The sequence below is a fragment of the Biomphalaria glabrata genome, chromosome 11 (assembly GCF_947242115.1).
Source record: "Biomphalaria glabrata chromosome 11, xgBioGlab47.1, whole genome shotgun sequence".
Lineage (NCBI taxonomy): Eukaryota > Metazoa > Mollusca > Gastropoda > Planorbidae > Biomphalaria > Biomphalaria glabrata.
The window spans coordinates 13,393,281-13,498,394 of record NC_074721.1 but is presented as its reverse complement, the minus strand read 5'-3'; the positions used below and the strand labels follow the sequence as shown (position 1 = coordinate 13,498,394).

The following is a 105,114-nucleotide window of genomic DNA, read 5'->3' as shown; positions in this document are numbered from 1 at the left end:
AGCAGACAGAAAGAGGTTTCAGACATTGCCAGTGACAGATTTTTGTGGAAGCAGCTTGCCGCCCAATACGCCGAACGACGCAGGAGGGTCTAAGTCAGTAAAAATAGCACATAAGGTTTTTGAAATAAAACTTTTTAATAGCAGGTAGATACCTCAGAATATGCATTTTGTTGGCTTTCAATACCGGAAATAGTGATTGGCGGCGGGGCTACGCCCCGCGCTGGGGGAGCTCGTAGCGCTCCCCCAAAATCCCTTGCTGGCAATAGCGGGGAGTCTACAATTTTTCCGCTGACTCCAGGAAGATCTTATTCTAGGGCCGGGGTCGGCAACCTGCGGCTCGCGAGCCACATGCGGCTCTTTGGATGTGAAGCTGCGGCTCTTTAGTTCCATACGCAAATATTATTTATTTTATCGAAAAATTATTTTTTATAACTAAGATTAAGCACTGATTCTATCTCTCAGCCACTTGTACTCTCTTTTCACCACACCCCTCCCCCCTTACACGCGTCGTCACTTTCGTCAGTCTCCGGGAAGCTCTCGGCCTTCGTCAGATGTGTCTATGTAGGTTTTAATTTGCTTTCTACGCAAGACGAATTGGTATCTTCACCACTCGCTTTGGCTGAGACGTAAAGTTTGTTGTTTCAAGTAATGAGTTGGAAGCGATTATCTTCTCGAAGATAGAAGCAATGTACAAGTAATGCTAATATGGCGAGCTTTGTGGTACCACTAGAAATTGCACAAAAAGGCAAACCATTTACAGATGATGAGTATGTCAAAGACTGCTTCCTATATGCATCTGAGAAACTGTTTAGTGATTTCAAAAACAAACCAGATATCTTGAAAAAAAATCAAAGGTTTGCCACTATCCATTAAAACAGTGCAAGATAGAATAGCTCAATTGTCTTCAAATGTAACATATTTACAGGTGGGAAAATTCAACTTTCTTCTGTCTGATCACTTGCTTTAGATGAGTCTTACAACATAAAAGACACGGCATAAGTTGCCCATTTTGTCAGATATATGTCTTCCCAAAGGTCCAAGAGAAGAGCTTCTAGGATTGCTACTGCTCTCATGACAAACTAAAGAAGAAGATGTAGCGCATGCCGTGCAAAAATACCTCGAAAACATTAAGGTTAATTTAAATAAAATCTTTTCAATACCAACTGATGGAGTCGGAAGTATGATAGGGAAAAATAAAGGGCAACAACGCTTCTTTGGAGCGAAATAAACCATAACATTCTTACGTTTCACTGAATAATACATCAGGAAGCGCGTTGTGTCCAAACATTCGTTCAGGAATAGTTGAGGTTATAAGTTTGGTAATCAAGATTTTTAACAGCATCTTGTCAAAAGCACCATCGTCAGTTTAATGAATTCTTAAACGAAATGTAGACTCAGTATTCCGATTTCATTCTGTCCAATAGAGTGCGAGGGCTTTGCATAGATTGAAATGTTTCTCTTTGTGCTTGAATGAATTAAATACATTTCTAAATTTAAAAAAAAGGCATTGATCACCCTGACTTAGAGAACGACAAATGGTTGCAAGCATTCTACTTTATGTTGGATATAACAAAGAAATGAAATGAGCTGAATCTGAAACTGCAAGGAAAGTAAAAAGTAAAAACCCAGCCAATGTTTTGGTAGAAGAGTTGTTTTGTTTTGAAGAAAAACATTCTTTTGCAGAAGATATTCAGAGCGGTAAGTCACTTCATTTTTAGTGTCTGAAGCAGTCTCACGATACAATCAGTGCAGCTTGTAAAACGAATTACTTCAGCATAAAAAAAATCTGAGATGAATTTCTTGACAGATTTGAGCAGTTCATAACCAACAAAACTATTCTGGCATTCCTGGTACACCATCTCAACACAAATAGTAACGAAATCCACACTGATCCATTTAGAAATGATACTGGATTTCTAGAAATGTCATTGATCGATATAAAAAGGGAAGTTTTGTGGAGTAAAAAATTTATAGAGTTGATTTCAAGTTGGAAGAATTGGAGCTGAATAGTCTTCCAGATTGCTACAGTCAGGTGAAGAAGTTGGTATTTGGAGGGCTATTTCTCAATCGACATATTCATGCAAGCAAGCATTCTCTTGCATAAATATAATTAAAAGTAAAGTAAGAAGCCAATTAACAAATGAAAATTTAGAGTCGTATTTGAAACTAAAAACAAGTTATGACCGAAATGTGTCCAAACTTTCTAAAACCAAAGCCATAGCTCCCATTGACTTAGTTTGCTAAATTGTTTGATATTGAAGTACATGTTAGTGTTATAAGTAAATAATTAACTGCTTTAGTTGTTACTAAATTTAGAAATAATTATCTAATAATGCCATATATATATATATATAATCTAATTTGTTGCAAAAAAACTATTTATAAAGGAATAAAAAGTATAGTGTGTGTGTGCTATTTGTTGTTGGTAAGAAAAAAAAATGTTGTGGCTCTTTAAAGCTTTAAAATTTTGTAAATTCTAATTTTTGGCTCTTCCGACTCAAAAGGTTGCCGACCCCTGTTCTAGGGTACAATAAGCGTTTTTCGAAAGAATGAATGGTCAGAATGTAATAAAGATTAATTATGAAATCCACCCCCCGAAATAAAATCCTGGCTACGCCCATGCCTGAAATACATTAGAAGTGGGACATACATTATGAAAAGTACAATAAAAGATGACAAAACCTGGGCGTTAGATAATATAACGCTACTTTGGAACTCAATATTAAATGAATTACTGGTATTAAACGTCAAATTAAACCTACACATTTCATCGATGAGGGATTTATGAGACACAAAAACACAGCAGTACAAAATAGTAATAGGTTCTTGCGATCATTTTCCTTGAAAAGTAGATTACTTATTTAATGAAACTAATTAAACATATTCATGAAATTGATGTATTAAAATTGTAAGTATACGTTTGACCATAAGAGCTTTGTTAGATTTCCAAAGGGATTAATATTTTTTTTTAAATCAATGGCTAGAACTTTGTTTTAAATTACATGTACGTACTCATGAAATATACAACAGGTTCTAACTAAGTGACTTATTCACTCAAAGAACTATTTCTCCCCTTTTGGAAAATAAAAACATGCGAAATTTTATACTGCCATTTCCTTCCGTGTATACTGCTTTGAACAACTAAATACAATGTTAGTTTGTTTATTTGACAAGTTTTGAAGGTTCCTTCGATAAAGTCCAGTAGAGAATCAGCGCCGTAGGCACTTTTATCAATTTGATCCTTGGAAAGGCTTTTATCCAACGAACAGGCCTGGACCGGGAGCTCTTCACTCCTAGTCCTGTGCCCCAGCAATAACGGTCATGAACAGAGTAAGGAGTACATTACATATAGCCTCCTCCCCCCCCCCCACCTAGCACTGCGTGGGATGATTGCACAAAGGTTTCTAGCCCGGGACAATTGAGATGACAGTCCAAAGCATATACCGAACGACCAGTCAACATCCATCTCCTACAGATAAGTTACTTTTCCAAAACCGATGTTTTCTTTCTTAATACTTACAATACATTCTAAATGGAAGCAAGTCACATCTAAGCAACAAAACATTAAAAATACTTTTTTTTTAAAAACACAATATCGCCTTTATGCAACTTATAGAGCGATTGTATGTCTTTTAAAATTAATTAACGTTACATCAAAGGTCCCAGCCATCTCAACCCAGTGCACTAACCACTGTGCCAGGGAAGAGCTTATGAAAATAGTTGGTTTTATAGTTATCTATTGTTAGTTTGAAACTTTTCTCTCTACACAGTATAAAGGGGACTAATTCAACTTATACCACCTTTTTAGTGAAATAAAAGTTCTTTCCCTTGTTAGGGATACCAAACAAAATAATTAACTACCAAAAGTTAGTTAACACATTTTTTTAAAAATTGATTCGTTTTCTCAGGTTAAAGAAATAATTGTGCGAAATTTCAGCTTCATCCTAGATTGGGTGGAGAATAAGTAGCGTGTCTAAAATTTTACCTGACAGACAGACAGGGTGAGTTGATATAAGCTTTGTTATAATACTTTAACTATATATGCTGTGACATACAGACTATAATCTTACAAACTTAGAACGAAATCAAACACTGCATCAGAAAAACAGAAGAAATTTCTATATCCAAAAAATACTATATTTGTCATACGAAGATATCCATTTAGATTAGTGATTCGTAAATCTAAATGTTTCCAAGCTAATTAGATGCGTATCCGGGCTCCAGTCTTTATAAGTGTATTTTAGCATTTAGCTTCCTGTTGATATTTTTTTATGATAGATACAAGTTTCGTAAAAGAATTATTTCAAGACATAAAGTCGAAACTTAATTGAAAGACTAGTCTTTCTTGGTATATAAATATATCAAAATTGTTTGAGATGTCAAAGCGTAGATCATACTAGCGACCCCCTGTAGATAGCGGATATTCTGTTCAGACTGGGTTAAAAGATATTTAGCGACAATCTGAGTAACACAGGCAAAAGTAACATCCGGGAAGTTTGTGTGTGTATTGCTTCTTTTCGTTTGACAGGATTTAGAAAATAATATTTTTTTTTTTTTTGCAGCCTGAGATATTTATTTTTATCTGCCCAAGAAAGGGAATAAGCAGTTATTATTTTTGTGTGGTCCGTCCGTCTGTCACGTTTAGTTTGAAAAGAGAAATCCAATGTCATGATATTTTGAGGCTTGTAATGAATTTGTTCATCGACTACATTTTATCTTCTGAAATGGAACCATCTTGTTTTATAAAATAGATACGCAAGCCGTTTTTCATAATTAAAAAAAAAATTCATCTTTCGTAAAAACTATTTACAATCAATAGTTAAAACAACAACAAAAAGGGAGGCTATATTAAGGAAAGGATGGGGAATTCAATGTCTGTTTTATCATCTTTTATGTAATACAAACTACTAACTATTTATCTAATGTTTTAAAAAGAAACAATGCACTAAGTATATAAAAAGCTAATTTTTTAAATTAAAAAAAAAAGATTCGATAGTAGATTTGCGAATTGCCTTTCTTTGGCAGGATGATTGTGAGATAGGATTTTACCAATTTCTGGTCTGTCAAATCTTCTTGCAGATTTTGATAACGCATCCAGCCTTTAGATGTTCATAAGGGATGTTGTTGAATCTGGCTATATTTTTACTTTTTTTAAGGATTTCACTGCTGTTTCTAATCTGTGGCATTTTAAGTGTCTACGTTAGACCATATTATACGTAAGCCGTCAGTATTTGATTGATACAGTGACTTTAAGTAGGTCCTGAGTCCAGATATATCAAATTTGTAAAGTTCTAATCAGTATTTATTCCTATGAATTTCTTCGACCAGACATTTTTTTTTCCTTCTGTACTGTAATACTTCTACTATGTTTTCAGCTTGGAAGCTCTGTCATCCCCTGATTAGTGATGAGCGAAAGTTAACTAAAAAGTTAGAAACTTTTAGTTTAACTCAAAAAAATTATTTAAGGCCAAAGTTTAGTTAGAAAAAAAAGAATGATTAGTTAAAATTGTAGTGTAATTATTTTTTTAGTTACAAACTTAATTTTTAAAAACTTTTAAACATTTTGTAGCTGTTGAAACTCGCATCCCTATTTACTGGTCATGTGATATCAACAACTTTGATTATAACAAAAATGATGCAGCTAACTACTATTTTGTCAGTCTGCATTTGAAAAAAAAATTTATAGAGGGTTGGTAAAGTATCCAATGTTACACATTGTTTGCCAAAAGCTTCTATGCGATATTATGAAAGATTTTGTTCCGTATTTATATTAAGTAGATCCCATAGTCATATATATATATATATATATATATATATATGTCTAAGGTAGATCCTAATCATCTTCTTTTCTTCTTTTTTTATTTCATAAGATATATGATTTATTTAAAGTTAAGTGGTGGTGTTTAATCCCTATTCGTTTATAGTGCGAATCTGATAAGTGTGTTAGGTCAATATTTAGTGGTTTTACTTATAGCATTAGGACAATTAGCTCTGGGTGGGTGGGGGGATTTAATCCACACCCTCCCTGACTATAAAATAAATGTAGGCCTAGTCTACTGTAGTGTGTAGTCGATGCTGACAAGACCACCCCGCGTTTTTTTCCTTGCACGTTACCTAATAGTATTTGTTGTATGTGGAGTGGTAATGTGTGAGATTGTCAAATTGACATAGTCAAGCATATACGAGTACATCTACTGTTACACTGAAATAGTTTTACATTTCAATTTTTTCCCTCTGTTACTAGATCCGAATTTAGTATAGCTTTCTCATTTCTTATATGGCATTTTTAAAAATGTTTATTGTGAGATTTTCGGTTATATAATAAGGCAATATAATTTTTAAAAAAATAAAAGTACCCTTCTTTTCTCAAGGAATTAGGCCTAATTCAAACACATATTATTTAGACATCTTTTTTTTTCAAAACTTTATTGTGCATTAACGTTTATGTAAGGAACATTTCTTTCATATTACTGATTTTTTTTTATGGAGAAAGATTTCTATAATGTTAAAAAAAGTAAATCGAACGAACCGTACATAGACCTACAGTCGGATAGATTAGCTAGGTCTATATCAAATACCCTGCCCCCCCCCCCCCAAAAAAAAAAAAAAAAATAGGAAAAATTGTTAAAGTTTTTTATTTTTTATTTTAGTTCAGTTTATTTGAAATTGGTGATAAACTTTTCGTTTAACTACTTTTTTTTTTTTACTTGAGACATAGTTTTAGTTTAACTTTATTCGTTCTTTATAGTTAGATTGAAACATTTATATTTTTTAATTTCCAGTGGGTCAGCTTTTTATAAAGCTTATATCAGCTCACTCTGTCTGGCCAAAAGTTTGACACGTTATTTCTCCGACACAGATCAAGCTGAAATTTTGCTCATCTATTTCTTTTACGTGACAACACAAGAATCAATTTAAAAAAATACCCAATTAGTTAATTAACTATTGGTAATAAAATATTTATTTGGTATTTCAGACACAAAAAAAAAATTGTATTGACTGAAGTACAAGCTGAATAAGTACCCTTTATAGATTGTCGTCTTAGGCTTAGTGAACACAAACATGGAATAGAAACATTAGATATCTATACAATCTTCCATGTTCATAGACTCTTCACTAGCAGAGTGGTTACAGCGTTGGCTTGAGAAGCCTGAGAGGGCTTTAGCCCACAAGCTCGATTTCAGGTCGTTCCCACTTTTTAAAAATACTTTTAAAAAGCGATCACCCAGATACCCCCTTCTTTCTCCCCCTACCCCTTTCTAACTGGTGCAGACAACTGATAGGATCATAGCGTATATAAAAAGTGCTAAACAAAAACAATCGGTAAATAAAAAATATTTCTAATCACACAAATTTATTATTGTTAATCTAGATCTATTGCAAATTTAATTACATGACTGATCCAAACTAATTGATACAATAAGACTTAATATAAGCTTTGTTGTTTTTAATTTCTTTTATGTTTTTTTTGTTTAGGATGAGAAACGATAATAAAATTTTTATTGATCCAATCAAATGGAGATTCAGACTGCCATTGAACACGTCAGCGTAGCTACTGCAACAATATCAATATAGATGCAAATACATTCACACATGAAATACACACACACTCGTTTTGAAAAAATGCGCAATGCACTTCAATGTTTTAAAAAAAACAACTTCCATTGATAGCCTTGACAATGCTTGACCTTCCTTATCCATTGTCGTCTTTATATCCAATGAACGAAGATGTAAATAATATTTACCTTCCTGGTTTGTAGCTTTACACTAATGTCTCTTTATCTACAGACCTATCATTTCCTTTCCTATTCCGCCACTAGTCAGTAGTAATAGGGAAAAGATGATTTGAACAAAATTCAAAACGGCCAAATGAAAAGCTTTTAAACTATGCTAAAAAATGTAGTTTCTCAATGTTTCTGCAACGAAACTTTTGCGCATTATTTTGTATGTTTCATATTAATAATCATATTGTACACAATGATGCCGTCATGTATAAATAATTCCATGCAAGAAAAAAAATATAATGAGTTTTATATAAATTTTTGTTTAATGTTAGTGTTACGTGCGCATCTTAGTGTGTATGTGAAATGGTGCGATTGCGTGTTGAAAGGAGAAAAAAAAACAAAATGGAGGAATATGAACAAGAAAGTGTTTTCAGTGTTAGTAAAGATTAAAGTATAAACTGTGCTTTGTCGTTTTCGTGTCTAAAGAGTTTCATCCAATAGGAAGACGTAACAGTTAGTGCTTATTTTTGTAAACAAAAAAAAACAAACAAGATTACAAAGAGAGTTCGTTTTATCACACAAACTCATAGGCAGCCCCACCGGATCCGTCAAAGAACAAGGAATATTCTACTCAAGATTTTGTCTATAGTGTGACTTTTAAGTAATAAAATTTCAAAGAATTATTTGAATCAAACTGAATAATGAGACTTCTACACATTTTGGCAAGAAAACTAAATGTAATGTGTCAGAAGAGCGATTTTAGATAATCTCATGGCCTTTTTCTATTTAAAACAAAAACTATTATCGATTATGAGATATCTGCCTTATGGTATATTTATTTATTTAAAAAAAAGGTATGTGAGTATTCTTCGACTTTTCAACTTTTATCGAATCATTTGAAAAGCTCTCTGGTGCATTATCAATTTTTAAGCAATCTATTAGGATCGAGGTTATTAAATTCCATTTAAACTTTTATGCAGATCGAATTATTAAAATTAAACTGTGCGGCTACTTAAAAAAATATTTTAACAGATAACAAAGGTTTCGTGTAATTAGAGACTTGAACCGCTAACCCTTACATTTAAAGTCTAATGGTCTACGACTGAGATAACCAAGTGTTAAAACATCAGAGGGAATGACGCTCAAAAGGAAAGTGTTTAGATTTGGAGGGATTTATTCTACTTTTCAAAATGACGGCTTTAAAAAAAACCATGTTGGATCGAAATTGCGAAAAAAAAGGTTCCATAATAAATTTAGTCTCTGCGGTTTCGATCATAAAAATATCGTAGTTGTCCTAGATCCAAGGTAAGTAATTATTAATATATAAAGTAGAATGTTAGGGGTTTGTGTGTAAAACCGTTTGGCCTATCTTGATAAAACTTGCCATAAATGTTCCTTTGATCATGGCGGAGTCCGTAGTGTTTGGTTAATATTCCTCCCACAACTGGAGAACCCTAAAAAAAAAATAAACAAAAGTACCTCATTCTATTTCTATTAAAGAATGACACTTCTTAACAAATCAGGTAAACCCGTTTTCACTGTATTTTATATTTGAATGAATATGTCGTCTGAACGGATAAACCCATTTTTAAGCTCTACTTTTATTTTCACATTGATCTAATATCAACCCAGTAGATCAGTAATATCCAAACTAAGGCCCACAGGCCGTGGGTCATATCCGTCTTGTTTGTTATATTTTCGTATTTTTTCGTCCACGCTGAATAGGAGAGTTAGTGATGAGTGGTAAGCTAAAAGGTGGTCGACGCAACAGAGGTTCCCCACGGAAACGCTTTAAAGACATGCTTAGGCGCCAACTTGCATTAGCTGACATAGAGAAGAGCACCTGGTTGCATTCGGCCTCAGAACGAGACAGCTGGAGGTCACCCACAAAGACCTCGGGATACACATTTGAGACCACCAGCGTACCATGTTTGAGCTTGCCCTTAATGTGGCAATATAAGTAGGTCAAAGCTGGGGCTGTGTTGCCACGGGAAATACTGCATTCCTCATCAATCTTGGGACTAGAAGACAAGCCTCAATAAGTATTATATATATATATATATATATATAGTTCGTCTATCGTGGTTCGATGATGACCACTTTGTCATCCAGAGGGCTGAGGGCTTCGCACTGGGGTTTTATGCCTCCTCGTGTGGCTGGTGAGACATATGTGAGTCCGGAATATTCGGCTGCATACTGGACAGGTTATGCCAGCTGGAGCTAGTGACGTGGGGCTTGCTTTTCTTCTATGGCGTTTTTCATCTGCCTGCGTGGTTCTCTTTTCCTCAGCAACCTCTGTGCCAGTTTTCACTACGCGACGTCATGATGCTCTGTCATGTGCCTCTGTCTCCCAGGTGGCTGGGTCTATGCTGAACGCCTTTAGAGAAGCTTTGAGGGTGTCCCTTAAGCGCTGTCTTTGACCACCGTGTGAGCGCTTTCCTTTGCTTACTTGGCCATACAAGAGTCGTTTAGGGATGCGGTGGTCTTCCATTCTGCAGACCTGTCCTGCCAATTGCAGCTGAGACTGCATCAGGGTTGTATAAATTCTTTGCAGACCCGCTCTATGAAGGACTTCAGTATCTTGTATCTTCAGTATTTTGTCTTGCCATTTGACCTTAAGTATTTTTCTTAGACATGTCATGTGGAAGTGATTCAGTTTCTTTGCATGTTTTCTGTACACTGTCCACGTTTCTGAGGCATAGAGCAATGTAGTGAGGATGAATGCTTGATAGATCCCTAGCTTTGTATTTTAGTGATACCTCGTCTGTTCCAGACATTTTTAGTCAGTCTGCCATTGGAAGCACTGCCCTTGGGGATACGAAGGTAGATTTCATTATCATTCTTTCCGTTTCTGGAGAGTGTGATGCCAAGATACGTGAATCTGTCCACTGCTTTATATCATGTCCATTTATCTTGATGCTTGGATCCGAGTAGGCTTTCCAAGGAGCAGGTAAATATAAAAGGGGTAAATATCTATGAGGGGTAGCACCTCTAGTGGACAGGCAGTCGTACCCTATTTTTGAGGGTAGCTTGTCTCACTCTTGGTCCCCACTCAGTACCCAACTCTCATCTGTGGCTCCCAGAAGCTGTAGCATGTGCAGCGGCCACACCCCGGAAACGGCTTTGACTGGCCGGCTAAACCAGGTAGAGAGGTGTCTGACGTGTCCATGGCACTCAGTACACTGAGGTTTTGTCAAACCTAGCATGTGAAGTCTGGACCCTGGCGGCCTGTGCGTAGCGTCACAAAACTAGACAATTCGGACAGAAAGGCAAATACCAGCACAGTGCTTTGGATCACTCAAGAGCAGGACAAGACACACAGAAAATCTCTGGTCATCCACTGCACCCAAACTTGTGTCCGGACGTCTTGACCAAATCTTGCTTCCTGAAAAGGATGGGCTTTAGGGCGAGAGAGTGAGGTCGACGTGTTACGCGAATCCTCCTCACTTAAATCCATATTCCAGCGCAAAGTCACTTGCCATCCCCCCCCCAATACCAAAGCCCTTTGGCGACAGGCAAGTAGTGAAGCGGTAGGTGTGGGCACACTGGAAGCCGTAGCTGCAACCCTGCACACATATATATGTATGTATGTATGTATGAATGTGTGTAAAAACAGTATCTACATAGCGCTAAAGACTTTTGACATTAGCTCTTAGAAAGACACACAAATAAAGGCATATTCCTGGATCCATATGCTAGGACACATTTGTATTATTAGAGCATGAAATGGGTTGCCTGAGGCAGCCAGGAAAACCAATTAGACTTAGACTTAGGTCCTCCCGCGCCGTTCGGCGCATTGGGCGGCAAGCTGTCTCCATAATGATCTGTCACTGGCAATGTCTGAAGCCTCTTCCCATCTGGTGTCCACTGTTCTGAGGTCCTCCATGAAGGTGTGTCGCCAGGTAATACGAGGACGTCCCTGTTTGCGCTTTCCTCGTTTTGGCTTCCATGTTATCGCAACTCTTGGTGTGCGTAATTCATTTTGACGTAGAACATGTCCCGCAAACCTCATGCGACGCTCAGTCACAACCTCACTAAGTGTTCGACTCCCAGTTCGGCAAAGGATTTCCTTGTTTGAGATCCGGTCTGTGTAACTGACTCCCAAAATCCGTCTCAGCCATCTCTGTTGAGCCACATTTAGTCTTTTCTCAATTTTGACAGATGACTTCCACGTCTCACATGCATATGTAGCAGTTGGAATGACGATTGTGTTGAGAAGGTGTATTTTTGTCTCGAGTCCAATGGCTTGGCTAGTCCAAATAGGCTGCAGCCTTTGGAAAATGCTCCCTGCCTTTCCTATTCGGCACGCTACATCATGGTAAGCATCTCCATCATTTGTTATGATGCTGCCAAGGTACGTGAACTTGTCCAGCTCTTCAAGCTTTGACTCGCCAAGTCTGACGGGGACACCCTTTGCCTTATATCCCACTCGCATAATTTTAGTCTTATCCAAGTTTATGCGGAGGCCAATTTTGGGTGCCTCTCTGTCTAGGCTCTCCGTCATTTCTTGAATGCATTTATTTGTAGCCCCGAGTAGTGCAACATCATCAGCAAAGTCCAAGTCCGTCAATCGGAGTTGTTCATGCCATGGAATACCAAAGGCAGTCTGGTTCATTGCTCTCCTCATTATGTAGTCGATGGCTAGGAGGAAAAGGAAGGGAGATAAGATGCACCCCTGTCTCACACCTGTCTCGATTGTAAAAAACTCTGTTGTTCCCTCTTCTGTTTTAATGCAGCAACTAGACTGACTGTAAAGGTGTCGTAGGATCTGGACGAATTTTTCTGGTATACCGTATTCTCTAACTATTTTCCATAGTGATTCTCGGTGGACACTATCAAACGCTTTTTTGAAGTCCACGAAACTGATCGTTAGCCGTTGTTGGTACTCAAAACTTTGTTCTATGATATTTCGTAAAACGAAAATCTGCTCTGTACATGATCTGCCTCTTCGGAAACCTGCTTGTTCTTCTCTGAGCCTTTCATCTACAGACTGTTGAAGCCGTCTCAACAAAACAGTGCTGAAAACTTTGCCTGGGACAGAGAGGAGAGTAATGCCCCTCCAGTTGTTACAGTCTGCCAAGTTGCCCTTTTTTGGAAGCTTTACAATCACTCCCTTTTGCCAGTCCTCTGGGACTTTTGAAGTTCGCCAACAGAGATTTAAGAGATCAGTCATTCTGTTAACAATGCACTGTCCCCCATATTTTAGCATTTCTGCTGATATCATGTCTAGTCCTGGTGCTTTGTTATTCTTTAGCACTGCAATGGCCATGGTAACCTCCTCAGCAGTTATTGGGTCTGTCTTGACCTTGAGATCATTGTCTGGAGAGGGGTCCTTGAATATGTAAGTTATGTCTGGCGAAAGTTGGTTAAGGGTCTCTTTAAAGTGCTCTACCCATCTTGCATCCTGTTCTTCTTTCGTTAACAAAGTTTTGCCTTGCTTGTGTTTTATTGGTGCCCCATGTCCACTCTTTGCTCCAGTGAGATCTCGGACAATACGATGGAGGGTTTTTGTGTCATTTCTGCTTGCAGCTGCTTGTGCCTCTTGTCCCTTCTGCTCAATCCAGTCCCGTTTATCTTGCCGACAGCTTCTCTTTACTTTCAGATCTGCTTCCCTATAGGCTTCTTCCGCTAGGCTGCGATCCTGTGTTTCATTTTTCTGATCTCGTCTACGTTTGGCCTCTTTCCTCTCATCTATCAATTTCCATGTTCTGTCTTGTATCCACCGTTCCTTGTATGAACCTCGCCTCCTTCCGATAACTTCTTCTGCGCACCCAATAGTGGTATCTTTGAAGTTGGCCCACTCTTCTTCAAGGGTCAATATATCTGCAAGAGCCTCAAAGCGGTTCGTTAGTTTCAATTGGAACTGTGCTGCAGTATTGCCGTCTTTAAGCTTCTCTACATTAAATGGGCGGGGTCGTGTGGCTCGTTTTGGTTGGCGTTTCAATCGGAGCTTACATTTGCCACTGACAAGGTAGTGGTCTGAGCCGATATCAGCTCCTCTGCGGGTCCGCACGTCTAACAGAGATGACCTCCATCGTTTGGAGATGCAAATGTAATCTATCTCGTTGAAGGTTTCCCCATTTGGTGATCGCCATGTTTTTTTGTGTATTTGTTTGTGCTTAAAATATGTGTTTCCAATTGCAAGGCTGTTGGATGCGCAGAGAGAAATCAAACGCTCGCCATTATCACTGATGTTTTCTGCAGAGCCATATGGTCCCATTACATATTCAAAGCCAGTTCGGTTGGGATTGATTTTGGCGTTAAAATCTCCCATCAGTAGAATTAGGTCGTGAGTGCCAATTACTTGGCAGAATTTAAGTGAAGTAACGCCTGTATTATATAAGATAAGATAAGATAAGATGAGAGATAACATAAGTCGAGTCACATAAAGTTCCTAACTTTATTCGTTTAATACCACTTATTAGAATATTTTCTATGTGAATTCTTTGGTTTAAAACTAGAATTATAAATTGTTTGGGAAGTACCTTTTTCCTTATACATCTTTTGCATTTTTCAGTTCTTTTTGTAAATTAAACTGATTTATCATGCTATAATTTGAAATGTGCCTGATAGAGAAAAAAATCTGCTAAAAAATACGGGTAGTTGGGATAAAACCTGATAGAGGCTATAGTAAGAAAAGACCTGAAACAAGCGTGTGAAACTACACATTTGCAGTACTTTATTTGATGATCTGTGTAGTTTTATTAGAACTAGCTTGCTTCAAGTACCCGGCATTTTCCGATCCACAATTTCACACAAAAAAATAATTGTAGAAAATTGTAGTGATTTTAAAACTTTTGATGATTTTTTTAAAAGATGTTTTTAAAAAGATGGTACTGTAATCAATTGTGCATATTCTATTTGTTATGAATCTCACTGTCTATTTTGTGTCTATTTTAATTTCTTAATGTTTTCTTGAGTTTGAGTTTTGAGTTTGAGTTAAGGGTTCGTGTTTTCTCCTGATGTTTATAGTATCAAATGACACCTCGCTTTCAAGGAAGTTGATAACCGTTTGGTATGGGTATTATACAGAAAACAACTAAGACTACTTGAACGCTTTTAACAAAAATGCTTGAGCTCCATCATGGACATACGGTGGCAAGATAGCACTACCAATAGCGATATCCTAGCGAACGCCAGTATGGACAGTATAGCGTATAGACTAGTATAGAGGGACTTCTTATGGTTCGACAGTTACGCTGGCTAGGGCAAGTACCCCATATGGGGGACGAACGTATGCCAAAACCAGTCTTTTTTTTTTTGGTGAGATAAGAGGTGGTCGACATAACAGAGGTGCCTCACGGTGTGAAAACCCGTTTTAGTTCACTCAAGGTATCATTCAGGTCCAAGCATTTAATTATTTTAATTACTCTATTTATCATTAATTTTCTTAAATTTAGCCAATCAAGCGCTAAAAACACAGCCACCACGCCTCCAATCCAACCCCACCCCCTTTGGCAACGAGTTAATATTTTACGTTCCCCATCTTGACATGTGCCACACTAGACTCTTGACAAGAGTACACTCCCTCCAGCCGGTTGAAAGCCCTGGTCGCCACACTAAAGAAACCTCTACTGGCTCCTCAGCCAAGCTCAAACCGCTCCACCCGGGCACTGGCACTGCCAGGAAGTCACGAGGTAAGCATATACCTACACTCGTGAGGGTTCATTTAACCCTTGCTCTTTTACTGATATAAAACTACTCTGCCCTGGCACTGACGCTGCCCGGAATTTACAACGAAAGGCAAACCATCGCCTTTGTGAGAACAAGCCTTATCACGGCTCCACACCCATCACAAGGCCACAAAATCTACTACTAATCCAGGTCTGTTGGTTAAGAAGAGATTTAATGTGTTGTTTAATCTAGTTGGTTTTTTAATTATCTCATCTAAGAAACTTTTAGTGTTTGCATTCATAATAAAACGCGAACGTACTATGTGCTTTTTCGCTGATGTCAAAAAAGAGAAATAGACTCTCCACTGAATTCTTTGAGGCATTTTTTGTCTTGACAATTTAGGGACCTACACTCTAAAATATCTATGTGTCCTGCACGTAAACTGTGCAAACATTGTACTACTGTAAAAAGGATGTGGGAAATACCTCTTGGCTACATGACAAGAGGCCTCGAGTTCGGATCCTGTCTTGTGTTTGCTGAGCACCTAAAGTAGCAAGGAAACCTTCTCTCATATTCTTTCTCCCCTCAGTTGTTCACAAAAGACATTAAATCAAAGCGCATTGAGCAAGCTGTAACATAAAAGACGCGGTATATAAAAGCAATTTTTTTGAAAGGTAGCTTTATTTGACAAATGTATGTATTAGTTTCACATTTATTTCGTTTTTTACTGTGATGTCAAATGAAGTGTAGTCCCTTTTTTTTTTTAAAGTATTATCTCTTTCTTAGGGTGTGGATGAATGGTAACCCTATACATACAGCAAAGGATGTACCCTAGATACAACTACCCTTGCGTAACCAAATAATGTTAGCCAAGTTTCATTCAGGAATCTCGCATAAGAATTTGCGAGAGGGCGTTTTGAGAAGGCAACTGTAATCATGCAGTAATGAACATTTTTCAAATGCCTGGCAATTTTCTTTTCTGCCTCCGCCAGGCTGCCCACTATCCCACAATGCTTTCACAACAGGAGTCCCTCTAGATATGTGAACCCATCGACCTTCCTTTACTTCGTCCGTGCCTCCAATATATATAACTGAATCCCCAGTGCAGGGATCGTTTGAAGTAAGAAATGATTTTATAAAATTCAATTCATTCCAGTCGTTGACCTCTGCCAGATAGCCCCCGTATACAGAACATAGAAATTGAGCTGCTTTAATACAATAAAATTGTTTCTCTATAGTCAGATAATATCTCCGCCCATTGTAGGAACTGGAAACATGGAAAATAGAATTTTCGATAGCTTTAACGTTTTTTATGACGTATTGTTGTAAAATGTTGATCTCGCAATTAATTTGACTATACAATTGTCTTAAATTTATATTTTCGCCAGTAAGCTCTTTATTCTTTTTTGAGAGTTTTTCCACCTCAGTTTTAAGAGTAAAGGATTCAGATTTCATAGTGTTAATCTCTTTGTTAGCATTTTGAAATAGCATGTTGAGATTATCAAAATCTTTTTGACGCTTTATGTTCAAACAGTCTGTGGTGTTTTGTAAAGTGTGGTTGCTTTTGAGATCATCGATTTCTGATGCTTTGACACAATTGAATAAATCGTCTTTTATCGCGTGAAACTCTGATGAAATGTTCGCGAAATAAGTGTTTATGGTTGAATTCATAATTTGCATATCGTCTTCAAAACTTTTAACGCTAGAAGTAAGCATTGTTAAATTTCTTTCCTGATCTTCCTGGATTTTCCATATATCAGCAGAAGAACGGTTACTGTGATCGTCAAAGTCTTTAACAAATTCGTTGAAATCATCTTTTAAGTCTAGAGACATTGCGAAAAGCTCAGTTAAATCTTCTTGTATGGTTTCATTAATGTTTCTGATGTCATGTGCTAAGTTTTGACTATCAGAATTTAACTCTTCTAAAAGCTTTTCTTGGTTGTTAGTTCTGTCTTTCATTTCAAATAGTTCAGCAGAAGTACTTTTTCTGTAATCCTTAAAATCGTTCATTGATATCTGAAGCGACTTAGAAAGATTCAAATGGTCGTTTTGATGTAGCAATTTTACATTCTCTATGGCCGCCACCAAATATTCAATTTTTAAGATAAGGTCTTTTTGAAGTTCATATTTCATAGTTTGTTTTTGAATTTTCGACATTGTATCAAAAGTGTTGTCACTCAAATTTTCTATATCTTGTTTAAACTGCTGTGTAAAATTGTTTGTCGTTGATATTCGATTAAGATTTTGGTTTAGGATGTCTTGCAAAGAATTATTTAATTCGTGTATTGAACTGTTGATAGCACTATAATTTCTTTGCAATTGTAGTTGCATCTCACCTAGCAACAAATAATCTGCTTCAAGAGTTTCGCCCTTGAATTGCTCTAATGTGTTGTCTAAACTACTTAAAAATTCATTAAATGTTTGTTTAGTGAGGACATAATCCTCTTGAAATTGCAAGATGGCTGTTAGTAGTTCTTTCTCTGTTCTCAACTTGTCGTTTTGGTTTTCACTTTGTAGACTTTTAATTAGCTCTATAATCCGTTTGATGTTCTCTATTAAAGTATTTTTTTGTAAAAGTTGTGTATGATTTGTTGTAATACTATCTTCTCCATTGCCATTCTCAGCTTCAGATGTAGATTTGATGTTCAATGCACGTTTGTCAGGTCCACTAAGTATTTTAGAATTTATCTCAGTAAGTAAGGACTCAATTGTAGCTAATACAGTCATGATTTTCCCTTGCACATTTGGCTCTGAAGATTTTGCTTTTAATTGATTTACGCAAAGTAACAAATCATTTAGAATAATCTCAATGCTATTTTTGTCCATATAAGTGAAAATGTCCATCTCTTGGGGTGACAAAAGTGCTGAAAAAAACACATAAATCTTATCCAAGTTAAAAGCACATACCATTCTCATATCTAGCTCTGAACCTATTATACCAAAGAAAGAGTGTTGGCTTTCATTGGAAATACAAGCATGTACATCTGGTTTTGTGGATGTTGAGGTATTAACAAATAAACTCAAATTGATATTCTGTTGAAAGAATAATTGATTCGATGGCCCCAGTATGTACATTATTTGATCTTCGCAAAGTCTCTGCGCAGTTAAGCATTCCAAATAAGGGCGTTCTTGTTCGTTTAGTGTGACAGACAAAAGTTGTGACATTACTTGATCTGCAGTCTTATTCTCACGTCTGCTGGAAGCGGAAACACGTCTAGTATCTTGCATTACGTTCCATTGTTGCTTTGGTCCTTTATGGGAGAAAAAAAATGGTAAGCCATATTTTAGAAAACTTCAGACTGTCATTGTATATTTATTTATAAATAGAAATAAAATTATTTTTTAATTTGAAAAAATGTTGTCTCCAATTAACATTTATTTTTAAAACCTTAGTTTTATTATGTAAAACAGAATAAATATGGAGTTTTTTAAGAAAAACATTTTTTTTTTAAATTACTAGAATATTACTGAGAGCAAGTGTAATCACGCAATTTTTTTAAAAATTCTTTCACGATTGCAGACCACAGGATATCTAAATTCAGCGACCCTCATCTGCTTCGTTGATGTCTCCAGTCACAATAACCGACTCTAAGATCATTTGAAGTAATAAATATTAGTACGAAATTCACTACACTTCTTCTTTCAAAAAGATTAAATATTTACTAACCTGTAATAAAGGCAGATAGAATTTCAAATGTTTGGCTCTGATTCTTGTAGTAGTCTGCATTACTTTCAGACAGACTTCCATTGAAGGAGCAGGATGTATTCTTGCCAGGATGAACACTTCTTTCAGTTATGGTCTCGTTCTGCTTGATCTCTTTTGAGGTATCCACGTACTTCACTAAACCTTTTGTGAATTTTTTTTGCAAAGCTTTGTGTTCAGCATCGTAACCGTGAACTTCACATCTGTAAGAAGTGGCGTCATCGGAAGTCGCGTTTTTCATAATCAAGCAGACGCGATTTTCTCCTGAAGTAATCAAGCCGAGTTGCTTATTTAAAAGTGGTGCAGGTTCAACTCGACTTGATTCATTGATGTACCAATACACCAAGGTGTCATAGACGGACTTGTGGCTTTTGCTTAAACGGGCTAGATTCATGAAGTATAACTTGGTTAACTGCTGAACGCTGTTGTTAGTTATGACACAGCAAATGGTCAGTTTCTCGTTTAGATTTAAACTTAAAGTAGTAGGATCTGTCTTGAGAATTAGATCTGGAAGTACAGAAGGGGTTTTATTTACGTAGCATTGTTCGCTTTTATTAAAGAATTTTCAGAAAGACTATTTTTGTGAGGATGATGTCTCATTGTATCGAAAGATAGATAGATAGATAGATAGATAGATAGATAGATAGATAGATAGATAGATAGATAGATAGATAGATAGATAGATAGATAGATAGATAGATAGATAGATAGATAGATAGATTAGACTAGACTAGATTAGATTAGATTAGTTTAGATTAGATTAGATTAGATTAGATCAGATCAGATCAGATTAGCTTAGATCAGGGGCGGACTGGCTATATGGGCGATCGGGTAATGCCCGGTGGGCCAGTACCCCATTGTGCCGGTAGGGCTACCTAAAAAGCCGCATGAATGCCAGTAAATTGTTTTAAGAATTATTTTATTCTCTTTAAAGATAACACTTTGAGCGTCATGATTGAAAATATCTTTTACACTAATACTAATCTAAAGCATTGTTGTAAATATCCTTCATCCGTATTTAGTGCTTCTAGTAGACGTCACCAAACGATACGCAAGAAGCTTAAGGCATCTATTTCTTATAGAGGTTGGTGTTAGTTTGAATATATGCGGATGAATCTATATAGGGACCTACAACAACGTTCCAAGTCCTATAGGATGACATGTCCAGTCACATACAAATTCTTATTTCTCTAATGGAGTTGTCGCAAGATCTCAAGTTGGCTTCGCTACGAGGTCCTTCATAAAACACAATTATTTTTTTGAACAGTGTAGAACCAAATGTGTTGATTGGAATTAGAATGAATAAGAATCTAATACGAATATAAAGAAGGAGCATAGCTATAATAGCTATGTAAATAAATGCAGTAAACTTAATAATTTTTTCTCGCAAACACCAGAGATTTACCAACATTATTATGACAGCAGTTACAAATGAACAGGCTCAACGTCATAAGTAACACTAATGCCAAGACGACAAAGTTATTGACTTAAGTCGAAATACAAAGAGGCTTTGCTAAATTTGAGATTATCTTGACAGCATTAGTTTGACTGAACGTAAGGATATTACAAAACACGTGGACATGTTCTGTTGTGTGTGTGTGTGTTTGTAACCGGCTTTAAGATGCAGTCTATCAAGGTTTCCAAGTTATTAAGAAAGCAGTATATGTGAGTCAAGTTCTCTCTCAGACCTTGCGAGCTATAGATCAGATGATGTTAAGGTCATCTGTTTCTTTGCCAATGGTTAACAAGCGGTGTGTCGTGTTGCCAACACAGTGACCAACAGCCATTACTTTCTCAATTAAAGTCTGTTACCCGTTAAAGTTGGGTGGACCCAGGAGAGCCCCAAAATCCTAAGATTCAAAATCCTAATATTACGTGAGATTCGAACCCAGGACCCAAGGCTCGGAAGTGCTTCACCACTCAGCCACCGCAACCCCATGACCTTGATAGAAGGGCAGTTAAATAATGGAGGATAAAGAGTTGTATTTATATGACTGAAAAAGTGGCGAGGGGTGAAAGTGAATCATAAACAATATGTTCGTTGATGGCACTGGCGGATCCAGGGGCAATCGACCTCCCCCCCCACTCGGCCGACCCCCCTTACTTTTGGGGGAGGGGGGGCGGGGAGGGCGTACGAATTTTATTATAGAATTCACACAATTTGTATAGGAATGTATTACTTATGTTAATAATAATTACTAGTTATTTATATTTCAACCTATTTTTAGATTATTTCGCCCGCCTCTCTAGCGTGTTGGCCGATTTGGTGGGGTCGGGAGGGGGCGATGACATCCATCCCGCCCCCCTTCCCCATAAACTTTCGAGGGGCGGGCGGTCCAATTTATTTGTAGAAATCACAGCTTGCTAACAGAATAAATTAAATATCTATATGATTAGAACTTGTTATTGTTATGTTTTAACCTATCTTTATATTATGTCGTTCCCCTGTTCGACGATTGGGGGGGGGGAGGGCGAATAACTCTACTGCCCTTCACACCTAAACCCTTTGAGTGAGTGGGGAAGCGGTCCTCATTTTACGGGGAAATCATAGTTTTTGAACAGAAAAGTCGATAAAGACAGAAAAGATATTGAAAATCCGACATCACAATATTTTAGACCATTTAAAGTTCTGATGCAACGGCTACTTTTTTTTTCTGAAAACAAAAAATCTAATTTTTAAAATCAGTTATGCAAGAGAAAAAGCTAATTAGTATGCATTATAAGTAAGACCTAATTTAAAATGAATAGTAAGCTTATAAACTTAATTTTTATGAACATCTCTTTTGTTGCGGAAATTTTTATTTTTTTTATTTTTTTTGAGGATTCGAATAAGAGATTGAGCCTTTTCAAAACAATTAGATCAATTATAAGACATCAGTTAGGCCAAGAGAGGCGCGGTGGCTGAGCGGTAAAACGCTTGGCTTCCGAACTGGGGGTCCGGGTTCAAATCCTGGTGAAGACTGGGATTTTCAACTTTGGGAGCCTCACTGAGTCCACTCAGCTCTAATGGGTACCTGACATTAGTTGGGGAAAAGTATAGGCGGTTGGTCGTTGTGCTGGCTACATGACACCCTCGCTAATCGTAGGCCACAAAAACAGATGAACTTTACATCATCTGTCCTATAGACCACAAGGTCTGAAAGGGGAACTAGTTAGGCCAGGTTCACATCTAACTTTACATTCACTTTCACCTATCCTTTGATCTGCGGGACCGTTGGGGCACTACACAAGATCTGTTAACCTTATTTCTCCATTCTTATCTCTCATTTGTCTTTGATATAATTTCATTTGCATGTTCTTTCTGAAAATATTGAAGCCTGCCTGGATGGACCTTTTCGGGGGCCGATTTTGAGTTTGTGTTTCCACACAAACTGTCTTTTGTAACCTTGTTCTTTTTGTAATATAGTTAAGAAATTACAATATTAGAAAAAAAATTGTCACTAATAAAATTTATATATGCTATAAAATAAATACTTATATTGAGTCGCCCCACTCCTATTCTTTAATGCCAAATGCAATCATTAGCAGAAATGATAAAAAGGAGCGAGGATTAATCGTTTTCACTCTACCGCCCCTTCTCTTTCCCAGATGAAAACAGTCAAATATGGCGTAAAGTTTATGAATTTATTAAACTTTTTTAAAGAAAGACTTTGCTTTGGAAAATCTAGAATTCATACAAAATTTTTAAGTATAAGACTAACGATTACGATGAGTTTCAGACTCCAAATCTTTTTTCCTAGTCAACCTTTTCAACCTTTACTCATACTGATATTTTTCTAGTTAAATAGATGTGGGACAATAGCTCACAAGTTAAGCTTGAATTCTAAAATTGCTAAAAAATTTAGAGTAGAATCTAATTGGTACAAATAATTTCTCATACCACTTCCGAAATTGTCTAAAACTCTGAATTATAGTTCTGTAACAAAACAAAGATACAAAGTTACAAACGTAGGATGAATAATGAGCTGTAGATGTCAGGAGAATGCGTTTCTGCAGTAAAAATACAAGACAACGCTTTTGGCTTCGCACTGAACCCCATTGATAAATAATGAGCTGTAGATTAAGGGGAATGTGTTTCTGCAGTAAAGACTGCAAGAAAACGATTTTGGCATATATGCTTCGACCCGAACCACACTGATAAATAATGAGCTGTACATGTCAGGAGACGCTTTTAGCGTCCGGGGTTCGCTCCGAACCCCATTGATGAATAATGAGCTGTAGATGTCAGGGGAAAGCGTTTCTGCTCGCCTAGACCCCTAAGCTATCAAGAGAAAGGCCTCAACATGACTTTTTTTCGACAAAAGTTGAGAAACATTGTGTTTTTTTTCTCATATATATATATATATATATATATATATATATATATATAGATAGATAGATAGATAGATAGATAGATAGATATATAGATATAGATATAGATATAGATATAGTTATAGATATAGTTCATGGGTGTAGCCAGGATTTTTTTCCGGGGGGGGGGTTGGGGTGATTTTTTTCTTCCCCCCCCCCCGAAAAAAATTATATATATATATGTTTGTATGGATCAATGTGTGTGTATGTACATACTTAATCTCTATTACATTCTGAACCTTCATTCTTTTGGAAGACGTTTATTGTGCCCTAGATATGTTCTTCCTGGAGTTAGTGAAAAAATTGTAGACTCTTTGCCCTCGCCAGCAAGGGGTCTGAGGGAGCGTAAAGAGCTCCCTCAGCGCGGGGCTTCGCCCCGCCGCCAAGCACTATTTCTGGTATTGAAAGCCAACTAAATGCATATTCTGAGGTACCTACAGTGCATTATTTTGCTATTAAAAAGTTTTATTTCAAAAACGTAATGTGCTATTCTTACTGATTTAGACCCTCCCGTGCAGTTCGGCGCATTTGCTGGCACAAAATTCTGTCACTGACAATGTCTGAAGCCTCTTTCCACATGCTCTGAGGACCTTCATGAAAATGTGGCGCCAAGTTTTACTAGGATGTCATCGCAACTCTTATTATGCGTAATTAATTTTGTCGGAGAACATGTCCCGCAAACCTCATGCGACGCTCAGTCACAACCTTACTAAGGTATCGACTCCCAGTTCGGCATAGGATTTCCTTGATTTAAACCAGATCTCTATAACTGACTCCTAAAATCCGTCTTAGCCATCTTTGTAGAGCTACACTTAGTGCTTTTCAATTTCATTGCCCTTTATTTATGGAGCCCAGCCACTGGTAGATATGTGTAATTTCTCTTGACTACGATCTTGGAATTAGGTGACTATTTTACTTTAGATGTTATATCAAAAAGGGAAGTTTTATCGTCAAAATCATCTATGTGGGGGGGGGGGGTTAAACCTCAAAACTATCTTGAGGGGTTTTAAATTTATAAAAAAAAAGCCATCTGTAGGAGAGGGGTTGAAATTCAAAACCCCCAATAGGCTTGGCTACGCTCAAAGAATTTTAGTACGTCATTTGCTTTTTTTTATATTGAAGAGGTATTTTTTTAGCATTAAACCCCTCTGAAGGAAAATTTAAACTCAAAACACCAAATAGGCTTGGCTACGCTCATAGCAATTTGATTGCGAAATTTATTTTTTTTTATTGTATTTTGAAGATTTTTTTTTTAGCTTCAAACCCAGCTGAAGAGGGGTATAAACTATAAAAAAAACTTTGGCTATGCTCATAGCATTTTGAGTACGTAATTTGCTATTTTATATTGAAGAGGGGTTTATCGTAAATTTTGGAGAGGAGTTTAAAATCAAAATCTTCCTTAGATGTGCTTCTGGAATTTTGGGATTGTCGTTTGCATTTTTTGATTGTTTTATAGAGAGAAGGATTTAAATGCAACCCCCTGGTAGGGGTTTTTAAACTCAAAACCCCTTGGAAGGGGTTTTCAAACTCAAAACCCCTGGTAGGGGGTTTTAAATTCAAAGCCCCCTTGTATGGGATTTCAAACTCAAAACCCCTTGGTAGGGGGTTTCAAACTCAAAACCCCTCAAAACCCCAGGTAGGGGGTTTTAAACTCAAAACCCCTGGTAGGGGTTTTTAAACTCAAAACCCCTGGTAGGGGTTTCAAACTCAAAACTCCTTGGTAGGGGGTTTCAAACTCATAACCCCTCAAAAACCCCTGGTAGGGGATTTTAAACTCCAAACCCCTGGTAAGCGGTTTTAAACTCAAAACCTCTTGGCTGTGCTAGGGCAAGTGATGGTTTAGTATTAAAATTTCATCTAAAATAAACAAAATTAAAGCAAAAGATCAGTCACTAAACTCCGACCCCCCCCCCGGCAGGGGGGGGATTTCATTTCAGGGGGGGGGTTTGAACCCCCAACCCCCCCCCCGGCTACGCCCATGATATAGTTATAGATATATATAGAGAGATTACAAGCACAGGCCCTACGGTTCATTTGCGGCACCTTTCGGACAAGCCCAACAAACGCCGCTGAAAGTTTTACAAACATGGCCCCTTTAAATCTAAGGAGGGAGAGGGCGGTACTTATGGCCTACGAGCGCTACAAAAGGGGCGACTCTAGGCTACCCACAACTATCTTAGTGCAACAAAGGAGAGAAAGGAACCGCAAAGAATGCGGTCGTTCCTTCACATAGCGGCCAACTTGTCAAAAACATCTGGACCGTCCACTGACAGAATCCCTATTAGGAGAATTAGTACTTGCCCTACGTGGAGGAGAATGCCGCCCCACAAATAAACCTGACCCTTTTAGGGCAAGAGTGAGTCACAAAGAGGCATTTTATATCTGCCATACTAAAAAATCTGGCATCCTTAACCATAAAATCCTACACATCAGAAGCCATATTCTGTTATACCGATGGGTCGGTATTGAGGAACCCGATAGATCCGGTATGGGGCCCTTATAGTCTACCCAGACCGAACTGAACCAGATCTGCTCTCTGGACCATGCAGCTACGCTGTATGCTCCATGGACGCAGAGCTCACAGGGATAACTCGGGCATTCGAGGCTATTAGAGCCCGAATGACCCATTCGAGGTTATAAGAGCCCGAATGACCCAACACGAAACCAGTGCACCTAGCGTAATGCTGATTACCGACTCTTACTCCAGTCTCCTAGCTATGTGTGGCGGCGGGGGAGGGTCGCCCGTAATAGAAGAGGCAATCGGCGCCGCAGATAACAACCGCTGACCCTTTGGAGCTGTCATCTATATGCAGTGGGAGCCCTCACATTGCGGCGTGAGGGGTAATGAAATGGCAGACGCCCTCGCAAGGGATGGTGCATTGGCAGCCACACACCACGAAGCACCAAGCACGTTTCTACAAGCTACGCACAAATCCGAGCACTCATTCATGAGAAGTGGTTAAAAACCTGGGAGGAATCCGATAGAGCACGTGGTGTCTGGCAGCATTTGCGTCACCCGATCCGTGGTGAAGAGGTCTGAATAAATCATTGTTGCGCAGTGTAGGACGGAACACTGTCCTATTGGGGCTTATTTTGCCCGGTTCCGTCCGAACTGTGGAGAGAGCGTCGAAACAGTGTCGCATATTTTGTAAGAGTGTCCCCAGCTCCGAGAGGTAAAGGGGGACGTGTCTAGGCAGTCAGTCGACTTATAAGGATGCTACGAGGCATTACGCCGAACGGCCCAGTTTCTTGCCAGAGCACTACGGGAGGATTGAGTCCTTCCTTCTCTGGTTTTTATTTTATTAGGAGTTCATCTCAGGATCCGCTAGTGGTTGATGGAGGATTCTTAGATGTCTTCAATGTAAATGTTAATGAATATGGTAGCAATAGCTTTTCACAATAAGAGACTCACCATTCCAAGTGTAATTTTTTTTTTCATTTAGTAGTAGTACTTATCAGATAGTTTCAAAATCATCCAATAAATTATCCATATACTAACTATCTTCGTAACATTATTAAAATTTACACAATGATTTTAAAGACAGTTGAGATTTGACACCCATCATGTGGTATACAATTAGTGGGCCGCATTGTATAGAAGTGCCCGGGCCAGTTTTGACACCCAGTCCGCCCCTGGATTAGATTAGATTGGATTGATTAGATTAGAATAGAATAGAATAGATTAGATGATAGATAGATAGATAGATAGATAGATAGATAGATAGATAGATAGATAGATAGATAGATAGATAGATAGATAGATAGATAGATAGATAGATAGATAGATAGATAGATAGATAGATAGATAGATAGATAGATAGACAGACAGAAACTGTGAGAGAAAGGCACAAAGAAATAAAGAGAGAGTAGAACATTGAAATAGAGAAAGACAGGGACATGGAGAGAGAAGAAAACAAAGAAGAGTTACAAACAGAGAAAGAATCTCTTTGCCACTGTAGCAAAGAGAGAGAGAGAGAGAGAGAGAGAGAGAGAGAACTGCAAAGAGGGAGAGTGAATTAAAGAAAGATGGGGGCAGAGAGACCAAGAGACATGGAGAGAGAGAGGCAGTGTAACACATAGATAAACAGATGCAGAAAGAGGTGAACAAATAATAGAAGGCAAAGCTAGAGCGACGAAAAGTGGAAGACAGTAAGAGAGCTGTGATAGTTTAGTAGTAAAAGTGACCGAAAATGTGTCAGAAACAAGTATAAAAGACTCTAGCTTGGGGCTAGCGAAATTCATAAACCAACCTTAACTCCGATGGGAGGAAAAAGCAAACAAAATATTAGTGACATCCCAAGTTCCTATAAAGACCTAACAGATCAACGTGTAAAATGTATTTAACTCTAGACCTACATAGAAAACTTACCAGCGTCTGACACTGCAATAAAACAAAGCACACAAAGTAATAAGACATAGCTCATCCTACAAGTACTTAACGCTTCTGTCGGCATTCTTATCTAATTCCAACACCTGACAGCATAAGCTAACATAGCACAAAGTGGAGTGACTCTGTATTTATATGCTTTGTGATATGTTGTCCTACGTCACTTAAAAGGCTACTCAAAACAGTGCAAGTATAGGCCTATATACTTCTACGGCGGAAAAAAAGTAATGACTGAGGGCTTCTCAGTCTCTTTGACCCTAAAACCTCATTACATACTTAGTTTGTAATGGCAGTATATGTATGTATGCTCATTTTTAGGGGGAAGAGAGAAATACATGTAAACCATGTCACCATATTAAGAGTTTTATAAAAAAAAAGACTATTTAAAGCATTCTGTCATGCTTAAATTATAACGCTTTTGTTTTGTATTTACTTATCATCTAGCTCTCTGTGTGAAGTTTTGTAGCATCAGCAAAACATTTTTTTAAATGCTTTAAAAAAACAAAGGTTATATAAGAGAAAAAACTTCAAGTTTACAGTTATATCTCTCAACTCTGAAAGATTTATTTTCCTTTTTATGTCAAATTGAAATAAAATGACTTGTTCAAAATTTGTATCAGACAGAAAAAGCACTGGTCTTAAACCTGTGAACAATCCCATAACTAACCAACTAACCCCATAACTTGCTATACTTTCTTGATATTGGCGTATGTTTCTGAATTGTTTCCGTCACCAATAGTAAGTTCTTTCACATCGACCCTATATCTAGTTTAGCCTGATCCAATTTGTATAGAAGTAACTGTTTTATTTTCCCACGCACATGCAATGTGACCTAATAATAATGATGTACTATATGTTAATGCGCGGACTTATCCTGGCAAATGGATAGATAGATAGATAGATAGATAGATAGATAGATAGATAGATAGATAGATAGATAGATAGATAGATAGATAGATAGATAGATAGATAGTGCATTCGCAAATTCATTATGCACAGTAGTTAGAACTTTCAAAGGCTGTGTAGCGGAAATACCCCTCAGGCCATATTGGGTACTACCGTGTTAGATGGTTAACCTTTCCATGAACGGGAAAACTGAAAGGAATGCTACAATGCTACATAGACAGATTTAAGAAGCTTTCTTCTTAATTTAACGGTGAAGAGGCTAGTACATTTCTGTTTGAATTTATGCTTTTTTTGCAAGTGTTGCTTTGAAGTTATCAAGACATGGGGGTAGTGTACACGTGTGTTTTGTAAGTTTATCTTATCTTATAAAATACATTTAAGTTTGAAAATGAGTTAACCGCTAATTGTTAGGGTTTTTTATTTTAATAAGGACAACAAAAAAGTAGAAACTATAAGCTATGTACGGATCTGCTTTCAACCCATATTTCCGAGATGTCATTAAAGAAATCTATAAATAAAATTCTCTTCTTCCCTCAACAGTTTAAACGAGTAAAGGAAAGATCACTCTCTTATTTCTGCGGATAATCCACGAGAAAACAAGGGGGGGGGGGGGGGAGGGAGAACACGTAGACACAAAAAAAAAAGCAGGGTCGAACGTTGTAACCAAGAAATATCACTTTTTTTTTATTTCTACCTCACGTTAAAAAAGGGGGGTAATCTATTCTGTAGTAACCATCGATGCGACAGAGCACGCTCAAGTGTTTGGAGACAATGGAAAGATCACTCTTTTGTTTTTGCCAATAGGACGGAGGGAGATAGCCTTGGTTACTTTGCACGTCAAAAAAAAAAGAAGGGCGGGTGGAGGGTAATTAGTATTCACCCGGCACTAAATAGCAGAACCGGACTTAACCATTGTAGAGCCCTATGCGAAACGGATTTGGCTGGGCCAAGTTTGGGTAGGGATACGGATAACAATGGAAAATTAAAAGTTTGTATTAGAAAATAGATTCGTCTATGCATTTTGTTCCTTCTTTACTACGTACAGAATTACTTTAGGAGCCTTGTGTGTAGCGAAGTTATACAGTATATCATAAAAATTCTATTATCTACATAGATCACGCTCAATAGCAAGAATTACCAAATGTTTCAATCTATCTACGAGAATTGTTGATCTCAAGTAATTCTTCATTTTTTTGAGTCGCGAGAAGCTTCTTTCACTAGATTCCACAATTGTGGGCATTGCATTATGCCTTTTTTGTCGTTGTTTTTTTTATCGCGCGTAGGAGTGGCGTTCTTCCATATTGAATGACACCCCATAATGACAATTTTCGTCTATATATTTCAGATGATTTGTATGAATTTTCAAAAGATTTTAATAATTTCTGGATATTTCCAGGACTTTTTTGTATATTTTTGCAATTTCAGGAGATTTTTAGGACCTCCTATTAAGTCGACAGGAGGCCGCGGGAAATCTGTTATAAGTTATACAATGGTTTAATCTAATAATTTATACACCTAAAAATAGCGCGCGTCCTATAAAATTGCGGGGCCCACTGCGGTCGCATAGGTTGCAGTGGCCTAAGGTCGGCCCTGCAAAATAACTGCATTTGCTACTCCGCCGGTCGACTAGTTTAGATTAAGATACAACGGTTGCATGCCTATTTCCTGTTTTTTGAGTCATACCCCCTCCAACTTGTAGACGTACTCCATGGCTTCTCAATCTTTTACTAGTATTGATACCACACAAAAAATGGGGGTGGTAATCTACATGTGTGGGTGGTAAGAGGAATCAAACCTTGGTTTAATATATATTAACATTTTTAGCCCGTGATCACGATTTATCGGTCTGTGTCTAGCCTCGCATCGAAGATGTATCTGTCTCGCGCTACCTACCATAGACAGGCGGTAATTATTAAATCTTGCTGTAGACGACAGTTCAAAAAGTAGGACAACGCTCGGCGTCAGAGCTACTCCCCGTTTAGCCAGTGGTGGAGCTTACAGCTCTCCACTGGACCTCCTAGCTGGTTGGTGAGATAGGGAGGGACGGAAATAGCTGTGTATGGTAGTGTCACAATTAAAAGTTTGAGAAACTCTGGAGCCTAAAATAAACTTTTTTTTATTTAAGTAGGCTACTACAGTTCGTTTTATTTTTTTTATTTTTTTTAAGGAGCGGCCTTACTGGGCATCAAATACCTAATAAAGTCTTTGTTTTATTAGTTGAAATACTCGAAATAACGTGCACGTTCTGAGCAATTACAATTCTTGATTGAAAAATTTTCTGGATGGCCATGCACCGCTTGTTACTCGTAGATTCTCAGTTGGGCCATCTGCACCTTGAATGATGAAAGACATTAAGACTGCCAAAATTATTCGCTAACGTTCTGAACGAACATTTCAAAAGACAGGTCTGACGATACATCGACAAATCTACACCCAAGAAAAAAAACCTGGAACAATACTGTCTATAGGAAGAATTTCAATCTGCATTTAGGATGTGCGGTAGCATAGCGACAGCAGTGGTCAGGTTACCAAACAACTTACTTCACTATTCTGACATAGGCAACATATCAATACTTTCCATGCAGGACTTGTCCGCAGCTTTTGATACGCTAGACAATGAAATTGTGATGGCCAGATTCTATGCCACTTTTGGTTTAGCAGGAATTGTTTTAAAGTGGCTTGGATCCTACCTGACTGAATGCACCCGAAGTGTCGTTGTTAACGGTACAAAATCAACAAGCTTACTCTTAAAGTACGGAGTACCCCGCTATGCATATATATACCCACTTAGCGGTGTCATATAGCCAACAGGTATCTTATACCACTTCTTTGTCGACGACTCACAGTTATACGATTCTTCAGTACCCTCAGAGGTGTCACATTGAGAGCGAAAATCAGTGGTACCGTTGCAAAGGGTGAGAGATTGGATGATTGAGAATAAGCTCTAGATGAACGAAGACAAGACTGAAATAATTAAGATTGGCACTCGGAACAATATCTCGAAAGTCGAGAGCACAGATTCCCTTTTCATCACGAACTGCCAGGTTCCTTAGGTCCATGTAGTGCGGAATCTTGGAGTTTTCTTTGACTCAACACTATCTTTCTACCCGCGTATAAGTAAGCTCTGCAAGGGTCTTTATCTGCAGCTGCCAGATCCGACCATATTTAACAACGGAGTCAACAAAAAAAGCTAGTTGTGGCATTCATACTCTCCACCCTTGACTACTTCAACGCCGTGATGGCAGGTATACCAGATGACAAATAGCCACGCTGCAATGAATTCATAACAACGCGTACGAATAGTCCTAAGAAAAACAAGACGAGATTCTGCTACTACTCTCTTGCGCACGCTCAATTGGCTTCATGTGAAAGCGAGAATCGACTATATAGTGGCCACACTTTGTCATCAGTCTATCTACAATAAGAAAATGCCCTTGAACCTTAGCCGACTGATCACTCCATATGTTCCTTAGAGACTGGAGCGTAGCTAGGGATTTGGGGACACGGGGTATTGACTTCTTAGGGGGCCCCTTGTATTTTGGCATTTGACATCATGGTATGAGATAATGTACTTAATAAATATATAAGTCTACATTCAAATAGGTACAGTATATCAGTAAAATTAAAAAGAAAATATCATTAAGACTCTTTTAATAAATAATACAGTTGTTTATTGCGAAATGATGAATAGTGACGAGTCTCAATTCATATCACTTTACGTCGTGCTTTCTATGCAGCAAAGGTCAAAGGTAATCTATAACATCATCTACATCGATACTGTCTTGTATTGGTGACTCCACTGACATTAAAGCCATACTGCTAAGCCTTTCTTGTATCATTGTGCTCCTGAGATATTTTTGATTAACCTGAGCTTTGTGAATGATCTCTCACATGAAGCAATCGAAGTGGCCTGAGTTAGCAGTATTCGGATGGAGGTTGTGAGGATTGAGCACACATCATTACCATATGAAGCCAGCTTCCTCAATATGTCGATTGTTGATTGTGGTACTGGTTAGCTGATCAAAAATGTTTGTGCATCAATGACATCATTAAAGAAGCGATTAGCCAGTATTTCATCAAACAGGAAAAAGTAACACAGTTTTTCATCAGCGTCCATAGACTCAAAGAGGTGTCTTGATTCAAGAAGAAACCCAAGGTGTCCACATGGTTTTCCAGCCTTTGGATACTGTCCTTCCTTTCCACATTTAATCTGTCCAGAACGTCTGTCGCAACACGCTTGAATTGCAGTTCTATTGACAGTCCTACTAAACTCCCCATAAAGTCTTTTCTTTCTTCTGGTTATTTTGATTACAGGAACGCCATAGTATTCACTACCTACTTTTGCTTTTTCGATGGATTGGGTGGTGAATTTCGTTCGTTTCTCATCATTTTGCAGAAAGCATGAAACGGTTTTACTTTCTTTAGCAGCTTCCATATGTGCAGTAGATTTGACCTGAATTCACAATTTTCACAATTCACAATTTTCCACTGCAAAAAGAAGAGTATTTTTATTGCACTGCTTCTAGTGTCCATTTTTACAGTGGTTGATTCAAAGTGTTTCTCCAACAGCTTGATGATTTTGTCTTGCAGACCACCTTGTATTGCTCTCCATTTTTAAACTCCAGGCTCCAGCTTATTCAGTTTGGCCCATCTCTGGACTGAATAGGAAAAAAAGTTGAACTATTCATGTACAGTTAAAAAAAAAGATAATTATATGATATCTTAGCAGAATGAGGAGCTGCCAGGTTCAGAGAGTGTTTATCACAGTTCTGAAATGTTGTCTTTGGATCTATGTCCTAGACACGTTTCTGCAGGCCAGACAAATGGCCACTTAATGTGGCTACGTTATCATAGGTTAGGCCTCTGCACAGATCAAAGTCCAGTCCAATGTCTAAAAAACTCATTTTGAATTTCTGTTGACAAATAATGTGTCTTCCCATATTCGATTCTATATAACTGGTGTTTCGTAACTTCATCAAATTCTGTAAAAATTTCAAAGATCCTAGCATGAGTTTGTTTTTGCAAATTACTGCTGCTACACACTTCAGAATAAATCTCAAAAAATGCTGATTCGTCGAAATTTGAGTATGAAACAAATGTGACAGTTCATCTGGTTCTTCCTTAAACTTTTCTTTTTTCTAGCTTCCTTTTTAAAAGAGCTTGTCTGTGATAGACAACAAAGGTAAGTCAAATAATGAAGAAAAAATCAAAATAGTATGGCCGGTTCAGTTCAGCATAATCATAGAACTGCCATCACAGAGGCACAATAGTCTCTCAGCTCAAAACAAACAATGGATCACTGTGGTATAATTCTAAAGAGCCTCCCATGTTTGATACTAGTAATAGTGAATAGTTGTAAAAGTGGTGTATTTTTTATGAAAAAAAATCTTGCATAAGTGAATTTAAAAAATTAGATTTTTCACTTTTAGAAATAGAAAAAGTACCCGTTGCATCAGAACATTGATTGGTCTAAAATATTATGGTGTCAGATTTTCACTATCTTTTCTAGTTTATAAGACATCAGTTAGGCTAGGTTCACATCTAACTTCACATTCATTTTCACCTATCGTTTGGTCTGCTGGACCGCTGGGGTACCATACAAAATCTGTCAACCTTTTTACTCTATTCTTCTCTGTCATTTGTCTTTGATAGAATTTCTTTCTTCTGTTATTTCTGAAAATATTGAAACCTACCTATTTACCTGGACCACTTCGGGGGTCGATTTTAAGATAATATGAGCCAACAAAAACTGAAATGGAAAAGTGGTTTGAATGTTGAATGTCCCAAAAAGCCCGTGGAGTCTGGGAGCGAATGAAGGGCCATGACCACCTTCCCTCGTGGTGGAAGCTGTCCAGGCTTGAGCAAGCTATTATAGCACAATGCAGTACAGGCCACTGTCCTGTTGGCTCATACTTTTCACGGCTATGGCCAAATTTCGATTCACGGTGCCTCAACTGCGGGGAAGAAGAAACCGTGCCTCATATTCTGTTTGACTTCCCCAGACTTGCTGATCTCCGTCTCGACAGGTCTGGGAAACCAAAAATTCTCCACCTGTATGGTGACGCCTACGCACTATGCAAGACAGCAGGGTTTCTGTCCAGGGCTTTTGCAAGAGAGGATTTAAGCCTCTGAAGCCCTCACTCAAATGTAGTTTGATGAATGAATAAATGAATGGATCTAAAGTCTAGAATACTTTTGTCTTTTTATTAGCGGCCCCCGTAAGGGGAAAAAGCCGCTATTAGGTTTGTGCAAAATGTCCGTCTGTCCGTCTGTCCGTCTGTCCGTCTGTCACACTCAGATCTCGAAAACTAGAAGAGATATGAAAAATATTATTTCATCATTAAATCCGGCTTGAAAAGTTTAGGTGCAACGGCTACTTTTGGTTTTCTAAAAGCAAACCGTTTAATTTATAAAATTAATTATGCAAGCGATTTTTTCATAAAAATACACCAATTCTAAAACAATTACGTAAATGTAAGGGAGGCAATGTTACAATATGCTAACAAAGATGGACAATTTTTGTGTATTTTTAGTATCACTAAGTCAAATATATTTTAAAAATGTACAGGAAATGTTTACAACAAATATAAATAATAGTTAAAGACGTTTTTTCTGGTCAACTAGTTGCTAAAATTAAAAGAAAACATTTCTGTTTGTTTATAAAGGCTAATAATGCACTTTTTATGTAAATATCACGCACATTTTTTTAAATAGACTTTTTATGCAACGATTTTCGTGCAGTAGCGTAACGTCGCAACATGGTCGGGTGCTAAACCAATTCCTTAAACTTTTTTAAAAAATCAGATTTTATTTATTTTTTGTTTAGTGCCCCCATCCGAATAAAAGAAGCTTATTTTTTTGCGTTTGTCTGTTGGTCGGTCTGTCCGTCGCGATTAGATTTAAAAAACTAGAACTCTAAAAGCTATTGAAAATCTGATTTACCCTTAAATGTTCCTCCCATAACATCTCAATAGTTTTAAGTATCTAAAATTGATTGTTCCGGATTTTTTTGTGCAAAACTAATCAACGCCAACAAATGTTTGTTTGCTCTTCTAACTTATATTACATTCCATTTCCATGCTTAAACGTTGCAAAAACACATTATCAATAATATATTGTTCCGTTTTTTATGTAAATAGCATATTAATGCTAAATCATAATCTCTATACTGACTTATATTTCATTAATTGTAAAAATGTTCCGGATATTGTTTTATAAAACATGAATTATGCCTAATGATTGTTTGAAATCGCATAAGGCTTTTAAAAAAAGTAATTTACTAGAATTGATTACTGAAAATTACTTTTTAGACATTTAATTTTCTTGTAAAACATAACATAGAAGTTTTGTAATCGATAAAGAAAGTTCCGGATTTTGTTTCTTACAAATCGTCTCCAGAAATTTCCGAATTTATTTAAAAATCTACTAACGCCAAATAATTGTTTGAACTCCCTCTTCTAATTAATAAACAAATAATCTTCTCATTTACGAAATAATGTTTTTACGGATTTTTATGAAAAATATTTTAACTCACTACTCTCTTACAGTACATTTAACTTTCTACCTAAAACATTAAAAAATCTAATTATCGTTAATATTATGTTCCGATTTTTAAGGAAAACAGAATCCAAACACCAAAGTAAGGTATGAAAATCTCTCCACGTGGCTGTAGTACATCTAATTTTTATACGAGACCATCCAAAAAATGTAATTAACGGTATTACATTTATCTGAAATTCTCTTTTTCTTTTACTATTTATACAAACATCCGGAACAATCTATTATATAAACTTTTCAATTGTGTTCATACCTAAAAATTATTGCGATGTTTTGAAACGTAAAATAAAGGTTAATCAATTTTTAATAACTTTTAGTTCTTTTTTTATATCAAGATAACGGACAGACCGACTGACAGACAAAACGCAAAAACAATGTGGCTTTGATCCTTTTTAAATAATATCTATTAGAACTCAGTGCACCAATGTCTATGAACCCTCGTTAAATATCTCGTGTAAATAAAGACATTTTTTTTTTATGGTACCGGTACTAGCCTATTGTGAGGTAATGGAATTTTCTTTCTTTGACGTCATATGAATGGACTCTTTAAATGTAATGTTAAAAGAACGCACTCGGTGCACCAATGTCTATTAACCCTCGAAAAAATTGCTTGTATTAATGAAAACATATTTTAGTCTAACTAAGCCGTGTGACGTAGTGTTTTTTTTTTCCTTTGACGTCACATGGAATGAATTCTTTAAATGAAATGCTAAAAGAACGCACTCGGTGCACCAATGTCTATGAACACTCGAGAAATGGCTCGTGTTGATAAAGGTGATTTTTAGTCTAGCTAGGCCTTGTGACGTAGTGTTTTTTTTTCCTTTGACGTCATATGGAATGAATTCTTTAAATGAAATGCTAAAAGAACGCACTCGGTGCACCAATGTCTATGAACACTCGATAAAAGGCTCGTAATGATGAAGGCGATTTGTATTCTAACTAAGCCGTGTGACGTAGTGTTTTTTTTCCTTTGACGTCATATGGAATGAATTCTTTAAATGAAATGCTTAAAGAACGCACTCGGTGCACCAAAGTCTATGAACACTCGATAAATGGCTCTTATAGATGAAGGCGATTTTTAGTCTAGCTAGGCCGTGTGACGTAGTGTTTTTTTTTCCTTTGACGTCATATGGAATGAATTCTTTAAATGAAATGAAAAAAGAACTCGGTATAGTAATGTTTATTAAGCCTCGTTATGTGACTCGCGTTTAAAAAAGGAATGATATCTTGATTTAGATTTAATCTAGATTTTTTAAACTAGATCTAGATTTTTATTACAGTATATCTAGATCTGGATTTATATTCTAATTAAAATTATTTTAGAGTCTAGATCTAGAATTTCTAGATCTAGTTTAGACTAAAATAGACTAGATTAAGATGTAGAATTTCAATTTCTAAACTTAAAGTGTAAAAAAAAAGTGTAGATTTTCATTTCCAAACGTTTTGATCAATATTGTAATGTTTTAATATACTAAAACTAATCTACTATTTTTTTATTAAATTTAAATTTAAATTTACGGCAAATGAATCTTTGAAACATTATTACTTTTGACCATCGGATGGCTGCCTGGTCGTGCGGTTTGCGCGCTGGACTGTCGTTCAGATTTATGGATGGCCCAGGGTTCAAACCCTGCCCGCTCCCATCCCCCGTCGTCCTGCGGGAGGTTTGGACTAGGAAGTAATTATCTTCAACTCTGAAGGAACATCCGAAACGTGTTAAACATTTTACATCAAAATTAAATCACCTCTTGAATATTATTTGCGAATATGCAGATCCGACAGGGATCCTACTTCGACGGGGACCGCCTCTGAGTTTGTGTAACACAAACTCTCTTTGTAATCTTGTATTATTATATATTAGATTCTTAAATAAGGCACACTTCATCAAATTCTTCTTCAGTAAACGCGTCGTTTTTTTTTTATTTATAATTCATTTGTTTTTATGTTTGGAGCTAAAAACGACGTTTTGGGACTGCGGATGTCCAATAGTTGATAAGTTCCAGTAATTTTGTTCCGCAAAATCGTAATAAGAAATATGATTTTTTCAATGAATAAACATGACCTAGATAGAGATATCTAGAATATATAATTTATGAATGAAAAAAATGCGGGCTGCTAATTTGAAGCCAAAGACCATGCCCTTTGCAGGTGATCACGCCAGGTTAGCTGGCGGTGAGGAGAGGTATACACTAAGTGTGTAGTGTCAAAATCTATCAAACAGGCAGTGGAGGGAAGGGAGAGAAAGTCATGAAAAGAATTATAAGCATCTAAGAGAGGGAGGGGGTGTTAGGGTGTAACAAACCTAACAACCAAATTTTGAAAAGAAGAAGAGGAACCTTAGATGGGAATTAAAAGAATGAGAGAGAGAGAGAGAGAGTGGAGAATACATGTAGCCTAGTTGAAAATATCATGTTTATTAAATTATAATAATTGATTAATAGATCTATAATATTGTTATAAACCTGGTGGTGGCACAGATGGGGGTAGTGGTGTGTGTGTAGTCAGCCGACGCAAATCGCCCCAGGCCAGCGCTAGACGAGCGGTCAACCGTGACGAGTTACGACGATCGGCCGAGACGAGTGTCAACAAGAGAGTTCGGGAAGGATCGCCGACGTGAACAGAGCTCAGGGGCGTCACGAGAGTTGTAGTCATCTGACCACCTAGAAACGTCGAGCGGCGTTCTGTCCGGGTCGAGAAAAGGGGCTCAATACAGCAAGGTTCAGAAAGGAGGTTCACGACAGGAGTTCAGAACACGGTCGACTACAGCACAGTTCAGCGGTGTGGTTCTGTACGGAGCATTACGACGGTTCAGTGCGGAGTACTATCAAGTACAGTTGAGACGAACGGCGTCTTGATCTTGGTCTGTGATCGAGTCCGACACAACGAGCCTAGTGTGTGAAGTCAGTCCTGAACTGTTGAACCCAGTGCAAGCCCGGAACGAGACGGAGAGGTCAGTGCAAGACTTGATACGGCGGAACGGTGTTATCGGAGAGATATTTGTTATCGCAGAGCTATTTGTACTGTTCTACGTGCTGCCAATAGTACAGTATTGGCTGTTATTTATGGACATTAAACCTTTACGTTATTTTGGAGCCCTGACTTGTCAAGTTCTTTGAGTTGGTGGTGTATGGTGCAGTTTGCAGAGAGCCTGGATAGTGAGATTCGTAACAATATATATATACATTTATTTCTGTCTGTTTCTACACATATATTCTAAAGATATATCAATAAATAAACTTTAAACGATAGTTATTTCTGGTATTGAAAGCCAACAAAATGCATAATTTGAGGTATCTACCGTGCATTTTCCTGTTATTAAAAAGTTTTATTTCAAAAACCTATTGTGCTATTCTTTCTGACTTAGACCCTTCCTCGCCGTTCGGCGCATTTGCCGTCAAGCTGTTTTCATTAAGATCTGTCACTGGTAATGTCAGAAGCCTCTTTCTACCTACTCTAAGAACTCCATGAATGTGTGGCGTCAAGTTGTACTTAAAAGGATTGTCATCGCAACTCTTATTATGCGTAATTCATTTTGTCTGAGAAAATTTCCCTTAAACCGCATGCGACACTCTGTCACAATCTTACTAAGGGGTCGACTCCAGTTCGGCATAGGATTTCCTTGATTTAGACCCGATCTCTATAACTGACTCCTAAAATATGTCTGAGCCACATTTAGTGTTTTTCAATTTCGCAGGTGACTATTTACTGCACTTCATTATTGGAGTTCCGCCATTGGTAGAAATGTGTAACATCTCTTGAATACGCTCTTGGAATTAGGTGACTGTAGTTTGCTTTATATTTTATATCGAAAAGGAAAGTTTTATCGTCAAAATCATCTGTTGGGGGTTTTAAAATAAAAAATCTCTGGATTTGTTTCTTTTTTTTTAATTCAAAACCCCATTTAGCTACGGTCATAGAATTTGATAACTGTAGTTTGCTTTAGAATAATATATGTAGACAGAGGTTTTCCACCTCAAAATGCTCTGTAAGGGGCTTTTAAACTCAAAACCATCTGGAGTGATTTTAAACTTTTTTTTTAAAGCCATCTGTAGGAGAGGGGCTTAAACTCAAACCCCCAATTGGCTTGGCTACGCTCAAATAATTTTAGTGTGTAATTTGCTTTTTTATATTGAAGAGTTATTTTTAGCACCAAACAGCTCTAAAGGTAGGTTTAAACTCAAAACCCCTTTTGGCAACGCTAATAGATTTTAGAGTGTGTAATTTGCTTTTTTTATATTGATGAGGTATTTTTAGCTTCAAACTTCACAGGAAGGGAGTTTAAATTCAAAACCCCTTTGACTACACTCATAACATTTTGAGTGTATAATTTGCTTTGTTTTTAATATTAAAGAGGTATTTTTTACCTTCAAACCTTTCTGAAGAGCGTTTTAAACTCAAAACTGCGTCAAAACCTATTTAGCTATGCTCATAACATTTCGAGTGCATAATTTGCTTTATTTTCATATTGAAGAGGTATTTTTAGTTTCAAACCCTCCTGACGTGGGGTTTAAATTCAAAGCTGAGTCAAACCCATTTAGCTAAGCTCATAACATTTGGAGTGCGTAATTTGCTTTTTTTTTTTATACCGGGTATTGAAGAGGTATTTTTTAGCTTCAAACCCTACTGAAGTGGGGATTTATTGTATTGTTTTTAAATCAAAATCTTCCTTAACTGTGTGGTCTTGGAATTGGGGGATTGTCGTTTGCATTTTTTTTTTGTTTTATAGAAGAGAAGCATTGAACTGCAAAAACCCCTGGTAGGGGGTTTTAAACTTAAACCCCCATAGGTAGGGGGTTGAAAACTCGAACCCCCCTTGTAGGGGTTTTAAACTCAAAACCCCTTGGTAGTTGTTTTAAACTCAAAAGCCCCTTTGCTGTGCTGGGGAAAGTGATGGTATAGTATTAAAATCTCACCTAAAATAAACAAAATCAAAGCAAAAAATCAGTCCATCAACTCCGACACCCCCCTGCGGGGCCCATGATATATATATATATATATATATATATATATATATATATATATATATATATATATATATATATATATATATCTTAAAAGAATGTGCTGAACATCTTGCTGAACCTTTCCAAGATATTTTTTCTACTTCATTATAAACCATGAGATACCACCTGTGTGGAAGTCATCTATAATTGTACCTGTGCCAAAGGTTTCCAAACCGAAGGAAATGAATGACTATAGACCTGTTTCACTTACTTCCATTGTGTCTAAATGTTTAGAAAAATTGGTTAAAATGTTTCTTCTGAATGATCTTTGTAATAAGTTAGACCCTTTACAATTTGCTTACCAAAAGGGTAAAGATGTAGACGATGCCATCCTAAATATCTTAAACTGTGTCTACAAACATCTGGACTTACAGAACACTTATGTAAGATTGTTCTTTATTGATTTCTCATCAGCTTTTAACACTATACAACTTCATTTACTCATCGAAAAGATGAAAGCTTTGCAGATTAGTCCATACATAATACTATGGGCTAATGAATTTTTGACCCAGAGAGCTCAGAGGGTTAGGGTAAACAATGTTATATCTAATGAACGCAGGGGCGCCCCAGGGGGCTGTGACATCGCCATTGTGGTTCATTTTGTACACCAATGATTTTCAATCCGATAGTTCTTGTTGCTCCTTCACAAAATTCGCTGATGATGCGGCTCTTCTTGCCCTGCTCTCAGAGAGCTCAGACGTAAATGAGTATTTCAAAGAAATAGAACAAATTGAAAAATATTGTAAAGATAGATAGATAGATAGATAGATAGATAGATAGATAGATAGATAGATAGATAGATAGATAGATAGATAGATAGATAGATAGATAGATAGATAGATAGATAGATAGATAGATAGATAGATAGATAGATAGATAGATAGATAGATAGATAGATAGATAGACAGACAGAAACTGTGAGAGAAAGGCACAAAGAAATAAAGAGAGAGTAGAACATTGAAATAGAGAAAGACAGGGACATGGAGAGAGAAGAAAACAAAGAAGAGTTACAAACAGAGAAAGAATCTCTTTGCCACTGTAGCAAAGAGAGAGAGAGAGAGAGAGAGAGAGAACTGCAAAGAGGGAGAGTGAATTAAAGAAAGATGGGGGCAGAGAGACCAAGAGACATGGAGAGAGAGAGGCAGTGTAACACATAGATAAACAGATGCAGAAAGAGGTGAACAAATAATAGAAGGCAAAGCTAGAGCGACGAAAAGTGGAAGACAGTAAGAGAGCTGTGATAGTTTAGTAGTAAAAGTGACCGAAAATGTGTCAGAAACAAGTATAAAAGACTCTAGCTTGGGGCTAGCGAAATTCATAAACCAACCTTAACTCCGATGGGAGGAAAAAGCAAACAAAATATTAGTGACATCCCAAGTTCCTATAAAGACCTAACAGATCAACGTGTAAAATGTATTTAACTCTAGACCTACATAGAAAACTTACCAGCGTCTGACACTGCAATAAAACAAAGCACACAAAGTAATAAGACATAGCTCATCCTACAAGTACTTAACGCTTCTGTCGGCATTCTTATCTAATTCCAACACCTGACAGCATAAGCTAACATAGCACAAAGTGGAGTGACTCTGTATTTATATGCTTTGTGATATGTTGTCCTACGTCACTTAAAAGGCTACTCAAAACAGTGCAAGTATAGGCCTATATACTTCTACGGCGGAAAAAAAGTAATGACTGAGGGCTTCTCAGTCTCTTTGACCCTAAAACCTCATTACATACTTAGTTTGTAATGGCAGTATATGTATGTATGCTCATTTTTAGGGGGAAGAGAGAAATACATGTAAACCATGTCACCATATTAAGAGTTTTATAAAAAAAAAGACTATTTAAAGCATTCTGTCATGCTTAAATTATAACGCTTTTGTTTTGTATTTACTTATCATCTAGCTCTCTGTGTGAAGTTTTGTAGCATCAGCAAAACATTTTTTTAAATGCTTTAAAAAAACAAAGGTTATATAAGAGAAAAAACTTCAAGTTTACAGTTATATCTCTCAACTCTGAAAGATTTATTTTCCTTTTTATGTCAAATTGAAATAAAATGACTTGTTCAAAATTTGTATCAGACAGAAAAAGCACTGGTCTTAAACCTGTGAACAATCCCATAACTAACCAACTAACCCCATAACTTGCTATACTTTCTTGATATTGGCGTATGTTTCTGAATTGTTTCCGTCACCAATAGTAAGTTCTTTCACATCGACCCTATATCTAGTTTAGCCTGATCCAATTTGTATAGAAGTAACTGTTTTATTTTCCCACGCACATGCAATGTGACCTAATAATAATGATGTACTATATGTTAATGCGCGGACTTATCCTGGCAAATGGATAGATAGATAGATAGATAGATAGATAGATAGATAGATAGATAGATAGATAGATAGATAGATAGATAGATAGATAGATAGATAGATAGATAGATAGATAGTGCATTCGCAAATTCATTATGCACAGTAGTTAGAACTTTCAAAGGCTGTGTAGCGGAAATACCCCTCAGGCCATATTGGGTACTACCGTGTTAGATGGTTAACCTTTCCATGAACGGGAAAACTGAAAGGAATGCTACAATGCTACATAGACAGATTTAAGAAGCTTTCTTCTTAATTTAACGGTGAAGAGGCTAGTACATTTCTGTTTGAATTTATGCTTTTTTTGCAAGTGTTGCTTTGAAGTTATCAAGACATGGGGGTAGTGTACACGTGTGTTTTGTAAGTTTATCTTATCTTATAAAATACATTTAAGTTTGAAAATGAGTTAACCGCTAATTGTTAGGGTTTTTTATTTTAATAAGGACAACAAAAAAGTAGAAACTATAAGCTATGTACGGATCTGCTTTCAACCCATATTTCCGAGATGTCATTAAAGAAATCTATAAATAAAATTCTCTTCTTCCCTCAACAGTTTAAACGAGTAAAGGAAAGATCACTCTCTTATTTCTGCGGATAATCCACGAGAAAACAAGGGGGGGGGGGGGGGAGGGAGAACACGTAGACACAAAAAAAAAAGCAGGGTCGAACGTTGTAACCAAGAAATATCACTTTTTTTTTATTTCTACCTCACGTTAAAAAAGGGGGGTAATCTATTCTGTAGTAACCATCGATGCGACAGAGCACGCTCAAGTGTTTGGAGACAATGGAAAGATCACTCTTTTGTTTTTGCCAATAGGACGGAGGGAGATAGCCTTGGTTACTTTGCACGTCAAAAAAAAAAGAAGGGCGGGTGGAGGGTAATTAGTATTCACCCGGCACTAAATAGCAGAACCGGACTTAACCATTGTAGAGCCCTATGCGAAACGGATTTGGCTGGGCCAAGTTTGGGTAGGGATACGGATAACAATGGAAAATTAAAAGTTTGTATTAGAAAATAGATTCGTCTATGCATTTTGTTCCTTCTTTACTACGTACAGAATTACTTTAGGAGCCTTGTGTGTAGCGAAGTTATACAGTATATCATAAAAATTCTATTATCTACATAGATCACGCTCAATAGCAAGAATTACCAAATGTTTCAATCTATCTACGAGAATTGTTGATCTCAAGTAATTCTTCATTTTTTTGAGTCGCGAGAAGCTTCTTTCACTAGATTCCACAATTGTGGGCATTGCATTATGCCTTTTTTGTCGTTGTTTTTTTTATCGCGCGTAGGAGTGGCGTTCTTCCATATTGAATGACACCCCATAATGACAATTTTCGTCTATATATTTCAGATGATTTGTATGAATTTTCAAAAGATTTTAATAATTTCTGGATATTTCCAGGACTTTTTTGTATATTTTTGCAATTTCAGGAGATTTTTAGGACCTCCTATTAAGTCGACAGGAGGCCGCGGGAAATCTGTTATAAGTTATACAATGGTTTAATCTAATAATTTATACACCTAAAAATAGCGCGCGTCCTATAAAATTGCGGGGCCCACTGCGGTCGCATAGGTTGCAGTGGCCTAAGGTCGGCCCTGCAAAATAACTGCATTTGCTACTCCGCCGGTCGACTAGTTTAGATTAAGATACAACGGTTGCATGCCTATTTCCTGTTTTTTGAGTCATACCCCCTCCAACTTGTAGACGTACTCCATGGCTTCTCAATCTTTTACTAGTATTGATACCACACAAAAAATGGGGGTGGTAATCTACATGTGTGGGTGGTAAGAGGAATCAAACCTTGGTTTAATATATATTAACATTTTTAGCCCGTGATCACGATTTATCGGTCTGTGTCTAGCCTCGCATCGAAGATGTATCTGTCTCGCGCTACCTACCATAGACAGGCGGTAATTATTAAATCTTGCTGTAGACGACAGTTCAAAAAGTAGGACAACGCTCGGCGTCAGAGCTACTCCCCGTTTAGCCAGTGGTGGAGCTTACAGCTCTCCACTGGACCTCCTAGCTGGTTGGTGAGATAGGGAGGGACGGAAATAGCTGTGTATGGTAGTGTCACAATTAAAAGTTTGAGAAACTCTGGAGCCTAAAATAAACTTTTTTTTATTTAAGTAGGCTACTACAGTTCGTTTTATTTTTTTTATTTTTTTTAAGGAGCGGCCTTACTGGGCATCAAATACCTAATAAAGTCTTTGTTTTATTAGTTGAAATACTCGAAATAACGTGCACGTTCTGAGCAATTACAATTCTTGATTGAAAAATTTTCTGGATGGCCATGCACCGCTTGTTACTCGTAGATTCTCAGTTGGGCCATCTGCACCTTGAATGATGAAAGACATTAAGACTGCCAAAATTATTCGCTAACGTTCTGAACGAACATTTCAAAAGACAGGTCTGACGATACATCGACAAATCTACACCCAAGAAAAAAAACCTGGAACAATACTGTCTATAGGAAGAATTTCAATCTGCATTTAGGATGTGCGGTAGCATAGCGACAGCAGTGGTCAGGTTACCAAACAACTTACTTCACTATTCTGACATAGGCAACATATCAATACTTTCCATGCAGGACTTGTCCGCAGCTTTTGATACGCTAGACAATGAAATTGTGATGGCCAGATTCTATGCCACTTTTGGTTTAGCAGGAATTGTTTTAAAGTGGCTTGGATCCTACCTGACTGAATGCACCCGAAGTGTCGTTGTTAACGGTACAAAATCAACAAGCTTACTCTTAAAGTACGGAGTACCCCGCTATGCATATATATACCCACTTAGCGGTGTCATATAGCCAACAGGTATCTTATACCACTTCTTTGTCGACGACTCACAGTTATACGATTCTTCAGTACCCTCAGAGGTGTCACATTGAGAGCGAAAATCAGTGGTACCGTTGCAAAGGGTGAGAGATTGGATGATTGAGAATAAGCTCTAGATGAACGAAGACAAGACTGAAATAATTAAGATTGGCACTCGGAACAATATCTCGAAAGTCGAGAGCACAGATTCCCTTTTCATCACGAACTGCCAGGTTCCTTAGGTCCATGTAGTGCGGAATCTTGGAGTTTTCTTTGACTCAACACTATCTTTCTACCCGCGTATAAGTAAGCTCTGCAAGGGTCTTTATCTGCAGCTGCCAGATCCGACCATATTTAACAACGGAGTCAACAAAAAAAGCTAGTTGTGGCATTCATACTCTCCACCCTTGACTACTTCAACGCCGTGATGGCAGGTATACCAGATGACAAATAGCCACGCTGCAATGAATTCATAACAACGCGTACGAATAGTCCTAAGAAAAACAAGACGAGATTCTGCTACTACTCTCTTGCGCACGCTCAATTGGCTTCATGTGAAAGCGAGAATCGACTATATAGTGGCCACACTTTGTCATCAGTCTATCTACAATAAGAAAATGCCCTTGAACCTTAGCCGACTGATCACTCCATATGTTCCTTAGAGACTGGAGCGTAGCTAGGGATTTGGGGACACGGGGTATTGACTTCTTAGGGGGCCCCTTGTATTTTGGCATTTGACATCATGGTATGAGATAATGTACTTAATAAATATATAAGTCTACATTCAAATAGGTACAGTATATCAGTAAAATTAAAAAGAAAATATCATTAAGACTCTTTTAATAAATAATACAGTTGTTTATTGCGAAATGATGAATAGTGACGAGTCTCAATTCATATCACTTTACGTCGTGCTTTCTATGCAGCAAAGGTCAAAGGTAATCTATAACATCATCTACATCGATACTGTCTTGTATTGGTGACTCCACTGACATTAAAGCCATACTGCTAAGCCTTTCTTGTATCATTGTGCTCCTGAGATATTTTTGATTAACCTGAGCTTTGTGAATGATCTCTCACATGAAGCAATCGAAGTGGCCTGAGTTAGCAGTATTCGGATGGAGGTTGTGAGGATTGAGCACACATCATTACCATATGAAGCCAGCTTCCTCAATATGTCGATTGTTGATTGTGGTACTGGTTAGCTGATCAAAAATGTTTGTGCATCAATGACATCATTAAAGAAGCGATTAGCCAGTATTTCATCAAACAGGAAAAAGTAACACAGTTTTTCATCAGCGTCCATAGACTCAAAGAGGTGTCTTGATTCAAGAAGAAACCCAAGGTGTCCACATGGTTTTCCAGCCTTTGGATACTGTCCTTCCTTTCCACATTTAATCTGTCCAGAACGTCTGTCGCAACACGCTTGAATTGCAGTTCTATTGACAGTCCTACTAAACTCCCCATAAAGTCTTTTCTTTCTTCTGGTTATTTTGATTACAGGAACGCCATAGTATTCACTACCTACTTTTGCTTTTTCGATGGATTGGGTGGTGAATTTCGTTCGTTTCTCATCATTTTGCAGAAAGCATGAAACGGTTTTACTTTCTTTAGCAGCTTCCATATGTGCAGTAGATTTGACCTGAATTCACAATTTTCACAATTCACAATTTTCCACTGCAAAAAGAAGAGTATTTTTATTGCACTGCTTCTAGTGTCCATTTTTACAGTGGTTGATTCAAAGTGTTTCTCCAACAGCTTGATGATTTTGTCTTGCAGACCACCTTGTATTGCTCTCCATTTTTAAACTCCAGGCTCCAGCTTATTCAGTTTGGCCCATCTCTGGACTGAATAGGAAAAAAAGTTGAACTATTCATGTACAGTTAAAAAAAAAGATAATTATATGATATCTTAGCAGAATGAGGAGCTGCCAGGTTCAGAGAGTGTTTATCACAGTTCTGAAATGTTGTCTTTGGATCTATGTCCTAGACACGTTTCTGCAGGCCAGACAAATGGCCACTTAATGTGGCTACGTTATCATAGGTTAGGCCTCTGCACAGATCAAAGTCCAGTCCAATGTCTAAAAAACTCATTTTGAATTTCTGTTGACAAATAATGTGTCTTCCCATATTCGATTCTATATAACTGGTGTTTCGTAACTTCATCAAATTCTGTAAAAATTTCAAAGATCCTAGCATGAGTTTGTTTTTGCAAATTACTGCTGCTACACACTTCAGAATAAATCTCAAAAAATGCTGATTCGTCGAAATTTGAGTATGAAACAAATGTGACAGTTCATCTGGTTCTTCCTTAAACTTTTCTTTTTTCTAGCTTCCTTTTTAAAAGAGCTTGTCTGTGATAGACAACAAAGGTAAGTCAAATAATGAAGAAAAAATCAAAATAGTATGGCCGGTTCAGTTCAGCATAATCATAGAACTGCCATCACAGAGGCACAATAGTCTCTCAGCTCAAAACAAACAATGGATCACTGTGGTATAATTCTAAAGAGCCTCCCATGTTTGATACTAGTAATAGTGAATAGTTGTAAAAGTGGTGTATTTTTTATGAAAAAAAATCTTGCATAAGTGAATTTAAAAAATTAGATTTTTCACTTTTAGAAATAGAAAAAGTACCCGTTGCATCAGAACATTGATTGGTCTAAAATATTATGGTGTCAGATTTTCACTATCTTTTCTAGTTTATAAGACATCAGTTAGGCTAGGTTCACATCTAACTTCACATTCATTTTCACCTATCGTTTGGTCTGCTGGACCGCTGGGGTACCATACAAAATCTGTCAACCTTTTTACTCTATTCTTCTCTGTCATTTGTCTTTGATAGAATTTCTTTCTTCTGTTATTTCTGAAAATATTGAAACCTACCTATTTACCTGGACCACTTCGGGGGTCGATTTTAAGATAATATGAGCCAACAAAAACTGAAATGGAAAAGTGGTTTGAATGTTGAATGTCCCAAAAAGCCCGTGGAGTCTGGGAGCGAATGAAGGGCCATGACCACCTTCCCTCGTGGTGGAAGCTGTCCAGGCTTGAGCAAGCTATTATAGCACAATGCAGTACAGGCCACTGTCCTGTTGGCTCATACTTTTCACGGCTATGGCCAAATTTCGATTCACGGTGCCTCAACTGCGGGGAAGAAGAAACCGTGCCTCATATTCTGTTTGACTTCCCCAGACTTGCTGATCTCCGTCTCGACAGGTCTGGGAAACCAAAAATTCTCCACCTGTATGGTGACGCCTACGCACTATGCAAGACAGCAGGGTTTCTGTCCAGGGCTTTTGCAAGAGAGGATTTAAGCCTCTGAAGCCCTCACTCAAATGTAGTTTGATGAATGAATAAATGAATGGATCTAAAGTCTAGAATACTTTTGTCTTTTTATTAGCGGCCCCCGTAAGGGGAAAAAGCCGCTATTAGGTTTGTGCAAAATGTCCGTCTGTCCGTCTGTCCGTCTGTCCGTCTGTCACACTCAGATCTCGAAAACTAGAAGAGATATGAAAAATATTATTTCATCATTAAATCCGGCTTGAAAAGTTTAGGTGCAACGGCTACTTTTGGTTTTCTAAAAGCAAACCGTTTAATTTATAAAATTAATTATGCAAGCGATTTTTTCATAAAAATACACCAATTCTAAAACAATTACGTAAATGTAAGGGAGGCAATGTTACAATATGCTAACAAAGATGGACAATTTTTGTGTATTTTTAGTATCACTAAGTCAAATATATTTTAAAAATGTACAGGAAATGTTTACAACAAATATAAATAATAGTTAAAGACGTTTTTTCTGGTCAACTAGTTGCTAAAATTAAAAGAAAACATTTCTGTTTGTTTATAAAGGCTAATAATGCACTTTTTATGTAAATATCACGCACATTTTTTTAAATAGACTTTTTATGCAACGATTTTCGTGCAGTAGCGTAACGTCGCAACATGGTCGGGTGCTAAACCAATTCCTTAAACTTTTTTAAAAAATCAGATTTTATTTATTTTTTGTTTAGTGCCCCCATCCGAATAAAAGAAGCTTATTTTTTTGCGTTTGTCTGTTGGTCGGTCTGTCCGTCGCGATTAGATTTAAAAAACTAGAACTCTAAAAGCTATTGAAAATCTGATTTACCCTTAAATGTTCCTCCCATAACATCTCAATAGTTTTAAGTATCTAAAATTGATTGTTCCGGATTTTTTTGTGCAAAACTAATCAACGCCAACAAATGTTTGTTTGCTCTTCTAACTTATATTACATTCCATTTCCATGCTTAAACGTTGCAAAAACACATTATCAATAATATATTGTTCCGTTTTTTATGTAAATAGCATATTAATGCTAAATCATAATCTCTATACTGACTTATATTTCATTAATTGTAAAAATGTTCCGGATATTGTTTTATAAAACATGAATTATGCCTAATGATTGTTTGAAATCGCATAAGGCTTTTAAAAAAAGTAATTTACTAGAATTGATTACTGAAAATTACTTTTTAGACATTTAATTTTCTTGTAAAACATAACATAGAAGTTTTGTAATCGATAAAGAAAGTTCCGGATTTTGTTTCTTACAAATCGTCTCCAGAAATTTCCGAATTTATTTAAAAATCTACTAACGCCAAATAATTGTTTGAACTCCCTCTTCTAATTAATAAACAAATAATCTTCTCATTTACGAAATAATGTTTTTACGGATTTTTATGAAAAATATTTTAACTCACTACTCTCTTACAGTACATTTAACTTTCTACCTAAAACATTAAAAAATCTAATTATCGTTAATATTATGTTCCGATTTTTAAGGAAAACAGAATCCAAACACCAAAGTAAGGTATGAAAATCTCTCCACGTGGCTGTAGTACATCTAATTTTTATACGAGACCATCCAAAAAATGTAATTAACGGTATTACATTTATCTGAAATTCTCTTTTTCTTTTACTATTTATACAAACATCCGGAACAATCTATTATATAAACTTTTCAATTGTGTTCATACCTAAAAATTATTGCGATGTTTTGAAACGTAAAATAAAGGTTAATCAATTTTTAATAACTTTTAGTTCTTTTTTTATATCAAGATAACGGACAGACCGACTGACAGACAAAACGCAAAAACAATGTGGCTTTGATCCTTTTTAAATAATATCTATTAGAACTCAGTGCACCAATGTCTATGAACCCTCGTTAAATATCTCGTGTAAATAAAGACATTTTTTTTTTATGGTACCGGTACTAGCCTATTGTGAGGTAATGGAATTTTCTTTCTTTGACGTCATATGAATGGACTCTTTAAATGTAATGTTAAAAGAACGCACTCGGTGCACCAATGTCTATTAACCCTCGAAAAAATTGCTTGTATTAATGAAAACATATTTTAGTCTAACTAAGCCGTGTGACGTAGTGTTTTTTTTTTCCTTTGACGTCACATGGAATGAATTCTTTAAATGAAATGCTAAAAGAACGCACTCGGTGCACCAATGTCTATGAACACTCGAGAAATGGCTCGTGTTGATAAAGGTGATTTTTAGTCTAGCTAGGCCTTGTGACGTAGTGTTTTTTTTTCCTTTGACGTCATATGGAATGAATTCTTTAAATGAAATGCTAAAAGAACGCACTCGGTGCACCAATGTCTATGAACACTCGATAAAAGGCTCGTAATGATGAAGGCGATTTGTATTCTAACTAAGCCGTGTGACGTAGTGTTTTTTTTCCTTTGACGTCATATGGAATGAATTCTTTAAATGAAATGCTTAAAGAACGCACTCGGTGCACCAAAGTCTATGAACACTCGATAAATGGCTCTTATAGATGAAGGCGATTTTTAGTCTAGCTAGGCCGTGTGACGTAGTGTTTTTTTTTCCTTTGACGTCATATGGAATGAATTCTTTAAATGAAATGAAAAAAGAACTCGGTATAGTAATGTTTATTAAGCCTCGTTATGTGACTCGCGTTTAAAAAAGGAATGATATCTTGATTTAGATTTAATCTAGATTTTTTAAACTAGATCTAGATTTTTATTACAGTATATCTAGATCTGGATTTATATTCTAATTAAAATTATTTTAGAGTCTAGATCTAGAATTTCTAGATCTAGTTTAGACTAAAATAGACTAGATTAAGATGTAGAATTTCAATTTCTAAACTTAAAGTGTAAAAAAAAAGTGTAGATTTTCATTTCCAAACGTTTTGATCAATATTGTAATGTTTTAATATACTAAAACTAATCTACTATTTTTTTATTAAATTTAAATTTAAATTTACGGCAAATGAATCTTTGAAACATTATTACTTTTGACCATCGGATGGCTGCCTGGTCGTGCGGTTTGCGCGCTGGACTGTCGTTCAGATTTATGGATGGCCCAGGGTTCAAACCCTGCCCGCTCCCATCCCCCGTCGTCCTGCGGGAGGTTTGGACTAGGAAGTAATTATCTTCAACTCTGAAGGAACATCCGAAACGTGTTAAACATTTTACATCAAAATTAAATCACCTCTTGAATATTATTTGCGAATATGCAGATCCGACAGGGATCCTACTTCGACGGGGACCGCCTCTGAGTTTGTGTAACACAAACTCTCTTTGTAATCTTGTATTATTATATATTAGATTCTTAAATAAGGCACACTTCATCAAATTCTTCTTCAGTAAACGCGTCGTTTTTTTTTTATTTATAATTCATTTGTTTTTATGTTTGGAGCTAAAAACGACGTTTTGGGACTGCGGATGTCCAATAGTTGATAAGTTCCAGTAATTTTGTTTCGCAAAATCGTAATAAGAAATATGATTTTTTCAATGAATAAACATGACCTAGATAGAGATATCTAGAATATATAATTTATGAATGAAAAAAATGCGGGCTGCTAATTTGAAGCCAAAGACCATGCCCTTTGCAGGTGATCACGCCAGGTTAGCTGGCGGTGAGGAGAGGTATACACTAAGTGTGTAGTGTCAAAATCTATCAAACAGGCAGTGGAGGGAAGGGAGAGAAAGTCATGAAAAGAATTATAAGCATCTAAGAGAGGGAGGGGGTGTTAGGGTGTAACAAACCTAACAACCAAATTTTGAAAAGAAGAAGAGGAACCTTAGATGGGAATTAAAAGAATGAGAGAGAGAGAGAGAGAGTGGAGAATACATGTAGCCTAGTTGAAAATATCATGTTTATTAAATTATAATAATTGATTAATAGATCTATAATATTGTTATAAACCTGGTGGTGGCACAGATGGGGGTAGTGGTGTGTGTGTAGTCAGCCGACGCAAATCGCCCCAGGCCAGCGCTAGACGAGCGGTCAACCGTGACGAGTTACGACGATCGGCCGAGACGAGTGTCAACAAGAGAGTTCGGGAAGGATCGCCGACGTGAACAGAGCTCAGGGGCGTCACGAGAGTTGTAGTCATCTGACCACCTAGAAACGTCGAGCGGCGTTCTGTCCGGGTCGAGAAAAGGGGCTCAATACAGCAAGGTTCAGAAAGGAGGTTCACGACAGGAGTTCAGAACACGGTCGACTACAGCACAGTTCAGCGGTGTGGTTCTGTACGGAGCATTACGACGGTTCAGTGCGGAGTACTATCAAGTACAGTTGAGACGAACGGCGTCTTGATCTTGGTCTGTGATCGAGTCCGACACAACGAGCCTAGTGTGTGAAGTCAGTCCTGAACTGTTGAACCCAGTGCAAGCCCGGAACGAGACGGAGAGGTCAGTGCAAGACTTGATACGGCGGAACGGTGTTATCGGAGAGATATTTGTTATCGCAGAGCTATTTGTACTGTTCTACGTGCTGCCAATAGTACAGTATTGGCTGTTATTTATGGACATTAAACCTTTACGTTATTTTGGAGCCCTGACTTGTCAAGTTCTTTGAGTTGGTGGTGTATGGTGCAGTTTGCAGAGAGCCTGGATAGTGAGATTCGTAACAATATATATATACATTTATTTCTGTCTGTTTCTACACATATATTCTAAAGATATATCAATAAATAAACTTTAAACGATAGTTATTTCTGGTATTGAAAGCCAACAAAATGCATAATTTGAGGTATCTACCGTGCATTTTCCTGTTATTAAAAAGTTTTATTTCAAAAACCTATTGTGCTATTCTTTCTGACTTAGACCCTTCCTCGCCGTTCGGCGCATTTGCCGTCAAGCTGTTTTCATTAAGATCTGTCACTGGTAATGTCAGAAGCCTCTTTCTACCTACTCTAAGAACTCCATGAATGTGTGGCGTCAAGTTGTACTTAAAAGGATTGTCATCGCAACTCTTATTATGCGTAATTCATTTTGTCTGAGAAAATTTCCCTTAAACCGCATGCGACACTCTGTCACAATCTTACTAAGGGGTCGACTCCAGTTCGGCATAGGATTTCCTTGATTTAGACCCGATCTCTATAACTGACTCCTAAAATATGTCTGAGCCACATTTAGTGTTTTTCAATTTCGCAGGTGACTATTTACTGCACTTCATTATTGGAGTTCCGCCATTGGTAGAAATGTGTAACATCTCTTGAATACGCTCTTGGAATTAGGTGACTGTAGTTTGCTTTATATTTTATATCGAAAAGGAAAGTTTTATCGTCAAAATCATCTGTTGGGGGTTTTAAAATAAAAAATCTCTGGATTTGTTTCTTTTTTTTTAATTCAAAACCCCATTTAGCTACGGTCATAGAATTTGATAACTGTAGTTTGCTTTAGAATAATATATGTAGACAGAGGTTTTCCACCTCAAAATGCTCTGTAAGGGGCTTTTAAACTCAAAACCATCTGGAGTGATTTTAAACTTTTTTTTTAAAGCCATCTGTAGGAGAGGGGCTTAAACTCAAACCCCCAATTGGCTTGGCTACGCTCAAATAATTTTAGTGTGTAATTTGCTTTTTTATATTGAAGAGTTATTTTTAGCACCAAACAGCTCTAAAGGTAGGTTTAAACTCAAAACCCCTTTTGGCAACGCTAATAGATTTTAGAGTGTGTAATTTGCTTTTTTTATATTGATGAGGTATTTTTAGCTTCAAACTTCACAGGAAGGGAGTTTAAATTCAAAACCCCTTTGACTACACTCATAACATTTTGAGTGTATAATTTGCTTTGTTTTTAATATTAAAGAGGTATTTTTTACCTTCAAACCTTTCTGAAGAGCGTTTTAAACTCAAAACTGCGTCAAAACCTATTTAGCTATGCTCATAACATTTCGAGTGCATAATTTGCTTTATTTTCATATTGAAGAGGTATTTTTAGTTTCAAACCCTCCTGACGTGGGGTTTAAATTCAAAGCTGAGTCAAACCCATTTAGCTAAGCTCATAACATTTGGAGTGCGTAATTTGCTTTTTTTTTTTATACCGGGTATTGAAGAGGTATTTTTTAGCTTCAAACCCTACTGAAGTGGGGATTTATTGTATTGTTTTTAAATCAAAATCTTCCTTAACTGTGTGGTCTTGGAATTGGGGGATTGTCGTTTGCATTTTTTTTTTGTTTTATAGAAGAGAAGCATTGAACTGCAAAAACCCCTGGTAGGGGGTTTTAAACTTAAACCCCCATAGGTAGGGGGTTGAAAACTCGAACCCCCCTTGTAGGGGTTTTAAACTCAAAACCCCTTGGTAGTTGTTTTAAACTCAAAAGCCCCTTTGCTGTGCTGGGGAAAGTGATGGTATAGTATTAAAATCTCACCTAAAATAAACAAAATCAAAGCAAAAAATCAGTCCATCAACTCCGACACCCCCCTGCGGGGCCCATGATATATATATATATATATATATATATATATATATATATATATATATATATATATATATATATATATATATCTTAAAAGAATGTGCTGAACATCTTGCTGAACCTTTCCAAGATATTTTTTCTACTTCATTATAAACCATGAGATACCACCTGTGTGGAAGTCATCTATAATTGTACCTGTGCCAAAGGTTTCCAAACCGAAGGAAATGAATGACTATAGACCTGTTTCACTTACTTCCATTGTGTCTAAATGTTTAGAAAAATTGGTTAAAATGTTTCTTCTGAATGATCTTTGTAATAAGTTAGACCCTTTACAATTTGCTTACCAAAAGGGTAAAGATGTAGACGATGCCATCCTAAATATCTTAAACTGTGTCTACAAACATCTGGACTTACAGAACACTTATGTAAGATTGTTCTTTATTGATTTCTCATCAGCTTTTAACACTATACAACTTCATTTACTCATCGAAAAGATGAAAGCTTTGCAGATTAGTCCATACATAATACTATGGGCTAATGAATTTTTGACCCAGAGAGCTCAGAGGGTTAGGGTAAACAATGTTATATCTAATGAACGCAGGGGCGCCCCAGGGGGCTGTGACATCGCCATTGTGGTTCATTTTGTACACCAATGATTTTCAATCCGATAGTTCTTGTTGCTCCTTCACAAAATTCGCTGATGATGCGGCTCTTCTTGCCCTGCTCTCAGAGAGCTCAGACGTAAATGAGTATTTCAAAGAAATAGAACAAATTGAAAAATATTGTAAAGATAATTTTTTTTTATTAAATGTAAAAAAAAACAAAGAAATGATAATCGATTTTCGTAGGGACAAGAAGGAAAATGATATTGTTTCTGTAGCTGGAGAGACTATTGAAATTGTGCAAACCTTTAAATACCTTGGTACTATCCTAGACAATAAACAATAAACTAAATTTTAATGCAAATACTGATTATATCAGCAAAAAAGGGCAGCAAAGATTACGATTACTAAGAAAACTGTCCTCGTTTAATGTTAGCGAAAAGGCCTTGGCTATGTTTTATCACGCTCACATCTTCAATATTTTAAGTTTCAATATCACTGCCTGATATGGCAATCTGAGCATTAAAAATAAAAATAAACTTCATAGAATCCTAAATGCTGCTGGCAAAATCATTGGCAAAAAACAAACCCCATTTGGGCAGTTGTTTGAGACAAACATCTATAAAAAAGCTAACAAGATCCTCGAAATAAAGAATTACCCTTTGTGTCAGGATTTTGTGATTTTACCATTACAAAAGAGATACAAGACACCGATAGCAAAGACAAACAGACACAAACACTCTTTTGTTCCCCTGGCAATCAAATCATTAAATAAGAACAATCTGGTATAAACTTTGTCACATGTAAATTATGAGTGAGTCTGGTGTGAATGTACATTTTGGACTCTTATAGTTATAAAGTTTTTTGTTTGGTGTAATGCACAAATTGTAAGACAAATTTCCTTACGGATAATAAAGATTATTATATATATATATATATATATATATCATGGGCGTAGCCAGGATTTTTTTTCGGGGAGGGTTTTGGGGGGAGGGGGTTCCCCGCCCCCCCCATCGGAAAAAAATTATATATATATATATATATATATATATATGTGTGTGTGTGTGTGTGTGTGTGTGTGTGTGTGTGTGTGTGTGTGTGTGTGTACATAATTAATCTTTTTTCTTTATTACATTCTGACCCTTTCCGAAGACGTTTATTGTTTATTGTAGACTCCCCGCCCTTGCTAGCAAGGAGGTCTGGGGGAGTTCGCAGCGCTTCCCCAGCGCGGGGCAAAGCCCCGCCGCCGAGCACTATTTCTGGTATTGAAAGCCAACAAAATGCATATTCTGAGGTATCTACAGTGCATTATCTTGCTATTAAAAAGTTTTATTTCAAAAACCTAATGTGCTATTCTTACTGACTTAGACCCTCTCGCGCCGTTCGGCGCATTTTCCGGCAAGCTGTTTCCGCAACTCTTATTTTGCGTAATTCATTTTGTGTGAGAACATGTCCCGCAAAACCTCATGCGACGCTCTTTCACAACCTTACTAAGGATTCGACTCCCAGTTCGGCATATGATTTCTTTGATTTAGACCCGATCTCTATGACTGACTCCTAAAATCTGTCTTAGCCATCTTTGTTGAGACACATTTAATGATTTTCAATTTCGGCAGAAGACTATTCACACTTTATTAATGGAGCCCAAGCCATTGGTAGAAATTTGTAACCTTTCTTGACTACGCTCTTGGAATTACATGCCTGTATTTCGCTTTAGATTTTATATCGAAAAGGAAAGTTTTTTCGTCAAATCATCTGTTGAGGGGTTTTAAACTTGTAAAACGTCATTTTCGTGAACTTTTTTTTATTGCGAATATCTTTTTTTTTTTTGTGCATTCGAATAAAAGATTGTTTAAGTAGCTAACACTTGAGGATTTATTCTGTGGATTACTTGTGTTTCTGTGTTGTTGTTTTTTTGTGATTCTGTGGATTTTTGTGTGTTACTGTTTAGAGTGGACGGCGCGAGGGTTGTGTAGTAAAGAACTGTGTAGTTTGTAGTGTAGTTATCGTCTCTTTTCTGTCTCTGTACTTGTGATAAACCCTTGTAAAAATGTCAGTTAAGACATTTTTTATTGAAAAAAAAGGACCTGGATGGTGGACTTGTCCACGCCTCAGGTACCTTGCTTCTAAAGCTGTCAGGCCAAGGGGCTGTTAAGGCCACTATGGCGAGCCTAATAGAGTGCCTGAAACTAACACCGGACGAAGTGAGTTCTCTCTATCGCTTCGAGAACCCCTTTGTCTGGTTCCTGGTCCCAACATCCGCCCGAGTGAGAACCCGTATAGTAGGGAAATCATTCGGGAATGATAAGGACTTCAAGGTAGATGTCTGTACCTTAGAAGACGAAAAAATCAGGGTTACCCTTCACTGGGTAGCACCAACCATAAACAAATCAAAGATAGGAGAAATCTTTGGAGCCTTTGCAGAAGAAGTCTACAAGATAGAGCCAATCAAGCTAGGCAACTCAGATAAGTGGGCGGCTTGGATAAAACTCCGCAAACAGACTGAACTCTCCCATTATATTCAGTTACGATATGAAGACGATCCGAGGACCTACAAGGTCCTCATGACTATCCCGGGACGTAGACAACAGTGCTGGCATTGCGGACAGGATCAGCACTGGTCAAACCAGTGTCCAAATAGGGCGAACCCCAGACGGGTCCAAAACCCCACAGAAGGTGCAAAGGAGGTAGGAGGGAAAATCTCCTATGCCATGGCCCTTAAAGGGGAGGGAGAGAAAAAGCAATCCGAGATTGATCAACAGCTAAAAAAAGATGGCTTTACAATGGTTGAAAACAGCAAAGGAAGGGAAAAACAAAACAAATAGAAGCTACGGGAGCTACTCCAAGTGGTCTCCTCCCACATAACAGCCCTGAAAACAAATCTAAGCAAAGTAAAAAAATTAAAACATCCGGAGGGGCAAGTTCAGCACCCACCACCCAACCAAAATAACAAGAAAGAGGGCCCTCTCTCTCTCTTCCTCATCAGAGGATCTAAACGAGGATCCCCGAGTAGAGGAGGAGAAAAGAGAGGAAGAACAGTTCAAGCTCGAGCTGAACTTTCCAGACTCCCCGTCAGTGCTAGTCATAGATGAGGGCGAGGACCCTAACACACATTCAAACACATAAACAACAAAGCAACTCTTAAAGATAAAACGCACACACACACAATAGAATAACAAACACGCAAACCAATCTCACACACTCATGGCAGACATCAAAATTTTGACACTCAACATCAGAGGGCTTAAGGGGAGGTATCCCTGAAAATCTTATTTTTGTTATTTCTGAAGCTAGGCCTTTGAAATTTGTTATGGTAACATATAATGATATTCTAAAATAAATAATGCTAAAAAAAAGTTTTTTGAATGATGGTTGCCATGGTAACGGCGGCCATATTGTTTATTGTATACAAATTAAAAGTCTGAATTTTGTAAAAACTATTGATCAGAAATACATGAAATTGAATTAAAAGATAAGAAAAAAAGGATCCTCTAAATTGATACAAAGTCAGAATTAAAGATTTAAGTATGTTACATTTTTTACAAATTTTTGAATTTTTTGTATTTTTTAGACCTAAAAAAACAGGATAAATATTAATTAAAAATTCTTTTTTAAAAAAAGTAAATAAAATATTGAAAAATAATCATTGTACGAGTAAAGTTAATGATGTCCTTAAGAAGTGTTTCAAATTTCATCAAAATCTATCAAGTAGTTTAGGAGAAATTCCTAGTAAAGCACAATGACATGTGCAAAAACTAACATTTTGAGAAAAATGAGTTTAAAGTATAAATTTTATTAAGATTTTGTCTCATAGACCTTACAAAAACATTTAAAAAACATGTTTTAGACACAGATTTAAGCAATAAAAATGATTGTAATGTAAAGAAAAATGATTGATCTACTTAATTAAGTTATTAGTTAAAAATCGATATCCTAGACCTAAAACTCAATTTTCTCTAGGGATACCTCCCCTTAACAATAAACACACATACATAGCACACCTCACAAGGAAATACAAGCCAGATTTTATCTTTCTGCAAGAGACCAACACACAGTTAGAGTACAAGGCCAAAAAAGCAGTCTCTCTTATGGGCCTCCGGGAGGGTTATTTTAGTTTAGGTAGAAAGCCACGAGGGACAGCCATTTTACAAACATCCAATAGGTTTTCAACCACACACTCATATCAAGACAATAGCGGGAGGATAGTAATAATTAGGACAAGCTCACAAAAACACACATACACGTTAGTCAACATTTATGCACCCGCTCAAAAAAAGAGAAACACGAGTTTTTTGGAATGCTAAGTGACATTCTACACACTCAGTACGCAGGAGAAAATTTGATAGTAGGGGGTGATTTAAATTACATTGATTCTCAATTAGACAAGCAAAACACAAACACAGAGGGTCATGCTCCTCATGTAACAACTAAAACGCATGACTATTTGGGGGGAGTCATCAAGGCTTTCCGGTTAGTAGATGCCTATAGAGAAGTAGAGGTCACGGGCCGGGTCACCACGTTCAGGGACAAGGCACACCAAATAGAAACACGGATAGATAGAGTGTATGTGCCAATGGCGTGCGAAACAAAAAGTGTAACACATCTCGTAGAGACGTTACAATATACAGACCACAAAGGAGTCTTAGTGGAACTCCTGAACCCAAAGCTAGAAAAGAAAAAACAAAAAACACCGATCTGGAAACTTAACAACAACCTCCTAAATGACCCGCTCTATTTAAAAACAATCGCAAACCTCCTCAAAAATATAATACATGACTCAAACAAACCCCATTTCAAAGTTACAAAAATATGGACGCTAATTAAAAGCTCCATTAAGCAGCAAAGCCAAATACTGGCCACACTAGTCAACTCAAAAAGGAAAAAAGAAGAGGAAAGACTTAAAAATTTACTAACACACGAAGAAGACGAAGCAGCCAAGACACATATACTAACACAACTAGAAGAACTATTTAATTATCTATACAAAGGAGCGGAATTGAGGTGCAAAAGTAAAAAAATAACCGAAAGGCCTAACAAACTTTTTTTATCAGCAGAACAAAACATTCAAATTGACAGAACTATTGACAACATTGTTGATAGTAAAGGAGAAACTATACACGACCTGGACAAAATAACAGACACATTTACGAAACACTTTACTAATTTGTATGACAAGGAACAGACGGACGACAACGCACAAAAAGTATTTTTACAGAACTGCAAAGAAATACCTATGACAGAACAGTTAGAGACAGACGCTCCCTTTACGCTAGACGAACTGAGGGCTGCTTTAGATACAACACAAAACAACAAATCCCCTGGCCCAGACGGTCTGACGTTTGAGTTTTACAAAGCCTTTTTTCCCCAAATAGGACCCCTACTATTAAATCTATACAGCGACATGTTAGTGACAGAACAGTTACCTAGAGATTTCAACTTAGCATACATCACACTTCTACCAAAAAAACAAGAAAACAACACCTCACCTAGCGACTTTCGACCGATCTCACTTCTAAACACCGACTACAAACTCCTGCCGAAAATGATTTTTTTTAAGACTAAAACCCCTCATACCACACTTAATAGGACAGGACCAATACTGGTAGCAACCCAGACAAAAACTTCGACGAACTTAACCATTTTTTAAGAGACATTATATATTACTGTAAAGACAAAGACTTGAGGGGAGGTATCCCTGAAAATCTTATTTTTGTTATTTCTAAAGCTAGGCCTTTGAAATTTGTTATGGTAACATATAATGATATTCTAAAATAAATAATGCTAAAAAAAATTTTTTTTTGAATGATGGTTGCCATGGTAACGGCGGCCATATTGTTTATTGTATACAAATTAAAACTCTGAATTTTGTAAAAACTATTGATCAGAAATACATGAAATTGAATTAAAAGATAAGAAAAAAGGATCCTCTAAATTGGTACAACGTCAGAATAAAAGATTTAAGTATGTTAAATTTTTTACAAATTTTTGAATTTTTAGTATTTTTTAGACCTAAAAAAACAGGATAAATATTAATTAAAAATACTTTAAAAAAAAAAAAGTAAATAAAATATTGAAAAAAAATCATTGAAAGAGTAAAGTTAATGATGTCATAAAGAAGTGTTTCAAATATCATCAAAATCTATCAAGTAGTTTAGGAGAAATTCCTAGTAAAGCACAATGACATGTGCAAAAACTAACATTTTGAGAAAAATGAGTTTAAAGTATAAATTTTATTAAGATTTTGTCTCATAGCCCTTACAAAAACATTAAAAAAACATGTTTTAGACACAGATTTAAGCAATAAAAATGATTGTAACGTAAAGAAAAATGATTGATCTACTTAATTATGTTATTAGTTAAAAATCGATATCCTAGACCTAAAACTCAATTTTCTCTAGGGATACCTCCCCTTGAAAGCAGCCCTCTTTTCTATTGACCAGGAAAAAAAAGCCTTTGACAGAATAGACTATGACTACCTTTTCAAAATACTAGACAAGACGAAGACAGATGGAAGAATGAAGAAATACATAAAGCTAGTTAACACTGATGCCACAAGCAAACTCTTAATAAACCAAACCCTTAGTGGCAGTATTCCTATTAGAAGATCTGTTAGACAAGGGTGTCCCCTTTCTCCCTTTTTATACACCCTTTGCCTAGAACCCCTTTTAGAAACCATCAGGCTAGATAGTGGAATCACGGGGATAAGAATCCCTGGCCCAACGCCCGTAGTTAAAGTTAAAGCATACGCTGATGACACCACCCTTTTTCCCTCATCAGAAAAAGACATAGCCGCAATCATAGATAAGTTTATTCAATTTGGGAGGGCAAGCGGGTCAAAAATCAACATAAATAAATCTTGTATTATGGGATTGGGCAGGTGGGAAATCCCCTTAATCATCCCCTTTAACCTTAAAATAGAGAAGGAAATTAAAATATGCGGCATCACGTGGACAAGCAACCCAACATATTACCACACACAGCAGTGGGAAAATATTTTAAACAAAACCAAAAACACACTTTAAAAATTTCATTATACAGCAACTATTATATTTGGTAGAGCAATACTAGTAAACAACCTGGTCATCCCGAAGATAGTTTATTTAGCAAACATCACAGAACCTCCACCAACTTTTATACCAAGCATAAACACAATCATTAGGGATTTTATATTTAAAAGCACTATCAGAAACATTAAACACACAACACTTATACAAAACAAAGAGGATGGGGGGATAAACTTACAGGACATCAGAACCAAAATACAAGCACTTAGAGGACAAGTAGCCAAGAACCCAAACAATTTTCCATTAACAATATACTACTACGGCTTAAGGTTAAATAAAATAATTCCAATAAAAAATGACACCCCACACCACTTTGGTACAAACACACATCCATTTTACAGATCCATATCAAAAATACTCTCTGGCAATGAACATCTAATACACAGTAAATTAAAAGACACATATACAACACTTAAGTAACAGTTACAAGAAAGATTATTCAATAGGATCAAATGGAGTAGAGAATTAGGTGTAATAAATTTCAGAGACACTTTTATAAATCTACACAGCAAACACATTACACCCAAAGCCAGAGAAATAACATACAGACTAATCTTCGGGATGACCCCTGTAGGAAGTAAGAAAAGAAATGTACAAACATGTGTTTTCTGTCACACAGATAATGGTAGCAATGAAAGCCATATGTTTTTAAAATGTAAAATATTTGATAATGTTAGATGCACTATGAAAGTCCTACTAGAGGCAAACTGTAACACCAATGTTAATCTTAACCTAGCTATTGTTTTAAATAAATTGCCTAAAATCAAAAGTAAGATGAATCATAAATTCAATCTAATAATAGTGAGTGAATACAGAAGTCTTGTGTGGCACAGTAGAATTAAAGTTGTTAATAACAATGTATCTTTAAATCCTTATAATCTAGAGTTAATATTGAGAAAAATAATTGAACATAGAATTGATAACTATACTGGTTAGATAGAAATTGTAATTATTGTATAATTTATTGTCCATGACTAAATTGTCAGACCTGAGAGATAAAAATCTAAATACTGTCATCAATCTGTAAAGTTACTCTATTGGTATTATGTCAGTTAGTTTAAGTGGTTATGCGAGTGTGTGAGAGTGTGTATGTACCTGGGTTAAAGAGAGTTTGGGCTGAGAGATGCGGGATAGGAATCAAATTGAACTTTATTTATCTATGGAAAACTACTAAAGAACTGTCTTTTAAAGGGAAGTCAACACTTTTGAAGAATTATTTCTCCCTTACGGTTACGTCCTCTTTGATCACATGATCGGAGAGCATGTCACAAGTCAACATCAAGTGTGTCTGTACAACACTCACAGAACACGGCAAGCCCGTGGACACGTAACAAGAACACTATGACAATGTCTATATCTTAGCGGCAGCCTCATCCTAGATAAACTGGAAAACAAAGGAACAAGAAAACAAGACGCAACTAAAGGAGCCTGCGAAGAGACTAGAAACAAAACTAACCAAAACCAATAATCCTAAAGAATATAGACAAGGGCAGACAATTGAAAGTCAAGAATCTTTTATGAATAATGTAATATTTTAAGACAAATTAACTATTTTTTATTTATGTATTAATTATTATTTTTTTGTTAAAACCCCTCGTAATGAGAGAAAAAGAATCCTTAATCGACACCCCTATCCTGAAATAATTTACACGTGACCCTAACAGAACCCTGAAAAATTGTTATACAGTAGTACCTTTGCTTGGTTAACTATCCCAGAATGACTATAACAGACCAAAGGGCCACCTTGATGATGCTAGAATAGCCCTCTTACATCTCAAGGAGACCTTTAAAAAATTGTCGTGAGAGGGATTAACCTGTACCCTTATCAGTCTTTTTTAAATACATTAGGCATACAGGGCAGCTGTATAAAACCCTATATTGGCTTGCCTTGCCTAATTACTAGCTACTACCTGGGAACATAGCATTGCTTCAAAGTCAATTTCCTGAAAGATTGTCAAAGTTGCTGTGACAGCAACTTTGTTGTCACAGCAACTTTGTTTAATGAACTCATTTATGTAGAAGATTGTTTCTGTTAAAACAATAATAATGAGGCTACTTATCAAGAAGTCCTTTTTATTCTTTATTACTTTATAGAAAAGGTGTGGTTCTGTTGTGTAAAATTAAATATTATTATATGTCTAAAATACTATTTGACGAGACAGAATGGAGGCTTAAGATGAAATCAGTCACTTTTTCCTCTTCGTACCACCACCAAGTTCAATACATTATGTCCCCTTTAGCCATAAAGTGACAATGACAAGTGCTTCGTTTAATTTTGAAAATGTCTACAAGATAAGATAACTTAAATTCAGTTTGACTACAATGACAACCTTAGCGTTGTCAAACTAGTGGGTACTTCATGGGTTGTAATTTCTTGACCACTCATGTTTTATTTTAAATTTTTTTGAAAATGACTACAAATTGGTAGATATTAATGGAATTGTAATTGCTTGACCACTCATGTTTTATTTTTATTTTTTTTGAAAATGACTAGAAATTAGTAGATATTAAATGAATAGTAATTTCTTGACAAAAAAAAATAAAAAAAAATAAGAGATTGAACCTTTTCAAAAAATTACATTAATTATAAGACTTCAGTTAGGCCAGGAGAGGCGCGGGAGCTGAGCGGTAAAGCGCTTGGCTTCCGAACCGGGGGCCCCGGGTTCGAATCCTGATGAAGACTGGGATTTTCTACTTAGGAATCCTTAAGCGCCTCTGAGTCCACCCAGCTTCAATGGGTACCTGATATTAGTTGGGGAAAAGTAAAGGCGGTTGGTCGTTGTGCTGGCTACATGACACCCTCGTTAACCGTAGGCCACAAAAACAGATGAACTTTACATCATCTGCCCTATAGACCACAAAGTTTGAAAGGAGAACTAGTTAGGCCAGGTTCACATCTAACTTTGCATTCACTTGCACCTATCGTTTGATCTGCTGCACCGTTGGGGTACTACACAAGATCTGTCAACCTTCTTTCTCCATTTTTATCTCTCATTTGTCTTTGATATAATTTTATTCGGATGTTCTTTCTGAAAATATTGAAGTCTGCCTGGTTGGACCACTTCGGGGTCCGATTTTGAGTTTGTGTTTCCACACAAACTGTCTTTGTAACCTTGTTTTATCTTACAGTGGGTGCTGAAATAAATAAAATGCAGATTATTTGAGACTTCTTTTTGAGGACTAGTAATACTACCTGTGTACACGGAAGGCACGCAACAGCACAAACCACAGAGCAATACGATTGGCACCTTAAATGAATATCTCTGCTATTACTGGACCTACTCATAGAGTAATCAATAGCGCGAGTTTTGGATTCTTTTTAATCCCATTTTTTTACAACGCAACATTCATGCTTACAACAATGCTTTAATCTTTTAAGTATTGGTTTTTTTTTTTGTTTTTTTTTTTACTAGTGAGGGTATGGGGTATTAGGGAGAAGGTTTTCGTGCTGCCTTTAGAAAAAAAAAGTTAATGACATTGTGTCGAACAATTTCAAAACGACTACATCTCGATGTACAAGTAGGCCTTTATTACATAACACATAAAATCATAAAGTCATAAAAATTGTAACAGTGAATATAAGCGCTTATTAAAATTGTGAGTGTGCAATTATTTTTTTTTTGGTGTATTATACGGTTTGTGACGATGTGTTATTCTAAATTGGTTGCCTATCTAGATCTAGGACTGACAAAATACAAATAAAATGTCAAGAGTGGACTAAGATGCGATATTGATTTTTTCTTCTTTGAAGGGGCGTTTCATTTAAAAATATTGTGTAGGGGGGCATTATAGTGCAGGAAGATGAAAGGCAACAACTGATGGGCCTAAAAATGTTTATGCACATTCTAAAATAGAGGGTTGCGGTCCTATTTAGAGACAAAAAGAGCATAGAATTTGAGGAGTAGAAAATTTTGTTGGATAAAACGTTGGTAAAACGTGGTCAAGTGGGCTCTTATTGTTTAGGGACTAAGAGTGTGTCAGGCAAAATAAACATATGTACTAACTAAAATAGAACGGGCACCAGCTAGTATAAATGCATATACCTCAAGAGATGTCCAGCTATTTCTCTGCGGTTTAAGGTTCAGAAATGTATTACCTTACGTAAACAGCTCGTAGTAAGAAGAGAGGGAATCAAGTAAGTTACATATAGAAGAGGTTGAACAAGTCGATTCGTAAGTACGAGAGAAAGTATTGGATTAAAGTTTGGAATGACATAGACTTATAGTATTGACTTGCTTTACTTCCAGTGTAGCTTAAGGCCGCAACAGTGTTTTGCCATTGGTCCCCTCTTGGGGATTTCCCTCAGTTGGATTCATGTCTCTCTTGCCATCTCTGCTTCTGAGTCTGCCTCTCCTCCCCCTTTTCCATGTTTGTTTCGGCCCCCGTAAGGGAAAAAGCCGCTATTAGGTTTTTGCAAAATGTTCGTCTGTCCGTCTGTCACACTCAGATCTTAAAAACTAGAAGAGAAATGAAAAATATTATTTCACCATGCGATGCGGCTTGAAAAGATTAGGTTTTTAAAAGCAAACAGTTTAGTTTACTAAATTAATTATGCAAGCAATTTTTTCACATAAATACACCAATTATAAAACAATAACGAAAATACAAGGGAGGCAATGTTACACATGTTACCAAAGAATGAAAATTAGTTGTGTATTTTCAGTATAATTAAGTCAAATATATATATATATATATATAATGTACAAATAATGTTCACAACAAATATAAATATTAGTTAAAGGTGTTTTTTCTGGTCAACTAGCTGTTAAAATTAAAAGAAAAGATTTTTGTTTGTTTATAAAGATTAAGAATGCACTTTGTATGTAAATATCACGCATATTTTTAACAATGGACATTTTATGCAGCGACTTTCGTGCAGTAGCGTGACAAGTATCTACAGAACATGGTGCTGTCAGTTCCCTCAAAATTTTAAAAATAATCAGATTTTATTATTTTTTTGTTAAGTGCCCCCATCAGAATATTTTTGTGCGTTTTTTCTGTCGGTAGGTCTGTCCGTCAAGTTTAGATAAAAAAAAAACTCTAAAAGCTATTGAAAATCTGATTTACCCTTAAATGTTTCTCCCGTAACATCTCAATAGTTTTAAGTATATAAAATTGATTGTTCCGGATTTTTTTTGTGCAAAACAAATCAACGCCAACGAATGTTTGTTGGCTCTTCTAAAATATATTACATTCAATTTCCATAAGAAGATTTTTAGTCTAGCTAGGCCGTTGTTTTTTTCTTTTGACGTCATAAGAATGAATTCTTTAAATGAAATGCTAAATGAACGCACTCGGTGCACCAATGTCTATGAACACTCGATAAATGGCTCGTATTGATGTAGGCGTTTTTTATTCTAGGCCATGTGACGTTGTGTCTTTATTTTTCCTTTAACGTCATATGGAAATAATTCTTTACATGAAATCCTAAAAGAACTCGGTATAGTAACGCTTATTAAGCCTCGTTATGTGACTCGCTTTTAAAAAAGGAATGATATTGTAATAACTGAAGGGAGGCAAACTCAACGAGACATAGATGTTTATTTACAGGACATCACAAATACATGTAGAACAACATGTCTTGAGCACAGCATCTTTACATCAGCTCTAGACTTGGGTGGAAATCGTTCTCTCTCTCTCTCTTCTAAACATCCGACTTAGTCTTGTCACTAATAATGCAAACCTTCTGCACTATCTTGGATGGTGGTGTGCATGGCTGGGTTATAACATTGTCCCCTTCTTAGCACTTTTCGTCCCGAAAAGAAACTGTGCAGTAGAGGTTTGACAGTTCAGGTGGCAGTCACAGACGTCAAGAAGCGTGTTCCCCACGAAGCCATCCGCACACTTTTCTTCGGCCGCCGCTTTCTCTTTCTCCAGTTGACCAGGTTGTTGTTGAAACGATGACGTGGCCTTTCAACACACAAGTGTTTTTTACATTAGAAATTAATTATTACGCAAAAAGTAGCCCTCCCCCACCCCAAAAAAAAAAAGATCAAGCCCCTTGGGCCCCCAAACGATGGAAAATTCCTAGCTACGCCCCTGCCTTCACGTACAGCCATCATAGCCTTAGACGAGTAGTTTGTCCATGTGAAAAATATACATAATGTATTCGCTGACAATGAAGTTTGACACAGGCAGTGCGACTCTCTAAACAACAATGGCAAAACCAACGAATTCTAATCGAGTACAATCTCCATCAACAAATCCACCACTCAAACACATCTGTTCATTGCCTGGGATATCTGCATTTTATTAACGAAATACCAAGAAAATGCAGTCAATTAATGCAGCTACTGCTCGTATATTTTGTTTTGCCAATGCTTCGTTGATACAAATCAACAATTGCACTCAGAAGATGGCATATGAAGAGCTTTCTTAGATCTTTTCTATCGTAAACTGGTGGACTTGTTTAACCTACTATTTTATTTTATTAAGCGCTAACACTGACCGCAACTCTACACGACGTAAATACATTTACCAAGATCACTGTACTCTTAAATCTTGATCAAAGAAACTTTCATATAGGCCTATATCAAATCAAAAGACATCTGACAATGTTTTTACTCCAAAACATAAAAAATGCTATTATCATATTCTCGGTCTTTTCTAAATATAATGATAACTATTAATTTTATGCAAATGAAAACTAATCATTAGGACTAACGTGCTATAGAATATTGAATAGCAAGCGTACATGGTCGGATATTAACTACAGATTAACTTGTTACAGTTTATTACAACAATAACTTATCCTTATTAACTTTATTTTATTGGAAGCTCTACATGTTAAGTTGCTTCCTAGCAGAAGTTAGTTGATTTGAAGGTGTAAAAAACTGACTAAAATTTGGCTACCCAGAATTCAGAGGGGTGCACGTGAATGGTCAGCCATCAATGATAGTCTACTATAACGGTATTTCAGTCACCAGTTGGAGCACTACTTGTTCAGTTGCTACTTAGATCTTAATTGATCTAATAGTACAAAAAAGTGGCTAGAATTTGTCTACTCAGAATCCCAGGACGCCCATGAATGCACTTTGTATGTAAGTATCACCACATTTTTTAAAGTGGACTTTTTATGCAACGACTTTCGTGCAGTAGCGTGACTTAACTTCAGCACACCCCTAGGACCTACTCAACTAAATAACCGGAACCAGCCTAAAGCGCTTGGTTAAAACCCACTTCAGCGCCAGATGAGAAGCCTTTAAGATGGTTATGGTCTAATTTTCAAAAATTTTAGAAACTCTAGAGACATTGACTAGTATCGATGAAAAATCTTCTAGTAGATCTGAAGAAGGCGATTTGTTACTTACATTTATTTTCTCATCTTGGGGTTTTGGTCGCTGTTTTAACTAAAATAATGGACACGTAATTCTACCTTCAAAAACATGGATTGTCAATTCGAGACTACGCCCTTTAACCATAAACATTAGAAACATTCTTAGCTAATAATCGGGACGACATTGCTGAATCCAGTTTTACCTTTGCCGAAAGCATGTGCACAGATCTGGAGACGAAAAAAGTTGAAGATTCTGTAGTAACACACATGAAAGAGCTACGGGTGGAAATTTATTATTATTTATTATTGTTAATTCAAGAAGTCATCCGACATGAGCAATATGATGAAGTGATAAGAAAAATGAATTTTGTCGTCATCCCAACTTTTGAATTCTCAGATCAAATTGATTGCGAACAACGCTGAAAAAAATGCCACTCAGCAATTTGGCAATTGATGTAAAAAAAAAAAAGATTTCGATAAATTTATTGCTAGCTTTGTGACCAAGAAAGCAATTAAGATTATTTCCTAGTATCTTATTTGTTAAATTAATTTTATTTTGCAAAGTAGCAATACATGTTAATGAATACACATTAGTATTAAAAAAACAACACTTTTCTCAGTTTTCTTTCTTTTTTTTTTAGTGGGGGGGGGGGCATCATCACGAGCTGATGTACTGGGCATCATATACCCTAGCAACGCCACTGCTTCGGACATAGTCCATTGTTAGTAACAAATCTTTGTGGAGACAGCTTACCGCCCAAAACCCGATCGGCGCAGGAGGATCTAAGTCTAAGTAATAAAAAATGGCAATAAACAGTTTGTTGTTTGTTTTTTTGTTGTTTTTTTAAGCTTGGCCATGTGGAGTGGATCGGCGCCTTCGGAGGTCACGAGTGGATGGTCATTTATTACGTGTTCTAAAATATACGTTTCATTTCCATATGTGTGGCTTTAAAAGATCAGGATCGCCACGAATGGTCACTCTCTAATACTGTAGATCATGTCTGTAGGGCTAAATTAAAGGGTGTTGAAATTGCGAAATTAGCAAATTTATGGCGTTTGTTAGATACACAAAAAATGAAGAAATTCATGACGAATTTTTACTTTGCCAGCCTTTATTAGTTCACACAACAAGAGAATATATCTTTAATGATATGAAAAAAAATATGTAAAAGAAAAACATTGATTGGAATAGATGTGTTGGAAAAAGCAAAGATGGAGAAAATTGTATGGTAGTAATAATTAAAGGACTTGTTTTATGATTTCAAAATGTTGCCTTAAATGTCATATCCACACAATGTTGCCTTAAATCTCATATCCACACAATGTTGCCTTAAATCTCATATCCACACAATGTTGCCTTAAATGTCATATCCACACAATGTTGCCTTAAATGTCATATCCACACAATGTTGTCTTAAATGTCATATCCACACAATGTTGCCTTAAGTGTCATATCCACACAATGTTGCCTCAAATCTTATATCCACACAATGTTGTCCTAAATGTCATATCCACACAATGTTGTCCTAAATGTCATATCCACACAATGTTATCCTAAATGTCATATCCACACAATGTTGTCCTAAATGTCATATCCATGTGAGCAGGTCAGGGTCGTGCTACTGAGTGAGGCCTTTTTTTTATCTGCTACTCAACATTTAGCTCTACTGGGTGGGCCCAATCTGTGCACCTTGGTCAGCGACCAAGGGGCTAGAGTCGCCTAAGCAACCAGACAGCACAATTAAACTGGTACTAAACTTATCTAGCTAACTAAAAGTAAAACAACCAACTAATGTTACAAAACAAACGTATATACACTTTATTTACATGATACAAAAAAAACAGTAATAAAATAAATATACACACTACTAAACGATTAATCAACCCTACTTAACTGAACCTAACAAATAAAGCAGCTATTTGGCAGAACTACAACAGTAAGCTACTAGCAACAGCAATAATTACTACGGCAGCTATGGCAGCAGTAAAAGCAGTTAGGCAGAACTACAGCAACAATAACGGCAGCTCTACAGCAGTAAAAGCAGTTAGGCAGGAATTATAGCCTGCAGTTACAAATATAAACATAAAAAAATAATAATGAACTTGACCTAGTCTAGCACATACACATACTTAAATGCATGAGGTAAATACAATTACCTGCATGTAGCTAATAAAAGCCATACATACTCAAATCAAAGTCTAAGCCAACACAGGTCAGGCTAGACTACAATAAAACATAAATCTAGGTCTAGACTCAACAAACTGCCATTATGTAGGTAGTTCGATAAAAAAAATTCAAACTCACAATATACTAATAAAACCTATATGGTTGAAAAGGGCTTGAAAAATATTTACAACCATACTAAATTTACCATTGTATGACAAGTGGAAGGGGAGATATTAATTTTTATTTGAGAGGGGAAAAGTTTAGATTTTTGAGATCCATGTCATTTCTGTTCACTACCGGAAGTTGAATCAAACTGGGAAATAGGTCAAGAGTATTTTTTGATTGTGCTGCCAATTGAGCTAATTTTGTAACAAGAATGAACCTCATTTTTTTTTTTCATTTTGTTTTGAGTTTCTCTTTATTGCGTGAAACAGTGTAACATGAATTAATTTTGAATGTATTGATAGGATTAATAATTATTATTTAAAGTGTACTCTTAAGGAATATATAGTAAAACACTATTTGTAATTGAAAAAGTACTTATGTTTGTTAAAAATTCATTTTGAAAGATTTAAATCTTAAAAGAGAAAAAAATAATTTTAGTTAAGTGCCTGGTACCTATACTTTTAAAGTATGAACTAATTATTATGCTGAGATTATTATTTAAAAAATTGAAAAAGTAATACTTTGATTTTAAGTAATTTTTTATACATGAAGTAAATAATTTTTACATCTATATCAAATCTGCATTACACGTTAATGAAGAACATAATTGGTATCATGCATTCTAAATATTAATATTATGCATGATTTTATATAAGAAAAAATGTCTAGATATTCTATTTTATTTATCAAAATAGATTTTTTTATTACAAAAAATGTTGTTTTTTTGGAAATAAAATAGCATACTTATTATCACTTACACATCAGCAAATCAATCAAATAAAATTTAAAAAACACTTAAGGAAATGTAAAATACTATCACAATGAAAGAACAAGTATAATCTCAGCATCATTCTTATTTTCATAATTTCTCGAGTGGGATATCGTGAATCTCACAGATTCTTAGATTATTTGCTTTTGTAAACAATATATTTTCTATGATCAAAACATGTGTTAAAGAATAAGCACACCTATGTCTTTCAAAGCAGCTTTTATTTCATTTGTCATTTCATTTCTTGCTCATCTGTCCTCTCTCAATTAATTAATCCATAATAATTTCCCCACATCTTTTTCTTGATAAACAAAAAGAAAATGTGTCTCTTGCTCATCTCTTTTTTAGTGCAAAGATAATGCAAGCGTTGTTGCCCTTGACTTTTGTCTTACCATCTAAAAATAGCCTTTTAGCAATTGGTGTTTTTCATGATAATAATTTAAGAAACCTAAGATTCTTTCAGCCCAATCATTGTATAGTGAAGAACATTGTTTTTATACCCACTGATGGGTCTGATAAATCCCTTATTAATGAGAAACTGTCACATTAATATGTCCAGTGTAGACTGAGGTATAGTTTGATTTAAATATTGAGTGGAGTTTACTAATCATGGTTTGATAATTTATTACAGGACAACCAAAAGCATTAATCAAATAGTTAAATAGAAAATATGGTGCATCTAGCATTTTTAATGGTGGGTAAAGTGTCCTTGATGTTCCAACTAAATGTGAAAAACAAATTTAATTCCAAATTTCTAATACTTTATCTATATATTAATATAATAGCTATATAATATTTTTAATAAAAAAAAACTTAAAATTAATAGTAGTAAAAAAAAGTAAAGTGAAATAATAATAACTTAGAGTAGTTGATAATTATGTGATGCAAACAAAGCTTAAATTCTATGAATATTACTAATGGTACAAACTTATTTAAACGATAACTAAGAATTTTTTTTTTTAATTTTACACAACTACCTTATTAGATAATATCAATTCATATTGAATTGGAATAATTTTAAAAAATATTTAACCTTATGAAAAAATAATTAATTTTGTATGTAGATAAATCAAATGCTTTTAAAATAAATTACTCAAATCATAGATGGTTATAAATAGGGGGCCGATTGAGATGGATTTAAATATGTACTGTCAGTGATGGCTGTATTTATGTTCTAACAAATCTCTTTTTTCATGGATAGTTGTTTTTTTTTTTGCCAACTCTGTTTTAAAATATAGTGTTCAGTGCTAAAAATGTCAACTATCGATAATTGGGCACAAATTTGAGTGAATCGAGAGGACTTCACTGTAAGTCTTTTTTTTAATTAAATTAGGTCGAAAATATGGTTCTAACTTATCAATTAAGCATTTTTAAGCAAACGCCTAAATGCCTCTTTTTTTAAAGTTTGGCACCTGGATTAATTCAATGGACAAACATAAAAACAAAATATGCAGTTGTTTGATCTTCAACCAAATAAAAACAAACCAACACTGGAATAATCGGAACATGCCTTTTAAAAATATAAACATTTCAGGTCACAATGAGCACAAATTTCGTACAAAAAAATAGCAAAATTTAATTTTACTATGAAATTCAAAATATAATAGTTTTGGACCTATGCAGTTTGTATATGAAAAAATGTAATACTACTTCCGGTGTTTATACGCGGATATCGAACTACCTACATTATGGAGCATTGGGTAGGACGCAGCCATCTTTTACATTAAAAAATTAAAATTAGGAACCTGCCAACTTGTTTGTTAAAGCCATTATCCTAACAATATTATAATATTAATAAAAATACTTTTAGAAACAAAAAGATAATAAAATATTTCAAATAGACATAGTATAGAAAAACAATAAGGGGATCATTAAGGCAAGGGGGTGACGCTACCCAAGTCTACGGAACTTCCGGTTCCATCAGAGGTAATCCTGGCTAATTAACTAGCCAGTGACGCCACTACTCTAATCAGTCTACATCTAGACTATAACAGTAGATGTAGGAACAATCAATACAAATACAAACTAAAGAGAGTAAAAATAAAAACATTTTCCAACTTACAGGCGGTCCCAGCTGAAATTACACCACACTAAAATAATTTAATACAGGTACCACTGTCCGCACTGACCACTGGTCAAGACAAAAGAGAGCTTAACGTGGTTCCGTAGCTAGCTATAACTGGTCAGCGCGAACATATCGGAGAGCATGACGTCACGCTAATTACCTAAAGTTAAACTGGACTACCGATTTCCCTAATTTGTACCTAGCCGTACACAACAATAAAATCTAGCAAATTTCTACTGACACGGACTACACAACAGTTTATACTAAATTAAACAGCATTAAAAAGAGAATCTTAAAAATTAAATCCTACAAAAATACAAAAAGGAAGATAAAAAGTTATTTGCATTCTAAACTTATATGGGGGCTCTATACCGTTTACAGACCTGCACATAAACTGAAATTTAAAAATAACAACCAATCCAACACTAATGTCAAAAACAAAAATAAGCAGAACTAACCAGGGACAAAAAAATAGGAAAAAACATCCACAGCTCTAAGACTAATTAACTATTTTAAAAACTACTTTTCCTCTAGGAGTAAAACACAAATAACAGAAAAAGACTAAAACTAGCAGAAAGTTATAAATAGCGGAAATTACAATATACTCAGCACTGAACTATATAAACTAAAAAGACACTAAATTACAAACATCATAGCCCTGGCCTATATAAATTACAAATTAAAATAAAGATAAAATTAGGTCAAAAATTAGATCTAGAAGCGCCAGCTCACATCCACACAACGTTGTCCTAAATGTCATATCCACACAATGTTGCAAACACACAGGCAGCACGTAAAATGTCCATCGATCTATAGAAAATTCTGGATGAAAGCTTGAAAGTTGTTAATTACATGACTTTTTTTTACAAGTATGTGTATGTGTGTAGTCATTACAGATTCTTTTCCATGAAGTTTGTTAGCATTCTCTGTGGGTCATTCTAAATCGATGATTAAACGTATGAACTTCAATGTTTTCTTATTTATAGATCTGAGCTGAGAAAATGTTAGCATGACTAGAAATAGATTTGTTAAATAGAATATATAGCAGATATATTCTCTAATTTAAACTGTCTCAACTTATCGCTACAAGGTAAAGAAAACTCATGGCCTGACGGTAACGCTGCTATTGCACAACTAAATTGATTTTAAATGAAAGTTGGTAATGGAAAAAAGTCTCGTTTCAATCTCTTCATGAATTTATAATAAATATTCGGCTACTAAATTAAAGATGATTTTCTGAAATACATAACAGAGCATTTGGACAGTAAGCAAATGAGCTAAAGAACCAACTAATTCCTTGATTTAAACAGTTAAAATTAACACAACATAAAATCCAGAAAGTTGAGTGGGGTCTAGGGGTACTCAGCGTTACAAAAATTATAAAAGGGGTACACATAGGTCAAAAGTTTGAGAAACACTGATCTAGTGCATATAGATCTCAAGATTGCTAAATCAGAAGTTTAGTTTAGGTAGATCTACAACCTGATTCTAGTTCCATCCATTTAAAAGAAAATGCTTATAGTTATGTTGGTAACTGTGCTGGGACCTCGAGCAGACGTTGCCGAAGTACAAGCTCGATACCTGTTCTTTTTTTTTTATTGCAATTCAATGCCAAAAGATGATCTAAAATCGCTGTCTGACATATTGTGAATATCCGGTAGTTGTCATGCCGTAAAGTGAAATATATCTCTTTATCAATAATAGGCTATTAATTTGTTGTTTTTTTTATTACCGGCCTCCGAAAGGGGAAAAGAAGCTGTTTGTTTTGTGTGACGTATCTGTCCGTCTGTCCGTCCCGTTTAGATCTCAGAAACTAGAAAAGAAAATGAAAATCGGGCATTATGACATTTTAGATCATTCAAAGTTCTGATGCAACTGCTACTTTTTTCTTTTCCAAAAATGAGCCATATTATTTTTTAAATTATATATGCAAGCAGATTTTTTTAAAATTACATCATTTTTCAATGAAAAACGTTAGAGGAGATAACTTTTTTAAAAAATGTCACCGACTTCTTCATTAATAAATTAAGATTCATTCATAGATTCGCGCATTGGTGCTAAACATTTGCATCTAAGCTCACAATGGTAAATGTGTCGATGAATCATTATCAAATACATTTTCCATTTATTAACTAACTCATTGAATAGAATACTGATTCAAATGTCATTTTTTTTTAAGAATTTTAAAAATAACGAACTACTTTTCTAGCGCGCAGATTTTGACGTATACTCATTATATGGGCCTACACTTGACAGTCTAAGTAAGACTTAATAGAGCTATGATCTACATATATTTATAATACGAGTTCTAGTCTAGATATAGTAGATTCTATACCAAGATTCTATATCTAGATCTAGACTTATAATATCTATATCTAGATTTAGATCTAGACTTAAATCTAGATATAGACTTAGATCGAACTCTAGATATAGATTTAGAGAATTAGATCTTGAATCTAGATTTAGATCTAAAACAATATCTAGATCTTGCTAGATCAATGTCTAGTTTGTATGACAAATGAGAATGGAGATATTAATTTTTATTTGCGAGGTTAAAGTCTTGTCATCTGTACACAATTGTAGCTTAAAGAAGTTCAAGAATTTTTTCGTGTTGCCAATTTATCTAATTTTGTTAGAAGAATAAATCTTTTTTAGTTTCTCTTTATTACAATATAACATGCTATTTTGTATGTATGGATAAGGTTAAAAGTTGTTATTTTAAAAAATAAAAGTGTACGCTAAATGAATATATGGAGATGCTGTGGCTGAGGGGTAAAGCACTTGAAACTGGAAGTCCCGTGTTAGAATCCTGTGAAGACTTTTGAATTTCAACTTCGGGGGCCGATTTTGAGTTTGTGTTTCATACAAACTGTCTTTGTAACCTTGTTAAGTTATGCGGGATGTTTATACTAGGAAGTAGAATATCTATTACCTTGAAGGAACATCCGAAATATGTAAAATATTTTACAGAAAAAAAAATATTTTTGACAATCAAAACAAATCACGTCTTGAATATCCCTTGCCAATTGGCGAATCCGATAGGGATCCGACGGGGGCCACCTCTGATTTTTAGTGAAAACAAACTTTCTTTGTAACCTTGCTATTCATTATTATCCTATCGAGATGAACATTTCCAAAATAAACGTCTGCTTTGTCATTTTATTAAAATTTACGAAGGTTCACTTCATTAAAAATTGAATTATGTATGCATTTATTTTATTTTACAGGATCTGAACATATATTATTGTGGCATTTACACCGAAGAATTTATAATTGACAATTAATAGAACAATTATGTATTCGGAACTTCGCATAAAAATGTCTTAACATAATACTTCTTGGGATAGCAAGGGTAATCGTGTAGATCACGACACTCCTTGATGGCCAGGCAATTCTCTTCTCTGCCCCCTCCAGGCTCACTAGTTCCCCAAAATAATTGTACAACAGGAGTTCCACTAGACATGTGCACCCAGCGACCTTCCTGGTCTTCGTCGGTGCCTCCTATCATAATAGATGTTTTCGAGGCGCAGGAGTCATGCGAAGAAAGAAAAGTTTTCACGAATTTAAATTCACTCCAGTCGTCCATCTCTGCCAGATAGCCCCCGAATACATGACACACAATCTGGGCAATTCTAAAGTTATTGATTTCTTTAGATTTATACAGATAATATCTGCGCTCATAGTGTGAGCTGGACACATGGAAAAGATTATTTGCTGAACTTCTTAAGGCTTTCCTAATATTTTGCGCGTATCTTATCTCGCCCTCTAGTTGGTTATATAATTGTTTTAACTTCTTATTCTCATTCGTTAGCTCCTTATTCATTTGGACTAGATTGTCGACCTGACTTTGAATAGTTGATGTCTTATACCTTAATGTATCGTCGATTTCTTTCTTAGCATTTTCAAATATTTTCTTGTAATTATCAAACTCTTTCTCATACTTTATTTTTAAAGAGTCTGTAGTATTTTTCAAAGTTTGGTTCATGGATAATATATCATTGTGGGCTTGTTTATACACCTTTTTGAGATTATCAATTTCTGATGTTTTGACATAATTGGTAAAATCAATTTTAAAATTTTTAGTCTCGTAAGAAAGCTTTTTAAAATTATCTCGTAGTGTTAAATTTAAAGTTTTAATTTCCTTTTCGACGGTTCTACTACCAGAGATAAGCAGTTTTAATGTTCGATCATGATTGTCTGTTTGGTCTTCAATTTCTGACATTTCGACGGAAACACGATTTCTGTGACTGTCAAAATTATTAACAAATTTTATAAAATCTTTCTTTATATTTTGAGTCGATTCTGAAAGTGTTGTCAAATTTTGTAGAATAGTTACATTTATATTTCTGATGTCATGTTCCAAGCTTTTGCTGTCAGAATCTAACTCTTTTAAAAGCTCTTCCTGGTTGTCTATTCTATCTTTAAGTTGCGTATTTTCAAGAAAAGAACGATTTGAGTAAATGTCAAAATCTTTAACAAATTGTATAAAATCTTTTTTTAAATTTTCAGACGATTTAGAAAGTGTTGTCAAATTTTGTAGAATAGTTACATTTATATTTCTGATGTCATGTTCTGTGATTTCTGTGACTTTTTAAATCGTTAACAAACTTGATAAAATCTTCTTTTAAGTTTTGAGATATTGCAGAGAGCTGCGTCAATTCTGCGCGTATAGTAACATTCACGTTTCTTAAGTCATATTGAATGGTTTCTCTGACAATATTGACTACCTCTAGGTGCTGCTTTAGGTTGTCTATTCTTTCTTTAGTTTTGAATAATTCGTCGGGAACATTTTCTTTTAAACCATCAATATCGTTCATCAAAAGTTGGAGCAATTTATAAAGATCTAAAAAGTCACTTAGATGGGTTAAATTTACATTATCAGTGTGTTTCTCGATGTTTTCTGTTTTGAAATTTAATTCTTGCTGAAGCAGATCATAATTTTTGGTTTGGTTTTTAATTTTTGATATCATATCAAAAGTTTTGTCACTCAAATTTTCTAAATCTTGTTTAAACTGCTGTGTAAAATTGTCTGTCGCTGATATTCGAGTTAAATGTTTTTGTGCGTTTTCTTGCAAGGAATTATTTAATTCTTGAACAGATTTCTTTAGGGCGCTAAAATTTCTTAACGTTTGTACATGAATTTTGTTAAAAGTATAAGTTTCCATTAGTTCACCTTTTAATTTGTATTCCGTTGTATTTAAAAGTTCAATAACGGTTTGCTTAGTGAGGATGTGATCATCTTTTAACTTTAATAAGACTGTGAGTAATTCTTTCTCACTTCGTATATTTTCAGAATAAATTTTAGTTAGAAAACTTTTGAATAGCTCTATTATCAATTGCATTTGTTCTGTTGATGTATCATTTTCTAAAGAGGAATTCTTGGTCGTATTATAGTCTAAGCTACAATACCTATCTTTAGATATTAATGTTACATTCACATAAACACTTTGCGTTTCAGAATTTCTTTGTTCATTTAAAATCATTACTGAGTTTAATGTATTCAAAATTTTATCTTGGAAATATATATCTAAAGATTCCGATTTTAGATTTTCTACACATAGCAACAAGTCATTTAGAACATTCTCGATGCTATTTTTGCTCTTATATGTAGAGAGTTTTAGACCTATCTCAAACGGGGACAAAATGGCTGAAAAAAAGACATAAATCTTATCCAAGTTGAAAGCACATACCAATCTCATATCTAGCTTTGATCCTATTATACCAAAGAAAGAATGTTGGCTTTCATTGGAAGTGCATGCATGTTGATCAGGTTTTGTTGCTGATGATGAATTAAAATCTAAACTGGAGACATGGTCAACTCCAAACAATGATTGATTGAACTGTCCCAAGAAATACATCATTTGATCAATACATGTTCTTTTTGAAGCTATAAGTTCTTCTCTGTTTAAAATGACGGACCATAGAAGTGACACTCTAAGCGCTGCATTGTCATCGTCTAATCTCCTCGAACCGGAAATACTTTTGTTATCTCCCATTAATTGTGAATGTACTCTGGGTCCTTTATGGAATAAAAGAAATGTCAGTAAAATACAATTATTGAATACTTCCATGTACCAATATTAGTTTAAGTTAGATTATTTCAATGTATGTTACTGGGTGGACTAGTGATAAAGAGCTTGGCTTCCGAACCGCGTGGTTTCCAATATCTAAATAGTGTAAGCCAATGATGCCCAACCTAATTCGACCTTCGGACCATTTTAATTTCCAACAGTCGTGTCGCCGGCCACATGACCGAAAAGGTACAAAAACGAAATAAAATTACCTGAACTAATTTTATAAGAAACCCGTGGATCTAGCTCTTACATTAATTTATGGGATATTTTAATTTCATCTTTTTATTACGCGTCGAAAAAGGGCTTCATTTCTCACTTAAAACGTAAGAAACGTTGTAGCTAGCTTGACCACCGACTCATTTAATTATCTCTTTTTGGAAAATATACCCATCAATGCCGCCATATTTATTTAAAAAATGCGTTTATATATTGTTTTTTTTTTTTTAAACAGCCACACTTTCTTTACAAAACAAATAGTTGGCTTATTATCATGGTCCATAAAAAAAAAATATCTGTTTACTTTTCGTGGTAGAGTTTACAACAAAGTGTTAAAGGTCATGGTACCAATCCGTCGGAGAAAAGTTGAGAGTCCTCACATTTTTATTCTTTTTTTCTTTTTTTTTTGGGGGGGGGGGCGATATTCTACTTTTGTGCCGACGTTTCATCTGGCCGGATAGAACAACGTCGCGGGCCGGATTTGTCCCACGGGCCGTATTTTGGGCATCACGGGTGTAGGAAATTGAAGGAGACATAGTCACCAGTAAGCAATACGAAACATACATTACAGGATAAGCAAAGTTAACAAACGTAACGATAGGAATATATATTTAGGCTAAGTATCGCTACCCATTTTGGCGCCCAAATACTTCGGTGTTTCACACGACCTCCCGTTGATACGGCATAGAATATGTTGTAAAATACCATGTTATATAGGTTCTGTTTTACTTACGATATTATTTTTTTTAAATGTTTGTTTAGCTAAGGAATAATAATTAATTTAGCCCAAAAGAAAGAAAAACTATAATCCAAAAACAAGCACTCATCGAGATAAACTGTTAGCAGTGGATAATGTTTATTTGCAGGATATATTTTGGCTGTCTTGTCTATATCTTTGTCTATGTTATTTAGTTAACAGGTACACTAAATTCAATTTGACGGAAAAGAAGAACAAACTATTGTAAAATATTACTAACCTGCTTCAAAGACAGAAAAAAATACACAACTTTCGCTTTCTTGATGTTTGTACTCTTTGACTCTTTCAGATTCACTTTGATTAAAAGAGGTCGAGCTATTCATACCTGGCCCTTTACTTCGGTCATTAATTAATTCCGTTGGCAGTTTTGTAACTAAAAGTTTATAGTTAATCTTTTGCTTCGTGTGACTTGCGTCATAACCATGGGCCTCGCATCTGTAGTAGGTGACTTCATAGGTGGTGACATTTTTCACTGTCAAGCAGAAGTCAGTTTTTCCGAAAGTAATCGTGCAGCGGTCGGCGTCTAAAAGTGGTGCACGCTCTACTGTGCGTGAGTCATTAATGTATAAAGATACCAGGGGGTCAAAGTCTTTGTTTAAACGGGCCAGTGTCAGATGGGAGAGTTTGTTTAAGTGCTCAACCGTGTTGTTAGTTATTGAACAGCATATTGTCAGATTTTCATTGGAATCTGGGCGTATAGCTTTAGGCTCGATTTTCATAACTAGGTCTGGAAGTAAAAAAATAAGGTGTTTTTAGGTAATGTATTAATCTGGTTACCAAGACTGTATGGTAATCTAATGGTAGGCTGAGAGCAGCAGGTCCTCCATTTTTAAGGTATACTGATTTATGCAAACGCGACATGCAGCTCTTAAAAATCGACACAGTTGGCAAAATGAGGCACTGGATAGATCCAGATGGAGAGAAAGTATAAAAGAAGGGTCCCGGATTGCAGATGGCGCACTTAACAGTAGTAGAAAGAAGAGTGAAAGTGCTACAGCTTCTGGTGATTAAAGATGACCAAACTGTGACCGCAGTTGTGTATAGAGGATAGGCCTATTTTGTCACATATAAAGTTGCAAATGGAAAACATCCCTTCAGACATAAAATGCCACAGGTACGGAATTTCTTGTCAATATCATTGATCCTAACTTAGTCATATTCTGCCCATGACTCGGTATTTTATGGCCCTTTGAAACTTTTACCCATCAAAAAGCCGAAAGGAATCGGTTCAACCGGACTTAATGATTTTTTTTTATTTGATTCGGTATGTGTGTCGGAAAGTTAAATGGCCCGCAGACCAAAAACTATTTCAATGAAAATTTTAAAGCCGAAAACCACTTTACATGTTACTCAATGTCTACTTGCAGTAGGGTGTGCTCTACAAAGCCAAAAACTGCAATCTTCGTTATCCATGCATCATTCGAAGACATTTGCCTTTGACTTAGTTAAAAGTAAATATTAAATACATCATTGTTGCAATGGTTTTCGATGGTTTCATAAGTTAAATATGATGACATTATATCCATTAGTATGCTGGTGACTTTTTTTTTAGGTGAGAAAAAAAAACAGAATTCATTTTTTTTCAAAACAGAATCATGTAATTTCCAAGTAAAAATTATAAAACGCGAGGATACACATTATACTTTATGTAATTACACAAACATCATTTAATTTCACTTATTCAAAGTAGTAGACTTAACATGAAGCTTAAGACTTACCGACTCTAAGAATCGATTAGAAGCATGATACCATCCGTCTCATCTATTTCTAGTTTTTACTAACTCAGACATCCAAAGTATCAAAATTTCTAATACCGGAAACGATAAATCTCCCTTATACTATTTATTCTACTCGACGACACTAGAAGCCAATGTGTAAAAACAAGCAAAAATGTTTACATCTCTCCGGCAACCAGTGCATCAAATCGTCGTGAGCCTCCTTACAAAATTGTACATACTATGAATGACTAAAGATATACGAACGGATAGGTAGAAAGTGGTCGGCAGTTAGGTTAGCAGTGTCATAAAAAATGTTTAAATATAAGTGCCAAAACACACAAAGACAGCCTGGACTATTAGCGTCAAGGTCAATGTTATGCGAGTATCACCCAATGTCCTACCATATATATATAAAGAGAGGACATTATCCAGATAACTTACCAGCATCGGAAGCTGTCAGAAGACAAAGCACAAACAGTGTTGTGATATATTGGATGGAGATGCTTTGCATTGTAGCTGGCGTTGTGGTCGGCATTGTGGTCGGCGTTGTGGTTTAGTTCAAACCTTCGGCGTCTCTTTGGGACTGTGACTTGACACAATGTGGCACAATTATGAAATGAATGTCTCATGTTTATTATGTTTTCTTATGCCACTTAAAAGAGGTTTAAGTGGTACAAGTATATGTACTTAAAAGCGTTCTTTGAAAAAAAAAAAAAAAAAAAAAAAACTGCACCAGCAGGGGTAGAGCTGATAGAGGTTGGTCAGGGGATCTGAAACCCCCTCCCCCTTCAATCCTATTAAAACTGTAACCTTTCAAATGAAGAACATCAGTAAATGGTTATAATCGGTGCTCAAAAGTGGCATTTGGTTGTTGTTTTATTTCTAAACACGTGCTTATAGATTGCTCCACGCTGTTTCATTTTTATTTGTTTTTTAAACATTACAGAGGTGTAGCTAGCCATGTGCTGGTGGGCATCAAGTGGTGAGGGTGAGGGGCAAGAAACTAAGGATACATATCATACATTATCTCAGTAGAAACTACTATATTTGAAATGGAAACTTAAAATGTATTTGTAATCTCCTATGCTCTTTCTTAAATTAAATGTAAGCTGTTGACCAGGTTGAACAGAATTTACTAGATTTGTTTAAATCTGTTTAGGCAACGCACTTTTACACGCCAATTTTATTATGGGGCCAATGGTACATGTTGTTAGTTCATTGCTCATATAGATTTAGAGCGTATAAATATTGTTATGACTTTGCAATGCGCACCGCCATCCAAGATAGTGCAGAAAGAAAGTGCGCACTATCAGTGACCAGACAAGTCGGATGTTGACATAAGAGACTGAGATGAACTCCAATTGGTGACAAGGCAGGGAGACCTAGGTCTCCCGTAGTGCCCTGGTAAGGAACTCTGCTGTTTGGCGTAGTGCCTCGTAGCTTCCATACAAATTTAGTAAACCACTAGATACGTCCTCCCGCAGCACGCGGAGCTGCGGACACTCTTGCAAGACGTGCGCCACCGTCTCTTCTGATTCCCCGCAGTGTCGGCAACGGGCATCAAAATTTGGCCGGAACTGGGCGAAGTACGCACCTATGGGGCAGTGTCCCGTACGCCACTGCGCTATTGTTGTTTGTTCCGACCTTTTTAGCCTCCACCACGGGTCCTCTCGATTTGGGCGACGCATGTGCTGCCAGACTCCCCTGGCAGTGTTGGAGTCATCCCAGGATTTCAACCACTTTTCATGTACCCACTCTCGTATTACTGTCGTAGCCTGTTGAAACGTACTTGGCGATTCGAAAGCGGGCACGGCCAGCGCTCCTTCTCGTGCTAGAGCATCAGCCACGGCATTGCCCCTCACGCCGCAGTGCGAGGGCACCCACTGCATAACGATGACAGCTCCAATAAGCAGGCGGATGTTATTTGCGGCGCCTAATGCCTCTTCCACCAATTTGGACTTTCCCCCTAAGCCAGCCATGGCTTGGAGGCAGGACTGGGAATCGGTAACCATTACAACGGTTGTCGCAACGGTTATCTTTTCGCGCAGTTTTTGGAGCACGTGATTTAGGGTATTCGTAATCGCCGTTAGTTCAGCATCAAAATGTGCCTGACAGCTTTTCTGGGTCCAGGTCTGGGTAACAGATATAGGCCCCATACCCAGCTCTTACGGGGTCCTTTATGACCGACCCGTCTGTGTAGCAGTATATGGCATCGGACGGGTAGGTCTTAGTGTTTCCAATGCCATTTTTCGAAGTAGGTCCGGGTGTGTGTGTCTTTTTGTGGCCCCCTCCAACCCATTTATAGGGAAATTTATGGGAGGGATGGACTGTCTCCTCCAGGGCGGGCACGTGCTTATCCGTCTAATTGGGACCCGGTCAGTGGAGAGGCCAGCTTGTGCACTCAAATTTGTAGCGCAGTGCATAAATGAGGTCCGTTTGATCCTATGTTTTTCTCTCCAATGACTGACTAAAGTGTGGGTCGGGAGCCCTGGTTCGCCCCTTTTGTAGCGTTCCAGGGCAGTTAGCACGGCGCGCTCTCTCCTCAGGCTGAGAGGAGCCACGTTGGACATAATTTCTGCAGCGGAAGTTGGGCTCGTTCTATAGGTGCCGCAAATGAATCGGAGAGCCTGGGCCTGTACACGATCGAGTGATTCGAGGGCCGTCTTGCTTGCGTACACCTGCACGGGCAGGCTGTACTCAATTTGGGACCTGACAGCCCCCGTGTACAGTGTGCGGAGCGTGTCAGCTCGGGCGCCCCACTTGGTACTGGCTAGCTTTCTGAGTAACCCCAACTTCTCCGAGGCCTTTCGTTCAACATCCTGGATGTGCAAGTGCATTGAGAGCTTCCTATCTAGTGTGACTTCTAGATATTTTGGCGTGTTTTCACGTTGGAGTCGCAGCCCACCGAGTTGGAGCTCGAATGGGGCCCCAAGAATGTCGATTCCTAGGCTGAACAGGCTCCAGGTCGTTTCGGCAACGTTTATCTGAATCTGCCATTTTGAACAATACGAGGAGATGGTTTGGAGGTCGGCTTGTAATGCTGCCTGAAGTTGGTCAGCTTTCTTCCCGGTTGACCAGAAGACAATATCGTCAGCAAATAGCAGTTTGCGACACCGGAGTGAGCTGGGCAAATCATTAAGATAGGCCGTGAAAAGGATACATGAGAGGGCGGATCCCTGGGGTAACCCTCTTATAGGGGTGTTTTCCCCACTTAGAGAGTACTGGAACTGTGTTCGTGTTTTCCTCTCCGTTAGGAACTGTTTTATCCAGTTGTAGGTCCGCCCGCGTACGCCCATGGCTCTAAGCTTAAAATAGAGCCCTTGCTTCCACACCCGGTCATAAGCCTGTTTTAGGTCAATAAAAACTGCGTATGTGCTCTCGGACCTCTGGAACCCGTCGGCCACCTCCTGCATGAATATCGTGACCTGGTCGATCGGGCTCAAGCCTGCCCTAAAGCCAGCCTGCTCGTGCGCTAGGATACCGGCACTCTTAAAGCCCCACACGAGTCGCTCGCTGACCATCCGTTCTACTATCTTGCCGATAGTGGATGTCAGGGATATGGGTCTGTAGGACTCCACGTTAGTCGCGTCTTTGCCCTTTTTTAGTATTGGAACAATGGTAGCACATCGCCAGGCCCTGGGTAGTCTGGACTCTACCCAGGTCCAATTCGCAAACTCAAGGAGTTTGTCTTTCGCAATACCCCCGAGATGTTTTACCATCTCAGGAGTAACCTTGTCTGGCCCCGGAGCCTTTCTGTTTTTACACTTAGCTATCGCTCTGTCCAGCTCAGCACGGCAGAAGGGCGCATTGCACGTGTCCAGGTCTTCCAACCCATCCGACTCCCTCTCGAGTCTCTTACGCTCCTTGTTGAGGGCTATAGACGTGGCAGACTTCTTTTCGGACTTGCTTATCGAAGCGAAATATTTGTTAAGCAAGTCGGCCATTTTTTTATCTTTTGCCACTCGATCCCCACTGGGTGACAATAATGGGGTGGCTGTACGCGCCGAATCTTTGGCCTCAAGATAACGAAGAAGACGCCAGGCTTTGGAAGTATCCCGAAGATCCAGCCCGGCACAGGCATCATTCCAGTGGTCCGCCCGTACACGTTGGGCCACCTCGCTGGCCTTCCGGCATAATGCGTTAAACTCCCTGCGGCATTCAGGAGTCCCCTTTTTTTGTGCTCTGCGCCTCGCCCGTTTCCTGGCCCTGACTATTCGATCTAATTCTCGGGACCAGGCGGGTCTATGCCTTATGCCGGGATAGGTCCGCGGGATATACTTCCTAGCCGCACCCAAAATCGCTGCAGTGACTTCGCCGTATTTTGTGTCGACTGTCCCTTCCTCCATCACGATACTCGACAGGGCGGAGTCGACAGCCGCCCCGTATGCTGGCCAGTCAGCCTTAGTGTAGCTCCATTTCTTGGGCCGTTTAGTGGCTACACCCCTGGCCTCTGAGAGGGCAATAGTAATTTCTATGGGTTTATGATCGCTTCCAACATCCTCAAGCACTTTAATTGTGGTTTTCCCCTCTAGGTCAGCAGAGATTAGTGTTAAATCAGGTCTCGAGAGAGACCCGTTGCCAGTGTGTAGGAGGGTTGGCGGGCTGTGTGAGTTTTCTGCCAGCTTTGAAAATATCTAGCGAGATGGCGTCGGTTCGCCCGCTTTGAGGGCCAGAATTTTGAGAAACTGTCATGCCGTTCCTTACATATGTGATAACTCCACGGCACTCATCGCATTTACATTTGTAAGCCATATAGCCACTGATGTGGCTACTTCGTTTCTTGCCTACAAGAGTCTCCTGCAATAGTGCGATATCTATTGCCCTCTCATGGAGGAGTTTCGTGAGCTCTAATATCTTAGGTATTAAACCACAGATATTGAGCTGAAGTACTTTTATCTGGCTAAGTCTATCAATCCCTAAGGTTTTAGGACTGGTAGCGACAGACCGTTGTAATGGTTGGTGTTTTGGAGGACCGATGGTCCTCGCTTTGTTGGTCGTGTTTGGTTGGGCCTTTTGGGTGGTAATGGTTGGTTGGGCCTGGTGCGGGACATGATCACCAGGTTGGTGTGGTTGGCTAGCCACACCTTGGCTACCGTTCTTCCGAGGGAAGAACGAATGCAGTGTAGCCTGGGAAGAGGGCTTCGTCCTGGGAAGGGGAACCTTCGCTGATTTTTCGTGGTTCAACAGGTTCCGCCTGATCGGAACCACGGGGCGAGTAGTAGAGGATTTTTCGTTGTCGGGCCTGCCGCCCGCTACCCGCGCGACGGAGCCTGTTTGGGTCTGCTTGTACCTGGGTTTTCTGGTTTGATGTGTATTATTCATGTTTGTATAGAAGTCGAAGACCGTTTGGCGGCCTTAGTTATTGCCGATTAGAAAGTAGTGTACACAGGGCCTGCAAGAGGGTCCGAAATCTTTGGGTGCGGGAAGTCCGCACCACTGGTCACCACCTCCGCATGGCAAGAGCTCACCTACAGGAGAAGTGGTTGTGTAAGGATTGTTCGATATCCCCAGTATTGAAACTGCTTATTGGGAAGCGCGTTCCTCTACTACCTCACAGGGGACGGGCTAGATAGAGCCTAGCTCGTGGACGACGACCAGTCCGCCCGACGCAACCCGCTAAGGCCGCGCCAGTCAGTCCAGTCTTTGCCCAATGGGAGACCCGCGAATCAGCCGAGTCCCAGGAGAACCCGACCAACCCTCGAGTTGGTTGTCAGCGCTATCCGCTTTTCGGAGAACCCGTGGTCTCTTACTCACCGTTGCCCCGGGGCCCCACAGGGAGATGGCTGGACATAACCCCTTTGAGTTCCTTTTACACTTGCCGGCTGCTCATTCATCAGCGGCAAGCAACCAGTACCCTTGGCCACTCCCTGAGAGCGGAGTGTTCACGCGGCGACCACGATGAGGTGGTACTGGAACGCCGCGACATAAGAGACTAACGATTTTCGCTCAAGGAGAGGGCCAATATGGAGATGCTGTACTCAAGGCAGATGCCCTTTGTGTTTGTCATGTCTCTATGTAAATAAACGTCTATGTCCTCGTTGAGTTGCCTCACTTAAGTTATTACAATTGGTCTCAGAAGTGGGATTTATAGGCAACTCAACGAGAGGAGGTAGGATAAGATCTCTATGGCATCGTTGAAGCTATTACATCAGCTCTTAATTAAAGAGCTAAGACAAGAGCTTCGAGACCGAGGTTTAAAACCTGTCTGTAGCAAGGAAACGCTCACGGCTCGTCTGTGGCAAGCTCTGATTGATGAAGAGGAAGATCCGGAGACCTATCAATTTGAAATTGAGCCTGGGATTGTTGATGTAATGGGCAAGATCCAAGACTGTGGGGATGCATTAAAGGAACAATTGAACATGATTAGGAATATGATGAGGAGCATGATGTGGAACAAAGTAGATGAAAGTGTGTTGCCAGTAGAAGGCCGAATAGACCAAAGTAATAACATTGTGTCGCAAGCAAAAGGAGGAATAAACTCGTTAGGGAAGGAGCAGTTGCCTGGTCAGGACTGTGGCTGCACAAACAGTGGTGATGGAGGCGCTGGGGATTGGAGCGCCGTCTGTGACTGTGTTGTGGGCAAGTCTGTCGGGGGTGACTTTCAAGGCGAGAAACGTGACGACGATTGCTTCGACGATCTGAACGGTATGTTTCAAATTGAAAGGAAAGAAACAAATGAAGAAACAAGAGAAGTCTGTTATGTGCCTGAAGTTTTCGTTCCTCTTGCACCTGTTACCAGTATCTCGGTGAGCCGGACAGATCAAGACAACGTTGGGTCTGCGTCCAAGCTTTCTGCTGTGGACCTTAAAGACCTCTGTTTATCTGTCAGTACCTTTGGCGAGAATTCAAACCATGAAAGCCTGAAGACCGTTTCTGATTCCTTGACTTGGATGTCGTCGGGTGAAATTACGAATACGGGCCCCAACAATGGGCGAGACAGAAACAACGAATTGGACTTTGGCAGCTGCATAAGAAAGAACTCGATGCTAGGCAGCTTCATCCTGGCGATTAACTTGAACTGTATATGCGGCGCCATGCGGGGACGGAAATGTGTACTTCTGCCCACATCAGAGAGAGTGACTTGAACGGTTGTGAATTAATTCCAGCGAAACCTGATGTAGCGGTGGAAGAACATTACAAGGATGCTTCATCGGCATACCTTACAGATGAGGCTGAGAAAGACTATGTGCCTGAAACCATGGCTACCAGTGGGCCTACAACTGTGTCACGAGACATCCATGGAAAAGGTCCGCTGACTCAGCGTCTTGGAACAACAACCCTGGAATCTACAAAGATCGCCACAACCTCCATTTGTGTTACGTGGCTGGCAACCATGACCTCCACTAACTCTCCCTGTGTCATCTGGCTGGCATCAGCGACTATCGTCATGAGGTTGAAGCAGCGACCACGACATCGTCTCAAGTGTAGACTGGCCAACTGGAAGAAGAGGAAGCGACGGCCGCGGAATACTGTGCAGATGGCTTCGTGGGCAACAGGCTCCCTGCGGTCTGTGGCTCCCACGGATCGACCTCCACCTGAACTGTCAAACCTCAGCTGCAGTGTTTCTTTTCGGGACGAAAAGTGCTAAGACGGGGCAATGTTATGACTTTGCAATGCGCACCGCCATCCAAGATAGTGCAGAAAGAAGATGCGCACTATCAGTGACCAGACAAGTCGGATGTTGACATAAGAGACTAACGATTTCCGCCCAAGGAGAGGGCCAATATGGAGATGCTGTACTCAAGGCAGATGCCCTTTGTGTTTGTCATGTCTCTATGTAAATAAACGTCTATGTCCTCGTTGAGTTGCCTCACTTAAGTTATTACAATATATTGGCCTATTTCTAGATGTAGATAATTGCATTATTTTGTTTTCCTTTCACCATAATTCCATTTCCATGAGTGGATCGTACTTTGATAGTAGTTTCACAAACTTCCAAAAATTACCACGATTTTGTCTTTGCAATTCTTCTTTAACTTGTTCAGGATGTCCATTAAGTGTCAGATTCTGCTCTGAGAGAAAAGGAATGATATCCAAGATTCTATTCGGGTAGCATTATCAGATTTTTACCACTTAGACCCTTTGATCCGAATGTCAATCAGTTCAACCTGAGATGACAATTTCTAAGTTTGACCAAGCACTTTGCGTGCCAACTGGACTTTTCAGTTTGAACAACGCCCATAATATTGTTTACATTACAATGAACTAATTAGTGATAAAAAAAATACACACAAAAAAACAAAGATAACTTCAATAACATGGATTGTCAAATCGTCATTCTTAACTACTGGTCGGGAGAACATCGCTGAAGCCTACGTTACCTTTGCAGATTGCATGGGCTCAGATCTGGTGATTAGGGCAGAGTATCAAAGACTAATTGGAAAACGATGCCAGCTACGGATGAAAAATATTTTCTTCCTTGGACGGGTAAAGTAAGTAAAAGTATGTCCACAAAATAGTAAAGTAAAGTTCCCCTTTCAGACCTTGTAGTCTATAGGGCAGATGATGTAAAGGACATTTGTTCCTGTGGCCTACGGTTAACACAGGGTGTCATGTAGCCAGCACAACGACCAACCGCCGTTACTTTCCCCGAACTAATGTCATGTACCCATTAGAGCTGGGTGGACTCAGAGGCGCTCAAAGATCCCGAAATAAAAAATCCCAGTCTTCACCAGGATTCGAACCCGGGATAGTTCAAGAAATAATCACCTGATATGAGCATATCATGATGTGGCAGTTAAATACCATTTTTTCGTTAACCCAACTATAAAAATATAATTGACATCTTGAGTTTTATAGAAAAATATTAGATATCGGGTTAGATGACTTAGTTCGAAATATTGTCTTTATTGGCAAATTTCTGACAATTGCGATAAGTGTGACTATACGGTAGCGAAGTTTTTAAGACTTTTGTTAATCAAGATTTAATTTGGAAAAAAAAATAGATTTCGATAAAATTAATATTTTATACCTCATCATCTTTTTAGTGGCCTCCATCCATTTCATCGCCATTAACTCTTTCTCTTCTTATCGACGATCCCATCGTTGATTTGAACTCATTAAATTAAATTAAAATTAAAATTTAATTTTATAAACTTGACTTTGTGTTGTATAACAAAGAGCATGCATTCCCCTTTAATTCTGTACCAAATACAACATTTTCTGATAACAAAGAACAAAGCTATTGAAGCTTAATCATAACAGGGTAGTGAAATAGTAATGAGCTAAAAGAAGAACTTCGAAGCGTGGAAAAATAATAAAGGAGAGAAAGAATTGAAACAAATACTGTGTTACTTCATTGCAAAATAAATGCTTGGTATTTTTTGGTAAAGCGTTTCAAGGACACTTCTGCCCAAACAGACTTTAAGCTGCAGCTTCCTTTTTTTCTACTTAACGGTAATGACTTATGTCGGTTTGTTTGAAATACTTATTAGGTTAAGGCCGTTCTACTTCCCGAGTTCCTTCTTTAAAGCGTTCTTATGCACTGCGTTTATTGACGGGTATCTTTTTTTAGCATTTAATGAAACCAGGGCCGGATTTACGAATGTGGATGACTCTGAGCAGAAATTTTGTGTGGAGACCTCTACACGTTTTCGAAAGCTTGAATACAAATCCACTTTTTCAACACTTATTAGTGATCATACTGGTATCTAAAAGCAAGCCATATTTTAGAATAAAGAAATAAATTACTTGTAAAAAGGTTTCAATTATTTAATTATATATATATATATTACAAAACTTGTTTAGTCACATTAGATTCTGACCGGACTCAAGAAGAAATTAAAACAAATTAGGGTGAAAGAGAAATGATGCGCATCCATTGTCTTAAGAGATAGAAGAAGTCATTTTACGGATGGCAACTTTGTCGTGGTTAAGAAGTGTACAGTGCTATATGTGAGTAATGTTCCATTTGAGTGATGCTCATAACATAAAAATGCAGTTACGGATTTATGGTAGTGGGTCAGCCTAGGTCTTACTTTTCACGAACTCATACAATGTGGCAAAGTTTGCCCCCAGTTCTTGTGTGTAAATTTACCTGTTTTAAGGCTATCTAATAAGATATCTTTGTCATCCTTTTAATCGGCTCGTTTTGCTTTCTACGAGGTTCTTACCAGCACGACAATCTGTCTACATCTTGCGGGATTTCCTACCGCATGTTTTCTTTGATGCTTGTTGTCCTCACATCTCTGTAGGTTTGCCTTTGGAATCGCTTGAGTCTGACTCCCTCAGCAAGCTCAGAATTCTTCCATCTGGAATGCGGGTGACATGTCCGAGCCAAGGTAAGTATTCTCTTAGTCGAAAGAGCGTAGGTGCTGAGTGTATGACCAGTTTTAAAACTTTCTTATCAGAAACAAGATCCCTCAAGGAGATACACATAATAGGCCACAGGCAACGCAAGTGAAAACTTTTAATTAATGCTCTTGATGCATGTATGTAGACTAGCTCTCGCTATAAATAAGAATGTTCTCTATACAGGCGTTGTAGATTAGCATTTTGTTTCCCATGGTTTGGTTGTGTAGACTGAATAGATTCTGTTAAAACCATGATGTGATAAAAATACTTGAGAATAAGCGAGAGACGTGCTACAGAAAGGCGTATATTTTAAGTGAGCTATACCTTGTTTGTAGTGTCATTATTTCATTCAATATTGAAGTTGAAAGCTGTGTATATTTTCAAATAAAAAGTGGCAGAGGGGTTAAGCGCTCGGCTTCCGAACCTGAGGTCCTGGGTTCGAATCTCGGTGAAGGCTGGGATTTTGATTAACTGGATTTTTAGGGCGCCCCTGAGTCCACCCAACTCTAATGGGTACCTGACTTTAGTAGCGGAAATTAAATGTGGTTGGTCGTTGTGCTGGCCACATGACACCCAGCTCGTTAACCGTTGGCCGTAGAAACAGATGACCTTTTTTAATTAGTACTGCTTTCAATAAGAGATCGGGAGAGATTTAAAAAAATAGATAAACCAAGCTATATCAAGGATGCTGTATTAAAGGATCACTTGCTAACGCGATGTGCTGATCAAGGGGGTCGGGATGAAGAAAAGTTTCTTGTTCTTGTTGAACACTAAGATGCTACAACGATCATGCCGAGACCAATCGTTATAGAAAGAAGTCCTGACCAATAGCTCGATCCCACGTCACATGTCTTACTTCACGACCTGTGACGTGGAGACGAGCTATTGGTCCAAACTGCCCACAGGTTGCGACGTCGCGGGTCAGTGTTCATTGGTCTCGATCAAGCCCATCACAGACGTACGTCTGCAAGCTTTGCTGTCCCTCGTGTCTCCCTAACTTTTGTTCAAGTATTTATTGGTAACAGTCTAAACTAAAAAGACAAACTATAAAGTATGTGTATAAGGCCTCTTTATTAGGATGATAAAAATTTTACATAGATTTAAAAAAAGCAGTAAAAACTTAGAGGAAAAAAAACACAGTGGATAAGACTGCATTTCTAAGATATTGAAGATTTATACGATCAAGTAAACAATGACAAAGACGCTAAATTTAACTCAACATAAATTTTATCTAAATAAAAATTACAAACGGAAGAGCTTCCAATATGTGATTCTGCAGTGTACTAAAGCACCAGAGACTGCTACCAAACATTTTAAACACTTCGCTTATCCACATGTCTTTCATTCTCTTTACACCGGATACACCACATAAGCTATTTATAGTTTTTCCACCATGTATGAAAATCTTCAAAAAATATATATATAACTAAACAAAATAAATGAAGCATTTTCGACCACAAAAAAATAACATAATAAACATTATACAAATGAAATATAAAAAAAAGTACACTGAGTTTTATAATGATAAATACAAGTAAATATAATGATTTATAGATATAACTATATAAATGAATACATTATATACATACATATACATATATATATAATGTACTTTTTTTAGGGATTCAGTATAGTACTCATCATTCTTGCGAAGGTATTTTGTTTTATCGAAGTGAAGCTTATTTTACAGTTGTGTACCCCAAGAAAGCATCTAATTAGCTCAATGTATAACAGTTACATAAAGCTAAGAATAAACCAAAATATATTACATCGTTAAGCCTATTTACCATAGACAGGGGCGGAGGGGGGTGACTTTACGTAGGAAGAAGATATGGTAAGTTTAGGGCTACCAGTGGGGCGTGATGTCCTCCGTCTTAAATTAGTCTCTGCTATAGCAAGCAATCCAACATGTCTTCTTGTTTTATTAAATAAAATCCCTCACATATTCAAATAAATGATACGTTTTCCAATAGCATCCTTCATGAATATGTGCTCAATAACATCTTAGAAACTTTAATAATTTAATTTTTTTTTTTCATTCCTGGTAAGACAGCTAACGTTCTTAGTGCGTTTTCGCTGAGGTCAAAAGAGAGAAATACACTTTCCACTGAATCCTTTTTCTTGACAATTTAGGGACCTACATATATGTGTCCCCAAACATAAACTGGGCTTACACAAACTTTAAACTACTGTGAAAAGGATGTGGAGTTCGTGGTAAAAAACGCTTGGCTACATAACAAGGGGTCTCGAGTACGGATCCTTTTCAGATGCCCATAGAAGAGATTAGAACAAAGTGCATTGAGCATGCTATCTAATGAAAGATGAGGTGCATAAAAGCAATAATTTTTTTTTTTAAAGTTTGCTTTATTTGACAAATGTTTGTATTAGTTGTACATTTATTTTGTTTTTTACTAACATGTTTCGTCAAATGAAGTGTAATCCCAGTTTTAAACGTTTCCTTTGTCTTTTTATGAAGTGTTGTCCCCTTCTGATGGTGTGGTTGTCAGGTAACCCTATACATACAGCAAAACATGGCCCGTACCCTAGATACAACTACTCTAGCAAAAACAGGTAATGTTGGCGAAGTTTCACTCGGGAACCTCACATAAGAATTTGCGAGAGGGCGAACTAAGATAGCAACTGTAATCATGCAGTAATGAACATTTTTCCAAAGCCTGGCAATTTTCATTTCTGCCTCCGCTAGGCTGCCCACTAGCCCACAATGCACTCACAACAGGAGTCCCTCTAGATATGTGAACCCATCGACCTTCTTCTGCTTCGTCCGTGCCTCCAATCATAATAACTGAATCCGCAGTGCAGGGATCGTTTGAACTAAGAAATGAATTTACGAAATTCCATTCACTCCAGTCGTTTACCTCAGCCAGATAGCCCCCGTATCCAGAACATAAGTTTTGAGCGGCTCTAATACAATAGAATTGTTTCTCTTTAGTCAGATAATATCTCCGCCCAAAGTAGGACCTGGAAACGTGGAAAATAGAATGTGCTGTAGCTCTCACGTTTTTCATGACATTTTGTTGTAACATTTTGATTTCGCTGTCAAGTCGGCTATTCACTTGGCTATACAATTGTCTTAAAGACATATTTTCGTCAGTAAGCTCTTTATTCTTTCGTGAGAGTTTGTCAATCTGAGTTTTGAGAGTAGAGGATTCAGACTTCAAAGTGTTGATCTCATTGTTAGCAGTTTGAAATAGCATGTTGAGATTATCAAAATCTTTTTGACGCTTGATGTTCAAAGAGTCTGCGGTGTTTTTCAAAGTGTGGTTGATAAAGAGTACATCTTTTTGGATGTTTTTATTTAAGTTTTTGAGATCATCGATTTCTGATGTTTTGACATAATTGATTAAGTCGTCTTTTATCACGTGAAACTGTGATAAAAGTTTCGCGAAATAAGTGTTTAGGGTTGAATTCATAATTTGTATATCGTCTTCAACCCTTTTAACGCTAGAATTAAGCATTGTTACATTTCTTTCCTGATCGTCCTTGGTTTTCCATATTTCAGTGGAAGAACGGTTTCTGTGATCGTCAAAGTCTTTAACAAATTTGATAAAATCATCTTTCAAGTCTTTTAACATTACGGAAAGGTTAGATATATCTCCTCGTATGGTTACATTCATGTTTCTGATGTCATGTGCCAAGTTTTGGCAATCAGAATTTAACTTGTCTAAAAGCTTTTCTTGGTTGTCAGTTCTGTCTTTAATTTCAGATATTTCAACAGAAGAACTTTCTCTATAATCCTTAAAATCGTTCATAGAGATTTGAAGCAACTTAGAAAGATTAAAATGGTCGTTTTCATGTAGTAATTTTACATTCTCTACAGCCGCCATCAAATATTCAATTTTGAAGATTAAGTCCTTTTGAAACTGATTATGTTTCATGGTTTGGTTTTCAATCTTTGATATTGTATCAATAATGTCACTCAAATTTTTCAAATCTTGTTCCAAATGTTGCTCTAAGATGTTTTGCAAAGAATTATTTAATTCTTGTATTGAATTCTTGATAACACTATAATTTCTGTGCAATTGTAGTTGCATCTCACTTATCAACAACAAATTATCTGCTTCCATTATTTCACCCTTGAATTGCTCTAATTTGTTGTGTAAACTGTTTAGAAATTCATTAAATGGTTGTTTAGTGAGGACATAATCCTCTTGAAATTGCAAGATGGCTATTAGTTGTTCTTTCTGTTTTGTCATATTGTCATTTTGGTTTTCACTTTGTAAACTTTTAAATAGCTCTATAATCCAGTTTATGTTTTCTATTAAAGTATAATTTGTAAAAAGTTGTGTATGATTCATTGTAATATTATGTTCCTCATTGCCATATTTAACTTCAGATATAGATGTGATGCTCTGTGTATGGTTGTCAGGTCTACTAAGTATTTCAGAACTTATCTCAGTAAGTAAGGACTTTATTGTATCTAATACAGACATGATTTTCCCTTGCACATTTGGCTCTGAAGATGTTGCTTTCAATTGATTTACGCAAAGTAACAAATCATTTAGAATAATCTCAATGCTATTTTTGTCCATATAAGTGAAAATGTCCATCTCTTGGGGTGACAAAAGTGCTGAAAAAAAGACATAAATCTTATCCAAGTTAAAAGCACATACCATTCTCATATCTAGCTCTAAACCTATTATACCAAAGAAAGAGTGTTGGCTTTCATTGGAAGTACAAGTATGAACATCTGGTCTTGTTGGGGTATTAAAAGGTAAACTCAAATTGATATTCTGTTGAAAAAATGATTGATTCGATGGCCCCAGTATGTACATTATTTGATCTTCGCAAAGTCTCTGCGCAGTTAAGCATTCCAAATAAGAGCGTTCTTGTTCGTTTAGTGTGACAGACAAAAGTTGGGACATTACTTGATCTGCAGTCTTATTCTCACGTCTGCTGGAAGCGGAAACACGTCTGGCATCTTGCATTAGATTTGATTGTGGCTTTGGTCCTTTTTAAGAGAAACAAATTGTAAGCTATATGTTAAAAAACTTCAGTCTGCCATTATATACTTAATTTGATTTTAATTATTTCTAAATTAACATTTATTTTTAAAACCAAATGTCTATCAGTTTTATTATGTAAAACAATAAAATATGGATTTCCTTAAAAAAAAAAATTTTTAACATTTCTGAAAAGTCTGGCTGTTCTAAAGATTGGTTTACAACTGCAGACCACTGGATATCTAAACCCAGCGACCTTCATTTGCTTCGTTGATGTCTCCAGTCACAATAACTGACTCTAAGATCATTTGAAGTAATAAATATTAGTACGAAATTCACTACACTTCTTCTTTCAAAAAGATTAAATATTTACTAACCTGTAATAAAGGCAGATAGAATTTCAAATTTTTGGCTCTGATTCTTGTAGTAGTCTGCATTACTTTCAGACAGACTTCCATTGAAGGAGCAGGATGTATTCTTGCCTGGATGAACATTTCTTTCAATTATGGTCTCGTTCTGCTTGATGTCTTTTGAGGTATCCACGTACTTCACTAAACCTTTTGTGAATTTTTTTTGCCAAGCTTTGTGTTCTGCATTGTAACCATGAACTTCACATCTGTAAGAAGTGGCGTCATCGGAAGTCGCGTTTTTCATAATCAAGCAGACATGATTTTCTTTAAAGTAATCAAGCCGCGTTGGTTATCAAAAAGTGGTGCAGGTTCAATCCGATCTGATTCATTGATGTACCAATACACCAAGGTGTCATAGAGGGAGTTGTTGATTTTGTTTACACGGGCTAGTTTCAGGTAGGATAACTTAGTTAACTGCTGAACGCTGTTGTTAGTTATGGCACAGCAAATGTTCAGTTTCTCGTTTAGATTTAAACTTAAAGTAGTAGGATCTGTCTTGATAACTAGATCTGGAAATACAGAAGAGGGTTTATTTACGTAGCAGTGTTCCCTGTCATTAAAGACATTTTAGAAAGACTCTTTTTTTGCAAGAAAGATGTTTCATTGGATAGATAGATAGATATATAGATAGACAGGTAGGTAGATAGATAGATAGATAGATAGATAGATAGATATATAGATAGACAGGTAGGTAGATAGATAGATAGATAGATAGATAGATAGATAGATAGATAGATAGATAGATAGATAGATAGATAGATAGATAGATAGATAGATAGATAGATAGATAGATAGATTTGATAGACTGACAGACAGAAAGAAAATGTGAGAGAAAAGCACAAAGAAATAAAGAGAGAGTAGAACATTGAAATAGAGACAGACAGACAGGGACATGGAGAGAAGAGAAAACAAAGGAGAGAAAAAACAAAGAAAGAAAGACATTGGCAAAGAAAGATAGAGAGAGAGAAAGAACTACAAAAAGGGAGATGAAATTAATGAAAGACAGAAGCAGATAGACCAAGAAACATGAAGAGAAAGAGAGTGAGAGAGAGGCAGGGAAACAGATACAGAGATGCAGAAAGAGAGTGAGAGAGAGGCAGGGAAAAAAATACAGAGATGCAGAAAGAGAGTGAGAGAGAGGCAGGGAAACAGATACAGAGATGCAGAAAGAGAGTGAGAGAGAGGCAGGGAAAAAAATACAGAGATGCAGAAAGAGAGTGAGAGAGAGGCATTGAAACAGATACAGAGATGCAGAAAGAGAGTGAGAGAGAGGCATTGAAACAGATACAGAGATGCAGAAAGAGAGTGAGAGAGGCAGGGGAACAGATACAGAGATGCAGAAAGAGAGTGAGAGAGAGGCATTGAAACAGATACAGAGATGCAGAAAGAGAGTGAGAGAGAGGCATTGAAACAGATACAGAGATGCAGAAAGAGAGTGAGAGAGAGGCAGGGGAACAGATACAGAGATGCAGAAAGAGAGTGAGAGAGGCAGGGGAACAGATACAGAGATGCAGAAAGAGAGTGAGAGAGGCGCATGGAAACAGATACAGAGATGCAGAAAGAGAGTGAGAGAGCAGGGGAACAGATAAAGAGATGCAGAAAGAGAGTTAGAGAGAGGCGCATGGAAACAGAGATGCAGCAAGAGACGGAGGAAGCTAAGAGAGAGAGAGAGAGAGAGAGAAAGAACTACAAAGAAGGAGAGGAAATTAAGGAAAGACAGAAGCAGATAGATCATGAGACATGAAGAGAAAGAGAGTGAGAGAGAAGCAGGGAAACACATTGATGCAGAGATACAGAAAGAGAGTGAGAGAGAGGCAGGGAAACACATAGGCCTAAATGCAGAGATACAGAAAGAGAGTGAGAGAGAGGCGCATGGAAACAGAGATGCAGCAAGAGACGGAGGAAGCTAAGAGAGAGAGAGAGAGAGAGAGAAAGAACTACAAAGAAGGAGAGGAAATTAAGGAAAGACAGAAGCAGATAGATCATGAGACATGAAGAGAAAGAGAGTGAGAGAGAAGCAGGGAAACACATTGATGCAGAGATACAGAAAGAGAGTGAGAGAGAGGCAGGGAAACACATAGGCCTAAATGCAGAGATACAGAAAGAGAGTGAGAGAGAGACAGGGAAACACATAAATGCAGAGATACAGAAAGAGACGGAGGAAGAATAGAAGGCAGAGCTAGAGTGACAAAAAGTGACAGAAGTAAAAGAGTTGTGATAGTTTAGTAGTAGAAGTGACCGGAAGTGGGTTGGAGACACGCATAAAAGACTGTAGCTTGGGGCCAGCGAAATTCATAAACCAACCTAAACGCTGATGGGAGTAAAAAGCAAACGAATATTAGTGACACCCCAAGTTACTATAAATTTACTGATCAGACTGATCAGGATGAAAGACCTAACAGATAAACGTGTAAATGTATTCACCTTTAGGCCTACATAGAAAACTTACCAGCGTCTGACACTGCAATAAAACAAAGCACACAAAGTAATGAGACATAGCTCATCCTAGAAGTACTTAACGCTTCTGTCGGCATTCTTATCTAATTCCAACACCTGACAGCTTAAGCTAACATAGCACAAAGTGGAGTGACTCTGTACTTATATGTTGTGTGATATGTTGTCCTACGACACTTGAAAGGCTACTCAAAACGGTGCAAGTATATATACTTGTAAGTCCTACGTCGGAAAAAAAAGTAATGACAGGGGGCTTCTCGGTCACTATGACCCTAAAACTTTGTTACAAACTTTTGTGATGAGAGTATGAGTATTTATGCTCATTTTAAGTGGGAAGAAAGAACTACATGTAAACCATGTCACCAGTTTTAGCGTTTCGTAAAAAAATTCCATTTATAGAATTCCATTCATATATCTCAGCATTAAAGGATTAATTTCCCTTTTTATATCCAATTAAATTAATTAATTTAGCGCCATTTAAGTAACTAATTAGTGAATCGTTTAACTTGTGCATGTGTTGTCAGCGACATTGAATAATTGTTCAAAGATTCAACTTGATCCCAGAATGGGAAGTAGGAAATGGACGTGTTCAAAATTTGCATCCGCCAGACAAAGCACTGGTCTTAAGAATACCTGTCGTGCAAATGTGAACAATCCAATAACCAACCGACTAACCCGATAGCTTGCTATACTTCCTTGATATTGTAGCGTAGGCTTCTGAATTGTTTCCCTCACTTACAGTAAGTTCCCTCAGCTTCCTTTGATTTCACATCTTTGCGAGCCCTGGTGAACTTATGATATGGCCATCATGGGCGTAGCCAGGGAAGAGTTCAACCCCCCCCCCTCCCCCGAAATGAAATCCCCACAGGGGTGTGAGTGGAATTTAGTGACTTATTTTTTACTTTGATTTTGTTTATTTTAGATGAGATTTTATGTTAAACCATAAGAAAAAAATCCCCCCCCCCAAAAAAAAAACACTCCCCGAAAAAAAAACATGGCTACGACCATAATGGCCTCATAGTTGCGTTTTTTTTTTTTTTTTTTACAGTACTTAACAGGTCATCGCGAGGTGCAATCGCAGTGTTAATTAATCCTGTTTCTAATCTCTTTGTTTGTGGTGTCTTTGTATGTGATAGCCTACCTAGGATTATTTTGTAGCATCTCTATTCCGTTGCTAGGATCCTCCTCTCTAGTTCTGCAGTCAGCGTCCAAGATACGCAAGCATTGGCCCTACAAGACTTTGGCCATGACAGGGAGTACATCAATCAGATTTTATTGTTGAGGGCTATGCATTTGTCCTTCCATATTATTTTGTGTTTGGCAAGTGATGTACTGGACTGTGCAATTATTTCCAATATTTTAGGAATGGTTCTTTCATCTGAGACGATATAGCTCCGATGTAGGTCATTAAAGAATATTGACATTTGTCAGCTTTTCACCTCCAATAGCCTACTGATGTCCCTTTTAAAGCCCTGTTGGCTATTGGTCATAACTTATTATTAATGCCTAGCGAAAAGCTCAATTAGACATCCATTAGACGCAATGGCGTAGTGAGGGGGGGGGGCAGTATGCCCCGGTCGCTACCCTCAAGGGAATGCCACACGCAAAGAGACGTCCCAAAAAAATAAAATTATTGTAGATATTTTAGTGAGGTAATAAATTCTAAAGTTTTTTTTTTTTTTTTTTTTTGTGTGTTATATTATTATTAAATACTTTTTATTTATAAGCTTATATTTCTATGTGATGTTCATGGAAAACGGGAAAGGGGGGGGGGAGCGCCGGAAAAGTTTCTTGCCCCGGGCGCACGTTTTGCTCACTACGCCTCTGATTAGACGACTAGATCTATTCAATAAAACGATCTTATAGGACAATCAAAACTTCATTATAGTTAATGACTCTTGATTTAAAATCATCACGCACACAGACATGTTGATCAGGACTCGATTTCTTTTAGTCTAGAATCTAGATCTATAGTTATC

The 105,114-nt window shown here is 37.0% G+C and overlaps 3 protein-coding genes across 4 annotated transcripts; all 3 read right to left on the bottom strand.

The window, feature by feature from the left end:
- Positions 1 to 15,991: 15,991 nt before the first annotated feature.
- On the bottom strand, positions 15,992 to 85,643 carry LOC106059282 (uncharacterized). Of its 2 annotated transcripts, none has more exons than XM_056003880.1 (3): positions 85,459 to 85,643; positions 19,006 to 19,548; positions 15,992 to 18,589 (listed from the first exon to the last, which is right to left on the bottom strand). In XM_056003880.1, exons 1-3 carry the CDS (start codon positions 85,550 to 85,552, stop codon positions 16,215 to 16,217), a joined length of 3,012 nt encoding a protein of 1,003 aa, XP_055859855.1. In that variant the 5' UTR covers positions 85,553 to 85,643; the 3' UTR covers positions 15,992 to 16,214. The 2 variants fall into 2 exon arrangements, with proteins under 2 accessions (XP_055859855.1, XP_055859856.1); XM_056003881.1 differs by lacking the exon at positions 85,459 to 85,643 and adding an exon at positions 27,761 to 27,974.
- On the bottom strand, positions 72,882 to 80,819 carry LOC106059283 (low affinity immunoglobulin epsilon Fc receptor-like). The gene has a single exon (XM_013216856.2). It carries the CDS (start codon positions 80,472 to 80,474, stop codon positions 79,545 to 79,547), a length of 930 nt encoding a protein of 309 aa, XP_013072310.2. The 5' UTR covers positions 80,475 to 80,819; the 3' UTR covers positions 72,882 to 79,544.
- Positions 85,644 to 96,380: 10,737 nt separating the features above from the next.
- LOC106059284 (uncharacterized) lies at positions 96,381 to 103,358 on the bottom strand. The gene is made up of 3 exons (XM_013216857.2): positions 103,131 to 103,358; positions 100,649 to 101,190; positions 96,381 to 100,279 (listed from the first exon to the last, which is right to left on the bottom strand). The coding sequence occupies exons 2-3, from the start codon at positions 100,923 to 100,925 to the stop codon at positions 97,899 to 97,901; spliced, it is 2,658 nt and encodes an 885-aa protein (XP_013072311.2). The 5' UTR covers positions 100,926 to 101,190; positions 103,131 to 103,358; the 3' UTR covers positions 96,381 to 97,898.
- Positions 103,359 to 105,114: the final 1,756 nt, after the last annotated feature.

Excerpts from the sequence above, each read along its gene's own strand:
- LOC106059284 (XM_013216857.2), bottom strand. The coding sequence starts at position 100,925 with ATGAAAAACGCGACTTCCGATGACGCCACTTCTTACAGATGTGAAGTT. Across the intron at positions 100,280-100,648 it reads TCTATCTGCCTTTATTACAG|GACCAAAGCCACAATCAAAT; the intron begins GTTAGTAAATAT and ends TCTCTTAAAAAG.
- LOC106059283 (XM_013216856.2), bottom strand. The coding sequence starts at position 80,474 with ATGTCAGAAATTGAAGACCAAACAGACAATCATGATCGAACATTAAAA.
- LOC106059282 (XM_056003880.1), bottom strand. The coding sequence starts at position 85,552 with ATGCCGACCACAACGCCAGCTACAATGCAAAGCATCTCCATCCAATAT. Across the intron at positions 19,549-85,458 it reads TCTGACAGCTTCCGATGCTG|ATCTAATTCTCAAGACAGAT; the intron begins GTAAGTTATCTG and ends CTGTACTTCCAG. Across the intron at positions 18,590-19,005 it reads TCTATCTGCCTTTATTACAG|GACCAAAGCAACAATGGAAC; the intron begins GTTAGTAAATAT and ends TCTCCCATAAAG.